The following is a 130,558-nucleotide window of genomic DNA, read 5'->3' as shown; positions in this document are numbered from 1 at the left end:
CTTTAACCCTGGTAGTTGAGGTCTAGGATCTCTACACATAACCATCCATTGAATTTCTGCACCTCTATAATGAGGTCTATTTTCATTCCATACAGCCCCCAGAGAAAAAATAATCTAAGCCAGTGATAAACCATAATGTATATTTCTAGTGTATCACAATTAGGTGTTTTTTTTTAAGTAGTAGTACTGAGCTCAGAGCTGGTGGCTCATGCCTATAATCCCAGCTACTCAGGAGGTTGAGATCTAGGGATCGCTGTTGAAAACCAGTCCAGGCAAGAAAAGTCCCTGAGGCTCTGATTTCCAAGGAACCACAAAAAGCTGGAAGAGGAGCTGTGGCTCCAGCATAGCCTTGAGGAAAAGGGCTCAGGGACAGTGCCCAGGCCCTGAGTTCGAGCCCCAGGACTGGCACCGAAGAAAAAAAGTATGAGGGAAGTTGAGGGAATATAATAGAGGAATGAAGTTGTTCAGAATAACACACACACACACACACACACACACACACACACACACGTGTCATCTGAGGGTGGGAACTATGGGATGGGGAAGATGGGTGAAGACAGAAGCGCAGGCGAATACACATTGTGCACAGGAGAAAATGGACCTGGGGAACTTGAGGGGGTGGGTAGGGATGAGCTAGAAGGAATCCTGGGAAGGATGGAAGGGGTGACACTTGTCAACCCTGCTTTATACACATGGACAGACAGATCAAATTGAAATCCTTTGTGCAGCTATTTAAAGATAATTTTTTTTCTAAACAGGGAGAAAGAGGAACACAGGACTTTAGCTGGCAAAACACTCTGTGTGTGCGTACACATGCGTGCACACACATACCAAAAAAAATACTCATTGCATGTTTAAATACTAGGCATATCTAGTTTTGTTTGATACATCTTGATGAGGTATACCTACCATTATTATAACTCCCATTTTACATAAGAGGTAAACTGAGACCCAGCTAACTCCTCCAGTGGTGTCAGGCTTGGTACCCAGGACTCCAGGGTCCTGATTACCTATCAGTGCAGTCTTTTCTGTGTCCATAATGCCATGCCACAAAGCCTCGGTCCCCGATATGGGGGAGGAGGAGGAGGAGGAAGAAGAAGAAGGAAGAAAGAAGAAGAAGATGACGAAGAAGAAGAAGACAACCATGAGGAGGAGGAGGAGGAGGAGGAAGAGGAGGAGGAAGGAGGAGGAGGGAGGAGGGAGGAGGAGGGAGGAGGCGGGGGGGGGGAGTGAATTTCTTCCTACTTACCTTTTGAACGTCACTGGGGAAAAGGAACAATTAGGACACAACATTCTGATCACAGAGAAGGATGGGCTTTCCACAGCCATGTGGAAGCCACATTTTTCATTTTGAACTTGGATTGGTCCTTGTATGGGTGATGGACTTGCTGACCTTTGTTTTTTTTCCTCATTATTATTATATTTTTAAAAAATTTTTTGTAGGTCATGGGGCTTGAACTCCGGGCCTGGGTGCTGTCCCTGAGCTCTTCAACTCAAGGTGAGCACTCTACCACTTGAGCCACAGCGCACCACTTCTGTTTTCCAGGGGTTTATTGGAGATTAGAGTCTCATGGACTTTCGTGCCCGGGCTGGCTTTGAACCATGATCCTCAGATCTCAGCCTCCTGAGTAGCTAGGATGACAGGCGTATGCCACCGGTGCCCGGCTTCCTCATTACTTTTTAGGCCCATCCACTGGATTTGTGATAGGCCAATAATGCGTGGTTTCTACAGAGCATTCTTTCCTTTAGTTTACCCACTATAGCAAGATCTAGAGAGTTGTGAGCTTTGAAGTCCTTCACAAATCTGAAAAATTACACGATGTTCTAAGTACCAGTCAACGCTACCCCATGTGCCAGACACAGTCCTATAAATCTTGGGCTGAGTGGGGGAATGGATGGTCCCCTTTATTTAAACTCTAGCACGAGAGGGCATCACAGTAACCAACACAATCAGGAGGTCCAAACACCACCGCAGTGTCTGTGTCCAAAAAGCTGACTTCAACTCCTTGGTTAGCAAAGAACAACAACAACAAAAAAAGTGGGCACCAGTGGCTCATACCTGTGATCCTAGCTACTTAGGAGGCTGGGCTCTAAGGATGGCAGTTCAAAGTCAGCCCAGGCAGGAAAGTCCCTGTGAGACTCTTATCTCTAATCACTTTGAGCCACAGCTCTAATCTTGAGCAAAAGAGCTCAGGGACAGTGCCCAGGCCCTGAGTTCAAGCCCCAAAACTGACCAAATTTTAAAAAAAAATCATCTCTGTATTGTTGAGTGTAATCCTAGCTACTCTAGAGGCTGAGATCTAAGCATACAGGTTCAAAGCCAGCCTGGGCAGGAAAGTCAGGAGACTCTTTATCTCTCATTAAACACCAAAAACAGCTGGAAATATAACTGTGGCTCAAATGGTAGAGTGCCAGTCTTGAGCAAAAAAGCTCAGAGACAGCGCCCAATCCCTGCGTTTGAGCCGCAGGACTGGAACAACAACAAAAATTAAAGGTTAAATTGACATTACTTGATGGATAAGTCCATTGAAAAGATTTCTGCCTTGGAAGGGAGACCATCCAGAGCAAATACAGAAGGAAATTATATTCTTGGAGTGCTTCTGCCATCTAGTGGACATGTTCAGAAATGCGGATGAAGATGTTAATTATTCCCCCTACCTTAATTGACTTATCTAGACCTACCTTTCCCTTCCCACTTCCCCACCATAGTAGGTACATTTAGGTATGCCAAGAATAGAAAACAGTGGTCTAGTCATTAGGAGATCACTTAAAATTTAAGGCTTTGTGTGCATAAAAACAATAATACTTGTATTCCACCAAAATCGTCAGAAACATGAAAGAAAATCAGGCCCAACACTAATAATCACAACTATAATCAAACCTAAATTGACAAACATGTCAATGGCCTAGACAGAAAAAATATTAATGTCATGAAGGAACTGCCCAAACACACAGATGACTGCAGAACTTCTCTTTATTAAGGAGACAAAAGGCAGATGATTAAATGCAACACGTGATCCTCATGAATTTTGGGGTTTTGTGTGTATGCTGGTCCTGAGGCTTGAGCTAAGGGCTTTTTCACTCCCATCTATCATTCTACCACTTGAGCCACAGTTCCACTTCTGGATTTTTTGGTGGTTAACTGGAGATAAGAGTCTCGGGGATGGGGCTAGGAAGGTGGCTCAGTGGTAGAGCGCTTGCCTTGCATGCATGAGGCCCTGGGTTCAATTCCCCAGCACCACATAAGCAAAAAGAAAAAAAGCCGGAAGTGGCGCTGTGGCTCAAGTGGTAGAGTGGTAGCCTTGAGCTGAAAAGCTGAGGGACAGTGCCCATGCCCAGAGTTCAGGCCCCACAACCGGACCCAAAAACAAAAAAAAAGAGTCGAGGATTTTCCTGCTCAGGCTGGCTTTTAACCAAGATCCTCAGATCCAAACCTCCAGACTAGCTAGGATTACAGTTGTGAGCCACTGACCCTTGGCTTGGTTGTTTTTTTTGTTTTTTGTCAGTTGTGGGGCTTGAACTCTGGGCTTGGGCACTATTCCTCAGCTCTAGGCAAGCGCTGTACTGCTTGAGCCACGGTGCCACTTCCGGCTTTCTAGTGGTTTATTGGAGAGAAGAATCTCATGGACTTTCTTGCCCGGGCTGGCTTTGAATGGTAACCTTCAGATCTCAGCTTCCTGAGTAGCTAAGATAACAGGCATGAGCCACCAGCACCCAGCTTTGGCTTGGATCATAATGCTATAAAAGACATAACTTGTGCCGGACACCGGTGGCTGAGATCTGAGGATTGCAGTTCAAAGCCAACCCAGGCAGGAAAATCTGTAAGACTCTTATCTCCAATAAACCACCAGAAAACTGGAAGTGGTGCAGTGGCTCAAGTGGTAGAGTGCTCGCCTTGAGCTGAAGAGCTGAGAAACAGCGCCCAGGCCCAGAGTTCAAGCCCCACAACTGAAAGAAGGGGGAAAAAAAGATATAGCTTGTGATTTGAACATTTCCCCTCCGCAATTTAGATGTTATTAATGAGACTGTGCCTAGATGTGGAGACTTTCAAAGATGAATCAGTCACAAAGACCCCTTCCTCAAGAACTGGATAAAGATCCTGATAAAAGGTTTTTGTCATAGACCTTCCCTACAACCCAGCCATACCACTCCTGGGCACCCACACGGAACATCTTGAGCCAGGATATGATCAAGACACCTGCACACCCATGTTCATTGCTGCAGTCTTCACAATAGCCAAGATAGGGAAACAGCCCAGTTGCCCCACAATAAATGAGTGGATCCAAAACAGGTGGTACCTATACACAGTGGAATTTTACACAGCCATTAGAAAGAAAAAAAATAATGTCATTTGCAGGGAAATGGATGGAACTAGAACAAATCACGTTAAGTGAGGTAAGCTAAGCTCACAGAGACAAATGGTGCATGTTCTCTCTGATATGTGGAAGTTAGATGTAAAACGTACTGGGATATGATACATTATACAGTATTCTAGATACACACAGTGAGACCAAAAGAGGATACTCTTAGGAGAGAATCACAAAGGTGCAATGCCAAAGTGCCTCTTCATATTTATCTAAAGTAATAGACATACTGAACAAACTCTGAGATATGGGAACAAAAGACTTTTTTGTAGATCTTAGTTTTTGGAGATTCTGTCTTCTTTACCTTTCGTATGGTGTATTTACTGCGTATCTTTGGGAGGGTGGGAGGAGGGCATAAAACTTGAGGGAAAAGGGTGAAAAGGTGCCGCCGTGGAGCTCACTGGGCCTATCAATGTGATAACGTGGGTGGAGACGGGAGGGAGGGAACGGGAGAGACTGTGGGAACAGATGACCCTGTACAGAAGGAAACGTACTCATGACCTGACTCACGTCGCTGTAACCCCTCTGTGCATCACCTCTATAATAACAACAAATTGATTTCTTTTAAAAAAGAGGCTTTGGGGCTGGGAAGGTGGCTCAGTGGTAGAGCGCTTGCCTTGCATTCATGAGGTCCTGGGTTCGATTCCTCAACACCACATAAGCAAAAGAAAAAAGCCAGAAGTGGCGCTGTGGCTCAAGTGGTAGAGCACTGGCCTTGAGCTGAAGAGCTGAGGGACAGCGCCCAGGCCCAGAGTTCAGGCCCCACGACAGGACCCAAAAAAAAAAAATTAAAAAAGGAGGCTTTGCAAACATAGGTCCCATGGTTTCCCTTATTTGCAATATCTAGTATATGTATGAGTCAAGCAGAAAAAGTCAGATAATGTGATGTTAGGAAAATGAACCCTTAGATGTGTATGTAAATGTTTTTTTTTTCTTTCATGCATTTGTTTCTAACGCATTTATAAGATGATCTCTTTGTTGCTTTGTATGTCCCTCCCCCACAGTATAACTCCTGCTTTCACTATATTTGATGTCGGTATAATTTGTGGAGGAGATGGGGAAAAACAAGTCGTTTAAGGATACAGGTGGACCCGTTGCAACAATGAGAAGTACAAGTTGTCATGTAGAAAATGAACTTTACAACTTTGGTGGGGGGAAGGGGGGGGAAGATTGGGTGGGGGGGCAGGGGAGGCTGGGAAGGGATGTGAAGGGTAAACAAAGGAGGAGGCTGCAATACTTGATAAGAAATATACTCATTATCTTGCCCATGTAATTGTAACCCCTCTGTACAGTATGTTCACAAAAAAATTAATTAAATTTATAAATAAATAAATAAATAAAAGAGGCTTTGAGGTACTTAGCTACTTTATTCTCTGCCTTCCACCCAATGAGGACATAGCATCCCTCCCCTCTGTAAGTTGCAACCTACCAAACAAACCAACCTGTGAGCACTTTGATCCTGACCACCCTAGCCTTCAGAACTGTGAGAAAATAAGCTTCGGTTCTTTAAGACTACACAGTCTTGGGCGTTCCGCTAGAGCTGCACAGACTAAGACCAACAGTATTAAAATTATGGGCAAAATGTGATGAAGGACTTGGATAATAATCTATTAAGTATGTTAAAAAACAGACATAATAATCGTGAATTTCCCAAGTATTATAACTCTACTGTCATTAGAAAATACTCGTCTTTTAACTAATCCATATTGAAGTATTTAGGAGGAGTAATAATTTCTACAAGTAGCTCTCAAATATTTCAACATTATTTACTCCAAAAATGCTTTAATATGTATCTCAAAAAGATCATAATAAAGCAGGGGACTAGTGGATCAGGTCTGTAATCTTAGCTACTCAGGAAGCTGAAATCTGAGGATCATGGTTCAAAGCCAGCATAGGCAGAAATAAGAGTCAATTGACTCTTACTTCGAACTAATCAGCAAAAAGCCAGAAGGGGAGGCATGGCTCAAGTGGTAGAGCACCAGCCTCGAGCAGAAAAAGCCAAGTGAGAACATGAGTCCTTGAGTTCAATCCCTAGTATCAGCACAAAAGACAGACAGACAGATAGAATGACAATATAGGGGTATGGGATGTAACTCAATGACAGAACCCTTTGCCTAGCATGATGGAATGTAAATTTTATTTCTAGCATTGCAAAAATAAGAAATATACCATAAAATTTTTGAAAATTTACAAGTAACTTCATTGCCCAACCCCAGATGATAAACATAAATGATATTTCACAGGTCAATTTTTCTGTAATTTAGTGATGGCAGTTTAGAGTACTATATGATAAACAATTCTGACACAAGTGTAGGTTCCACTTGAGAGATCAATTAACCATATCTGCCAAGAACCTATTTGCTGGGATATATCATATGCATAAAACATAGTAGCCATGAGAGAGTGAGTTCCAAGCCAAAAGACAGAAAAACAGCTTTCGTTTTGTTATTGATGTTGGACATGATCCTAGACCGCTGACCACTGACTCCTTTTGAAATCAGGTCCAGACTTGTTTTTCTGGGTATGACGCTAATATTGCAATGAAGCAGAGGCATGTGAGACTGCTGCGCGTGCTGAAACCAAATTCCTGTCTGGAACCCAGATCACTCAGGTGATAGATAAGGAGACAGCTATAAAAAGGAGCTGCTTAGAATTATAGCAACAAATAATAATAATGAGCTCAAAAAAAGAGGTGATTGTAATGATAATCTAGTTGATTGGAATGAAATTCTAATACAAAACACAAGAAAAAAAGAAGAAAAGGGAGTCAGTGTAAGGTAAAGAAATAAGAAGCTGGGCACCTGTGGCTCACACCTGTAATCCTAACTACTCAGGAGGCTGAGATCTGAGGATCGCGGTTCAAAGCCAGCCCAAGCAGGAAAGTCCATGAAACTCTTATCTCCAATAAACCACCAGAAAACCAGAAGTGGCGCTGTAGCTCAAGTGATAGAGTGCTCTCCTTGAGCTGAAGAGCTGAGAGACAGCGTCCAAACCCAGAGTTCAAGCCCCATGACAAAAGAAAGAAAGAGAGAAAGAAAGAAAGAGAGAGAGGGGGGAGGGAGAGAGGGAGGGAAGGAGGGAGGGAGAGAGGAAGGAAGGAAGGAAGGAAGGAAGGAAGGAAGGAAGGAAGGAAGGAAGGAAGGAAGGAAGGAAGGAAGGAAAGAAGGAATAAAAAAGAAAAAGAAAGCTGGGTGCTGATGGCTCACACCTATAATCCTAGTTACTCAGAAGGCAAGATCTGAGGATTACAATTCAAACCCAGCCTGGACAGGAAAAGTCTGAGAGACTCATCTCTCCAGTTAACTCCAAAAGCTGGAAGTAGAGCTATGACTCCAGTGGAAAAGCACCAGCCTTGAGCAAAAAGAGAAAAAAAGCTAAAGGACAGCACCAAAGACCTGAGTTCAAGCCTCAAGATCAGAAGGAAAGAAGGAAGGAAGGAAGGAAGGAAGGAAGGAAGGAAGGAAGGAAGGAAGGAAGGAAGGAAGGAAGGAAGGAAGGAAGGAAGGAAGGAAGGAAGGAAGGAAGGAAGGAAATAACAAAGGGCTATGCTACCTGGAAATTTAAACTTAAGAAATTTTGTATTAAACTGACTCAAGGGAAAGGAGTTCTTGCAAAAGTAACTGAAAACCCTACATATTAGAACGGATAATATGCCAGGCACTGGTGGCTCACGCCTTTTTAATCCTACTTACTCAGAGGCTGAGATCTAAGGATTGACGTTGCAAGCCAGCCCTAGTAGGAAAGCCCATGAGACTCTTTATCTCTAACAAACTACTTAGAAAAAGCTAGAAGTGGCACTGTAGCTCAAGTGGTAGAGCATTAGCCTTGAGCAAAAGAAGCACAGGGATAGCACCCAGGTCTGAGTTCAAATCCAAGGACCAGCACACACACACCAAAAAAAGAATAGATGATATACGTTTAAAGTAGTAATGCAATAAACCAGAAAGTTCTTAACCACAAACACATTACCTATACAAAGGAAAGAATAAATAAAAGTCCCAAGTGACATGGAGAAGAAAGACTGAACAATGGTTTAGGCTAGGACTTGAATATGATTCATCTTTTTTTTTTTTTTTGGTCGGTCGTGGGGCTTGAACTCTGGGCTTGGGTGCTGTCCCTCAGCTCTTCAGCTTAAGGCTAGCGTTCTACCACTTGAGCTACGTGTCACTTCTGGTTTTCTGGTGATTTATTGGGGATAAGAGTTTCACAGACTTTCCTGCCCGGGCTGGCTTTGAACTGTGATCCTCAGATCTCAGCTTCCTGAGTAGTTAGGATTACAGGCGTGAGCCACCCGGCTTGATTCATCTTCCTTGAAGAGGAGTTTAATACCCACTTCGAGGTATTAAGAGGGAAGAAATAATATGACTATGGTGCTTAGAAGTAAGGACTTTAGGGGCTGATTAGGATTAAAGTCTCAAGGTGTAGCCCCCAAGATTGCAACCTGGTGGCTTTAAGAGTGGGCAGCAGGTCGCAGCTCAGAAGGCCCTGGGCACACCCTTGGAACAGCACAGGCATCTTGCTGTGGCTCCTGTGCCCTTCAGCCAGGACAGTGAACCAAAATAAACCTTTTTTTTTTTAAAGTAGTATACAGTTTACCCAGGCTGAGGTGTTGTGAAACTAACAAGAAGAAGCCAAGTTTGGGCTGGGAAGGTGGCTCAGTGGTAGAGCGCTTGCCCTGCATACACGAGGCCCTGGGTTTGATTCCTCAGCACCACATAAGCAAAAAGAAAAAAGCTGGAAGTAGCGCTGTGGCTCAAGTGGTAGAGCGCCAGCCTTGAGCTGAAGAGCTGAGGGACAGCGCCCAGGCCCAGAGTTCAGGCCCCATGACTGGACCCCCCCAAAAAAGAAGCCAAGTTTAAAAGACTTTAAAGCACCAGAAAAACAATCAAAAGAGAGAGAGAGAGAGAGAGAGAAAGAGAGAAAGCCAGCCAGCCAGCCAGCCAACCAGCCAGCCAGACACTAGTGTCTCACACCTGTAATCCTAGCTACTCTGGAGGCTGAGAGCTGAGGATCCCGGTTCAATGCCAGCCCGGGCAAGAAAGTGTGTGAGACTCTTATCTCCAACTACCTACCAGAAAACCGGAAGTGGTACTATGGCTCAAAGTGGCAGAGTGTTAGCCTTGAGCAAAAACAAACCTCAGGGACAGCATGTAGGCCCTGAGTTCAAGTCCCATGACTGATTACAAAAAGGAAAAAAAAAAAAGATCTTGCTTGTTTAAACAGTGTCATGGTAGGGTAACTGAATCAAGGGAAAGAGAAAGGATTGACAGGGGTCAGGTAGCCCAACCCCAAAACTACTCTTTAACTAAGAGATTATTTTGAGCTTCTTATTCTAAGAAACTATAGACACACCGGCTCCAAAAAGTTCACCTTTGTGTCAGGGAAATTTGTATTTTTAAAGAAAAATCCCTTAGCCGGGCGCTGGTGGCTCACGCCTGTAATCCTAGCTACTCAGGAGGCTGAGGTCTGAGGATCGTGGTTCAAAGCCAGCCCGGGCAAGAAAGACCGTGAGACTCCTATCTCCAATAAACCACCAGAAAACCGGAAGTGGCGCTGTAGCTCAAGTGGTAGAGCGCTGGCCTTGAGCTGAAGAGCTGAGGGTCAGCGCCCAGGCCCAGAGTTCAAGCCCCACGACCGACAAAAAAAAAAAAAAAAGAAAAATCCCTTATTTGTAACAACTTTGAGTAACAGCAAAGGTGTCACTAAGAGGAAAGCTTAGAGCAATGAGTGCTTTGATTACAAACATCAGAGTTCAGGTAAGTAAACTCAGGAGAAGTATCGAGCAAGCCACACCCTAAAGAGATAAATGGGAGGAAATAACAATAATCAAGATCAAAATTAACAAAATGGTGACTAAAAGGGTAATATGAAGCATCACTGAGGGCTTGAAGGCATAGCTCAGGTGGTAAAGCGCCTGCCAATGAGCATAAAGATAATGAGTTTGAGTTCTGGGTCTTGAACAGAAAAGAAAAAAAAAAGAATCAATGAGACAAAAAGTAGATTTTTGGGAGCATAAACAAGATCAACAAACCCTTAGCCAAACTAACCAAAAGAATGAAGAAAGACCCAAATAAATAAGAAGTGAGAAAAGGAAAATCAACACAAACGCCGTAGAAATTCAGAGTGTACTTCAAAGACTTTTATTCTAATAAACTGGAAAATTCAGAAGAAATTTCCAGATGCATATGACCTACCGAAGTTGAAACAAGAACTCCTCAACCACTTAAACAGATATTTAACAAAAACAAACAAAAAAAGATAATAGACCAATTTCCTTAGTGAGTACAGGTACAAAAATTCTCAATAAAACACTTGTAAACAAAATTCATGATCAAACACCATGATCAAAATTACTCCAGGGATGCAAGGATGGTTTAATACATGCAAATCAATCAATGTAATACAACATATAAACAGAATAAAGGGCATAAAATAAATAAAAATCACACAGCCCTTTCAATAGATCCAGAAAACGCCTCTGACAAAATTCAACATCTCTCATGATAAAAACCCTGAACGCACTAGGAACAAAAGGAACATATTTCCACATATGAGAGGCCATAACTAGGCCGGGCACTGGTAGCGCTACTCAGGAGGCTGATAGCTGAGGATCATGGTTCAAAGCCAGCCCTGACAGGAAAGACTGTGAGATTCTTATTTACCACCAGAAAACTGGTGTGGCTCAAAGTGGTAGATCACTAACCTTGAGCAAAGAGCTCAAAGATAGGGTCCAGGCCCCAAGTACAAGCCCTACAACTGACAAAAAAAAAAAAGAGGTATTGTTTATAGCAATATTTACAATAGATAAGGAGATATGGAGCAGTCCTAGATGCTCAGCAACAGATGGATAAAGAAAATGTGAGGGCTGGGAAGGTGGCTCAGTGGTAGAGCGCTTGCCTTGCATGCTCAAGGCCCTGGGTTTGATTCCTTAGCACCACATAAGCAAAAAGAAAAAAGCCGGAAGTGGCGCTGTGGCTCAAGTGGTAGAGCGCTAGCCTTGAGCTGAAGAGCTGAGGGACAGCACCCAGGCCCAGAGTTCAAGCCCCACGACCGGACCCAAAAAAAAAAAAAAATGTGAGAATGTGTGTATGTATTCCTATATAGTGCAATTATATATAATGGATTAGTCATGAAATGATGGTAGTACTAGAAACCACTGTATTAAGCAAAACAAGCCAGATTCAGAAAGACAAATACTATGTGTTCTCCCTACAGAATCTAAAACTAAAAGGTACACACACACACACAAACACACACACACACACACACACACACACACACAAAACAACAAAGGACATAACCAGACACAGTGCCTAGCTATTTGGAGGCTGAAATCAGGAGGACTGACATGCAGCCAGACCAGACAAAGTCCATGAGAATCGCCCCCCCACCCCCATCTAAACAAACAAAAGGCTGAGCGTGGTGGTAGGCAGCTGTCATTCGAGCCCTGCAGAACATGTCATTAGAGGATTTAAGACTGGGCAGGCCAGAGTAAAAGTGAGACCTGCTTCAGAGTCAGGGATGCCGAGGATGGCATGCAGCAGGTGCAAGTCACAGGAAAGGGTTTCTGCTTGGGGATTATCCATCAGGAAGCTGGCTACAACAGAGTCCAGGAGGAAGGAAGGAGGGATGGTTAAGAAGGACCTCTGCCTTGGCACAGGTTGCTGTGTCCCCAGAGGCCTTCCCTGGCCCACCAATCAGACATTAAGGCAGCCTAGGACCAGCCAATAGAAAACTCACAAACTGCCCCACCCCTCCCAGAGATGTAGGGCAGCCCAGGATTTTCCCCGCTGGCTCTGCCCACAAACCAACCTCGCACTCCTGTTGCTAGGTGAATGTCCAAAGGGAGAGAGAGAGGAAAAAAAAAAAAAAAAGGAAGCCAAACAGCTCAGAGAGCATGTTCTGGCGGGGTGGGGCAGGGCGTGGGGGGAGGCCCCCATAACTGACCCTACAGGATTCCAAACATAGCTTCTTTTTACAATATGTTACATTTCTTTAATTCTATCTTTTCCTCTCCTATGTGGTGTCTATTTTTGTTGATTGGTGGTTTTCCTATACTTTTCTGATCAGACCAATCAGTTAAACCTTAACGCCTTTTTTGTTCTTTTTATGTGATTTATCCTGTGTGTGTATGTGGGTGTGAATGTGTTTGAACTTAGGGCCCCCGGCTCTCACTTGGCTTTTTTACCCAAAGCTGGTACTCTACCATTTGAGCCCTACCTCCCCTCCCAGCTCTTCAGTGGTTCATTGGAGTTAAGATTCTCTCATGGGGGCTGGGAAGGTGGCTCAGTGGTAGAGCGCTTGCCTTGCATGCTTGAGGTCCTGGGTTTGATTCCTCAGCACCACATAAGCAAAAAGAAAAAAAGCCAGAAGTGGCGCTGTGGCTCAAGTGGTAGAGCACTAGCCTTGAGCTGAAGAGCTGAGGGACAGCACCCAGGCCCAGAGTTCAGGCCCCACGACTGGACCCAAAAAAAAAAAAAAAAAAAAAAAAAGATTCTCTCATGGACTTTTTACACTTGGGCTTTGAACTATGATCCTCAAATCTCAGCCTCCTTGGTAGCTATGATTATAGGTATGAGCCACCTGTAACCAGCTAATTTATCTTTTTTTTTTTCTCCCCTCATCTCTTTTTCTTTTCATATCAAATTCCTTGTCCTGTGCTGTTTTCTTCTTTGAGACAAGTTCTGGCTGTAAGGTCTAGGCTGGGGCCCAACTTCTTATCTCTTTGCCTCAGCTACTGAGTGATGGAATTGGGTGGCTCAGTACACCTAGCACCTAATCGTTTTTTAAAAAACGTTGTCCTGGGGCTTGAAGTTGGGGCCTGGGTGCTCCCCCTGAGCTCTTTTGCTCAAGGCTAGCACTCTACCACTTTGACCCACCACTTTCAACTTCTTGGTGCTTGCTTGGAGATAGGAGTCTCGTAGACTTTCCTGCCCTGGCAGGTTTTGAACTGCTGCTCTTAGATCTCAGCCTCCTGAGTAGTTAGGATTATAGTCCTGAGCCACCAGTACCCAGCTGAGTACTTAATTTTTAATCCTCTCTTCTCTCTTCCTCTCAATTCGTATTCTTCCCACTCATGTATTTCTTCCTTCTTTCTTCAAGTAAGTTTTGCTCTTTTTTTCCTTGACTATTACTGTGCTTCCATAGCTAGCTTGTCTGCAGGTTGTGGAGACTACTGCACTTACGTTTCTTTCTCCTCAAATGGTGCTGGGGACTGAGTCCATGCCAGTTGCCCCGAGGTTCTGGATGTGACCATCCCTGGTGCTGGTGCTTTTGTTCAACCTTGAAGTTTTTATTTGCCATGAATGATGCCCGGGCAGCCAGGGGGTAGGTTGGCAGGAGGAGCAAATCTGAGAACCGACACGGAAAGCCCTTGGGACTGGCAGGAAGAGATGACACTGGGACTAAGTAGTAGCACTTGGTACCCACTATACAAAGTCCTAGGGCTGTGTCACATGCGTAAGGCACTTACCTGACTGTAAGGACCAGCCGTCTTCCTAAGTTACTTAGTGGTAAGAATAAATAACAATGGCTGCACGCCTGCATTCAGATCGCCCAGCCCAGTATCTGCTGTTATCTTGTACAAAGGGGTTTCAGTGGGGTTTTGTTAATGACTCACGCTTGTAATTCTAACTACGCAGGAGACTGGGATCTGAGGATCCATGTTCAAACTCAGCTCCAGGGCAGAAAAGTCCACGAGACTCTTACCTCCAGTGAACCACCAAAAAAGCTGGAAGTGGAGTTGTAGCTCACTGGTAGAGCACTAGCCTTGAGCCAAAAAGCTCAGGGACAGCGCTCAGGGACATTAAATCATGTGTTGAAAACGATGCATCTTTTTTAAAAGTTAAATTAGGCTGGGAAGGTGTCTCAGTGGTAGAGTGCTTGCCTAGCATGCATGAAACCCTGTGTTCGATTCCTCCGCACCACATAAACAGAAAAAGCCAGAAATGGCACTGTGGCTCAAGTGGTAGAGCACTAGCCTTGAGTGAAAGCAGCTCTGGGACAGTGCCCAGGCCCTGGGCTCAAACCCCAGGACTGGCCAGGTTGAATTATCTTTAAGTAGTTACACAGAGGAGTGTCTATCAACAAACCAGTTGATGAGTCTAAGGCATCTTCATCCATGTCACCCCTTCCCTCCTCCCTCCGCTGCCACTGTGGGTGGCCAGCATCACCAAGCAACCCGCAGCAAGAATCTGGATCACAGCTGGAGGCTGAATATACATGGGACGTGGCCCTCAGAGACCCACCCTTCTCCTGATCCCCACCCTCCCCTCCACCCCCCTTCTACTCCCTCCTACCCCTCACCCTCACCTCTACCCCCTTCCCCACCTCTCCCCTTCCTCTCCTACCATCTTCCCACCCTCCACCCACCCCTCCACGCCCTTCCCCACACCCACCCTCCCCTTCACCCACCTCTCCACCCCCTGCCCCATCTCCCACCTTCCACCCTCCCCTCCACCCCCTTCCCCACACCCCACCCTCCCCTTCACCCCCCTCTCCACCCCCTCCCCCATCTTCTACCCTCCACCCTCCCCTCCACCCTCTTCCCCACACCCCACCCTCCCCTCCACCCCCTCCCCCCATCTCCCACCCTCCACCCTCCCCTCCATGCCCTTCCCCACACCCCACCCTCCCCTTCACCCCCTCTCCACCCCCTCCCCCATCTCCCACCCTCCACCCTCCCCTCTACCCTCTTCCCCACACCCCACCCTCCCCTCCACCCTCCCCTCCGCCCCCTCCCCCATCTCCCACCCTCCACCCTCCCCTCCATGCCCTTCCCCACACCCCACCCTCCCCTTCACCCCCCTCTCCACCCCCTGCCCCATCTCCCACCTTCCACCCTCCCCTCCCAACACCTGCCCACCTTCCACCCTCCCCTCCACCCCTCATCCTCACCTCTCTCTACCCAACCTCCTCCTAACCACCCCCATCCATCACCTCCACCCCTCCCCACCCGCAGCCCCACCCCTCCCCTCCCCATCTCCCGAGGACTCCCGCCCCACCCCGGGAGGAGCCGTGCAGGTGACAGCGCCCGCGAAGGGGCGGGCCCAGCGCCGGGAGCCCCAGGGCCGCGGCCGCCCGCCCGGGGCGGCTCCACTCGCTCCACAGCCCCCGGCGTCCACGGCCACTGCGCACGGGCGGGTCGGGCGCGAGGTCCCCGGCCGCCCCACGCGCGCGTCCCGCCGCCCGCCGCGCTGCACGCCCCGAGCGCGCCGCCGCCGGCCCCCGGGGGCCCGGGCGGCCCCGGCATGCTGGCGGCCGCTGTGGGCTCGGCGCTGGCGGCGCTGCTGCTGCTGCCGCTGCTGCTGACCGTGTGCTGCCCGTACCTGCTGCAGGACGTGCGCTACTTCCTGCGCTCGGCCGGCCTGGTGAGCCGCATGCGCCGCTACCGCGCGCGGAGACCGGTGCGCACGCTGCTGGCCGCCTTCGGCGAGGCCGCGCGCCGCGCGCCGCACAAGCCCTTCGTGCTGTTCGGCGAGCAGAGCCTCACCTACGCGCAGGCCGAGCGCCGCAGCAGCCAGCTGGCGCGCGCGCTGCGCGGCCTCGGCCTGCGCCAGGGCCACTGCGTGGCGCTCTTCATGGGCAACGAGCCCGCCTACGTGTGGATCTGGCTGGGGCTGCTCAAGCTGGGCTGCCCCCTCGCCTGCCTCAACTACAACATCCGCGCCAAGTCCCTGCTGCACTGCTTCCAGTGCTGCGGGGCCAAGGTGCTGCTGGCCTCCCCAGGTGAGCCCGGGGCGGGGGTGGGGGGGTGGGAGGGAGGGGGAAGGGAGGGTGGAGGGGAGGATGAGGGGCAAGGGAGGGTGGAGGGGAGGATGAGGGGCAAGGGAGGGTGGAGGGGAGGATCAGGGGCAAGGGAGGGTGGGGGGGAGGATCAGGGGCAAGGGAAGATGGAGGGGAGGATCAGGGGCAAGGGAGGATGGAGGGGAGGATCAGGGGCAAGGGAGGGTGGGGGGAGGATCAGGGGCAAGGGAGGGTGGGGGGGAGGACGAGGGGTAAGGGAGGGTGGAGGGGAGGACGAGGGGTAAGGGAGGATGGAAAAGAAGATGGATGGAGGGGAGAAGGGAGGATGGAGGGAAAGAGGGGGACAGGGGCAAGGGAGGATGGAGGGGAGGATGGATGGAGGGGAGGATGGGAGGGAGGTTGGAGGGGAGGACCAGGGGCAAGGGAGGGTGGAGGGGAGGACAAGGGGTAAGGGAGGATGGAAAGGAAGATGGATGGAGGGGAAGGATGGAAAGGGGGAGAGGGAAGAGGGGCAGGGAGGATGGAGGGGAAGGGTAGGGAGGATGGAGGAAAGAATGGAGGAGAGGTCGAGGGGCAAGGGAGGATGGGAGGAAGGATGAGGGGCAAGGGAGGATGGAAAGGAAGATAGATGGAGGGGAGACAGGAGGATGGAGGGAAAGAGGGGGACCGGGGCAAGGGAGGATGGAGGGGAGGATGAGGAGCAAGGGAGGGTGGAGGGGAGGATGAGGGGACAAGGGAGGATGGAAAGGAAGACAGATGGAGGGGAAGGATGGAAAGGGGGAGAGGGAAGAGGGGCAGGGAGGATGGAGGGGAAGGGTAGGGAGGATGGAGGGGAGAATGGAGGAGAGGTCGAGGGGCAAGGGAGGATGGAAAGGAAGATGGATTGAGGGGAGACAGGAGGATGGAGGGAAAGAGGGGGACAGAGGCAAGGGAGGATGGAGGGGAGGATGGATGGAGGGGAGGATGGGAGGGAGGTTGGAGGAGAGGACGAGGGGCAAGGGAGGATGGAAAGGAAGACAGATGGAGGGGAAGAAGGATGGAAAGGGGGAGAGGGAAGAGGGGCAGGGAGGATGGGGGAAGGGTAGGGAGGATGGAGGAAAGGAGGGGGATGAGGGGCAAGAGAGGATGGAGAGTAGAAGGGGCAGAAGGAGGATGGAGGAGGAGAATGGAGGGAGGATGAAGGGTAGAATGTCGGGAGAATGGAGGAGGAGAAAGCGGGGAGGAGGGGGAGGAGGGGATGGGCAGGGTGGAGGGGAAGGAGGATGGGTGGACAGAGAGGATGAAGGGGGAGAGGAGCAAGGGAGGAGGGAGGGAAGGATGAAAGATGGAGGAGGGGCAGGGGGAAAACAGCCTTGGAGCACACAGCGCAGGGTGCTGTGGAGGGGTGGGGTTGGAGGGTTCGGATTGTAACTGGAGGGAGTAAGGCTGTGGCGCGGTGACACTAATTAATGATCTTGACAACCACCTGCTGCAAGGTGACAAGGTGACCATACCAAGCGCATTCTCTGGTACTCTTGTGCAGCCTTATACGATGGAAGTGTCAGGCTTTTAGACTGAGCTGCTTAGGGATAGCCACCAACGCAATCCCCCCCCCAGTATTTTTCCATCAAGTTTGGCTGAACCCCTAGATGATGAAAACAAAGATAGTAGTGAGGGTCACTGAACACACCGTGTTGCTTTTAATCCTCATGAGGACCACAGTGAATCCTTGAAACAAGTCAGATTTACTGTGAGAGGGGGTAGGGGAAAGGAGAGAGGGAGGAAAGGTAAAGAGAGAGAGGGAGAGGGAGGGAGAGAGAGAGAGGGGGGAGGGAGGGAGAGAGAGAGTTGATCTTGGGGCTGGAACTCAGGGCTTAGGTGCTGTCCCTCAGCTTTTTTACACAAGGCTGGTACTCTACCACTTGAGCCACAACGTGACTTCTGGATTTCTGTTGGTTCATTGGAGATAAAGAGTTCCATGGACTTTCCTGCCCTGGCTGGCTTTGAATCACAATCCTCAGATCTCAGCTTCTTGAGCTGCTAGGATTACAGGCGTGAGCTTGTCCAGGGAGGTCACAGAGCTGGAGGGCGATGGGTTAACCAAGGCTGTCCACCTCTGAAGTCCACACTGAAACCAGTACTTTACAACATCTGCATTAAAAGGCAGAGGGTCTTGAATGTGAATTCAAGGTGATCCCAAAAGACGCTTCATTCTTGCATCTGATGGGGGGAAAAAAATCGCATCTCTTCTCTGCCCTCTGTTTCGTGCTGTCAGTTAGAATCTCACCAAGACAGCTTTTAGGAGCTGTCAGCTTCCCTCGCTTCTCACCGCTGGGAGATGCCTAAGATTTGGGGGATCTGCTGTAGTGCCTTTGGCAAGCACCCACTGCATCTATAAAAGCAGTGACCCCCACACACACACACCCCTTATTTGTATGGTTACCTACCAGACTCTCAATCCTGCCCACCCCCCAAAATGGTTAAGCAGGTGTGAAAGAAACAGAACACGTTACAAGGCTGCCAATTTTCTCCTCCCAAAAGCTAGCCACCCAACTTCACCCTTTCTCCTCCACAGAGTGCGTTGTCCTGTGTGCCTTTGAGCAGAAAAGATCAGGGGTTATTTCTGCCAATCAATAAGAAGAGCCTTTGCCAGATGTGGGCTCAGTGATGTCAGTGACAAAGCAGAGGGAGTCAGAAAGCCCCACCCTTTCCAGAATGCCTTTAGGTGCCAAGTTCTGTACTGTATGCTTTCATGAGCCGGGGAGGGGGCTACCTTTCCTCCTCACCACCACCAACAGGCCACTGAGGAACAGAATCTGAACATGCCAGCCTAGATCTGCCCAACTTCCCCATGTCAATGTGGAAGTGTTAGAGTTGGAAGGCATCAAGCATCATCCTGCTGTGTCCTTCTTTTCCTAGCTGGGGAAACTGAGGGGCCAGAGAGAGATGAACTATCACTTCCCTGTGCACAGCCAGGAAGTGTATAGACCTGTGCCATGTGGCGCAAAGTAATTAATGATCGATAATTCAACGGGATGCTTTTAAAGGCAGCCCAATTATTTGAAGGACAGAGTTCTTGGCAAACTAATTCCCAGCAATATCTAATTGCCTGGAAAAATAAATAACTTTACAACCTTTGGAAGACTCTGAGAAGTGTGTTGTTTTTCTTCCCAGCCTTCTGAAGAGGGAAATTATTAACACAGTGATCTTTGTACCACCTCAGGAGGCAGTTAAATACTATTTTCTCCTTAGTAATCTCAGGCTCCCTTTGAGGGACTCTGAAGGGCTTCGAATTTCATTGACACATGAGCTCAGGATTAAATGACTGAACTTGAGGTTGGTTCTGTAATAAAATAAAAAATACAACTGTACATAGGTTGAGAAGGCCTTATCTGAAATGCTTAGGACCAGAAGTGTTTCGTGCTACATCCCCCCCTGCCCCCCAAGTTTTGGAATATGTGCATCTATATAGTAAGATATCTTGGAAATACAGCCCATGTCAAACACACAATTCATGTGTGCTTCATATATACCTTGAGCATATAGACTGCAGGTAATTTTATACAGTACATTTTGTGTTAGCCAAGCACTGGTGGCTCATGCCTTAAATACTCAGGAGGCTGAGATCTGAGGATCACAGTTCAAAGCAAGCCCAGGCAAGAAAGTCTGTGAGAGAGACTCTTATCTTCAATTAACCACCAAAACGCTGGAAAATGGAGCTGTGGCTCAAGTGCTAGAGCACCAGCCATGAGTGGAAAAGCTAAGGGACAGTGCTCAGGCCCCGAGTTCCAGCCCTGGTACTGACACAAATAATAATATTTTGTGCATGAAGCAAAGTTCCACAGTATAGATTTTTTCCAAGTGTGGTATCATGTCACCACACCTAAGGATGGGAATTTCTAGCCAGGACCTTTTTCCTAATGAAGCAGTGTTCAGCTCCAGCTGACAGCATCAGGTTTACAGCGGGTATAATGAAAGCTTACATCTAAATCATACTTAAACTGGACTTTGCACTGACTGTGAAGCACTTGATAGCATGAAATTCATCTTTGAGAAAGGCCACAGGCTTTCATTTTTGACACTATTCTACTTCTCCCAGATCACCTTAGTACACAATAAAGAAATACACTGTAACCTGCAAGAGAACAAAACAGAGTCCAAAGTGGTATGTTTTAGTAGTTAGGTGTGCCGTGGAGAAATGTGCAAACTAACCTTTGAGAGAAGTCATGCATTTGAAGAAGAAAAAAGCAAACAGCTCTCTGATTTTTCCAAGTTGTTGACTTACCTTTGCACAAGATAAACCCTGACCCAGAACAGTTACTGAAAGCAGAGGAACTCAGAGTCCAAAGTCACATAGCTAGCTCTCAGGTACCATGTGGTGAGCAGGCTGATTGGGGGCATTCTTTGCAGTTGGGAGGGAGCTTAGAGATATTTAATCATGTAAATCTCTGTCGATCTATCTATCTTGTCTATTTTTGTGCAGGTCCTACATCTTGAACTCAGAGCCTGAGCCCTGTTCCTTAGCTTTTTCACTCACGGCTGGCACTGTACCACCTGAGTCAAAGCTTCATTTCTGGCTTTTTTAGTTGTTAATCGAAGATAAAGAGTCTCGTGGTCTTTCTTGCCTAGGCTGGCTTTGAACTGCGATCCTCAGATCTGACCTTCTTGAGTAGCTAGGATTCTAGGCATGAATCCCCAGCCCCTAGCATAACTCTCTATTTTATTCTACTTCAAGGGGAAAAAAAAGTATAGAAGCTGGGCACCTGGGCACATGCTAGCTAGCTAGCTAGTTCCATCCTTGTATAGACTTTTTTGTCAGTCATGGGGCTTGAACTCAGGGCCTGAGTGTTGTCTCTTTACTCTTCTGTTGAAGGCAAGTGCTCTACCACTTCAAGCCACAGTTCCACTTCCTGTTTTCTGGTAGTCAATTGGAGATAAGAGTCTCATGGACTTTTCTGCCTGGGCAGGCTTTGACCCATGATCCTTAGATCTCAGCTTCCTGAGTAGCTAGGATTACAGGCGTGCACTACCAGCACCTGGCCCTTCTATTGACTTTTATCACCAGTCTTTTCTGTTCTGTGATGACAGTTTTAACTCTTACTGAAAAACTTGTAACAAGAGTTAGTAAAAACTAAATGAATTTGTAGTATTGTTTCCTCTAGCTAATATATCTCTCTGTGTAGAGGGTAACTTGTCAAAGAATGAAATTAAAACTGAAATCTCAGGCATAGAAATTTCTATTTTTGTGCTGGTACTAGGACTTGAACTCAAGGCCTGGGCATTGTTCCTGAGCTTTTTTGCTTGAGGTTAGCGCTATATCATTTGAGCCACAGCTTCACTTCTGGCTTTTGGGTGGCTAATTGGAGATAAGAGTCTCCCAGACTTTCCTGCCCAGGCTGGCTTCTCAGTCATGACCCTCTCCGCCTCCTGAATAGTTCAGATTACAGCATGAGCTAGCAGCATCTAGAAATAAGATGACTGGTATCTGCATCACAAGGTTGTTGTGAGATTAAAGTGACACATAGAAGGCTGCTTAACAAACTAAACAAATGAAACATGTCAAGCGTGGTTATTAGGACGCATGACAGGCGTAGTAGTGCTGGGTATATGTCCTTCAGGACAAACTCTCAGCTGAGACCCTTTGTAGCATTTGGCCTGGGCTGAAGAGAGCTGCTTGGCCCAAGGCGAGCCATCACACCCCCGTCTCCTCTCCTGACTGGCTGACAAGGGAAGCAGATCAGTTCCTTTAATCCACAAAGATCCTGAAGGGCCACTTCAGGCCCCCTAGTCACCATGACTACAGGACTACAGGACAGTTGACCTTCCCCCTCTAGCTGACCTGAATCCTCTGTAAACACAGGGATGGCTCCCAGCAGCTCCCGTACTCAGGGAGTACCGTACTCAGAGTACCAGGAAACCCAGCCTCTGACAGAGTTATTTGAGCTTATGTGTGCTAACTGACTGCCACTGTTAGGTGAGAAGACTTTACAAGAATTACCAAAAAAAAAGTGGGGGAGGGGCGCCTAGGAATATGGCCTAGTGGTAGAGTGCTTGCCTAGCATGCATGAAGCCCTGGGTTCAGTTCCTCAGTACCACAGAAACAGAAAATTCCAGAAGTGCACTGTGGTAGACTTGAGCACAAAGAGGCTCAGGGACAGTGCCCAGACCCAGAGTTCAGCTCCAGGACTGGCAAAAAAAGAAAAGAAAAAAGAGGTCAGAAGGAAGATGAGAGAGAGAGGAGAGAAGGAAAAGAGAGAGGGAAGAGAAAGAGGGAGGGATATGAAAGGGAAGAAGGAGAGAAAAGGGAGAAAGAAGGAAAGAGAAGAAAGGAATCAGTGAGCAAGGTCTGATTTTGATGATGAAGTGCAGCTCATTGAAAATGGAGCTACTGAGTTTGGACGTGCTTTTCCTATAAAGAGCTGGCTACTTTATGTTTCATATAAACCCTTTGGGACTGCTTGATGTATTATTTTCCATTGCATGAGTCCTTAGGCTGAGATATGTTTTTGTTTCCTTTTTTTTTTTTTTTTTAACAAAACCTCAGTGCATCGCTCCCAGTGACAGCCCTGGTCACTGGGATCATGCATGCCCCGCTGGGAATTGAAGCAGGTGGCATCTCCCGAGGTAGATCCCTGGGGTCTCCTGTCACCTTTCTGTGAAAAACAAGTAAATTCACTTCCAGACAAGCAAATGTAAAAGCAGTTTTAGCTTATGGATTAAAGACACGAAAATCCTACTGGCAAATGTGAAATAAAGTTTGAATATTAAACTCATAACCTTTTTTGTTTGTATGACCAGTTAAGAAATATTTGTGAGTTAGTGTATACACACACATACACACAACTACTTTGGGGGGAAAAGCTGTAAAACAATCATGTATATGATCTAAAAATGCCTATTTCACTGAATTCAAGTTTACTGGACACTTCAAATGATGTTCATGGATTACTGGACTATGACTGAAAAGATCAGAATGCAGGCTTACGATGGGCTGGAGGCATGGCTCAGTGGTTACAGCACCTGCCTAGCCAGTGTGAGGACACACTTCAAACCTCAGCATTGAAAAAAAAAAAGAAAATAGGCTTGTCAAATTTGGGATTGAAATTCAAAGTCAGACTAGGCAGGAGAGTCCATGAGACTCTTATCTTAATTAAGCACCAAAAAGCCAGAAGTGGAGCTGTGGCTCAAGTGGTAATACATCACAGCCTTGAGCAGAAAAAGCTAAAGGAAAGCCAGGAGCAGGCAGTTCACGCCTGTCACCCTAGCTACTCAGAAGGCTGAGATCTGACGATCAAGGTTTGAATCTAGCCCAGGCAGGAAAGTCTGTGAGACTCTTATCCCCAATAAACTACTCTGAAAGAGTCGGAAATGGTACTGTGGCTGAAGTGGTAGAGCGCTAGAGAGTAGAGTGATAGCAGCAAAAGACAGAGCCCAGGCCAAGAGTTCAAGCCCAAGAACTGGCAAAAAATAAAAAAATCTAAGGAACAGCACTCAGGCCCTGAGTTCAAGCTCTAGTATTGAGGTGCATACCTATTGTACTCATAAACAGACATATTGAATTGAAGCCCCTTTGTATAATACTGAGAAGGAAGGAGGCAGAGGAGGAAGAGAGCCTAGTTCTAAGCATCACTCATCATATCCTGGGGTTTGAACTCGAGGCCTTGCACCTGCTAAGCGGGCTTTTACCACTAAGTCACACCTCCAGCCCTCATTTCAGCAAAACATAAAAAACACAGTGGACTTAAGAGAAACTGAATGGACTGACTGAGTTTGTCTGGATTTTTTTCCAATGCAATTAAGAACTACAAGAAGCTGTTGAAGAGGTGTTGCCAAGCCTGAAAAAAGATGGTGTGTCCGTCTACTATGTGAGCCGAACTTCCCTCACAGATGGTGTGAGCTCTTTACTAGACAAGGTCGATGAGGCATCAGCTGACCCCATCCCAGAGTCCTGGCGCTCGGAAGTCACTTTTTCTACTCCTGCTGTCTACATTTATACTTCTGGAACCACAGGTCATCATTTTAAAATAATAATTCTTTAAAAACAATCCTTTTTGTGCCTATCCTTAAAGGGTTAAGTGTTGGCTTAGGCTTTTATAATATTCTCTTTCTTTAGCAAAACTTATCGGGTAACTAATACTTCAGGGGATTTAGCTCTTTGCTCGTGGGAACGGATCTTATTTCACTGGCTGTATCTCTATTGTGTTTCTTCCTGCTATATTGCTGCCCTTCCAATTGGTATAAAACAGATAAAGAAATTAACCAAAGCCAGGTGCTGGTAGTCCACACCAGTAATCCTAGCTACTCAGCAGGCTGAGAGCTGAGGATTGTGGTTCAAAGCCAGCCTGTGCAGGAAATTCCATGAGACTCTTATTTTCCAATTAACCACAAAAAAAGCCAAAAGAAGTGGAGCTGTGGTTTAAGTGGTACACGAGTACTAACCTTGAGAGGGATTAAAACAAAAACAAAAACCTTAGTGCCCAGGCCCTGAGTTGAAGCCCCAGGACAAAAGAAAGTGGGGAGGGGAAGAGAGAGAGAGAGAAAGAGAGGGGGAGAGGAGGGGAGGGAGGGAGGGAGGGAGGGAGGGAGGGAGGGAGGGAGGGAGGGAGGGAGGAAGAGAGAAGAGAGAGGAGGAAGGAAGGGAGGGAGGGAGGGAGGGAGGGAGGGAGGGAGGAAGGAAGGAAGGAAGAAAGAAAGAAAAGGAAAGAGGGGCAAAGAGTGAGGGTGGGTGGGTGAGAGAGAGAAAGGGAAAATAAAGAGAGGAGAGAGGGCGAGAGTGTATATGCCAAGCCCTGAGTTCAAGCCCCAGCGCCAGAACTAGAAAAATCATGAGAAATGTTCAGAGTATCTTGCAAAGTGGTCAGCACAGCAAAAGCTCAGTCTTCAGATTACTATAGTAACATCTGCTTAACTCAGGAGTCCACAAAATATAGCCCCAAAGACCATATACAGCCCCCTACATGCTTGTTTAAATAAAGTTTTATTGGAACACTGAGAACCACATTTAACTCCTTCAAGAGTCCATCTAGCTCCTTTGGCCATAATGACAGAGTTGAGTCCATGCAACCATGTCTCTAGGCTTTTACTCTGTTTAGTCTCTGATTACAGGAACCAACTCCTGGTGTAATTGCTCGTGGCCTTCCACATCCATTTCGCCAAGTATAGGAAAATGAAGCTACCTAAGCCAGATCTCTCTTTCTGTGTTTCTTCTGCCTCCCTCCGTCTCAGACCATGACCCACCAAACATGGCTCACTGGTGCCTTCTCTTACATCTTTGCAAAGGGCTCCCAAAGGCTGCCACCATCAATCACCATCGCCTGTGGTACGCGACCGGTCTGTCCTTGGCAAGCGGAATCAGGGCGGACGACGTCATCTATACCACCCTGCCGCTGTACCACAGCGCGGCACTGATGATTGGCCTGCACGGATGCATCGTCAATGGTAAGTTCCCACTATCAGCACAGCAGAACTCATGCCTAGAGGGCACCCCATCTCTCCCCATATTCCCAACACAAACTTCACCTTCCAAAATACGTCCTGCTCAACCACTGAACCCAAGCTGCGGGGGAGGAAGGGGGGAATACCACAATTTGTATCATTCTAACCTCCTTCAAAGGATTGCAGGACAATAATGACCTTTAATGGGATGGATGTTGTTATTGTTGTCATTGGTCGTGGAACCTGAACTCTGGGCCTGAGCACTGCCCCTCAGCTCTTCAGCTCAAGGCTAGCGCTCTACCACTTGAGCCACAGCGTCACTTCCGGCCTTTTCTGCTTATGTGGTGCTGAGGAATCGAACCCAGGGCCTCATGCAAGCACTTGACCACTGAGCTACCTTCCCAGCCTCTGGGATGGATTTTTCTAAGAGTCTTCTCCCCTGTTGATGAGAAACTCATAGCACAAAACCATGACACATTCGTTTTTTACAATGAATGTAAGACATTCAATACTCAGCATGTTCCTATCAACATAATTGACTTTAAAGCGGACTACCTTTCAAAAACGACAGATCCAAAGCCAAGTACTCGAGGCCTTCACATGCCATCTTAGCTGCTCAGAAGGCTGAGATCTGAGGATGGAGGTTTGAAATCAACCCAAACAGACAAATCCACAAGACTCTCTATTTCCAATTAATCAATAAAAAGCTAAAAGTAGAGCTATGGCTCAAGTGATGCTTTCATCAAAAAAGCCAAGCAAGAGCAGGAGGCCCTGAGCTCAGGCTCCCTGTACAGCACGCCTGCGCACACACACACAGAAAAGATGACAGATCTCATTTGAAGGATTTTTCTACCTTATCCCTTCCTTAATCCTTTCTGCCTTTTTCTATAGGTGCTACGATTGCTTTGAGGAGCAAATTTTCTGCCAGCCAGTTTTGGGATGACTGTAGAAAATACAACGTCACTGTCATTCAGTACATTGGTGAACTGCTCCGGTATTTATGCAATACACCTCCGGTAACAGCACTTCCTCGGTGTTTTATTATCTTTTGAAATAGATAAGATAGGAACACAATAGATAATAGATAATAAATAGATAAGATAGGAACACAAGTTCCTATGTGGGAGATTCGTACGTAGCTGTTTTCTATTTAAAGTCTTAGTGGCTTGTTGTATGTAAAGTGGTCAATCAAGATCAAATGTGCCCACGTAAGCAACCACATTAGATGGTAATTATTATTACTTTTGTTGTGATTATTCTCCTCTGCCTTGTTACCCGTTTTTACTTCTTAACCTCTCTGCTTATGAAAACCCACTGTCAAAAGCCATCTGAAACAGGCAGCAGTGAGGATTACAGTTCAAAGCCAACCCTGAGCAGGAAAATCTGTGAGATACTATCTCCAGAGAACCATCAAAAAGCCCGAAGTGGAACTCTGGCTCAAGTAGTAGAGAGCTAGACTTGGGCAAAAAGGTTAAAGGCTAGCACCCAAGCCCTGAGTTCATGCCCCAGGATCAGTGTTTACTCACATGCACGCACGTGCACCCACTCAACTCTGTGTGTGTGTGTGTGTGCACGCGCATTTGTGCACACATGAGCAACTTATGTATATGTGTTCTTCAGGAAGTTACAAGAAAAAGTGTTCCAAACAGGACAGTGAAAAAAGAGAGGGAAACACAGGACCCAGGAAACAAAAAGAAGGGTCCCCAGGCATAATCAGCTAGTCCTGTATGAAAAAAAGCATCATGGACAATAATGAAATCAGGTCATGCAATCAAGTTCCCCATGGGAAGCATGTGGTTAGCTCTTCCTAGACAGTGAGGAAGAAAACACAAACAGAAAATGATGCAAGCAGACGGGGAGAGAGAATTCCGGCGAAAACAAAACTTTATTCACGGTGTATTACTTGAATCCTGGAGCAATTATTTGGCTATCTCTGTGGACTTGGGGCTCCTTATTGAAAACTTCCCCAATCCTCCATTTCCTCAAGTGTAACTCAGGACAAATCCTGTGTAACTTAGCACATTCTGGTTGTGTTCTTTACTTACCTAAGATAACACAGATTAGATTATTATTAGCTCAAGGTAACCCTTGACCTAAAAGTCAGCTCCTTCGAGAATTAGCTTTGGTTAGAGAATCATTTCTCTTAAGGGAAATGAGAGATCGACTCTCAGCCACTGGTGAGCACAAAACATAGGTGAGAACTAGGTACCATGGAAGGTTCCACAACCTCCCATTAGCACCTACAAATATTTACAGCTTGGAGACTTAATCCCTTCTGCTAGTATAATAAAATACCTGAGTTGTGTGGTGAAAATTGAGCCTGAGGTATTGTGATTATCAACAGCTACCCGCCACCCACAGGTGTCAGCTGTAAGGCCAGCCTGCCTCCCACCAACCAGAGCACCTGCATTCATTCACCTGCAGCCCAGCCTTTGTGTGTGCATGTCCCAGCCACCCACGGTTTTTATAATTTTATTATCATTACATAGTTGTACAAAGGGGTTTCAATTGCAAACGTCAGTTGGTGAGGACAATGCATCTTGATCAGCTTCACCCCTCCCATCTTCCTCCCCAACCCCACCCCTCCCCTCAACCTTCCCAGTTCAATTTTTCACACATGTGCATTGAACATTATAACTGCCTTCTCCCACCTTCCTCTCTCCATTTGTTTACCCCCGCCCCTTCGACCTCAATCCTTCCTCCTCTGCAGACATCAGATTTCAGCTTCCTGGCATTTATCTTGTTTCAACTGTAAGTTAATTGTTCAAAGGAGTCACGCCATTAGAATCCTCCCCTGCATCTATCCTGCTTTAGCTAATTTGTTTTTATATATATATATATATATATATATATATATATATATGCATATGACCCTGAATATGTATACATATTTGGGGGGGGGCTTGAACTCAGAGCCTGAACACTGTCCCTGAGCTTCTTTTGCTCAAGGCTAGCACCTTACCACTTGAGTCACAGTGCCACTTCCAGCTTTCTCTGTTCATGTGGTACTGAGGAATCGAACCCAGGGCTACATGTATGCCAGACAAGCACTCTACCATTAAGCCACATTCCCAGCCCATCTACATAGAGTGATAACTTAGATCTAACTTGCACCTTTGAGTAGTAAGCATGCATCCTTTGTCTCTCTGGGCCTGACTTAACAGATTATTTTCCAGGCCCATCCATCCATCCATTTCCCTGTAAATGCAGCCACTCTGAACAACCCTGAGGGTTGGAGATTACTTACAAGTAGTATGCTCTAAGAAAATAGTTGTTGGGGCTGGGATGGTGGCTCAGTGGTAGAGCACTTGTCTTGCATGCTCAAGGCCCTGGGTTCGATTCCTCAGCACCACATAAGCAAAAAGAAAAAAGCCGGAAGTGGCGCTGTGGCTCAAGTGGTAGAGTGCTAGCCTTGAGCTGAAGAGCTGAGGGACAGCGCCCAGGCCCAGAGTTCAGGCCCCATGACCGGACCACCCCCCCCAAAAAAAAAGAAAATAGTTGTCTTCGAAGGAGGAATGACTTAATGAGCTAGAGAACCTACTATTACACAATTGAGAGGGAAATGAGCCAGGCATTGGTACAAAAAGCCTAGCAACGCTGGAGGCTGAGATCTGAGGATCACAGTTCAAAGCCAGCCAGGCAGGAAGGTCCGTGAGACTCTTATCTCTGATGACCCACCAAAAAACTGGACGTGGAGCTGTGGCTCAAGTGAGAGAGCGCTAGCCTTGAGCACAAAATGTCAGGGACAGTACCTAGGCCCTGAGCTCAAGCTCCAGGGCCAGAAAAAAAAAAAGCAAGTCTTGCGTTGACTCATAGCAGGGCCATCTTGGTGGTTTTTTTCCAGGCCTGAGAGCAGTTAGGCACCAAGTCAGGTGGTTATTGTTAAGTCCTTACCCTGAGTTCAACCCCAGTACCACCAAGAAATAAGAAAACTGTTTTTCCCCCCCCAATATTTAGCAAGTTTTATGGTCAGGAGGAGGTGGGGTGGGGGGGTAACAGTAGGGAAGGGGGAGTCTCCGCATTTCCACCAGTCTTTACCAGGAGCACAGTAACCATAAGTCCGGGAAACGCTACAGATCATTACCTAACTAAATGGGAACACTTGAGAGCAAAAGGCAGTAAACACAACCACAGCACTGCGCTTGCCAGGCGGATGCCGAACCCCACTCTTGGCGTGTACTTTGGCAACTACGAAGAGGGAACAAATTCGGTGACCCATAGCGCAGAGGAAGACATGACATTCCTACAAAATCCAACTCGATTCAACATGCTTTACCCTGTTCACCCCCACCGAGCCCTTTGGCTGGGAGCTTCAGCATGAGGACCCTGACCTCCTGAGAGAAAAAAAACACCCCACGTGCCCCATTTCCCTCCGTGCCCAGCATCTGTCCACCTAGCTAGCTGGCGCTCCTGAAAGGGCTTCACCTAAGTTTTGACCAGCCACGAGCATGTGACTCCAAGGAGACCACGAAGAAAGAACTCATGACACAGAGCACCGAGTTCACCCTTGTCCAGACAGTATTTGAGCTTGTTTTTCTCACCCGTAATACCGTTCAAGTTCCTCGAAAACACGCCGCATTTCATCACGTAACTTTTTACCTTCTCACTTCAGACACACTAAATGTTCACTCTTACCTTGTTTGGGGAGGGCATCCTTGGCTGTTTGGCAGGCAGGTTTTTGTTGTTTTTTTTCTTCCCACAAATGCTAGAGCAAGATAACCGTCCTCAGGGTCAGGCAACAACTTATAAACACAACTGATCATGACTGGGGAGTGATTGGCAGCCCCTCCCCTCCACTGAAGTGCATCATGGGTACTCAGGAATTTTTTTTTTAACTTTGTGTCTTTCATTTCTTTTGATTTTTTTAAAAATTTATTTATATTTTGAATTCACTTGGCCATAAACCAAATGTAACAACAACATGAATAAGGCAACTGCTATTTGATGCAATAAATTAACATTTTATGTGAAAGGAGAGCCCAACTTCCCTTGCATTTATACCCCAGTTCTACTCTGTTTGTTATTCAAGTAAAGGTCACAGTGGCTGGGCACTGGTATGTATAAAGCCTATACTCCTAGCTACTCAGGAAGCTTGGATCTGAGGATCCCAGTTCAAAGCCAGCCCAGGCAGGAAAGTCCATGAGACTCTTATCTCCAGTTAACCACTTAAAATCTGGTGGGGGTTTTTGTTTTTTTTTTTTTTTTTTTATGGTCAGTTGTGGGGCCTGAACTCTGGGCCTGGGCACTGTCCCTCAGCTCTTCAGCTCAAGGCTAGCGCTCTACCACTTGAGCCACAGTGCCACTTCTGGCTTTTTCCGCTTATGTGGTGCTGAGGAATCGAACCCGGGGCCTCATGCATGCAAGGCAAGCACTCTACTGCCAAGTGTGTAGAATTCAGAACCCATGTCCTGAATTCAAGCCCCACCAGTGACTGCCCCCCCCCCCGCCAAAAAAAAAGGTCACCGTTAACAGAATTTGCAAGTTAAATTTATACTTATAAATTTACCTGTCTTTTCTACCAGGATGTATTCTCCGGAGGGCCATCAATTACCCTATAAAAGACAATAACACTATCTTTGGCCAGGCACCAGTGTACATACCTATAATCCTAGTTACTCAGAAGACTATGATCTGAGAACTGAGCTTCAAAGCCAGCCCAGGCAGGAAAAGTCCATGAGACTTTTACATCCACTGAACTAGCAAAACACCAGAAGTGGAGCTGTGAATCTAATGCTAGACCGCCATCCTTGAGAGAAAAAGCTGAAGAACAGTGCCCAGGTGATCTAGTTCAAGCCCCAGGAGTGGTACAAAAACAAAACAAAACAAACAAAAGCTGCCTTTGGTTTACACTTCATAAATGAGTAGAATTGAATGAAAGACAGCCCTTTCCTTAGGTCATTTCTCACAGTCACAAACTCTCCTTCTGCTCCCTTACCGTGAAAACTGCCTTTTCTTTGTGATTTTTATTTATAACAAAACAGCTTCCTCCCAGGCCACTGGTGCAACTGGGAGCCAGCTTCCTCCTCTCTCCCTTCCCATTCCTTTGGGACAGGTTTCATTGTCTGTTCTGTGCTTAATGGTCTGTGACCTCCAGCTGTACCTATTAAATGAGGATGAGTCCCTCCAGACCTAACAGCATTGCCTCTTAATAGTTTGGTGGAATATTCTCTCCCCCTTACATACGCCTCCCAACCCACAGTGTGTATATAGGGCTTGAACTTAGATCATGGGTACTATCCCTGAGCTCGTTTGCTCAAGGCTAGAACACAGCACCACTTCCAGTTTTCTGGAGGTTAACTGCACATAAGAGTCTCATGGGCTTTCCTACCTGGGCTGACTTTGAATCACTATCCTCAGATCTCAGCCTCCTGAGCAGCTAGGATTACAGGATTACAGTGCCTGGCTCTCTTCTCTCTCTTGATGCTACCAGTTGTAAAATATGTTCATCTCTGACAGATAAACCCCTTCTGGAAATTCATTGATGTTCACCAGCCCTGTTAAGAAATCCAGTAACACATTATTCTACTTGACGTTGGTCTCACCTGGTTCTGTTGGATTGTCTCCTTTTACCTCTTAAAAAATGGGAAAATTCCCTGGGTGCCGGTGGCTCATGCAAGTAATCCTAACTACTCAGAAGGCTGAGATCTGAGGACACAGGTTCAAAGCCAGCCTAAGCAGATAGATCTGAGACTCATCTCCAGCCATTCAGCCAAAGCCAGAACTGGAGGTGTGTGGTTCACGTGGTGGTAGAGTACCAGCCTTGATCCTAAAAGTGAGAGATGAGGAGGTCCATGAGTTCAAGCCTCAGTACCAGAACAACAACAACAAAAAAAAAAAAAAAACAGGAAAATCTTCATCTTTTGTGGTCAAATCAGAATTCTGTCAGAATATAATGCTTCACTAGAAAAGGTAGCAGAAGGGCAGAGACTACGGTGAATTTGTAATGCACGTACATATTTGATGAAATAAAGTCCACTATTAGCCTAAATGAAATATGAAGGAAATAAAGTCAGTATAGTCAGTAAGTACAGACTCTCCACAGATGTTTCAACTGAGTCTCCTTCTTCCTCCCCACAACTCCCCCAGAAATCAAATGATCGGGACCACAAAGTACGAGTAGCCCTGGGAAATGGCCTGCGTGGAGACGTGTGGAGAGAGTTTCTCAAACGATTTGGGGACATACACATTTATGAGTTCTACGCTTCCACCGAAGGCAACATCGGCTTTATGAATTACCCCAGAAAAATCGGGGCTGTCGGGAGGTCGAACTACCTTCAAAGAGTTAAGTACATTTAAAATAATAATAATAATAATAGCCCATGTAGCTAGTTTCCAGGTGATTGCTTACAAGCTGTATCATGAGGATGTCATAGTCAGAATCGCATGCAAAAAAAAATTGATAATGATGAATCAGAACAGTGGCTTGTTGACAAAAACTTTTTATATAAAGCAGAAAATGTTGTATAGCTTTTTGTAGGGGGACAAGATGCCAGTACTGAGACTTGAACTCAGGGCCAGAGTGCTGTCCCTTAGTTTTTTCTACTCAAGGCTAGTGCTCTATCACTTGAACCACAGCTCTAGTTCTGGCTTCACGCTTGGAAATAATCTCACAGACATTCCTGCCCTGGCCGGCTTTGAATCAGGATCTTCAGATCTCAGCTTACTGAATAGCTAAGCTAGGCGTGAGCCACTAGTGCCTGGCTAAATATTTTATAGCTTGATCCAGGTGATAATTACATGAGTCTGTAACAAATGTAAAATTTCACCAAGCTTTATATTACAGATAGGCATACTTTATGTATTTTATAAAATTGTGTAAAAAAAAGTATACTCAAAATGATCTGTTTTTGACTTTGCCAGAAAGTCGTAACTTACGAGCTGATTAAATATGATGTAGAGAAGGAAGAACCTGTCCGCGATGCAAATGGATATTGTATCAAAGTTCCTAAAGGTACAGTGGACTTTTTGTGTAGTTTTGACAGCTTAGAATTCATGTACTGGTGCTTGAACCTGGGTCCTTATGTTTTCTAATCAGTTGCTCTACCACTTGAGCCAAAAGTCCCCTCAGGACTTTTTGCTAGTTAATTGGAGATTAGTGTCTCACAGAGTTTTCTACCTGGGCTGACTTCAAACCCCGATCCTCAGATCTCTGGTCCTGAGTAGCTAGGATTACAGGCATGAAATAATGATGCACCTGGGTGACATTTTGCTTTCTTCTGTCTTAGGTGAAGTTGGACTCCTGATTTGTAAAATCACCGAACTTACACCATTTAATGGTTATGCTGGTGGAGAGACTCAAACAGAGAAGAAAAAACTGAGAGATGTCTTTAAGAAGGGAGACGTCTACTTTAACAGTGGAGATCTCTTAATGATTGATCGCGAAAACTTTGTGTATTTCCACGACAGAGTTGGAGATACATTCCGGTTGGTTTTTTTTCCATGGAGCTTCATTTCCTTCTCTCCCTTTGGGGTGTCAGTCCTCCCGAATTCCCAGAGTAAAAAGGAAAAAATGCATTGGCACCGCCCTGTGACACACACAGTTTACTTGCTGAGCGACAGCAAATGAAACAAAGTCAGGCACATGTGTCTGGTTTAGGAACATCCAGTCCATCCATTGTCCTCAGCTATGACTGCTCACTCAAGACAGACAGGACCTTCCACGGTTTCCAACTGTGGATCAAATCAAATGCAGATTAAATGTGCATTCCATCTGATGTACCTTCCCTTTCTTAGCCATGGATGCATTCAAACATCAGACCACAAAATTCTACCTACAGTATTGCATGTGGCGGGATTGAAAGTTCACACTTCATTGTCTAGGTCTGTGCCTTTACTTTTGTGTATCAGGCAGAACCGCATGACTAAGTTGGGGAGGTTAGGGGATCAAGATGGAGAAACCAATCACTCCCCAAAAGGGCTGGAAGAAACACTTGCTCTCTGCCATTGCAACCTGGGCTGGAAAGCACTAATCAACTCTGTTAACCTCCTAGGTGGAAAGGGGAAAACGTGGCTACCACAGAAGTTGCTGACATAATAGGATTGATTGATTTTGTCGAGGAAGTCAATGTGTATGGGGTACATGTGCCAGGTAAGTACATGCTAATAAAACTCTACCCAGGCACCAGTACTCACGCCTATAATCTTAGCTACACAGGAGACTCAGATCTGGAGAACTACAATTCCCATATCAGCCCAGACAGGAAAATCCTCAACATTCCATCTTCAAAATTACCAACAAAAAGCAGAGCTGGATGCATGGTTCAGGTGGTAGAACACCAGCTGAGCAAGCAAGCTCATTGAGCACAAGACCCCCCGAGTTCAAGCCATAGTACTGATACAACATTTTTTTTAAAAAGATAGTAAAAATCTCTGTTTGAACCCATAAAGTTAACTGAGGTGTAAGAGAGAAGAGAAGACAAAAGATGACAAGAGAGAACAAGGGCAGAGGCAAGACCTGGCCACCTGCCACCTGGCTTCCCCTCCACGAAGACAGCCCCCATTCAGCCTGGAAATGGATCAGGCCCATCTAAAGAAAGGCATTGTTCTACCATGGCTGGCTGGGAGCTAGGCCCTGTCATACCCAGCTTTAAACACCGAGTGGATTTCTAGGTGGCACACCGGAACGGTCCAGCTATTTTCTAAGACCGTTCCATTCTCAGCATTTCTGGGGGCAGGAGAGGGACGATGAAAATGTTCTCCCTCCATTCTCCAGTCTGATAGCTACTGGATGCTTGCAATATGGCTGGTGCAATAGGGTGAGGCCTTCTGTTGCCCATCTTACTTAACTGGTTTGACATTTTAATTTTAGTAGCCACATTTTGACTGACGGCTGCTGCCAGATTGAATAGCACTGTTCTAGAAAACCCTTGACCAGAACTGATTTGTAGGCCCAGCCTACAACTATTATAGACTAGAACCTTGTTCTTGGGGCTGAACGAATCCCAAATCAATCAATCAATCAATCCCAAATTTGGCTGAGGCCAAATCAGCCATTTGCCTCTTGACCCAGTCTAACCAGTCTAAGAAGCAAAGATAGTCAATAGATAGACAGGTAGATAGATATCTTGATTATCAATAATAATAAATGTCGGCTAGCAGTAGTCAATATAGTTCTGTTGCACTGGCCCCAACAGAAAACTTACTGAAGCCAGGCACTGGTGGCTCACGCCTGTAATCCTAGTTACTCAGGAGGCTGAGATCTGAGGATCGCAGTTCAAAGCCAGCCCAGGCAGGAAAATCTGTGAGACTCGGATCTCCATGAACCACCAGAAAACTGAAAGTGAGGCTGTGACTCAAAGAAGCTCAGAAATAGTGCCCAGGCCCTGCCCCATGACCAACAAGAAAGAAGGAAGGAAGGAGGGAAGGAAGGAAGGGAGGAAGGGAAAGAGAGAGAAAAAGAGAGAGAAAGAAAAGAAAGAAACTTACTGGAGACATTTGAAATTCCTGAGGACCCCTCCCCAACCCCGTAAAAAGAATGTGTCTGCTACTCTGCCTTCCTCCTTCTGACGAGGGAAAGCAAATGAAGGGTTATCTCTTTGTTAAAAGAAAGATAGAGGGAGAGAAAAAAAAATCCCTCTTGTTTTTGCCTTCTTGAGAACCGTAGGTAAACACACAATCATCACGGGAGAGAGTTTTGAAAGCTGGGACCCAGGTGACCAAGAAAAGGTTCCTTTCCTCTCTCAGATTACAGCTAAGTAGTAGTTCAGGGAAATGGATCTGGGCTCCCCATGGGTCTTGCTGGATCAGGTAGAAAGTATATGAACAGCTAATTACCAGTGTCCTAGTAAGCAAACAATGGTAATAGTCTAACACTTCTGGACTCACAGGCAGGCTGCTAGGGATCAGTTGTCCCTGTGGCATCTACATCCCCTTGGGAATACGGGCATGAATGGGAGGGCACTGAATAGCTCACCCCTCCACCTGCCTTCACCCTGCTGTCCCTCAGCTTCTCTGAAAGGCAGAGAGCTAAAGCTATTAAGAACCTTGATTAAATAAGTAACTCTCCAAGGTAGTACTTGTGCCAGGAGGTATGACAGACTTGCCAATGCAAACTAAAGAACACCCAGAAGCCAGGGCAGCAGTGGCTTATGCTTGTAATCCCAGTTACTCAGAAGGCCACCATCTAAGGATCCCGGTTCAAGGCCAGCCTGGGTGGGAAAGTCCATGAGATTCTTATCTCCAGTGAATCACAGAAAAAGGCCGAAGTGGAGCCGTGACTCAGATAGTAGAACACTAGCCCTGAGCAAAAAAGAGCTCAGGGACAGTGCCCAGGCCCAGAGCTCAAGCCCCAGGACCACAACAATTCAAGCTATGTTCCACCCAAATATCTCTGGATAGAGTAAGATGAATCTCAAATTATGAGCATGGATGTAGAGCACTTCCACAGATCTAAGTCCTGACCTTGTCTAGCATTTATTGTGTGACCTTGAACAAGTCTTTTTTATTTTTTTATTTTTTTTGGCCAGTCCCGGGGCTTGAACTTGGGGCCCAGGCACTATCCCTGAGCTTTTTTGCTCAAGGTTAGTGCTCTACCACTTGAGCCATAGCTCCACTTCCAGTTTTCTAGTGGTTTATTGAAGATAATAGTTTCATGGCCTTTCCTGCTGGCTTTGAACTGTGATCCTCAGATCTCAGCCTCCTGAGTAGCTAGGATTACAGGCGTGAGCCAGTGAATCCACAGTTCTTTAAACCAGCACAGTCTCATGAATAAACTATAACTGATGTTTTCTCGCTTCTAGATCATGAGGGTCGCATTGGCATGGCATCGATCAAGATGAAGGAGAACCATGAATTCAATGGAAAGAAGCTCTTCCAGCACATCGCTGATTATCTACCCAGTTATGCCCGGCCTCGCTTTCTGAGAATACAGGTAGAATACCTTGCCAACTCCAATTAACTTCCTGGAGGCGACTCTTAGGGAGGGGATCCATGGTGATCCTATCTTGCCAAATTTGCACTGCCTTTTTAAGGAAACTCAGAAACACCCATTGTACTGCAATGAGGAAACAAAACGCATCAGAAAATACCGCAAGCAGAAATCCAATCCTAATTCCTTTCTCTGTAAAATCATAAGCCAGTTTATTCACCAAGAGTCTTAGCAAATACCTCTCAAAGTCTGCTTTATGGGGGCCGGGGGGTTGAGGGCAGGGAACAGGGAAGGGGTGACACACATCTCAAATCGAAACGTTTGAACTCTCCTTCTAAACTTAAAGACAACAGAAATCTACCAAAGTCCTTCACCATGTGGTAGGTGGGTTTTCATCAGGAATCATTAGCAAGTTGGAGCTATGAAACCTAACTACGGGGCTTGCTTTTCTATTGGCTAAACCTTAACTCTTTTCCTTCTTAGTTTGACACTCTGATGTTTGGACATTGAGCCCTGTGATTGTGTAACTGAAAACCCAGAGAAAAGAAGTTTTAGACCTTGGACATAGTAGAATATATAAGAACGTATTTAAGGGCTGGGAATGTGGCTTAGTGGTAGAGTGCTTGCCTAGCATGCATGAAGCCCTGGGTTCGATTCCTCAGTACCACATGAACAGAAAAAGCCAGAAATGGCACTGTGGCTCAAGTGGTAGAGTGCTAGCCTTGAGCAAAAAGCAGCTGAGGGACAGTGCCCAGGTCCTGAGTTCAAGCCCCAGGACTGCCAAAACAAAACCAAAATGTATTTAAGGTTCTATTGACATACACAAGGCACTGACATTAGATCTGCAAGCATATGGTAACGAGATCCGAAAAGGAAATACCTTCTGGTATCTCAATTAAAATTCATTCTAATAAACAACACTACCCATTGCCTTCCATCAGCTAAGACCAAGCAAGGGCTGCCAAACCCTCTTACCTGTGGGTGCTCTCAGGGGTGAAGATCTCAGATTCCTGACATTTCAGTGGCTGAGATCAGAGGATTTCAGTTCAAAGCCAGTCTGGACAGGGAAGTCTGTGAGACTTATCTCCAATTAAGCATCAAAACAAAACAAAAAACCAGAAGTGGTGCTGTGGCTCAAGCTGTAGAGCACCACCAGCCTTGAACATAAAAGCTCAGGGACCGAGCCTGGGGGTCCTGAGTTCAAGCCCCAGGAATGGCACAAAAGGAAAACACACACATACACACACAAGTTAAATAGCAAAGCAAGATGAAGAGAGGGGAAAAAGTAAGACTGCTGGGGAAGCAGGCCAAGCTAAATGGCTCAAGAGCAAACACGCAGGTTAAGAATTCATTTCTTAGGCTTTGAAGAGTCTCAGGGAAATGGCGGGTCATGACGCAGCAGATTTTTGGAAGCGGATCTGCACGTGTGCAAGGCTGCCATCCCATAATCGTAAGGCGGTGTCTGAGATGCGCAGGTGCAGGTGTGCAGAGCCTTAGGAGTGGGCTGGGCCTAAGATCTCAAGAAGTTCCAGTGCGCAGGTGTCTCCATGTGGGTAGAACTGGCTGGGTTTTTCTACTCCTAGGCAGAAGTGACCACTGAATTACTTCCTAAGAAGAGTGGCCATGGAGACTATTTTAGAGTGGAGACAGGATTTCTGGGTGTGTCAGGAAGGCAGGACTAGGAAAGGGAGGGGGGCTGTTTGAGCATTCTTTCCCTATAATCTAATCTGCCTCAATCCCTTGGCTCAGAAATCTTCCCACAGCCGCCGGTGGCTCACGCCTGTAATCCTAGCTACTCAGGAGGCTGAGATCTGAGAATTGCGGTTCAAAGCCAGCCCAGGCAGGAAAGTCCATGAGACTGTTAATCTCCAACGAACCACCAGAAAATCAGAAGTGGTAGAGCACTCGCCTTGAGCAGAAAAGCTCAGGGAGAGTACCCAGGCTCTGAGTTCAAGCCCCATGACCGACAAAATAAAAATGGAAAACACATCCACAGTGTGGATTGATGAATCTCTTTTTCAGGATGCCATTGAGATCACCGGAACTTTTAAACATCGCAAAGTGACCCTCGTGGAGGAAGGCTTCAACCCTGCGCTCATTAAAGACCCCTTGTACTTCTTAGATGACAGAGCAAAAGACTACGTGCCAATGACGGAGGACATTTATAACGCCATCAGCACTAAAACTCTGAAACTCTGACCCTTCCCAAGAGGATAACTGAGAAATTTCCAGAAATGAAGCTGAATGGATCTAGTACAGCCACTTGACTTAATCCAACATTAATTTAATAGAAGATTATATGGTGCCTTTTTTAAGGAAATTACATGTAAAGGGGGGGAACGAATTTTTTTTAATTACACCAGAACTTTTGTGAGCAAAGAGATTTAGAGATCATTTTTTTTTTCAGTGTGCACCTTCCATTTGTATTTGCAAACTAAGCTTGTTGGGAGAGAGGGACCTTATTTTTTTAAATATGTTTTAAAAAAAAATAGATGAACACCAACCCAGAAAATAGTACCATCTCTTCTTGTGCTTTGCTGACTTTATTCTAAATGCAAACTCTATGCCACTGACTCCAAAGTATGAGGGCCTTATTGGTAACTTGCTACAAGTCCCACTCATACTGGTAAAGGCCTGCTAAGTAAAACTGACAAGAAGGGAGGGCTGAGTAGGGTGGGATCAGTTGTCATCCCGGCCACTTGAGAAGTAGAGGTAGGAGGATTGAAATCCGAGGCCAGCCCTGGTTGAAAATCGGGAGACCCTGTCTAGAAAAAGAATTGAAGCAGAAAGAGACTATGGGCAACCAGTACTGGTAGTTCATACCTGTAATTCTATCTACTCAGGATACTGAGTTCTAAGGATCACTGTTCAAAGGCAGCCTGGGAAGCAAAGTCCATGAGACTCATCTCCAATGAACCACCAAAACACTGGAAGTAGAGCTGTGTCTCAAGTAGTGGTTGAGTTCTAGCCTTGAGCACAAAAACTCAGGGACAGCACCCAGGCCCTGAGCTCAAGCTCCAAGACCAACACACACACACACACACACACACACACACACACACACACACACACACACACACACACGAACAGGGGTATTGTACATGTGGTAAAACTCCTGCCAAGCAAGCCCAGTATCCTCCCTCCCTCCAAAAAAAGTGATAGAGAAGGAGAGGCGGACAGTTCCTTTCCTGCCATCTCTTATCACCTGCAACAGTTCCAAGAAGCAGGTCCTTTATGGTACTCAAGGTGCCATGTCGTTGACCTAGAGATTTTCCTAGGCCTTGAGTCATCATCATTGAATCTACATTTAGAAACCAAACTCCAAGGGCTCGGAAGGTGGCTCGGTGGTAGAGTGCTTGCCTCGCATGCATGAGGCCCTGAGTTCGATTCCTCAGCAGCACAGAAAAACAGAAAAGGCTGAAAGTGGCATTGTGGCTCAAGTGGTAGAGCACTCGCCTTGAGCTGAAGAGCTGAGGGACAGCACCCAGGCCCAGAGTTCAAACCTCACAACTGACAAAAAAAAAAAAAAAAAAGCAAACCCCAAGTTCACTTCCATCCTCTTTTTTTTTTTTCCCCAGTCTCTCTTAAAAGTAGAGAGGTTCCTTCCCTTGGAGTACATCCTTGGGTGACCAGAAGCTGCCAAGGAACCCCAGATCACCCTAATTTAGTCCCCAAAACACCCTAAGCAAATATACCTAGGGCTCCTCAATGATACATAATGCGGAAGGTGGTAGTTTTGTGTTTATGTGTACTGATACCGAGGCTTGAACTCAGGAACTAGGCACTGGCTCTTAGCTTTTTTGCTTTGCCACCTTGAGCCATAATTCCACTTCCAACTTTCTGGTCATTAATTGGAGATAAGAGTCCCACAGAATTTCCTGTCCAGGCTGGCTTCAAACCTCCATCCTCAGATCTCCTGAATAGCTAGGGTTACAGGCCTGAGCCACTGGTACCCAGCTTTTTCTAGTAAAGTAGAATAGAATTCTTCCCAGAACAATTTGCAAAATCCTCTCTGCCCTTGTTGATGGATCAACCGGTGACAATGTGAACCCAAGTGCGGGAAAGTAGCCCAGGCTCTGTGGTTGAAAGTTTGCAGTTGTGCAATTGTGTTGCACAAAATGCAAAGGTAAGTCAAAGAAGTGATGTAACTTGTCACAAGGGATCATGTTTGCACGTGAGCAGTCAAGCACATAGACTGTTAGCTGGAACATCGATGATCCATCACCAGAGCCTACTGGCTCCTGACTTCCTCTGACAAGTTTTTTGTTCCTGGTTTTGTTTTGTTTTGTTTTTGGTCATTCTTGGGCCCTGAACTCTGGGTCTGGGCGCTGTCCCTCAGCTCTTCAGCTCAAGGCTAGCGCTCTACCACTTGAGCCACAGCGATACTTCCAGCTTTTTCTGCTTATGTGGTGTTGAGGAATCGAACCCAGGGCCTCATGCATGTGAAGCAAGCACTCTACCACTGAGCCACCTTCCCAGCCCTCCTCTGACAAGTTTAAATCATCAAAAACTCAGAACCTCTGTCCTCATATTCCTGCCAGCTGTCCTTCCCATGTCCCAGCTCCATTGTGAGAAACAGAGGCAGCAGTCCATTGGCAACTCCTGGATTTCTGCATGTACCAAGAAAAGTAAGTCAGGGGCTGGGAAGGTGGCTCAGTGGTAGAGTGCTTGCTTCACATGCATGAGGCCCTGGGTTCTATTCCTCAGCACTACATAAAAAAAGCTGGAAGTGGTGCTGTGGCTCAAGTGGTAGAGCACTAGCCTTGAGCTGAAGAGCTGAGGGACAGTGCCCAGGCCCACAGTTCAAGCCCCATGACCAACAGAGAGAGAGAGAGAGAGAGAGAGAGAGAGAGAGAGAGAGAGAGAGAGAGAGAGAGAGAGAGAGAGAGAGAGGTAATTCAGATGGTCTCCCTGTGGCTCACTCCTGCAATCCTACTTAGGAGGCTGAGATCTAAGGAACGTGGTCCAAAGCCAGCCTAGGCAGGAAAGCTCCATGACACTTATCTCCAATTAAACAGCAAAAAGTCAGAAGTGGAGCTGTGGCTCAAGTGGTAGAACACCAGCTTGAAGGAAAAAACAAAAAACTCAGGGTCGGTGCTCAGACCCTGAATTCAAGTCGCATGACTGGCACCAAAAAAAAAGTAATTCATCACCTGTAAAATATAACTCTAAAGAAGGATTTTTCAAAACAAAACCAGAAATCATGGCCATAGACATATCTACACAAGTGTTCACTTGAAAGTATAGCTGGGTATAGTGGCCTATGCCTTCAATCCAAGTTACTTGGGAAAAATGGAAATAGAGAAGATCATCCTTCAAGGCCAAACTGGACAAAAAAAGTTAGCAAGACTTCTTTCTCAACAAATAAGACAGGTAGTGTGGTTCATATCTATAATGATTTCTATCATAAGTGAGACTGTGATTAATCCCAAATACTAGAAACATCGGTAGAAGGATCACAGTGTAAGGCCAGCCCAGGGCAAATCATGAGTCTATCTGGAAAATAACCTAAAAGCAAAAAGGACTAAAGATGTTGCTCAAGTGGTAGAACTCCTGCCCAGAAGCTCAAGGCCCTAAAGTCAACAACAACAAAAGCAAAATATAAAATGACTGGGCATCAGTGGCTCCCGCCTGTAACCCTAGCAATTCAAGAAGCTGATATCTGCAGATTGAGGTTCAAAGCCAGCAGAGACATCTATCAGACTTTTATCTCCAATTATCCACCAAAAAGCCAGAAGTAAAGCTGCGGTTCCCATGATAGTATGCCACCCTTAAGTGAAAAAGCTAAGGGATAGCACTCAGGCACTAATTTCAAGCCCCAGTGTCAGCATACATAAAAACAATTACTAGGGCTGGGAAGGTGGCTCAGTGGTAGAGTGCTTGCCTTGCATGCATGAGGTCCTGAGTTCGAGTCCTCAGTACCACATAAGCAGAAAAAGCCGGAAGTGGCGCTGCGGCTCAGGTGGTAGAGTGCTAGCCTTCAGCTGAAGAGCTGAGGGACAGCGCCCAGGTCCAGAGTTCAGGCCCCATGACCAAAAAACAAAAACAAAAAACAATTATTAACAAGAAAATAAATAATTTGCTTTCCTTGCTCCGATTTCATGCATCTGTGAGGCTATAACCAGGAGACTTTGTCTACACAGCTCACCATTGTATCTCCAGTGCCTGGAACATAATAGGCAATACTTATTTCTAACCTGCTCATCTAACAACATTGACAAACATGCAGTTGGGGTTTGTTTGTTTGTTGCTGTTGTAGCTTTTCTATTGAGGCAGAAGAACTAAGTGACCTCTCAGAATCTTTTCTTTTCTTTTCTTTTTTGTGCTAGTACTAGGACTTGAACCAGGGCCTTCACTCTGGTTAAGCTTTCTCCTTCAGGGTTGTTGCTCTACCACTTGAACTACACCTTCAATTCCAGCTTTTTGCTGGTGAGTCTCACAGACTTTTTCTACCCAGGTTGGCTATGAACCTCAATTCTCGGATCTCAGCCTCCTAAGCAGCTTGGATTAATAGGTTTGAGCCACATGCATTTCATCTTACACACACACACACACACACACACACACACACACACACACACACACACACACACACACACACACACACACACACACACACACACACGGGTTGATTAGTTATTCAACACTTTCAGGGATCAATCAAGCCACACCCTTGGCTTCATGGACAAGCACACTTTATTTTGACATTCTATTTCATTTCACAAGCTGAATCACAGAAGCTGCCTGTCAGGACGTTTCCTTCCAGCTCTTTCTGTCAGATGAGGGGCTGGAACCTTCTGGATCATCCTGGCTTTCACGCTCCATTGATCTATCTCCTGGTGGGTCATGAACCCACTCTGAGAATCTTTATCAAACGTAAGGAATTCCTTACCAGGGAAAATGCACACACAGAAGGGACACAAAGCTGCGCGAACCGTTGAGACACATTGTTTGGCATATAGCGGGAGGCCAGGCGTTCAGACCATGGCTTCCAGGGCGCAGCAGGGCAGGTGCAGCCCACACTGGGAACTGCATTCAGGGAAGCTGGGGACGCTGTAGAACTTGATGAGCTTCTTAAAGGCACTCTTCTTCAGCAGCATCATCTCTTCCGGAAACCTGGAAAAGATCCTCACCCGGGAGGAGCTCCCACTCTTTCCAGAACCCTCTGCAGACGGTGATTTCTGAGCATTCGTCGGCATACTGTTGCAGCTGAGAGATCGCACTGTCTTCTTCTTATTCTGCACGCTCAGATAACTGAACAGGAAGGACGACAGCTTGTGCTTGGGGACACCCGGGTCCTCATCTTCAAAGCAGTCATCCAGTGGGTCCAGCCAGGTATCAGGATCTTCTTTCTGCCCAGGGCAGGCTCCCCCACGCTGTGGCTGCTTGATGATCTTCCTGGCCTGGGCAGGGTCATCCCCTCCCTCGTTGGCAGATGGAAGAGACATCCCATTGGCCAAGGCTTTGGGGCCCCTGATTGGAGGGATGAGGCTCCTAGCCTGCGGGATTGGTTGGGAAGTACAGTGCTGACTCAGGACGCGTGTGGCTGCATCACAGATGAGGTTCCAATCTCTCAGGATGTCATCCTTGGTGGTAAATTGGGATGTCACAGTGAAACGGATGATCAGCTTGTCGTGGATCACGGCAGGGATGAGGAAGAGCTGGCCGGCTTTGGCTATTTCCTTCAGCACACTTTCTGTGAGACAATTAGGACCCTGTTTGGGGGATTAAAAAGAAGTAAAATTTACATCCACCTCCTCTGGATGGATTCCCCCACAGCTCATGCATTCGGGTGTTCAAGAGACACAACCCACCGGCAAACACTGGTGGGTGCTGGCCTTCCTACGGCCTTCCAACGGTCTTACCTTTAGACGGAAAACCACCAGGCCCAGGTGTCTCTTGGCAGGAATTTCAAAGAAAGGGTCGTTTCTGACTAGAGATTCGAAATACTTAGCCATTTCAGTACCCTGGGATTGTGAATACAGGAAACAACAAAAACAAAAACAGATGAATCACCAAGCAAAGGACCAACTCTTCCTAAAGGTGTACGCTTCGTGAATGGTTAAAGCCAGTGGCATGGTTGAGTGGCTTCTGTCCTTTTCGTTTGTTTGGTTTTGGTGCCATCACTGGGGCTTGAACTCAGGCTGTGGGAGCTGTCCCTTGGCTTTTCTGCTCAAGGCTAGCACTCTACCACTTGAGCCACAGCTCTACTGTCAACCTTTTTTGGTGGATAATTGGAGATCAGACTCTCCCAGACTTTCCTTCCCTGGACTGCCTTCAAATCCGGTGTCTCTCTTGCCTGGTAAACTCATTATCTCAAAACTCCAGAACCCAAAAGCCATAAGCTTGGTGACTCAGACACACAGCCTCTTATCCTAACTCCACAGCCTCTCCGCTGGCCAAGGAACAAAGGAGGCTCCAAGCTCAGCTCTCTGTTCCTTTTTTCCAGCCAGGAGCCTTACACAGGCTGTCTCTGCCTCAAAGAAAACATTGTTGCTCATGGAGATAAAGTCACGGTGGGCTTTCACAATCTTCCATATCTTAAGCTATGTTTCCCTTGCCTACACAATCTCTCCCCATCTGGTACCTAAAATGCCCTTTCATCCCCTTCTTTCTGATATTCCGCAGAGAACTTACTGCTACACATCATCTACACTATGGAAGCGCCTTTGTACCTGGTTGATAGGTACTGAAGTTTCAGCTTGGGGCAAAGCACATATTCTGAGCTGGAGGCTGGTGGCTGATACCTGTAATCCTAGCTACTCAGGAGGCTGCGATCTGAAGATCTAGGTTCTGGGGCTTGAACTCAGGGCGTGGACACTGTCCCTGAGCTTCTTTTGCTCAAGGCTAACACTCTACCACTTGAGCCACAGTGCCACTTCTGGCGTTTTCTGTTTCTGTGGTGCTGAGGAATCGAACCCAGGGCCTCATGCATGCTAGGCAAGCACTCTACCACTGAGCCACCTTCCCAGCCCTCTGAGGCTCTTATATCTAATTCACCAGCAAAAGGCCAAAAGTGGAGCTATAGCTCTAGTAGTAGAGCACCAGCCTTGAGTGTAAAAGCTACAGGACAGTGTCAAGCCCCAAGATAGGAGAAAGAGAGACAGAGACAGAGAGACAGAGACAGAGAGACAGAGACAGAGAGACAGAGACAGAGAGAGAGACAGAGAGAGGGGAGGAGGAAGAGATAGAGAGGAGGAAGGGAGGAAGAAGAAGGAGAGAAGGAAGGAAAAAGGAAGAAAGGAAGCAAGGAAGGAAGGAAGGAAGGAAGGAAGGAAGGAAGGAAGGAAGGAAGGAAGGAAGGAAGGAAGAAAAGGAAAATTTCTATACTTTTCTTGGTTTTCTTTTCCTCTCCAGCTGTGACTCTCAAAGATCACTGACAACAAAAAGGAGACACCAGACAGGGCCATGCTGCACTCAGAGATCCTCTAGCTCAGAGAGACAGCTATTTTTTTTTCTGGTCCTAGGGCTTGAACTCAGGGCTTGGGCACTGTCCCTGAGCATCTCTGTGCTCAAGGCTAGCACTCTACCATTGAGCCACAGCACCACACCTGGCTTTTTCTGTTTATGTGGTGCTGAGGAATCGAACCCAGGGCCTCAGGCATGCAAGGCAAGCACTCTACCACTGAGCCACCTTCCCAGCCCACTGGAAAGCCGTCTTGAATAATGAAATCCCAGGAGCTCCTCTACAACTGAGCCAGACTCGGAGAGTCCCCTGAGCAGGTCTACAAAATAGAGACAACACTTCTTCCCCATGAGAACAGAGAGCCACTCAGGCTCCATCCCGCGCAGTGTGCAGGCTACATACATGTCTGACGTGCGCTTGAAGATTCTTCACCCCAAAAGAGCGAATCACAAACCAGAGCTTAATAGAGCGAAACCGTCGGCTCAGAGGAATCTGCCAGTGCTGGAAACCAAAGAACACAGTGCTGGGTTAGACACAAGGCGTTCAATTCCCTTAGGCACTCCTGGGCATCCTCTGCTGACTGCCCAGCCCTCCAGAGATGGACACTGTTGCTATAGCTCCTGAGCCGTTGCTAAGGAACAAGCCACAGCATCTTACCTAAAGGACGCTCTGCTATAAAGGTAGCAGGACTCCCTTGACCAACAGCAGGCAAGTAGAAACCAAGTCTATGAATTTGAACCAATGAGAAAAGTACTTTGCTGAAACGGATGCTTCACATTTTACCCCAGTCCAGAAACTTAAGAGAGAGGCAATACATCTTTATTATTATTATTGTAAAGTGTGGGGGGTTTTGTTTTGTTTTTTGTCGGTCATGAGGCCTGAACTCTGGGCCTGGGCGCTGTCCCTCAGCTCTTCAGCTCAAGACTAGAGCTCTACCAGTTGAGCCACAGCACCACTTGCAGCTTTTTCTGCTTATGTGGTGCTGAGGAATGGAATCCAGGACCTCAGGCATGCAAGGCAAGCGCTCTACCACTGAGCCACCTTCCCAGCCCCGTAAAGTGTGTTTTAAGTGTCTTAAAGAGCAGAAACTAAAACTGTTTCTAGCCAGGCGCTGGTGGCTCACACTTGTAAATCCTAGCTACTTCGGAGGCTGAGATTTGAGGATAACGGTTCAAGTCAGCCCAGGCAGATTACACTCAAGACACTCCTATTTACAATTAACCAGCAAAATGTGGGGAGTGAAAAAGTAGCTTAAGTGGTATAGCATTAGCTGTAAGCAAAAAAAGCCAAGCAAGAGCTCAAGGCCCTTACTTCAAGTCCTGATACCAGCACAAAAATACATAAAAATAAAATTTCTATTGCCACAAAAATGTATAGTTGAAAATATGGGAGTCAACTAGGCGCTGGTGGCTCATGCCTAGAATCCTAGCTACTCAGGAGGCTGAGATCTGAAGATCAAGTTTGAGACTAGCTCAGACAGGAAAGTCCTCAAGACTCTTTATCTCCAATTAACCAGCAAAAAAGAAAAGCTGGAAGCAGAGCTGTGGCTCAAGCGGTAGAGTGCAAGCTTTGAATGCAGAAAAAAAAAAAAAAAAGCTAACCCAGGCCCTGAGTTCAAGCCCCTGTATCAGCACAAAAAAGAAAAAGAAAAAAGAAATTATAGTAGTCAAGAACTCAGACAATGAGCCCCTGATGAGCTAAATTTCTCCTCTCACCCCTGCCATGAACAATAGATGTGACTTATGTCAGGAGCTGTGGCTCACGCCTGTAATCCCTAGTTACTCAGGAGGCTGAGATCTGAGGATTGCAGTTCAAAGCCAGCCCAGGCAGGAAAGTCTGTGAGACTCATATCTCCAATTAACCACCAGAAAACTGGAAGTGACAATGTGGCTCAGAGTGGTAGAGCGCTAACCTTGAACCAAAAGAGCTCAGGGACAATACCCAGGACCTGAGTTCAAGCCCCATAACCAAAAAAGCCCCAGGACCTCAGTGGCTTATCTGTGACTCAGAACTTATCTCCCAGAGCATGGTATGGACCAAGCATAAAGGTACTCAGACTAGTTGTTCATGAGTGACTATTTGCTGTTCAGATACTAAACCATATGAGCTACAGTTCACATCTGACTAGGACCAAGAAGACCCTTTATTTAATCACAGGGTCTTGTCTTTTGTTCTCATCTGTTCAATTGTTTTTGGGGGTGGTAGTGGGATTCGAACATGGGCTTGCTAAACCAGTGTTTTACCTATTATGCTATGCCCCAGCCAACATTATCCTTATTTTTCCTAGTGAGATTCTTGGGACACTCAAGCCTTTAGATTTCAAATAATTCTCCAATTCAGTGCCTTGGTTAGACCCAAGATTGACCCTTTGTTCTGATGACCAAATACCAAATTCAACTTGAGCTTAAAGTTCAACGTTGTAGTTAACCATAGATCTGAAATTTCCCCGTTTCTCAAATACGAAAACAGAGCAGAACATTTGCAGCTGTTCAGATGAGTGGTTTCCAATCATTTCTCTCCTTCAAGTTGTCAGAAAGCATCTAAGAGTAAATATTTGTCCTGACAAACATTTATCTGCCCATCTACCAGATTACCAAATCCTCATTAATGTCCTCATCTTTTACTGCAGTTTTGCTGAGCCAAACACAGAAGGGATGGAGAATATTTCTGCATTGATGGATAATATTTCTCCTGCATGAAGTTACTGATACTTTGATCAGTCACTCAGCAAAACTCTGTACAGTAAGGTCCAGCTGCCAGACTTCCACCAGCCAGCAGAGGGCGTCAAAATCTGAAAAGTAAATCCCTGGAACCAGGAATAAATAAATCTCATTTCTTGTCTGTCCAAAGGGCACTCAAGAAAAATCCTGTTCAGAGTTGTCTCTGGGGCAAACTGGCAACTCTATTTCGCCAGCAAATTAGCAGGAAGAGGCAGGGAGGGTGTTAATGTGGATCCCTTCCCAATCTTCTTTGCCCAGTTTTGCTCTTCTTGTCTCTGTTCTGACCCAACTATTCAAGCCTGGTCCTGGCCACTGTTGCCACTGATCAGGCAATTTGGGCTGACGCAGGCAGACATGGTTTTGTTTAATCTGAGATGCTGCCCACACCCCTCTGTGTCGTTCCAAGGCTTCATGGGTCTCCTCCACTATTTGAGCTCTTTGTACTGTTGAAGAGGAATGGGGTAGAGCGGAGGGGAGCTTGGTTGATGGCAGAGAAACTGACACTTGATTCTGGTGAATCCCAGAAACTAAGCTCCTGAAACTGGCCCTTTTGCTCTCAAAGCAGGGAGGGCTTAGCTTCTGCTTAAAACTGCTGCAAAGGGAGAGAGAGGGAGAGAGGGAAGAGGGAGAGAGAGAGAGAGAGAGAGAGAGAGAGAGAGAGAGAGAGAGAGAGAGAGAGAGAGAGAGAGAGAGAGAGAGAGAGAGAGAGAGAAAGAGAGAGCATACTTTGGGCATGGGTCAAAGTAGCCATGAGAACACCAGGATCACAACAAAGGTGGTTCCATTGTTCTAAAAGTTTCTTCATTGACCTGAAGTATCAATCTACAGGATTAGAGATGGAAAAGGATATGTATAAAGCAGCACTTGGACACAGCAGCAAAAATGCTATGGCTTCCTCAGACCAATACTGGGTAAATTTAATGTTCTTTTTCTTTTTTTTTTGTAACATGATTTCACTAGGTTGTCCAACCGGCCTCACATTTGTGATCCTCCCTACCTCAGCCTCCTGAGTGCTAGGATTATGGAAATGCACCACTATGCCCAGCCCTCATTTAATGTCTTTATAGGTTACCTGAAAAATAAAACGCACTGTTAAAATAATGTTCACCTGGATGAGAATGAACCACAGGGAGTTCTTGAGATGGTGTGGTAAATGCACAATCAAGTTAGCCCGAAATTCTAAATGGGCAAGGGCAAAGATAAACCCTTTAAGGTTATGAGCCATTAAAATTTGTTTTTAAAAGGAAAATGGACATCATTTCATGCTCAGGAACAAAAGTTAACCCTAAGAAATAGCTGGTGTGCTGGGAACCAGTGGCTCACACCTGTAATCCTAGTGACTCGGGAGGCTGAGATCTGAGAATCATGGTTCAAAGCCAGCCTGGGCAGGAAAATCAATGAGACTCTTATCTCCAATAAACCACCAGAAAACTGGAAGTGGCACTGTGGCTCAAGTGGTAGAGCAGTTGCCTTGAGCTGAAAAGCTGAGGGACAGCGCCCAGGCCCAGAGTTCAAGCCCCATCACTGACAAAAAAAAGAAAAGAAAAGAAAGAAGGAAGGAAGGAAGGAAGGAAGGAAGGAAGGAAGGAAGGAAGGAAGGAAGGAAAGAAAAGAAAATAGCTGCTGTGGAATTGTTTTTAATTTTTCACTTAAAATTATTCTGAAACACCTACCAGCAAAGACAATGGAGATAAAAGAACCATTGTTCCCCAATCTTCATTGACTTCCAGAATGAATCTTAGTCAAGAGTGAGCTGGTCTAATGGGTTGATGATGGCGCTATCATCTTAGCACTAGAAGGGCAAGCCACTTGAACAGTTGAAGGATCTAAGAAGAAATCATCTCCCCACCCAGGGTGCCCCTTACAGACATCAGGTATTGCTCTCGGAGCTTCAAAGTGTGGAGTTATTCAATTCTTACAGTGAGACTAAGAAGCCAGGAGAGGAAAACTAGACACAGAATATAAGTTATTTGGTTTAAGGCCACATAAGATAGTAAAGGAAGGGCTGGGAAAGTGGCTTAGTGGTAGAGAGCATGTATGAAACTATAGGTTGATTCCTCAGTACCACATACACAGAAAAGGCCGGAAGTGAGGCTGTAGCTCAAGCGGTAGAGTGCTAGCCTTGAGCAAAAGAAGCTCAGGGACAGTGCCCAGGCCCTGAGTTCACGACTGGCAAAAAAGAAAAAAAGTTAATGAGGGAGCATAAATTGAAAGATGGGTCTTGCCTTAGCACCTAAATGTGTGTATGTATGTGTGTGTGTGTGTGTGTGTGTATGTGTGTACACCCTTGAACTCAGGGTCTGAGCACTGTCCCTAAGATATTTTTTGCTCAAGGCTAGGGCTCTACTACTTGAACCACTGCTCTACTTTCGGCTTTTTGGTGGTTACTTGGAGATAAGAGTCTCACAGAGTTTAGGCGCCAGCGAGCAGCCGGGAAGATGGCGGAACGCAGTCACAAGTCCGTGCTATTCGTGTGTCTGGGTAACATTTGCCGGTCACCCCATTGCAGAAGCAGTTTTCAGAAAACCTGTAGCTGACCAACATGTTTCAGATGATTGGAGGATGGACAGTGCGGCCACATCCACGTATGAAGTGGGAAATCCCCCTGACTATGGAGGGCAGAGCTGCATGAGGAGCTACATTCGCTTACATACTGTGTATGGATGAATGCAACCTGAGAGATCTGAGTAGAAAAAGTAACCAAGCCAAAAACTGCAAAGCTAACATCGAACTGCTTGGGAGCTATGATCCACACAAACAACTCATTACTGAAGAGCCCTATTATGGAAAGGACTCTGACTTCCAGCTGGTGTACCAGCAGAGTCTCCAGTGCTGCAGGGCCTTCCTAGAGAAGACCCACCAGGCCAGCACTGCCCATAGCCAAGCCAGCGACTCACCCCACTAACCCTGAGTGTAAGTATAGTGGTGTTCCTTAGCCCCAGCCCCTGTTGTTTCTGACTTACTGCTCACTTACTCTTTCTTCAGAATAATTGTAGGTGACAATTAGTTGTATTTACCCAAGAATAAAAAGGTTGGGTTTGAGGAAATTAGTTGAATAGTTGAACTTCTCACTTTGCTGATTACAAAACAGTGGAACAAGCAAATATAGGAGAACAAAATACAACTCAGTGAATTAATAATGACTGAGCTCCGGAAGACCTGGACAGTTTGGTCTACCTGGCATGTTGCCTGCCTAGCAATGTAGCGCCACTGTTCCCTGTATATCGTGCTGACCTGGGCTCGTGCAGAGTCACAATAGCTCTACTGATAGCAGCTCCTCTGCCTACCGGAGAAATGTTCTAGATCAGTTTACTCACAGTACACACTTACATGTTTAGGACAGAAGCAAGGCATGGGATACCTGTAAGTCCAGCACAGGGAAGCTGGGGCAGGAAGATCGTAAGTTCAAGCCATCCTGGGTGATAGCTTACCTCAGGATAACAACACAAAATAAGGAAGATTGGATTGGTGAAATAACTCTTTAGCCTCTTTACTACTTGTTGCTTTGTGTCTAGTTCATTTCATGGGAGTAAGAGTATTTGCTCCCATTTGAGCCACTTTGCCTCCTTTAAGAATTGAATTCTATATCGGAAGTACACTTGTACGCAGGTTACCTTCGGCCAGTAGGGAGTAGGTTTTCCATACACCTGCAACTCATCAAGGGTCCAAAAGCAATGACCAGATGTGAAAAGTTTTAAAACCTGCAGAGTCTCATTACGTTGGTGTGCTGTAAGGATATGTTAGTGATTACTCTTTCATCAGTACTTAGTCACGCTCAGGCCAACGGGTAACTTTGGTGCGCCAGCAATTAGCTCCCCTCACACCATCAGGATATTTCAGAAAAGATTGTCTTCAAAATAAACTGTGGAGTTACATAAGAAAAAAAAAAAAAAAGAGTCTCATGTTGCCTTCTGCAAAGAGACCCCAGGGCGCCCCCTGGTGGCCACTCACCATGAAGTCAGTGGCGGCACCTGAGTTAGCATGCCTGAGGTAGACAGGGTTCACGCTGAAGGTCTGTTGCAGCTTGTACTTGTCCTTCACCCTGTGGGTTTTCCAGATGGTATATTAGTGGCTCAGGTGTCTCAAGGAAGCAAAGTGGCCCCACCTGGACGTGGCTGCTGCACTCACCAGAGGCCGGTGCAGTCGAAGTGCACCATCATCCACTTGGATGGATTAAAGGTGAAGGAGTCTGCATACTCGATGCCCTTCAGGAAGTCCCGGAACTCGGGGCACAGGAAGGCTGTACCTGCATAAGCAGCATCGATGTGGAGCCACAGTCCCTCCCTGGCACCTGAGGAAGCAATGGTCACCTGCTTAAAGGCGTGGCCTGATGGGGACATGGCCATCAGGATGAGCTGGCCGAGCTGCAGGGGGAGGTGGGGAAGGGGGGACTCAATCTACCAAAACTTCACCCTGGTGTTTCTCCTCTTTTTCCTCTCCCTGGCCAACCTAAAATGTTCCTAGCCTCAAAACCCAACTGCCCACCGGTCCAGAAAGCAATGTGCATGCATCCAATATGACAGTTAGACAGATGTCTGTCTGTCTGCCCTATTGGGTTTGTCACTTGGGGATGAAGCAAGGGGGTTTGGGTTTCGTGTCTGCCTCTATCTCTCCAGTGGTTTCCCCCGTGCCCCCCCAACCCGCCCCCCACCTGCCCTTCTCTTCTTTTCTGAAACAGAACAGAAAACGATTTCCTTGTGCTTTATTCACCCTGTGCTTTAGATACTGCCCGCTGCTATATGTAAATGGCCACATCCAAGTTAAGACAAAACCTTCAAATGACAAAAATCTGAAATTCCTCTGCTATTGTTTGTTTTGTGCTGGTCCTGAGACATGAGCTCCAGGCCTGGGTCCTGTCTCTGAGCTTTTGTGCTCAAGGCTAGAGTTCTAGCACTTGAGCCACAGCTCCACTTCCCGCATTTTTTTTTTTTTCTGGTGGAGATAAGAATCTCACAGAATTTCCTGCCCAGGCTGGCTTCGAACCAAGATCCTCAGACCTCAGCCTCCTAAGTAACTAAGATTACAGGCATGAGCCACCAGCACCCAGCTAATTTGGATTTTTCATGTCCCACAAGGCTTATGGGTTAAAGGCATGATCACAGGGTGGTACTATTGGGAGGGACCCTTAAAGGGGTGGGGACTTGTGGGAGGTCTTTAGATCATGGCAGAAGGCATTGAAGAGGATGGAATGACCCTAATGTTCTCCTCTCTCCATGATAAAGGGAGTGGTTGTATTTCACCACAGGTTCCCTCCATGATATACTGCTTTTCTACAAGCTCCAAAGTAACAGTCCACTGAAACCTCCAAATTAAAAGCCAACATAAACCTTGACTCTTCACAAGCTCATGATCTCAGATATTACTTATAGTGATGGGAAGCTGACTGACACGGGCTTTCCCTATGGCCTTCTGGGAGACGATGCAGAACACAGTAGTTCTAGATCATGCTATACCACTGGTAAAAGTCCTGTGACCTGGGCTGCCCGGAAGAGGCCCTGGTAATCTTTGAGGATTCTTCCCACATCTCTGAATTGACTGAAAAGGTGAGGAAAAATAATCCCACTGAGCTGGTTTCAGGTTCTTGTATTAAGAAACATTTCAACATATATCTCTTGTCATTGTAGCCAGATACTTACAGATGGGGCCCAGTTCGGACAGGCAGTCAAATGCACAGACCCCGGTGGTCCCAAGTGTTGCACAAACCTGCAGGGAAATAAAGCAATGAGCATGGGAACACTGCCTCATGGAAACACTGGGACCAAAAGAAATGACTTTGCCACCAGTAGCTCACGCCTGTAGTCTAAGCTACTCAGGAGGCTAAGATCTGAGGATCATGGTTCGAACCCAGCCTAGGCAGGGAAGTCCATGAGACTCTTATCTCCAATTAACCACCAGAAAACCGGAAGTGACTCTGTGGCTCAAGTGGCAGAGCGCTTGCCTTGAGCTGAAGAGCTCAGGGACAGCGTCCAAGCCCAGAGTTCAAGGCCCATGACCAACAAAACAAAAAAAAATGACTTTGCCACAATCATTACCTATCAAATACATCGGTAAAACTTTATTTTACCATCTCCCATGATAATAAATACATTTTAGATCACAACCTAGTCCACACACACACACACACACACACACACACACACACACACACGTGTATATGTATGTATGTGTTTGAAATAAAAGTGTGGTTACATGAATGAACTTCAATTCTTTCTATTCCATTTCTTTTTAGTGCTGGATATAAACCACAAATTTTATTTCATAACATAGCAAGGAACAGCAACTAAGTTATAAAACAACCAATTTGCCAGTGGCTCCCACCTGTAATCCTAGCTACTCAAGAGGCTGAGGTCTGAGGATCAAGGTTCAAAGCCAGCCCGGGCAGGAAAGACCATGAGACTCTTATCTCCAATTAATCACCAGAAAGCCACAAGTGGAGCTGTGGCTCAAGTAGTACAGTGTCAGCCTTGAGTGCAAAAGCTAATGGATAGCTTTTTTTTTTTTTTTACCTTGTTGATGTTTTTGACCCTGAGTTCAAACCCCAGTACCAAGAGAAAGGAAAAAGAAAGGATGAAAGAAAGAACTCATAGCCGGGCACCAGTGACTCACACCTGTCATCCTAGCTGCTTAGGAGGGTGAGAGTGAAGGATCACAGTTCAAAGCCATCTGGGGCAAGAAAGTATATGAGACTCTTTTGTGTGTGTGTGTGTGTGTGTGTGGGTCATGGGGCTTGAACTCTGGGCTTGGGCACTATCCCTGTGCTCTTCAGCTCAAGGCGAGTGCTCTACCACTTGAACCACAGCGCCACTTCTGGTTTTCTAGTGGTTTATTGGAGATAAGAGTCTCACAGACTTTCCTGCCTGGGCTGGCTTTGAACCGCAATCCTCAGATCTCAGGCTTCTGAGTAGCTAGGATGACAGGTGGGAGCCACTGGCAAGTTGGCTGTTTTGTGACTTATAAGTTGCTATTCCTTGCTATGTTATGGCGCCCGGCATCTATGAACTCTTATCTCCAATTAACCAGTAGAAAACTGGAAGTAGAGTTGTGGCTTGAGTGGAAGGGGTTCAAGCCCATGACCAACCCCCCCCCAAAAAAAGGAAACTCATAAAACGTTATATTTAAGGATCTTTCCGTCTCTGTTTGCAGCATGGTACTTACCGGGGTTCTTCCAAAATCCCTTGCTCCCAGCCAGGTTCTATCATTGTCATTTCAGGGACATGGATTGACTTACAAAGACAGGCACCAAGCCGCGCCGTTTGTCTTCCTCCAGGGCTTTCTGCAGCACTTCCCCTCGGAGCGAGAAGTTGTCATCCACAGGCAGAAATTTCACCTTCACCAGGGAAATCAAACCAGCCTTCTCTACTGAGGAGTGAGCCTAAAAGGGAGCCATGCAAAGCTGTTAGCCAAGCATCATTCTGGACAGCCAAGACAGGACTGGCTTTACATTATCATCTCAGCTCCTGGGTAGCCTGGGTAAAAAAAAAAAAAAAACAGCCAGGGACTGGTGGCTCACACCTGTAATCCCAGCTACTCAGGAAGCTGAGATCTGAGGATTGCCATTCAAAACCAGTGCAGGCAGGAAAAGTCCATGAGACTCTAATCTCCAGTAAACCACCAGAAACTAGAAGTGGTGTTATGGCTCAAGTGGTAGACATCTATGAACTGACATGTGCCCAGGCCAAGAGTTCAAGCCCCACAAACAACAACAACAACAAAAATCTGTGAGACTCTATCTCAACAAAGAAACTGGGTACACACATCTGTAATCCCAGATGTGTAGATAACAGGATCATGGTCCAAAGCTGACCCCAGGCCAACAAAGCAAGAGCCAATCTGAAACATAACAGAAATAAAAAGGGCTGGAAACCCCAATGCCTAGCAAGCATGAGGTCCTGAGCTCAAAAACCTCAGTACCGTATTAAAAAACCAGCCAGGGAATGTGGTTTAGTGGTAGAGTGTTTGCCTAGCACCATGAAGCCATGGGTTCAATTCCTCAATACAACATAAGTGGAAAAGGCCAGAAGTGGCACTGTGGCTCAAGTGGTAGAGTGCTAACCATGAGCAAAAGAAGCTCAAGGACAGTGCCCAGGTCCTGAGTTCAAGCCCCAGGACTGGGAAAGAAAGAAAGAAAGAAAGAAAGAAAGAAAGAAAGAAAGAAAGAAAGAAAGAAAGAAAGAAAGAAAGAAAGAAAGAAAGAAAGGAAGGAAGGAAGGAAGGAAGGAAGGAAGGAAGGAAGGAAGGAAGGAAGGAAGGAAGGAAGAAAGGAAGGAAGGAAGGAAGGAAGGAGAAAGAAAGCAGTGGGGGATGGAGGGAGGGGGAGGAATGGAGGGAGGGAGGGAGGGAAGAAGGAAGGAAGGAAGGAAGAAAGAAAGAAAGAAAGAAAGAAAGAAAGAAAGAAAGAAAGAAAGAAAGAAAGAAAGAGAAGTCATCCAAAAATGAACTCACCCAGAAATAGTTGGAAAAATGAGAGGAAGGGAATCAAAAACTAGTATTTAAAAATTCGCTATCAGTGAGGGAAAGGTGACATTGTCCAAAAAGAAATGTACTCTTTACCTAACTTCATAACTGTAATCCCTCTGTACCTCACCTTTATCATAACAATTTTAAAAACTTTTTTTTTTGGTTCTGTTGTGGGCCTGAACTCTGGGCCTGGGCACTGTCCCTCAGCTCTTCAGCTCAAGGCTAGTGCTCTACCACGTGAGCCACAGAGCCACTTCCAGCTTTTTTCTTTTTGCTTATGTGGTGCTGAGGAATCGAACCCAGGGCCTCAGGCATGCAAGGCAAGCGCTCTACCACTGAGCCGTCTTCCCAGGCCTAAAAGACTTTTAATAAACTAAAATAAAAATTGGTTTGCTCTTTAGTTCCTAGAGTCCAACTTCCAGGCCCGAGCCACTCTGAACCCCTGTCCGATGTCAAAATACTCACCTGATCCGAGGCATAGGCAACAAGACGGGCATTCAGAGAAGACTCGTCAGCATCCGGCTCAGAAGATTTCATTTCTAGGATTTTGTTCTTCCTCGCTGCCAGCAAAGCGACCAAAGTAGACTCACTGACTGTGCTCTGTGGGATTACCAGGGATTACCAAATGGGATTACCAATGGTGGCCTTTCTATATCCTCCTCTAAATCCCCTGGCTTCCATAGTGTGTGTGTGTGTGTGTGTGTGTGTGTGTGTGTGTGTGTGTGTGTATGTGTGTGTGTGAGTGTGTGTGTGTGTGTGTGTGTGTGTGAAGGAAACACAGAAATTCTCTCCTAAAAGTTCCTCTTGAAAGGTGCTAGTGTGTATATATATATATATATATATATATATATATATATATATATATTTCTAGCTACTCAAGAGGAGGCTGAGACTTGATAATTGAGGTTCAAAGCCAGCTCAGGGAAGAAAAAAAATCTATGAGACTCTTATCTCTAATTAACCACCAAAAGGCCAGAAGTAGAATGAGGTTCAAGTGGTAGCATGCTATCTATGAGCAAAAAAAAAAAAAAAGAAAAAAAGCCAAGCAAAGGAGAGAGGCCCTGAGTTCAAATCCTAGTAGTGACACAAAGAAAGAGAGAAAGAAGTCGAAGGAGGAGTAGAGCAGAGGTCCAAGCTCTGACAATGGTAGGGATGGGATTGACCATCCCCACTGGGGACAGGGTTGGCTTTTCTTCCATTGCTTAGCCCTTGTATGAGATGGAAGTTTGTCACCAAAGACACCTGAAGGACGCCTCCCCCCTGGCTCCCAGGATGGTGGTGCAGGAAGTGATCTGGGAGTCCTAGCATCTTCGCCAGCCAGTCCATCACGTTCATCTCCAGCTCCGTGCAGGCAGGACTGGAAGCCTGGGACAGGGAAAGGAATGTCATCTGCACAGTCGCCATGGTACCAACCGGTCCCCACCTGCCTCAGAAGCACAGGGGTCCGTCCCCACCCTTGCCTGGCCAAGATGGTACCAGTGGGAACGTCCATGGAGAAGCGGTCAATGTCAGCCCAAAGCCCACCTTTATCCACCCCCTGCCAAAGAGGCCAGGAAGGAAAAGAATGTTGCCCTCAATGAAGTGGATTTTCCAGGGCTCTATGGCAAAACAACCCTACAGATGATTTGATTCTCAAGTCTGTAAAATACCCCGTTGAGCCAGGCACTGGTGGCTCACGCCTGTCATCCCAGCTACTCAGGAGGCTGACATCTGAGGATTGTGGTTCGAAGCCAGCCCGGGTAAGAAATTCTGTGAGCTATGTGGCTCAAGTGGTAGAGCTCCAGGCTTGAGTGTATGCGTGAAAAAGCTAAGGGACAGTGCCCTGGTCCTGAGTTCAAGCCCCAATATCAGCACTAAATAAAAACAAACATATACATGCCACCTGCGGAGCACCCTAAAGCTCAAGGGGCTGTTTTCACTATGAAAAGGAGTCTGGTGCTCTTTCCTGGAAAAAGATGGTTAACAGTCCACTCACTCTCCCCTACCCAGCCATGCATCTACCCTATGAAAAGTTCCCCTTTGAAATGCAAAGTAGTTCTGGGAGGTTTGGGGGCACAATTTAATGTCGGGTAGAGCTCAGGAATTGTCATGGGTAATCTTAGGACAGATCTTCACACACACACACACACACACACACACACTCACACTCACACACATACACACACACACAGTGGCAAGCCCACAGGGGAAGTTGTGGCCCAGAGTCCTCTGTATGTACAGTTAAGGTCACAAACTGTAGCAATAACTACATCTCAGACCAAATCTCATCTGTCTTTATAAACTCTGTGATCTCAGAGAGATAAGTTACTTATGCCTCAATTTCCTACAGAATCTACAGAATGGAGCCACTACTGGTGATTCTATAGGACTAAAGGATTAAATAAGATCACTTGTATTAAAGGGAACGCTTAAAGAATATTGCCTTTATTCATATTTTAAACATATTTTTTTTTACATTTTCTTTTTTTTTTGTTTTGTTTTGTTTTTTGGGTCCGGTTGTGGGGCCTGAACTCTGGACCTGGGCACTGTCCCTTAGCTCTTCAGCTCAAGGTGAGTGCTCTACTACTTGAGCCACAGTGCCACTTCCGGCTTTTTTTCTTTTTGCTTATGTGGTGCTGGGGAATCAAACCCAGGGCCTCATGCATGCAAGACAAACACTCTACCACTGAGCTACCTTCCCAGCCCCATTTTTTTACACTTTCAACTGACACTCATTTATATTTTGCTAGATTGGGCACCAGTGGCTCACACCTATAATCCTAGCTACTCAGGAGGCTGAGATCAGAGGATAGTGGTTCAAAGTCAGCCTGGGCAGGAAAATACCTGAGACTCTTAGGTAAGAGTATAATAGACTTTTCCAGAAAACCACACAGACATTCAGGTGCAAAGAACAAAGAAAAGGTTTATTGCTGGTAAAGGGACTGGCAAGATCTCTTCTCACAAAAGAGGAGTGAGAGGAAGTGCCAGCATTGTCTGAAGCGATCTATACAACCTACTGAGGCTAGGAGGGGCTAGAAGGGGCTTGGAGGCCGAGACCCTGGTATGGATGCCAGGACCAAGGGCTTCATTATGGCAGACTAGGGTATATGGCTGCTGCCCAAGTAGTAGATAAGGGGTCCTGCAGCTAAAGGTCACTCTAAGGGGCTCTTGCTACCTTAAGTGGAGGTAGCTGCCCCAAAGAAGTGCCACTTCAAGGAAAAAGAGGGGAGGATTGGAGGCTGATTATTTACTGCTTTTACTAAATGGGCCTAGTGTTGCCTAGGAAAGGAGCATGCTAAGCTGTGGAAAGGGGAAGGAACACGCTAAGCCAGAGGAAGGGAGTTTATTGGGCTTACGCTCTTATCTCTAATTGAGCTCCAGAAAGCCGGAAGTGGTTCTGTGGTTCAAAGTGGCAGAGCGCGTAGCCTTGAGCAAAAGAGCCCAGGCCCTGAGCTCTGGCCAAATGAATTAATTAAGGTAATTAAGTTAAAATAAAAATCTAGGGGCCTTGTTCCTTGTTTCCAGAGATCAGGACAAAATAATGACCGTCCCTAGGATGCCACTCCATGCTGTGCCCCCCCCCCCCCCCCCCGCCACTGCCAGCAGTTAGAGCTGTAGTAGATACTCACCCAGGTGAAGCCCAGGCAGTTGATGGCATCCGCCAGCATATCCCCCAGCAGGGATGGCCAAGAGGTAAGCGCTGGGTAGTAGGCATGCATGTGAGGACTCTGCCAATGAACCACCTGGGGGCAGAACATGCATACAATTGGCAACGGTGGCCAGGTGTTCAGGTTCCTCTACTCCTTGGTAAGGGGAAGCCACTCTAGAGATGGCCCAACACTTATTTTTTTTCTTTTTGCCAGTCCTGGGGCTTGAATGTACAGCCTGGGTGCTGTTCCTAAGCTTCTCTGGGCTCAAGGCTAGCACTCTACCCCTGGAGCCACAGCACCACTTTTTTGAATCTGTTTTGAATAGTTTATGAGAGAGAAGAGTCTCACAAGGATTGTTCTGCCACCGGCTGGCTTTAAATGAGATCCCTCAGATCTCAGCCTCCCGAGTAGCTAGGATGACAGGCATGAGCCACCCTCACCCGGCCCAACACTTTTCTTTTTGTTGGTCATGGGACTTGAACTCAGGGCCTGGATGCTGTCTCTGAGGTTTTTTTTTTGCTCAAGGCTAGCAGTCTACCACTTTGAGCTACACAGTGCCACTTCTGGTTTTCTGGTGACTCATTGGAGATAAGAGTCTTACAGATTTTCCTGCCTGGGCTGGCTTTGAACTGCAATCTTCAGATCTCAGCCTCCTGAGTAGATAGGATGGCAGGCATAAGCCAACAGTGCCTGGCGGCCCAACACTTTTAAGATAGATGAATGAGCGTGGTGTTGGTGGCTCACACCTGTCATCCTACCTGCTCAGGAGGCTGAGATCTGAGGATCATGGTTTGAAGCCAACCCAGACAGGAGAGTCCAAAGGATAGCAACTAGACCCTGAGTTCAAGCCCTAGTACCAGCGTGCATGCATGCACGCATGCATGCACACACACACACACATGCACACACACAAAGGAGTCTTTCTATTCTTAAGAGTAGGAGGCAGCAGGCTGGGGGAAAAAAAGAAGCCACCCAGTTTCCAGTGATCCACTGGCCAAAAATGAGAGCCCAAAGGGAACTAAGGTAAACAAAATGAAGCACTCAGCAGCATAACAGGAGCGATGATAGTGCTAAAAGGCCAGGGTAGGGGTTGTGATGATGCTGGGAAACCATAGGACAAACTGCTAGACAAACTCACAAAGCCCCTAAGAACAGGAGGTAGTTTGTGAGCAGCTGATTCTATTCTGAGTGGTGGACCTAGTGTCTACATTTTTTTTTTTTTTTTTTTTTTTTGCTGACAACCAGATATTTAGCTTCTGTATTCGACTTCTGTATGTTGCTTGGCTTACAAAACATAGCAGAGTTGGAAAGATTCCATTGGCATGGCACCCCCTTTCCCCATTTGGGGGTATAAAAAGCCCCTGCTTGTTGCAATCTGGGGTCCCCAGATTGCATGGGCCATTTGGAAATGTGTGGCTTGGGAATCTGGGGATCTTTGTGCACAAGAGCATATGTAAGTGAACAGGTTCAAGATAGAAACTCAGCATGCTGTAACAAAAAAGAAAAAAATGGAGAAGGTAAGGTTTAAAACTTCAAAACTGCTATAACATTTGGACATTACCAAAAATTGTAGAGAATTGCTGCATTGTTTTAAAGAAAATTTTTGGTTAAAAAAGGTTTTTTTTAAGGATTTTTAATTTAAAAACTAGAAAATCTGGTATTTTTATGAATAAGGCTGTTTATACTGTAATTAAGTAATCTGGCTTAATAAAAAGGCATTGGAAACTTGAAACTTATTTCCTTCTACTGCTAAAATTTGGGGCTAACGTGTTAATAATTTGGTTATAAAGGTTTGTTCATCACTGTTAAAGACATTGCCCATTCTGCCTATTTGGAACTGCTTTGGATTTTATCTCAGTTAGAGATCAAGAGGTAAGAACAGGAAAAAAAAAAACCACAAAAACCCTGTGCATCTATTTTCAGGGATAAGGAGTGATCTGGCAAAAGGTGCAGCTCAGCCAGCCCACACATGGTGGTACAGGCCCTGTGGGGAATCCACGCACAATGGTAAAGGGTAAGCTCACACAAAGACAGTTCATCTAACCCTGGAAAGTCAGACAGGGATATACCCATTTTGTAGGATGGGTAAATGGAGGCCTATCTTCATCCTGTCTCTTTTCTCTTTGCAGATGGACACTGAAAACCTGATGATAGAAATGTAAATGATGTAATTGGTATTTTTAACAATGCCCCTTGGGATGGATTAAAATTAAAAAGCTTAAAGGAGGGTTAAAGATTTAAAAAAGTTTATCTGGGGCTGGGAAGATGGTAGAGTGGTAGAGTGGTAGAGTACTTGCTTTGCATGCATAAGGCCCTGGGTTCGATTCCTCAGCACCACATAAAGCAGAAAAGGCCAGAAGTGGCGCTGTGGCTCAAGTGGTAGAGCACAAGCCTTGAGCTGAAGAGCTGAGGGACAGTGCCCAGGCCCAGAGTTCAGGCCCAAGACCGACAAAAAAAAAAAAAAAAAAGTTTATTTGTATAATGTGATTTGATTCTAATGCTATTTTGCAATGGAATATATTCTTTCCTGAAAAAGGCATAAAGGTGTTAACTCTGGATTTTTGGTACAGTGCTAGTGCCTGTAATTTTTGCATTAAAAATTGTCATTTGAGTTTAAAGGTTAAGAGTTAAACTCAGACTGCAAAAAATGGCTACTTTAAAACAAGTGGCCAAGAGGAAATGGGCTGTACTTAGTGCCCCATGTTTCAAAGTTTTGGTTGTGTTGTTTTTTTTTTAATACAAATAAAAGTAGAAGCTAAAATGTAAAGTGTTAAAGCAAAAGTTAGTAAAAGTTTTGTTTTTTTTTTTTTAAATCAGGAATGAGTTTCTGGATATAAAATTTAAAGTAGAAAAATTAGGGCTACCAAAATGATTGTTTAATTGCTATCCCAGTTTTCTTTGCAGTTTTTCTTTTTTTTTGTAATAATTGCAGAAAGGCCCACAGAAAAGAATGGGAAATTCTTAAAATTTGTCAGATGTAGCTTTGGCTCTTAATAAGTTCCATGTAAGACCATGCTTAAAAGACTACCTCCAGTGACTAACTTTGTTGCTTTTTTTTTTTTTTTTTTTTTTTTGGTCCGGTCGTGGGGCCTGAACTCTGGGCCTGAGCGCTGTCCCTCAGCTCTTCAGCTCAAGGCTAGCACTCTACCACTTGAGTCACAGCGCCACTTCCGGCTTTTTTCTTTTTGCTTATGTGGGGCTGAGGAATCAAACCCAGGGCCTCATGCATGCAAGGCAAGCGCTCTACCACTGAGTCACCTTCCCAGCCCCTCTTTGTTGCTTTTAATTGGAGTAAAGTGGCCTTTTGTAAGACTCACTGATCTGAAAACTGTGGTTCAAAGCCAGCCCAGGCAGAGAAAGGTCCCTGTGAGACTGTCCTCTCTAATTGGCCAGCAGAGTGCTGGAAAAGCAGGCAGAGTTGCTTTGATGCTACAAGTAGCAAAGTGCTAGCCTTGAGTTGGAGAGCCAAGGGACAGTGCACAGGCCCTGAGTTCAAGTCCAGTGACTGATCAACGGAAATGCTAAGAGGGCATTTATCCCAATGTGGAGGAGACATTCCTGAGAAAAAAGTGATTGAGCGTCCAGAGACAGTTAAAGCCACTGCTTGGATGGCAGAAGTGGTGTCAGATCCAAGAATCACTTGTGTGTTGGCCCTTCAAAAATCTATCAGAACCTCAGAGCAGGGAGGTGATAGGAAGATAGCTTGTAAGCATGCCTTTCTAATGCCCATGTTTGTCTACTTCATAATTGGGCAGGAACTTGCCATTCATCTGTGATAGTGGGTAATAAAAAGGCTAAAGTTGGGGCTGGGAAGGTGGCTCAGTAGTAGAGTGCTTGCCTTGCATGCATGAGGCCCTGGGTTCGATTCCTCAGCACCACATAAGCAAAAAGAAAAAAGCCAGAAGTGGTGCTGTGGCTCAAGTGGTAGAGCGCTAGCCTTGAGCTGAAGAGCTGAGGGACAGTGCCCAGGCCAAGTTCAGACTCCAGGACTGGACCCAAAAAAAATAAAAATAAAAATAAATAAAAAGCTAAAGTTATCAAATGGGGGAAGAGTTTAAAATCCCAACCCCCCTGTATCCTGCTCAAAGCCCTAATTGGCAGTGAATTTTAGACTGGCATCATCCACATAAATTCATTTGTTCAGGAAAGGAAAAGTTCTGTGGACCTGCGATTGTGTCCCTATTTAAATCTGTTTTAAGGCCTACACTGGTAACTTGGGCATTGTTAGGGTCACTAGAGATTAAGTTCCTCAGCCAGCCAGAAAAATGTTTTTGCAAACCAGAATGCTAAGCAAGCTATACTGTTGTAGGCCAAGAAAATGTCTGTGCAGTTAAATGTTGTATATAATTTCCAGTTTGGAGTAAAATCTGCTTGTAATGACATTTGATTCTTGCGATCTCTAAAATTATAGGTTCCTAGCTAGACAGGGTCATCACCCCTGAGTCAGCTTGAAGAAGTTACAGAAGATGGATCTTTGCTCATTAACCCCCTTTAAGATCAAGGGACCAGAGTCTTTTTTTTTTTAATGAAGCAGGATAAATTTTTTTTTAAGGCATGGAAAAGAGTGGCAACAAGTATACAAGTATAAAGACCTTGCCTGTGAGAGATGGCTACAGGTCAAGCCTTCTATGTCTACCTAAACATCCTAGTCTTATTTTAAAATATCTGGTTAATTGTTACCCTGGTAAATTGCCCAGGCCACTGCCTAGAACTGTCTTTAAAACCAGTGGGACCTGGGGGCTGGGAAGGTGGCTCAGTGGTAGAGCGCTTGCCTTACATGCCTGAGGCCCTGGGTTCGATTCCTCAGCACCACATAAGCAAAAAGAAAAAAGCCGGAAGTGGTGCTGTGGCTCAAGAGGTAGAGCGCTAGCCTTGAGCTGAAGAACTGAGGGACAGCGCTCAGGCCCAGAGTTCAGGCCCCACGACTGGATGCAAAAAAAAAAAAAAAAAAAAAAAAAAACCAGTGGGACCTCAGCCTGCCAAGCCTATATAATGTATTCTTACCAGTCTCTGTAGAAATTTGCAGCCCAGTACAAAGTGTGACAATCTGTTGAAGTCGTTGAGAGACTCTGATGCTGCTGCTATAGTCTACCCTTTTGGGTAAAGTCCAATGACAAACTGACAGTCATCTGAAGGGAAATCTACATTGTTATCCTAAACACCTCCACCATAGTGAAAGTGGACAGGACTCCTGCCTGGCTCCATCACCCATGACTGTTTCTGCTTCCTGGTGGAAGGTTGCTTTGGATCTGCTAAAACTAAGATTTGTGTGGGACATTCTCTCTACTCCCACAGCTGGACAGGTTCGAGGCTGCATGTCAAATGCTACCTACCAAACCAACCTTCTTACTTCTCTGAGTTAACTGGACCCCTGGCTCTATGGATTAAAGGTAAAAAATGGACCTAGTCTCCCTCACATCATGGAGGAACCAGAGCCACAAGACACAGGATATTGAGAGCAGGGACACCCCCAGTTGGCCTTGGTCACTTTGAGGCATGGACTAAACAAATAATGTCCTCAAGATAGTCATGGCCTTGGTTGGCTCCAGTATGGTAATAATCTGCTTCCTTCTGATGGGTTTAGGAGTAGCGGCCCCAGCAGACTGGCCCCTGTCTCAAGGATGTGAGTGAACTTGACATATCGTATCCTTTCTATCTCCTACCTTTTCTTGTGTTTCCTACAAGGCATCTTCCTACAATGGCTGTAAGTTCCTTGCTATTCTCTTTAAACGGTTGTGTTAAGTTTTGGTTAGTATTGCCTTCTTTTTTGGTCAGCCATGGGGCTTGAACTCTGAGCCTGGGAGCTGTCCCTCAGCTCTTCAGTTCAAGGCAAGCGCTCTACCACTTGAGCCACAGCGCCACTTCCAGTTTTCTGGTGGTTAATTGGAGATAAGTGTCTCAAGGTCTTTCCTGCCCAGGCTGGCTTTGAACCATGATCCTCAGATCTCAGCCTCCTGAGTAGCTAGGATTACAGTTGTGATCCACCAGTGCCCAGCTTGCCTATTCTTACCATGTGGTTATATTTGCTTTTTGACGGCACTTGTTAGTAATAAGACCCAGCCTTGCAGGATCTAACAAACTGCTCTGTTTCTGTAACCTGCTGGGTGGAATCACAGTTAATCACTTTGAGGTGGTTGTAAAGATAACCAATGGGTTGGACAAATGTGTTGCTTCTGATTGTAATGCTCGTAGGAAAGGGAGGCACTCTTTATGTAATACTGAGTATGCTTCCCCAGGTGTTCCTTTACAGTAAAAACTTGAGGGATTGCTGCCCAGACAATAGAGAATAATGCAAGACTTAATATCCCTCCTGGTGACTGCAGAAATAGTGGGATCTGCTGTCATTAAAGCATCTGTGCTTTCATGAGGAATAAGCATTTAAAAATAAAAGTGAACAGGCAGGTGAATCTGGACCTCAGGCATACAGCAGTCTTAAACACCAGGTAGACGCACTGGCAAAAGTAGTATTACAAAACAGAATGGGGCTAGACCTTGTATTCATAAAGTAGGGAGAGCTCTATATGGCCCTAAATGAGAAATACTATCTCTATACAAACCATTCTGAAATGTTTTATAAAAGTTTAGCCCTAGTCAGGAGTAACTTTTAAAAAAAAAAGTGGAAATAGGCACTTCCAAACAGTAAAGGTGGGTGTCAATAGTATTTCTCATGGTCCCCCTGTGTATGACCCTGGTTTCAGTCATCACAGGCCCACTAGTGCTTCTACGGCTTGCCTTTACTGTTGGGCCCTGAATCCTTAATGCTTTTGTAAGTTACATAAAAGGGAAACTAGAGACTGTAAAACTACAGACCCAAGACAGTCAGGATATATCCACCGGCTTCAGGAGGAGAAAAGGGAGGAAGGGTCCATGATTCGACTCTGTACTTGAAAACATAGGGGAATGAACTAAGGTATCATGAGGCACGTAGCAGCATTAAGAAGAGCCATGATAGTGCTAAAAAGCCAGGGCAGGGGTGGCGATGATACTGGGAAGCCATGGCAAGAAACTGCCAGCCAAACTCACCAAAAAAAAAAAACCCTAAAAAGAAGAACTTAGAACAGGAGGTAGTTTGTGGGCAGCTGATTCTATGCTGAGTGGTATGCCTGGCACCTATTTATTTAATTATTTTTGCTGAGAACCAGCTATTTAGTTTCTGTATTCTGCTTCTGTATATCACTTGGCTCGCAAAACAGAAGAGTTGGAAAGATTCCATTTGTGTGACACCCCCTTTCCCCCCACCCCGCCCATACTGGGATATTAAAAACCCCAGTTGGTTGCTATCTGGGGCTGCTTCTGAGTTCCCAATACCTAGGAGTAGTCCCAGCGGGTTATAATTGGCTATTGACAAATTTCCTTTTACTAATAAATTTCCTTATCCTCAAGGTTCGTTTTTTTGAGTGGGTGGTCTGTATCCTAGGATCTTTGTAGCACATTACAAAAGGGCCAACTGCAATTAGGCCAAGCCTGGGAGCTGACATGGAGATCGGCCACTTCATTTCCAGTATTTTAGAAACCTCAGAGAAGGGGCTTCACCCTATCAAGAGACAAGGATCTGTTCTTACCAGATAAAGCAGATGAGATAAACCAGCTGGGCCTTTATCAAAACAGACAGACCTTTCGGTCTAGAAATGAGCCTTCTTGGCCAGCATCCTCCCTAGCTCCCCCCTTCATCCCCCCTCACCCCACAACCTCTACCCCACCCCAGCAACTGAGCAACTGCTAGGATTCCCTTCATCAACTGAATCAGCTCCTTTCTGCCTCTCCTGACCGTTGCTGCCCAGTGTCCCTCCAGATTACAGTTAGCACTGTCAGTAGATTACACTTGATGACATTTTCAAAAAGATGCTTGTGAAAGAGGCCCCATGTTCAAGGAGAAATGAATATTTGGTTTTTGTCCACTTGTGCCCTCATTTTTTCTGTCTTTCTCTCTTTTTTTTCTGCCCTCATTTTGACATTTCTCTCATCCCTGCCTCTAGGCATCGTTCTGCTACATCTTAAGTCTAAAGTTGTGGAAGTAGGAGATGAGGAACGCCTCTCATCAGCCTTAGGAAGACACACGAGTCAGGTGTGCAGCAGGGAGAGTTGGGGGAACAGCGTACGGATGCAGGGTGGTGCTGGAGCTCAATTTGGGGGTGCTCCGTCACTCCCCCACAGAGTTAACAGAAGTTGGGGAGTAAAAAACCAAGCATTTGGGGACAATACTGGCCTCCTCCAAAATCCTGTACTAATTGTATGACTTTTGAGCAAGACAATTAAGTTCGCTGGGCCTCTGTTTCCTCATCTGTCAAACAAAGATCACGATGAGACACGAATGAGTATCGTTTAATTCCTATGCTGTGCAGTCGGAAGGAAACTGGGGTGCTGTTCCTCACCCATGGTGGCCCAGGAAGTCAGCCCAGCCCAGCATGGAAGATTCCAGCTGGAATCTCAGTGTCAGCCAGCTTCCACTGGTCCTTGGCCACGCCAACCACAGTTCAGGTTGCATCCCCCGCCCTCCCCCATCACCACGATTCCCATCAGCTCCAGCAAAATCCTTTCTTGTCCTTGAAATGCAACTCAGACACCAGACTACTCAGGAAAGAAGGACGCAGGTTTTCCTCCCAGAGAAAGGAGGGGCTGGGGGAATCCTCCTAACATGACTCCGTGTGCCTGGAGCGGGGAATGTGTGTATGCTCTACCTCCGTCTACCCCTCTCCAACACTGAGGAGGAGACTCTCTGGTTCTGCTTATCTCCAGCCTCCTTTCTCCAGCCTCCTTTCTCCAGCCTCACTCCACACTTGTCCTTTCCTCTCAAAACCCTATCTCCAGTCTTTGCCCAACTCCATTAGATGCCCACAGGTCTGTGGGTTACAGCCTTTGCTCCCCTGGCTTCCCACCCAACACTTCAGTCTAGCTGAAGCATTGTCAGGCTACCTCTGACCTCAGAAACTTACTTCCAGCCAAAGTTCTGCTCCTCCACCTACCCTGAGTTGGGGTTAGATATGGGGTGGGGGGGCGCGAATAAAGATGTGTTACTGAACTCAGGCTGAACTCAAAGACAGGCCTTGCTTCAGTAATACCACCCAACCCTGTGTACCCCTAAATCTAGAATCACCCCCTCAGCGATTGTATCTCACTCCAGGCATGATGATTCGTTCAATGTCCCCGAAGATACTGTCCCAGCTGTCAGGGTCCTCTGGAGCTCTGTCCGGCAGCTGAGTTCGCAGGTAGCCAGGCTGTACATCCGGGGTCACTCGCCTCTCTCGCACGCTGCTGAGGTACTGGCAGATGTAATCCACCATCTCCCTTCCTAGAAGACAGCAGAAACATCAGGGTCGTGTCTGCCGATTAGGCCTGGCCCACTCATGCCTGTCCATCTTGAGTCAGCCTCAAGAGACTTAGTGAAGACAGAGATGCACTTTCCTGGCTAGGAGGAGATCAGATCCCCCAGCACAACCTTGTCTCTTGTTGGCAGAATTTTTAAAAGATGGGGAAAGAAGAATGAAGGGGGCAAATGAAGGATAGAGAGAACGTGTGGGAGGAAGCAAGCACATGAACAAGAAAGGAAATGTCCAAAGAACAGAACTCGAATACCGAATTCTAATACCTAATTCTTCGCAGACCAAATTCTTCTTCCCATATGAACGGTCCTGCCTTTCCTCAGAAACAGAACAGCTATTAACTCACTACTTTTTGGTTCAACAGAAATTCAGTACCTCTTTTTATCCAAAAGTTGTTACACACACACATACACACACACACACACACAGAGTTGCTTTCCCTCTCTGTGTTTATGTATGCATGTGTTTCTGTCAATATCTGTAGCCTTAGTGTTTCCCCACACTCCCTGAAAAACAAAAACAAAAAAGCCTCACAGGTGCATACAATAAATCCACTTTTTTTTTTGTCAGTCCTGGGACTTGAACTCTGGGCCTGGGCACTGTCCCTCAGCTCTTCAGCTCAAACCAGCTCTACCAGTTGAGCCACAGCACTACTTGCAGTTTTCTGGTGGTTAACTGGAGATAAGTGTCTCAAGGACTTTCCTGCCTGGGCTGGCTTTGAACTATGGTCCTCAGATCTCAGGCTCCTGTGTAGCTAGGATTACAGGTGTGAGCCACCAGCACCCGGCAGTAAATCCACTTTTGCAACCCAGAACTCATTGTTGACTATGAGTTTTTGTAGGAACATGATTCATGCAATAGTTGGCAATGTGGGGGTTTGTTAACACATACAGATTGGCTCTGGAGAATAAAACTGATGGAAAAGCTAATTTATCTTCTGAGAAGTAAAAGCATTCCAGTTACCAGGTGAAAACACAAAGATGGCTTTTTCAAGGATTCTATTTTGAGAACACGAGGTCTGGAGTTCAAGGTATTTTTTTACTGTGAGCAGATCACGTTGACAGTATTCGAATGTCCCAGAGTTCTGTTCTACTCCTCACTGCAACATAGGAATTACTCTGCTGCCACCTTTTTCATGTGTAAGAGAAGTGGTCAGCAGTTGAGAATCAGGCAGTTGGACTTCATCTTAAAAGTGATCCCAAAATAATTTGCTTGAAGGAATGACATTTTCAAAGATCTTGGATGTGGGACTTTGGAGTTGTCAACAGTATTTCTACAACAGTGATCAAAGAAGCCCGAATATAAGATTTGTGGAAGGGGCACTAGGGATTGAACTCTGGACCTGGTGCTTTTGCCACTTGAGTTCTGGCTTTTGGTTAGTCAGTTGGACAGAGCAATCCTTAGATCTCAGCCTCCTGAGCAGTGCTGTGTGGCTTGAATTGTTTCTTTCAAAAAGGGCTATCCTAGATTTTGAGAGAAATCTTGGATTTCACTTTGATGGGCAATGAAGGAATCACAACACGTGAAAATTATTAAGTAAAAACTTATTGATTTCAAACATAAAAAGAAAAGAAGAGCTGGGGGCTTGGTTCAAGTGGTAGAGCTCTAGCCAAGGTCCTGAGTTCAAACCCCAGTAAAAACAGCTAACAAAGAAGGAATCTGATTTCTTCCCTCTGTATCTGCCCCTGCCAAAATCGTATGGACACCACCAACTTCAAACAAAACTAGATTGCTGGGAGCCAGAGACACTCAGCATTCTTTTCTTTCTGCTCTCCTCTAATCGCCTCTCCCCCGCCCCCCAGATTGGGGCAGTGGGATTCCATGTGACATCTGGAATCTCTGGGCTTACCTTCCCTTTGTCTAAAGAAGGATTGATTGAATTTGTGATGTACTCAAAGAAACCTGCTCTCTGTTACGTGTGCCTTAGGAAAGCGACAGAATAAGGGAATGCACAGCGATCTATGAAAACTGGTAACATTTAAAGAGGTTTGGGGTTTTTTTTTGGGGGGGGGCGAGTTGGGTTTTAACAGTGAGAACATCTTACAGCAAAGGAAATTTAGGCAATTTGACCTAGTAGTGGAGATGAAGATATAAAAAATGGTCAAGACTGAACGCTAAATGAAAGAGCATCCATCACCAGCTTTTTACCTAGAGAAATAAATGTTAAGACAGAGACTTCTGCACTTTTTTTTTCTATTTCAAAGGATGCATGAATGATCCTTAAAAAAAATTTTCTCTCCATTTACTGGGTCAGGAATGTCAAACCCTTTCTTTACCTTGTGGGAAAATAAGAGAGAAAAAGGAATACAGGGACTTGTGGCTCCCTGTGAAAGTGGGGGAGATAACAGGTTGTGAAACTAACTCTCAAAGGGCAATGTGAACCCCCCAACCAAAAGGAAGCCCCAGTCTCTCACCTCTCTTCCTGTAGTCCTCTGGCTCCATCATCTCCTTTGGTTTCAGGCTCCTTCTCACAGACAGATGGACACACGGAAGATGGAAAGGCAAGAAAGTACAGCTTCTGCTCAGCTGCTCTGGGCACTCCCTGGAAAACATGGTAGGCCCCCTTATTTAACAGTTACTCCCCCTCCTTTCCTCTATTTTAGCTCCACCCTGCAATGTCCCTCCCCCTAAACTTCAGTCTAATTCTTCTTTCCTTATTGGGAACAGCAGTGAAATTTGGTCAAGAGACCCAGGAGTGAATTCAATTGAGCAGTTTATCAAATCAAACCTGCACAGAGCCTCCTGCAGGTAAATGCAGGAAGAGAGCCTTTCAAGTTCTTCAAGTTCTCTGGATTGAAACAAAGAGAGGAAGAAAGGAAAAAGAGAAGGATGGAAAGAAAAGTGAATAGTGGTTGTGACAGTGGAAACAAGAAGGAACGTGAGACCAGGGAAAAGAAGAGGTCTTCATAATATTCTGCTCCTTCCATAAAAGCACTGAAACTAAGAAGGCAAATTTAAGATTAAATGTGGGTGTCATGTAGCTAGATGTGTGTCATTCCCTAGGCTCCTCTGTATGTTTGGAAATTTTCATTAAAGCAAAACAAAACTAAGTATTTTTTTCTTTTAAAAAAAGATAATAAATACAATTAATACTGTTTCAGTGTGTGATAGACAAGGACCCTATGATACAGCGTAGGAAGTGTGCAATTGCTCTGACAGAACAAGGATTTGCTCTTCCTTCCTTCCCTTCCTCCCTCCCTCCCTTCCTCTCTCCCTTCCTTCCTCTCTTCTTCCCTCTTTCCTTTCTTCCTCCTCCCCTTCTTTCCCTACCTCCTTCCTTCCTCCTCACCCCTCCTTTTTTGTTTATACAGTTTCACTCAAGTGTGGGTTTCTGGTTTGTCTTAGGTTTTTTGGTGCTAGTCCAAGGGTACCTGGGTACTGTCCCTAAATTTTTTTGCTCAAGACTAGCATTCTACTACTTGAGCCACAGCTCTACTTCTGGCTTTTTTTGGTGATTAACTGGAGATAAGAGCCTCATAGACCTCTCAGTCAGTCTGGGCTGGCTTTGAACAGTGATCACCAGATCTCAGCTTCCAGAATAGCTAGGATTACAGGTATGAATGACAGGTAGAGCCTGGGGTTGGTCTCAAACTTGTGATTCTGCTGTCTGATTCTCTTTGTTAATTTACCAGCATGTGTCACCACAGCCAGCTCGTGGTTTTTTTTTTGTTGTTGTTGTTGTTAATATGTATTTTCCTATGAAGTAAAAAAAAATTCAATTTAGACTTCATTTTTATATTTTAAAGGATATGGTAAATATAGACTCATCATAGCAAAACAAAAATGTATGCTTTCCTGAATTTAAAAAAATATAAAAATTGCCGAGTGCCAGTGGCTCAGGCCTGTAATCCTAACTACTCAGGAGGCTGAAATCTAAGGATCATAGTTCAAAGCCAGCCCAGGCAGGTCCTTGAGATTCTTATCTCCAATTAACACCAGAAAACTGAAAAGCTGCGCTGTGGTTCAAGTGGTAGAGTGCTAGCCTTGAGCCGAAGAGCTCAGGGGCAGCACCTGGGTCCAGAGTTCAAGCCCCACAACCAACCAAAAAGAAAGAAAGAAAGAAGGAAGGAAGGAAGGAAGGAAGGAAGGAAGGAAAGAAAGGAAGGAGGGAAGCAAGCAAGCAAGCAAGCAAGCAAGCAAGCAAGCATAGTGATTAAAATGTCAGAAACTAGATCAAGATTTTCCCAGAAAGCAAATAGTTGTTGGGGGAGGGGAGTGAGTGACTTATAATATTGATCTAAAAATGAAGAGCCCTGAAAATTGTATCCCAATTATAACTGAAGTTTTTTTGTTTGTTTTTAAAGGAAACTCAAGGAATCAAAGTGTCAGATGCTACCTTGTACCTGTGTACATACATCCATTTGGGATACGTAGTTTCCAAAAATCACAAACAACATCTGGAACCGGAAGCACATCCCAGTGAGAATGGTCCATTTTCTATTGGTTTACACAAAGCAATCTGAGACTGAATATTGTTGATTGGAGAGCTGACGTCATCAGGACTCATGTACCATCGGGGAAAGCAAACAGCAAAGCCCACTTCAAACTACAGTAGACTACTTATCTATAATGAGATGCAAGCAGGGTAAATATTAGTTAGTGAAATGACAAGTCCATTCCTAAGTTGATCGGATACGCTGGAAGGATTATTTATTCAATGGTTACCAGTTGAACAGAAATGGCTTTTCCATTTGCTATATAAACCTAAGTACTAATGCTTTGGGAAGCCATACAGATGGACAGCAAGGTTCCTTGCACTGATTTGTAATTTTTATTTGAAAAGTTTCTTTCTTGCTCTATTTTTACTTTTGAGTCAAGCTGGGAGGTTTGCACAGTACATTAAAGCACAAATCTATGGATTTTTATCAGGAAAAAAAGAACTTTGTTTAGGGCAATATAGAACAAAACAGGCCTGTCAGAAAAAAGCACCTGTAACTATTTCTGTCAATGTCTCCATTTGTTCTGGGTAGGGCTTAAAAAAAGCCAATCCTGGGGCTGGGAAGATGGCTCAGTGATAGAGCACTTGCTTTGCATGCATGAGGCCCTGGGTTCGATTCCTCAGCACCACATAAGCAAAAAGAAAAAAGCCAGAAGTGGTGCTGTGGCTCAAGTGGTAGAGCGCTAGCCTTGAACTGAAGAGCTGAGCGACAGCACCCAGGCCTAGAGTTCAGGCCCCACAACCTGACCCAAGAAAAAAAAAAAGAGTTAAAAAAAGCCAATCCAGGCTGGGAAAGTGGCTCAGTGGTAGAGCGCTTGCCTTGCATGCCTGAGGCCCTGGGTTCAATTCCTCAGCACCACATAAGCAAAAAGAAAAAAGCCGGAAGTGGCACTGTGGCTTAAGTGGTAGAGCCCTAGCCTTGAGCTGAAGAGCTGAGGGACAGCGCCCAGGCCCAGAGTTCAGGCCCCATGACCGGACCCAAAAAAAAAAAGCCAATCCTTGGGCTTGAACTCTGGGCCTGGGCACTGTCCCTGAGCTTGTTTTGCTCAAGGCTAGCACTCTACCACTTAAGCCACAGAGCTACTTCTGGCTTTTTTGGAATAGTTGATTAGAGAAAGTCTCACATACTTTCCTGCCTGGATTTGGCTTTGAACTGTGATCCTCGGATCTTAGCTTCCTGAGTAGCTAGGATTACAGGCATGAAACACCAGTGCCTATCTATCTATAGAGTGTTTTTGTTTTGTGCTAGTACTGGGGCTTGAACTCAGGGCCTGGATGCTGTCCAGCTTTTGTGCTCAAGGATCTAGCAGTTGAGCCACAGCTCCACTTCCAGCTTTTTGGTGATTAACTGGAGGTAAGTCTCATAGACATTCCTGCCTGGGTTCAAACCTTGATACTCAAATCTCAGCCTCCTGAGAAGGTAGGATTACAGGGGTGAGCCACCAACACCTAGGCAAGAGTTCTTAAATTAATCCTCAAATCTGGTGTAAAGCTTCTAAGAAGCAACTAAGATTAAGCTGATCATTCACTTTCCTATATTAACAACAGTGTGGATAACCCCAGTGAAAGAACTAACAAATCCCAAGAAATCACTCAAAATTTTAGAATTGCAATATAAACAACACACAATAGTTCACCTGGAAAGATATAAATTAAATAGAGTTGTAACTTTTCTTCTTCCCCTCAATTCCCCCCCCCCCGCAACCTTTTTTTTTTTTTTTTTAGTACTAGAGATTGAACCCAGAGGGTCTAAGCCTCCAGCTTTATTTTATATTTTGGCCAGTCCTGGGGCTTGAACTCAGGGCCTGGGTGCTGTTCCTTCTTTTGTTCAATGCCAGTGCTCTACCACTTGAACCATAATGCTACTTTCAGCCTTTTCTGAGAAGTTTTACTGGAGATAAGAATCTTATGGACTTTCCTGCTTGGGCTGGCTTGGAACCACAATCTTCAGATCTCAGCCTCGAGTAGCCAGGATTACAGGTGTGAGCCACCAGCCACCAGGTGAAAATTTTAATGTGTGGAGGAAAATGTAATCAAATCAGAAGTCTACACTGAACATATGTGGAAAAGATATTTAATTGTAAAATAGAAAAGTATGCCAGAATACAGTTTTAAGGGCAATTGCTTCTTTATACAGCATAGGTAATCTAGAGGGGTTTTAGGGTTAAACATTTTTCATAAAGCAATAACACATTAAAAAATAAAGCAAGAAAAAAAGAGGGGGCTTGAAGGTATGTGTTACAAAAAAAAAAAAATGAACAGTCAATCCGTTTCAGGTCCATATAGTGTGGAATTCTAGAACTTTCTGAGATCAAGTCCCACATTGAGCTGTGACAGGGAAAGAGGGAGATTTATCTCTAACACCACTGTGGTACAAAAAGGTTTTTGTTCTACATACAAAACCAAAAATTTTTTTTCCATAAGAATAATTTCCTGGAGGGAGGGGTGGGAAGAAGGGAGATATGTCCATGAAGTATATTTTAGAAATCCATATGCATTGAGTTTTGCAAAAGCATTATTTTAAAATCCAGTGCCTTAAAGTGCTTTCATGTGGAAACCATGATGAAAGGCACAGAATACAGGTTCACGTCCCCACAATGAAATTTAAAAAAAAAAAAAGCATAGCTGCTTTTTTTTTTTCTTTGCAATTTGCAAATTCAAGTTTACGTGGTAAGCCGCTCCTTCTGAAGAACATTGTCATTCCAATAAAACCAGCTGCTAGCTTACTTACTTTCAATGACCTCTAGACTAAAAGGGTTTTTTCTTCCGGAAATTTGCATCATCTTTGTGGGAAAAAAAATACTTATGCATGGGATGCATTTTGAAATGATAAAACGTGCAGAATATGTACAAACAGAAAAAAGCTTAAAAAATATTTGCTTCATATACATGTCAATCTACTTGGGCATAGCTGAAGTTGAACAGATATAAAAAAAAATCTTGCTTTCTAAAAAAAAAAAAATGTTTTCAGAAAATCTGAGACAACTTAAAGTTGTACAGAGATTTCCTGGGAGAAGTTTTCTCTTCATATAGAAGTTTAAACCTACAAAAGTACTACCAGCATCGGTCCACCATAATTATATAACATTTGGTCTAATCAACAACGATCACCCTTAAAACTGTTCTGCTTCTGAGAAATTAAGGTTTTTGTACTAAATTCAAAAAGAATTCACAATAACAGTGACTTATTGTGGTTTTTGGATCTCTTAAACAATCTTTATCAACTCATTTGAAACTGTAAAAAAAAAACCAACAAAAACTATTTACAGAATTCAGTTTTAAATACATTTCACAAGTTCTCGAGTCAAGTTTTATGTTACAAGAATTCAGAGCTCATGGCTTAAGTCCAATTATCAATAATCTGTAGTCTCTGTTCTCCTGGGTTTCCATGACTCTACCCTTAGAGGGCGCAGTTCCAGATCGCATTCTTGACCAAAAAGTAAAACCGAACTACATGTTCATTTCTACTAGACAGCTTCTTTATTTGTCTGAAGACGGGTCATAGCTTCTAGTTTCTGTCTGTAGGCCTCTGCTTCCTGCTCTTTTTTAAGAAGTTGCTGCCGATACTTCTGTGCTTCTCGATTGGCTTCATCCAGCTGTTTCTGAAGAGCTTCCCTCTCCTAATTAAAAAAAAAAAAGAAAAAGTTTTCCTTTACTTTTTGCACAAATACATTAACATACCTACAAGCACGTACCCTTCAAATAAATAAAACAATCTGCCTTTCCAACCAGTAATTACACTCATTTGTACTTCACATTAGGAAATATCAATTGCTTTTTACTCTCAAGGGGATTATTTTGTAATTAGAAATAAGAGTAACAGAAGATACACACATTGGGGACCTCTACTTATATATGTCCTATAAAAACCAGAGAAGAGTTTGAAAAGAAAAGATACAACCATACCTCTTTATGTCTCTACAGGAGATGCTTTCATCTAAAGGTATCAATTAAGAAATTACATTTACAAAAATAAAAATAAATAAATAAATAAAAGAAATTGCATTTACTAGCCGGGCGATGGTGGCTACTCAGGAGGAGGCTGAGATCTGAGGATTGCGGTTCAAAGCCAGCCCAGGTAGGAAAGACCATGAGACTCCTATCTCCAATAAACCACCAGAAAACTTTAAGTGGTGCTGTGGCTTAAGTGGTAGAGCGTGCGCCTTGAGCTGAAGAGCTCAGGGACAGGGCCCAGGCCCAGAGTTCAGGCCTTACAACCGACCAAAAGAAAAAAAAGAAAAGAAAAAACAAAATAGCATTTACTGGGTACCCATTATATGACAAAACATGGTGTCTTCTACAAACATGCCTCTTAAATATGAAGCCCATGTTGCAGCTGAGAAAAATGGCACTCAGAGATGAGGTAGCTTTCCCAAAGCTGCACTGTGAGGAATTGGATTCATGTGCCTCTACTACTAATTGGTTTTTCCTTTTCTTTTCTTTTCCAGTACTAGGGCTTAACTGAGCTTCCTCCCGTGGCCCTCAAGGCTAGAATTCTACCACTTAAGCCATGTCTTCACTTAATTTTTTATTTTGTTTTGTTTTGCTTTGTTTTCACTTCTTCTAGTTAATTGGAGATGAGGACTCCAGGACTTTCTGGCCTAAACTGACCAGATCCCCATATCTCTGCCTACAGAGTAGCTAGGATTAGTCATGTACCACATTGCCCAGCCCTATTTACTTTTTTGGGGGGGAGGGGGGTAGAGGAGGGAAGAGGCAGTCCTGGGGCTTGAACTCTGGGCCTGGGCACTGTCCCTGGGCTCCTTTCAATCCAGGTAGTACTCAACCACTTGAGCCATGCTGCTACTTCGGGCTTTTTCTGTGAGTAATTGGAGATAGAGGTCTCACAGACCTCCCTGCCTGGACTGGCTTTGAAATACAATCCTCAGATCTCAGCCTTCTGAGTAGCTAGGATTACAGGTGTGAGACACTTAGTGCCCAGCTCCTATTATTCATTTTAAAACTATCTTCTTCTACAATAGTAAGCAAGATACCTCACATCTAAGATTAAGAGTGATGGTCTAGGGCTGGGAAGGTGGCTCAGTGGTAGAGCGCTTGCCTTGCATGCCTGAGGCCCTGGGTTCGATTCCTCAGCACCACATAAGCAAAAAGAGAAAAAACCCGAAGTGGCACTGTGGCTCAAGTGGTAGAGCGCTAGCCTTGAGCTGAAGAGCTGAGGGACAGCGCTCAGGCCCAGAGTTCAGGCCCCACGACCGGACCCCCAAAAAAGAGTGATAGTCTAAAATAGTGTTCCCTAAGTCATACCATTAAACAGACCAATAAAATATTACTCTGTAAACTGAAGGGCAGGTGGCCCCTGCCTGTAATCCTAGCTACTGGAAGTGAAGCTGTGGCTTCCATACAACCTGGAGCAAAAAAAAAAAAAAAAAAAAAGAGAGAAAGAAAGAAAAGCTCAGATAAAGAGTAAGCCTTGAGTTCAAGCCTCAGGACACAAAACAAAAGACTCTTTTGCTTATCTCCCAATTTAAGCAACGCCTACCCCTACCCAGATGCCTCAGGAACAACCCTGCCCCTCTTCTCACTACAATTCCGAGAAAGGTGACTGGCAGAAAGACCACAAGCCTCAGGTAAGCAGAGCTTGTTGAACACCAATGGATAAGGACAAAGGATGGAAGGCAGTTTCCCTACCAGCCAGAGTGCTCTCAGCCTTGTATATTTTTAAAGTTCACTTGTGTTGGGTTATGCAAGGTGGTTCATGCCTGTAATTCCAGCTACCTGGAAGACAGAGATCTGAAGCCAGCCTGGATCAAAAGGTTAGTGAGATTCTATCACAGCAAACGAGCAATGTAGGCTCCCACCTGGAACCACAGCTACCACTAAGAATAGGTAAAATGATTATGGCCCCAAAAGCCCTGGGAAAAAAATGTTTTTAAATGAAAAATAACCTGAAGCAAAAAAAAAAAAAAAAAGGCCAGGACTGTAGTGGTAAAGGGTCTGCATAGCAAGCCAAACCCCAGTACTGCCAAAAAAACCAAACTATACTGTAATATAAAGGGAATAATAGTCCCTTTTGCCTACTAGGCCAATAAAAGATGCACATACAACATATTTTTGGCTTTATCTAGAAAAATCTGAATGACTGAAGTTCTTTGGAGGGCTGGGAACGTGGCTTAGTGGTAAAGTGCTTGCCTAGCATGCATGAGGCCCTGGATTCCATTCTCAGTACCACATTTAAAAAAGAAGCCGGAAGTAGTACTATGGTTCAAGTAGTAGCGTGCCAGCCTTGAGCAAAACAAGCTCAGGGACAGCACCCAGGCCCAGAGTTTATTCCCAGGACTGGGGGGGGGGGGGGGGGAATCACTGGGCTATCCTTTGTACACACTAAAAGCATGACTGAAGAACACAAAAAATTTAAGTCTTTTCATTTTTTATTTATATCTCAGTAATTCAGGTTTAGGGAAGAGATCTGCCAGGTCATTTTTAAAGCAAACAAAAACCCTGAAAAGTAGAAAACATTACTTATTTTACTTAGAAAGACTTTGTTACTTTTTTGTCAAATGTTTACTTACTGACATACATTTACATACAAGACAGTTCTTTAATGGAACAGGAATTTGGCTGGTTTTTTTTGTGTTGTTGTTGTTGGTTGTAGGGCATGAACTCTGGGCTTGGAGGCTGTCCCTATGCTCTTTAGCTCAAGGCGAGCACTCTACCACTTGAACCAAAGTGCCATTTCTGGTTTTCTAGTGGTTAATTGGAAGTAAGAGTCTCACGGGCTTTCCTGAAAGGGCTGGCTTTGAACCATGATTCTCAGATCTCAGCCTCCTGAGTAGCTAGGATTAAAGGCCTGAGCCACCAGCGCCTGGCTGGTTTAGTTTTTTTTTTTTTGGCAGAGCTGCGGATCGAACTCAGGGTCTTACAATTGCCAGAAAAGTGCTCTTCCATCCATTGAGCTAAATCCTCCGTCTCTGGTTATCTTAAATGGTGCTTTAGAGAGCACTTATCTGGGACAATTTTATCATTTTAAGATATTCAAATCTGTATTTTGTGTTAACTATTATAATGATTTATCTTCTACCACATTTAATGAGCATTTACTCTAGGCCCTCCATTGTACCAAACCTCAAGCGTATCCTCATTTAATCCTTACAACAATTTTGTATTATAAGTACTATTATTTCTCCTATTTTTTTAATTGATGGGGAAGTCTGAATAGCTTGAACAGAATCATACAATCAAAATTTATAAAATACACTCTAAATTTGGTTCCAATCTCATATTCTGTGTATGCACACGAGCGCGTGCACGCGTGCGCATGCGTGCCAGTATTGGGGTAGAGCGGAGGGGCTTAAGCCCTCACTTGACTCTTGTTCACAGCTGGCATTCCATGACTTGTACCATTCCTCCACTTCTGGTGTTTTTTTTGCTAGTTAGTTGGAAATCTCAGCTTTTGTCTGGCTGGGCTGGCTTCAAACCAGAATTGGCAGATGTCAGTCTCCTGAGTAGCTAGGATTACAAGTGTGACAGCCACACACCCAGCTCTAAATGTATTTTAAATTTAACTTTTTGTTTTGCTTTTTAAAAAGTAGGCCGGGTATGTGAACCATTTCCTTGTATGTAAACTTCAGTTTTCTTTCTTTGTAATACTAGGGTTGCCTTGCTAGGCAAAGGCTCTACTTAGTACCATGGAGCTAGGCTCCCAGCCCAATTTTTCTAACCACTCTGGGTCAAATATGATAAATATCATCTTATTTTTAAAACTAAAGCACTCTTGAAATACAGCCCCACCCAGGCCTTTCCAACCTGTACAAAGGCTGCTTTCTGGTTTGTAAAGTCAGAACTATTTCTATCTGGCTTTCTGTAAAAAATTATTACTTAAGAAATAGTATTGTATAAATGTTTAAACTCTGGTAGATCAAGAAGAAAGAGATTAATAAAAGGCAGAGATTAAAAGGGTGCCAAATAAAACATTGTAAAAAGTTTACAGAGATTTATTTATTTGTTTATTTCTTTGGGCTTTTTGAGACAGGGTCTTGCTATGTAGCCCAGGCTGGCCTGGAAATCATGTGTCTTCCTGTTTCAACTTCCCAAGTGCTGGTATTACAGGTGTGCACCTCTTCGCCCGGCCTAGAAGTCAATTTTTGAAACAACACTAAGGATCTCAATGCATTCTTGGTTAAAGAACACAAATATTTCATTAAAAATATATAAACATGGCTGGGGGGGGAAGGGGTAGTTCAGTAGCAGAGTGCTTGCTTGCCTGCATTCATGGAACCCTGTGTTTGATCCCAAGCACCTCACACACACACACACAAACACAAAAGTCTACTTTAAAAAAAAAAAAAAAGCTGGACACAGGTGGCTCATGCTTGGTAATCCTAGCTAAGCAGGAGGCTGAGATCTGAGGATTACAGTTTAAAGCCTGCCTGGGCAGGAAAGCCCCAGAGACTCTTATCTCCACTAAACCATCAGAAAACCAGAAGTGGTGCTGTGGTTCAAGTGGTAGAACACTAGCCTTGAGCTGAAGTGCGTAGGGGCAGCGCCCAGGCCCAAAGTTAAAGTCCTACAACACACACACACACACACAAATACAATCTCAAAAAAACCAGTAAAATCTACTAAAAACATCTCTGTCACTAACTCCACAACTAAGAAAATATCTTTCATAAATTCATGTAAATACCTAAGAAACAGGGATAATCTATTCCTTATAAGGTACTCATTCATTACATTTCTCCCTCAAACATGCAGAAAGATTAAATTCAATTTGGAATAGGCCAATGCTACATATTTATGGAAGAAGTCTATGAATAGTATACTTCCTCCAAAAAAATACTTCCAAACAGTACTATCAAAACGTGAGAGACTACAAGTTAGTCTTCCTCGGATCTTCCCCACCAAATGCACTTGATTTCCTGCACTGTCAATACCGCTGATGAAATTTGTAATGTATGATCTCCAATTTAATTTTTCCATATCATGGCAAAACTTTTCTAAAGGTGACTTGGAAAACTCTAAAATATAAATAAATACATAGCATCTCCTCACCGGTAGTCAGTCACTCTGGTAATGGGGAACAGGGATACAAGAAAGAAAAGCCACATGCTAAGTTATATCTCGTGAGCTAGTTTTCCAATACTTTTGGACCATATAAACTCCTAATGCTATCTTGGGCATTGCAGGAGGTCATCCGGCCTCTTCCTACTCAATGCCAGTGGGTCACCCCTAGCCATGACAACTAAAAATACCTCTACAGACAGGCAAATGGCCTTAAGGTCAAAACTGTCCCAGCTGCAGATTGCTGCTTTACAGAAAATTTAGCAGTATACAAGTTTGCCCCCAAGGTAACATTGGTCATCTGCGAATACACATTCAAAAGCATGAGTTCATGTATAGGAAAACGATTACCTGGTTTGATGTACACATTGGAGATCATCTCTTCATCCTGTAATTCCAGCCTGCCCCTACCATATACACTCACTGTGTCAAAGTCTCTGCAGTAGCCCTAAAAGGTCATGTGACTTTGACTTGAGAATTTCCATTATTTCCATGACCAGAAAGTCTACTGAAAACCAAATCACACTAACAAAACCCACTGTTCTTTATCTCAAGCTAAATGCCATCTCCTACAGTTCCTCCCCCATGGTCCTACTCAATTATATTTCTCAGTTCCTCCTTTCTTATTTGTAACTATTCTTCTTAATCTCTGAAAGACTCTAAAAGAGGACTCAGTCAGAACTTGGGAGGAAACAGCAATTTTCACGATTATTAGTCAATAAAGGCACAGGCTACACACTCATTGTTTAAAATACGTAACTTTTCAACGGAATAAGCTTACATTTAATAAACATTCAAGAATTGTAAAATGCTTTATTACATAGTAAAGCCATTTTTTTAACCCTATCTGCCTGAAAAAGATCATCTGACAAATCAGAAACAAAGAGTATTATTAATAAGTATAGTGACACTGTTCATGAAATGAATTGTTAGTTTATAAACAAAAACTATAATATACATCATTTTAAGTTTGGAAAAAGAAAACCCACACTCAATAACTAAAGTTGTAATTTTACCAAACATTTTAGTTAAAACTATTAATCACAGGTTTGGTTTGGTGTTTGTGCTTTTAGTCAGGGTGTTTGCATGTAGCTCAGGCTAGCCTTAACCCAGCTCTCCACCTGCCATAGCTTCTCCCAAGTGCTGGGATTGCAGGCACTTGGGGTCTTTACTAGCTGAGCAGATTCTTAACTCAATAGTGTTATTATTTGTGATTAGGGTCAAAGATGTGCTAATCTGATACTTAAATGAGAAAGATATACTCTAATTGTCTTTTAACCTTTAAGTCTTTTAGTGACTTAAGAATTTTTCTATGATAAGCAGAGCCTTCATAAATATTCAGTAGATTTATTACATAGATCATGTACTATGATCATATGTAGGATACATATGTGGAATTCTCATGAACCGGGAACATACTATTCTAAATTATCCAATATGGGAGAAAAACAAAAGTGAGACTCAGAAAGGTAAGGTAACTGGCGTCAAAGTGGACAGGTCAAGATGTGATATCTAAACCCAGCTTATTTGGTTTCAGGTTCCATGATGACATAGCATTTGCTCTTCTAAATTTACTCAGCAGTGACTATTTTCATTTGATACAAAATTATAAACTCAGGGAATATAAAGTTATAGTCATGTAAGTAAAAAAGAGAGAGAGAAAGAACACCTGTGAAGCAACTATGGTGTGATTATAACACAAGTTAGTTTGAGACAAAGGATAAAAATCAAATCCTATCATACCTGTAAGTTAAGTTCCTTAAAGGATTAAATAATTATCTATTGCTTTTAAAAACAGGAGGGTCTGAAAAGCATCAGTCTTCTTTAAGAAGACCCTCAGCTCAATTAGGTATCTGCAGTGCATTTTTGAAAGGAAAATCATATATCATAGTATTTCCCTTTAGTGCTTTGTGAAAATGGTATGTACAGGAAGTTGAACAGAAAATCAAGGATGGAGGAAAAGGACCAAAGACATACAGTGTTACTAGGATGACAGACTGTTACAAACAAATTCTTCACTCATGCATTCATTCATTCAATATTTATTTATTGAGGGCTTGCTATATGTAGAAGGCAAAAAAAAATAAACAAAATGATAATACTATGTACTTTCATTCTGCATGAGAACACTGTCAGTAATAAATATAAATGACAAAAAAAATAAAGAAAAATTAATGGAATTTATTTTGGATGACTGCGGCAAAACACACCGGGTAAAAGACTCCTTACTTCTATTTCTGCGGACTCCACCCGGTTTTCAATTATTTCGATACACTGTCTCTTAGCTGGTGGCTCTTCGCTTATGACAGTTTCTTCAGCGATGTCAGTGGCTGGTACTGTCAGGACTAAAATGAAAAGGTGTACCCATTAATTCATTCTCAGGCAGGCTTGGTAGAGATAGACATGCCTTGACATTGGCAATGCTACTCATCTAAATAAGTACAGTCCAAAAATAATTAAAACACCAATGTTTTATGCTGACGTCCTTTTCTTCTTCACTTTCTGGTCTTACTGAAATCCATTTGCTAAAGTATTTATTTAGGTTTATACATAATCCATTCATTCATATGGATCAAAGGGAAAACAGAATTTGACAGGCTTGTTCAGGAGGTCTCATGTCTACCCAAGCTAACACAGATAATAGCTTATATGCATTCCTTATCTATTATTCTTTTTTTTTTTTTGGTCCAGTCGTGGCCTGAACTCTGGGCCTGGGCGCTGTCCCTCAGCTCTTCAGCTCAAGGCTAGTGCTCTACCACTTGAGCCACAGCGCCACTTCCGGCTTTTTTCTTTTTGCTTATGTGGTGCTGGGAATCGAACCCAGGGCCTCAGGCATGCAAGGCAAGCGCTCTACCACTGAGCCACCTTCCCAGCCCTCTATTATTCTTATATTAGTTTGTGTGAAGACAAATGTGCATATACATTCATTCAGATATACACGTTCCCTTGTTCTTCATTGGCTTTTTTCACTCCCTATGATTTCCTATATTCATACAGAGAGCTTTCCGATACCTGCATAATATTCCTTCATGTGGACAGAACATTAGAAAAAGCCCTTTGTAAACATACTACTCAACTATGGTCTTCATTTCAGTGATTTTGTAGCTCTTTCTATAAATGTGAACATACGGAAAAGCTGTTCTCATACAGCAGCATAGGACCATGTTAAATAGTAAACTAGGAAAATTCATTGTCTGCTGAGTTTTTTTGTTATCAAAAAAATTTTTTTAAAAACCTGTCAGTTAAAATTGTAAACAGAAATAAAAACAATAGTAAAACTAATGCCAATTAAGTGCAATGTAATTTAAAGCATTAAAGATCTGGAGTATGAAGTGGTTTATTTCTTTTTATTCATAATACACTTACAATTAACTCAGAAAGAACTGAGAAATTCTATTTGTTTCACTGAACTGTCTGCATACTGCATATATTCATGTTAGCTATGCAGTGTTAAACTTTGGAGGGTTTTGTTGTTTTGTTTTAGGCAGTCCTGGGGCTTGAACTCTGGGCCTGGGTGCTGTCCCTCAGCTCTTCAGCTCAAGGTGAGAGCTCTACCACTTGAGCCATAGCACCACTTCTGGTTTTCTGATGGTTAATTGGAGATAAGAGTCTCACGGACTTTCCTGCCCCGGCTGGCTTTGAACAGTGATCCTCAGATCTCAGTCTCTTGAGTAGCTAGGATTACAGGCCACCTATATTTATGTCATCTGGACACCTATATTGATGTCATCTGGACACAGATAATAAACTAAACACTCCTAGAAGGCAGCCATCTTCAAGTCCAAGAGAGGCCTCAGAAGAAACCAAACCTCATACATCCTGATGTTGACTTCCAGCTTCTAGAACCATGAGAAAATAAATTTCTACCTTTTAAGTCACCCAGCCTCTGGTATTGTGTTACAGCAACCCAAACAAACTAGGAGTCTTCACTGAATGACAAGTTATGTTTACCAACTCAATCAGGAAGAACTGAGAGCGCTACGATACTGAGTCGTGGCTTTTAGGGTTTTTCCCCCCTCATCCTTTCAGCATTAAGATCAGTCTACAAGTGGCGCTGTAGCTCAAGTGGTAGAGCGCTCGCCTTGAGTTGAAGAGCTGAGGGACAACGCCCAGGCCCAGAGTTCAAGCCCCACGACCGACAAAAACAAACAAACAAACAAACAAACAAAAACACAAAAAAAAAAACAAAAAAAACAAAAAACTAAGATCAGTCTACAATGCTGGCACTGGTGGCTCACACTTGTAATCCTAACTACTCAGAAGGCTGAGATCTGAAAAAGCCAGAAATGGCTCTGTGGCTCAAGTGGTAGAGCATTATCCTTGAAGGACAGTGCCCAGGCCCTGAGTTCAAGCCCCAGGACTGGCAAAAAATAAATAAATAGATAAATAAATTAGTCTACATCATGTCAGGACTTGCAGACAATTTTATATCTATCTGCTTAATACAAGTATTTTGAATGTTTACATCTTTCCAAATACTTAGAATTAGTACTTCAAAACTTTCTGTAAGCCCTGGGCCTAATCTAAATTTTGGACCTAGAAAATCTTTCTACTTAAAAAAGTAAGCTAATGTTATTATCGGGCCAAGCAAACAAAACTAGGCAATTACAGCGCTGGGACGGTGGCTCAGTGGTAGAGTGCTTGCCTTGCAGGCATGAGGCCCTGGGTCTGATTCCTCTGCACCACATAAGCAGAAAAAAGCCAGAAGTGGTGCTGTGGCTCAAGTGGTAGAGTGCTTGCCTTGAGCTAAAGAGCAGAGGGACAGCACCTAGGCCCAGAATTCAGGTCCCATAACTGACTAAAAAAAACGTAGGCAATTACATGTGTTGTAACAGATTACAAAAAATATAACTTGAGCTGGAGCACCTGTGGCTCACACCTATAATCCTAGTTACTCAGGAGACTGAGAATTAAGGATCATGCTTCAAAGCCAGACCAGGCAAGAAAGTCCACGAGACTTATCTTCACTGAAGCACCAAAAAAGCCAGAAGTAGGGCTGTGGCTCAAGTGGTAGAGTGCTGCTATCCTTGAGCACAAAAGCTCAGGCACAGCACCCAGGCCCTGAGTTCAAGCCAGGACCCGCACAAACTAGGTATGTGTGATTTGAGGCCAAAGTGTATGCTTTGGAAAGACGTGTCAATTGTTTTCTGAGAATTGAGAATGAAGAGGAAACATTATGGAAAGGTCAACCACCCACCTTGCTGTCCGTCTGGCATGGTCACGATGATGGGTTGTCCTATCCCACTGGTGGGGATAGAGTGCAAATTTCCCAGCTGAATTCCGTCGGTGACTATCGTGATGACTTGCTGGCCCCCTGAGCTAACCACTTGCTGAATCGCTCCATCGACAGATTCTGCGGTGACCACTTCCTCCGTGGCCACAACTGGAGTTAAAAAAAAAAAAAAATGGAAAGGAAATATCAGCAAAGACACTAAATAGCGTGACCAGAAATTTATTTTTGCTTTCTCTGCTTCTTTCCTGCACAGAACAACTTTAACACAGTTTTGAAAGCAGGTCTTCATGGTGATGGCCATATCTATTAGATACAACTGGTAATCACTGAGTTCCAACTACCTTTTTATGACTATGTGTGGAAGAAATCAATTTCTTTTAGTTGCATGAGGTATAAATATGACTAAGTCATGACAAAGGTTCTATCTGCCTAATGAAATTCCACAATTCAAAAGAGAACTTTGAATATGGTTCCATTCTATTCACATTCATACAGGAGTCAGCATATACCATAATATCCCTTTTGGATTGACTGAACAAGGGTTGCTCTGATAAGCAGAACGCAGTTCTGGCACTATATGGCAGTGAAGAATGAATATATGAACATTTACATAAATAAAATCCCCAGGGGCTGGGAAGGTGGCTCAGTGGTAGAGGGCTTGCCTTTCATGCCTGAGGCCCTGGGTTCGATTCCTCAGTACCACATAAGCAAAAAGAAAAAAGCTGGAAGTGGCGCTGTGGCTCAAGTGGTAGAGTGCTAGCCTTGAGCTGAAGAGCTGAGGGACAGCGCCCAGGCCCAGAGTTCAGGCCCCATGACCAGAACCACCCCCTCCCCAAAAAAATTATATTCTCTCCAATGAATGATCCAGTATATAATACTAGCATTACTGTAAAATTATTTTGGTACTGATTCTGTCCCTGAATTTTTTCTGCTCAAGACTGGTACTTTACCACTTAAGCCACAACTCTACTTCTATCTTAGAGATAAAAGTCTCATGGACTTTCCTGTAGGGCTGGCATTGAACCTTGATCTAGGCCAGCCTCTTGAGTAACTAGGATTACAAGCATGAGCTACTACTGCCCTATTTGAGCTGCCTTTTTTAAAAAAGCAAGGTACTCAATGGCAGCAAAGGGAGGGAGGGAATGAGAGGGAAAGAGGGAACAGCTGATACTAAGCAAAAGGAAAGAAATGTACATATAACCCAGTGTGGAAGAAATAACTGTATTGTCAAAGCTCATAGAGTTCACAAACTTTATAGAGCACGATAAAGACAATTTGCCCCATGAAGGTTAGAATGTGCTTGTGTCTTTAACTAAGTATCCCTATCTCACAAGACTATGAAATTTGTGAAATTTATGTAATCACTTAATCACAATTAAAACAACAAAAAAAAGCAAGGCGCATATGGGGACCTTGGTTTCCAACACATACTTTTGGTAACAGGATGGGCTTCAACTGTATAAAGATGTTACCTGATAACCAAACATCACAATACAAGCTAGTGAACACTCAAAATGCCAACCACCTTTGTGTCGCGAGCTTTTGTTATTCTTGTTTGCTATAAATTGTCACTGAGTTTTGCCACCAGGCACTTAAGAAAATTTCAGGAAGGCAATTATAAAAAGAAATGTGCAACATAAAACTATACGCACTAGCAACTACCAGGGCTTTCAAGCACATTAACTGTGGCTTTGATTTTAAAAAAAAATATCCATATGAAAAGGAAATGTTCGGTGGTCGAATGCTAACTTCAAGTAGTAATCTTTTAAGGCATGACCATATGGAACGTATTTCTGAGATCACACACAATCAAGGCACGACACAAGAACTTTCATCTTTGTATTATTAGCAATGGATGTCATTAAAATAAGAGAGTTCTTATCTTTCATCTACAAAGCTTTCTTTTTAAGTTATGCAATGTAAAGTATTTAAGAAAAAAAATTAAAAAGAAACCAATTACAGAGAAGACAGAGTGGCCCTTCAGAAATGCTAACGATCACCCCCAACAGTGAGGTGAGATCTTGAAACACGTAAGAATAGAGACCCTAAAAACTTGCAGATTTAAAATTGATACCAATATATTCTGTTTTCCCTCTGGATAAAAAGCAACTGTAATATCCTAAATATTTACTGGTCTAACTCAAAAGTTAGGTTACAATATATCTACGATCTTTTGTCATGATTTTTTAACTGAATACCACAAAACTGAAATAAGGCTGGGAAGAGAAGTATCTGTTTTACAAGTTTTTAAATTGTATGTAGATATAAACAAAAAACAGAAACTATGTTTATTGAATAAAAAGAAACATTTCAAAAGTATGCCTGCAATCATTAAATTGAAATTAAAATCAAGCAGCAGCAAAAACAAAAACCCACACACGGCCCAATAACTTAACCGTTAAAGTAACTTACATTTTATTACCTTGTTTTAGGAAGGGACCAAAAAAACAATACATAGAAGTACCTGATTCAGTTAAATGAAATGGCTTGAACTAAAGTAAGAAGTGTATTTCTTTTTTTTTTTTTTTTTTTTTTTTTGCCAGACCTGGGGCTTGAACTCAGGACCTGGGCACTGTCCCCGAGCTTCTTTTGTTCAAAGCTAGCACTCTACCATTTAGCCACAGGAACACTTTTGGCTTGTGCTAAAGAGCTGAGGGACAGCGCCCAGGCCCAGAGTTCAAGCCCCACGATGGACAAAAAAAAAAAAAAAAAAAATCCCAGCACCACCAAATATATAAAAGAAGAAAATTATTTTGGATAGGTATAATGTAAATCTTGTTATCACTCTAATTGAATATCCAAACATCAATTTATAAAAAAGTTCACATATATTTATTTACTTTATTTTTTTTTAAAAAGGGGAGGGAGGAGGGCCAGATTTGATCAACAGACATTTTCTGTTCTGTTTTTAAATTTTAAATACTTGCCAACACTTAATATTCTTGTTTGTATGTTGAGAATTTGTTTTGTGAAATAGGGTCTCACTATGTAGCCAAGGCTAGCCTCGAACTCTTGATCCTCTTGCCTCAGCCTCCCGAGTGCTGGAGGCATCTATGCCCACAGCCAGCTGAAATGTGCAACTTTTATTTTTTATTTTATTTTATTGCTTTTTGGGTCCGGTCGTGGGGCCTGAACTCTGGGTCTGGGCGCTGTCCCTCAGCTCTTCAGCTCAAGGCTGGTGCTCTACCACTTGAGCCACAGCGCCACTTCCAGCTTTTTTCTTTTTGCTTATGTGGTGCTGAGGAATCGAACCCAGGGCCTCATGCATGTAAGGCAAGCGCTCTACCACTGAGCCACCTTCCCAGCCCTGAAATGTGCAACTTTTAATAAACACATCTGGACTTGTTTTACTAACCTGGAGTTTCTGAAGAATTGGACAAGGGAGCAGATGCTTCTGCTAAGGCAGCTAATGTAGCTAATACTGATGTGGAAGAGTTTCCGAACTGAACAGCAGACACTCCTGTTTCATCTAGGAGAAAAGACAAAGTAGAGGAGTTTTCAAGGAGCTTGGCCCAAGGGCTCTTTCTCAGGTTCTAGTTTACCTCATTCAAGTCTTAAGGGAAGCTGGAATGGCTGTGTTAGTTTTTGAAAGGTAACACAGTAGTACACTTTGCAATATGGCCTTTCTTTAGATTGTTTTATCTCAGAGAAATGCCTCTGGCCAATACCAAAGAACACTAGAGTGGCTGCTATCATCTTACCCTCATTCTCCAATAGTCCTTTCTTTTGAAAGGCTGAATACTTGCTGAGGCATGAAATGCCAACATCTGTATCCTCTATACATCTCAATACCTGTGGTCTTGGATGAATTTTCTGAGGATACCAGACCTGTTAGGTTCACGACCCCTCCGGGGCCGATGATGAACTGTGGTGTTGCAGCATGGATGGTCACCGTGTCAGGACTCTCTGGGTTTGTGTTGATTTGGTTCTGCATTGCAATCTAAGGAAGAGATACCAGAGTGTTAGCAGAACCCGGGGCACAGGTTCTCTACTGCAGCAGAAATACACACCCAGAGTGTATCCTCTAAGAACCACATATCATTGTCTATGGAATACTGAGAGTGTAATGGTTGCACACGGGTATGAATTTAGAAGGGGCCTGTGGCTCAAGTGGGAGAGCACTAGCCTTGAGCACAAAGAAGGTCAGGGACAGCACCCACATCTAACCAAAAAAAAAAAAAAAAAAGGATGAATTCATTCCTTAAGGTTCCCCTACTCTACCCCCATTGAGAGGTTTTTATAGAACCCACTATCATTGGATACTTCACTGCTCAGTAGCAATAGTAATTGTTTAAATTAAATTACTTTCTCTACTATCTCAGGCAATATATGATAATACTACATACATAAAGCATTAGCCTTTCCAATTAGTTCCTAGTCTTCAACCCGCTAGGTATAAAAGAATGAGAAAAAGTCAAACTCATTTTCCTAATATAACACATCTCCTCCATGAATTTCAATGAAGGTAAAGGATATTAGAGGAGAGAGTTCAGTCTCTTTTGGGAAAGAGGACAAGGAGATAGGTGAGAAGAACAGTAAACAAAAGAAGATAATTGATATCTATGTTATCTAGTTGAAGAAAAGAGAAGTATTGCTGCTTACTTAAAAAAAGCAAAAGTAGGGCTGGGATGTAGTTCAGTGGCAAAGTACTTGTCTAGCAAGTACAATGTCCTGGGTTCAATCCCCAGTACCAAAAGAAGAGGGAAAAAAAAATTCTACAAATCTTTCTTTTTTCTTTTTAAGGATGGTAGAAAATAAAAGAAAGAAATTAGATGATAAAGACTATATCCCAGAGGCTGGGAATGTGATTCAGTAGTAGTATGTTTTCCTAGCATGGACAAAGCCCTGGGTGGATTCCTCAGTACCACATAAACAGAAAAGCCCGGAAGTGGCACTATGGCTCAAATGGTACAGTGCTTTGAGCAAACGAAGTTCAGGGACAGTGCCCAGGTCCTAAGTTCAAGCCTCAGGACTGGAAAAACAAACAAACAAACAAACAAAACAAAACAATCGTGAACCCTAATGAGCACAAGAAGTGAAAAGAAACAAAGTCTGTGCAAAAGAATCGAGTCCTAACTGCAGAGCCACTGGCTTTAAATCATGAAAGACAAGAGATCCATCCACCTTTTGTTTGTTTTCTGAAACTGAAAGCCAACTTACCTGTAAAATCTCTGCTAAATCTTCATTTCCATTGTCTATTGAAATATCAAATGCAGTTTTACAAAATTTACTTTGTGTGTGTACGTCAGCACCATATTTGATTAGAAGCTCCACCACTTCTTGATGATTGTGCTCTGTGGCCCAGTGCAGTGCAGTCATCTTCAACATGTCTTTTGCATTCACATCAGCACCATGCTGCAAAGGATTTCAAAGGGATGGATAAATACAACAAGAATGCCCGGTTGGAAAATTTTTGCTTTAAAACAAGAACAGACAGTATAATTGGCTCCACATAACTAAAGAACATGAAATAACCCATTAATTTTATGTGGTTCCATGTTGAACACTATTTATAAATAATTACGTATTGATAAGTATATTGGGTTAAATAGTAAAGTTAAGGTTTTTATTTTGGGTATGTCAGCCAGGAAGAGAATCTAGAATAAAACATGGTTTGTATTTTTTGGCTTGCATTAGATGTGTTTACCATCTAAGAGAATAAGCAATAAATAATAATATAAATAATAAAATGATGTTGATCACTGTTTCAGGTGCTCCGCATCATCCTCTGGCATCTGGATGACTAAAGCTAGGTTACTTGTAATTTATGTCATTTGGTAATCTGCAAACCCTCCAAGCCTAATGCTGCCTTCCATGAGCATCTTCACTGAAGACAAAGCTGCAGCCCCTCACCCAAAGGACTGTCTTTCCATTGTTTGACCAGACTTAAAGATACACACATAAAGGCCAGGTGCCCATGGCTCATGCCTGTAACCCTAGCTACTCAGGAGGCTGAGATTTGAGGATTTTTGGTTCAAAGCCAGCCCAGGCAGGAATGTCCATGAGACTCTTTTTTTTTTTGGTTGGTCATGGGGCTTGAACTCTGGGCTTGGGTACTGTCCCTTCAGCTCAAGGTGAGCGCTCTACCGCTTGAGCCACAGCTCCACTTCCGGTTTTCTAGTGGTTTATTGGAGATAAGAGTCTCACTGACGTTCCTGCCTGGGCTGGCTTTGAACTGTGATCCTCAGATCTCAGCCTCCTGAGTAGCTAGGATGAAAGGCATGAGCCACGGCGCCCGGCCTATGAGACTTTTATCTCCAATTAACAACCAGAAAGCCCGAAGTGGCACTGTGAGTGGTGGAGTGCTAGTCTTGGGCTGAAGAGCTCAGGGACAGCACCCAAGCCCAAGTTCAAGACCTACAACCAACCAAAAAAAAAAAGAATACACATAAATGAAGGTTCTTCCCCTCCTGATTGAAGTGTTAAAGATAAATTTTTTTTCTTTCTGGTCCTGGAACTTGAATTTAGGGCCTGAGTGCTGTCCCTGAGTTTCTTTAGCTCAAAGTTAGTGCTCTACCACTTGAACCACAGCTCCACTTCTAGCTCTTTTGGCAATTTATTGGAGATAAGAGTATTATAGACTTCCCTGCCTCAGTTGCCTTCTAACCACAATCCTCAGGTCTCTGCCTCCTGAGTAGCTAGGATTATAGACATGAGCCACCAGTGCCTGGCTTGAAGGTAATTTTTTTATTTCATGGACTTACACACACACAGACACACACACACACACAAACACACACACACACACACACACACACACACACACACACACACGTAATATTTACAAAACACAAAGCAAGCATTCAGAAAAACTAGATCACCTCTTATAAAGTCTCTGTGGGGCTTAGTTTCAAACGCAGAGTAAAGGTAGGCAGAGTGGCTTATACCTATAATCCTAGCTACTGGGAAGGCTGAGATCTCAGGATCACTGTTTGAAGCCAGCCCTGGCAGCAAAGTCTGTGAGACTCTCATCTCCAATTAATCAGTAAAAAAGCCAGAAGTGGAGTTGTAGCTAAAGTGGTAGATCACTAGCCTTGAGCAAAAGAAGCTCAGGAACAGCACTCAGGTGTAATGAGTTCAAGCTTTATGACTGGCTCCTCCCCTACCCCTACAAAAAAAAAAAATAGTACAGAAAAAGAGAATACATACCTTAAGCAAGACCTCTACTATGCTGGCGTGGCCCTCTGAAGCTGCCATATGTAACGGTGTTCGGTCCACTTTGGTTCTGGCATCTCTACTTACACCAGCTCGGAGTAGTACCTCGGTGGTGGAGTAATGCCCATACTGTGCTGCCAGGTGAAGAGGAGATGTTCCCAGCTGTCCCAGAGAGAGAAATAAAATCCACACTTCGTGGTTACCCTTAATATACTTCTACTACTGTATGCTGTTTCCATTATTGTCTATGGAAAAGCAATATATATATATATATATATATATATACAACTCCAAAGAAATTAATTAATCCCTTGATTTAGCCTGTTTACATCTTCACAAGAAGCCTTTGAGAATTCCCATACATTTATTCATGAGGAAGAGATATTTCCTTTAATTCAAACATTTGTTACTTTATCTCAATATTTCAAACGTTAGTTTATTTCAGTATTTCCTTTAACTCATATGTTAGTTAGCTAGTTAATACAGGGTCATGCTGGATAGCCAAGGCAGGCCTAGAACTCGAGATGTTTCTGCCTCACCTTCTCAAGTGCTAGGATTATAGATATGTACAACCTCGTTATTTTTTTGTAGAGCAATGTTTATTAATGGTAATTAGCTGAAATGCAAATTTCTTTGCTTTTTAAAAGGAATTAAATAATTCCCATCTCTTATTTTCTGAATTATACATTCTATCTGTGCTATTTAAGACTGTTAAATTGAATCCAGAGTGGCTATATATTGACTATCCCATACGAATGTACTTTAAAATCTCAAACTCCAGCTTTGTTTTTTGTTTTTTTTTCTTTTTGCCAGTCCTTAAACTCAAGGCCTGAGCACTGTCCCTGAGCTTCTTTTTGCTCTGCCACTTGAGCACTACTTCTGGCCTTTTCTGAATATTTTATTGGAGGTAAGAGTCTCACAGGAAACCCTGCTCAGTCTGGCTTCAAGTCTCAATCCTCAGCCTCCTGGGTAGCCCGGATTACAGATGTCAGTCACTGGTGCCTGGCTTCACAGTCCAATTTTTGTGGATAGAGTACTTGGCTAAAGATGTCTAATATCAAAGAAAATACTGACCATTCATTTCATAATTATAAAACTTGAGAAGTATTTTTTTTGTTTTTATCACTTATAAATATACTAAATTTGCATCTGAAAAAAACATAAGAAAAAAACAAAAACATTTCAAAATTAAAGTCATTCTTTACCCAGTCTGTAGTAAAAGGAGCGCCATTTGCCATCAAAATACGAACTTCATCATCTTGACCTGCACGTGCCGCTTCTAAAAGCTTCTTTCCCAAATCTACCAGGGACATCTAAACAAAACAAGAGAAAGTGGACGTTAAAACCTCCAATTACATCTTGTGACATGATTTTTATTAGTAAATCCATTTTCAATTATTCCTTCCAGAGGCAAAAACTACAGATCACACAAAACCAACTGCTATTTGGATTGTCTTTTTTTTTTTTTTTTTTTTGGTCTGGTCGTGGGGCCTGAACTCTGGGTCTGGGCACTGTCCCTCAGCTCTTCAGCTCAAGGCTAGCGTTCTACCACTTGAGCCACAGGGCCACTTCCGGCTTTTTTCTTCTTGCTTATGTAGTGCTGAGGAATCGAACCCAGGGCCTCATGCATGCAAGGCAAGTGCTCTACCACTGAGCCACCTTCCCAGCCCCTGGATTGTCTTTCTTTATAAGCATTTAACCTAGAATAAAATTGGTTTATTAAAGTCTTCAAATACATCCAATAAAGACCACAGAGGCAAGTTAGCCGAGAAAAGCAGGTCTAGAAATAAAACTGACAACTAAATGGTTCTAAATGAAAGAAGTATAGTCATAAAATTTTTTATAGAAGTAAATGAGGTCCAGGCCTGGCACTGATAGCTAGCTCGTGCCTGTAATCCTAGCTACTCAGGAGGCTGAAATCTGAGGATTGCAGTTCAAAGCCAGCCCAAGCATGAACATCAGTGAGATTCTTTTTTTTTTTTTTCCATCAGTGAGATTCTTTTTTTTTTTTTTTTTTGCCGGTCATGGGGCCTGAACTCTGGGCCTGGGCGCTGTCCCTCAGCTCTTCAGCTCAAGGCTAGTGCTCTACCACTGGAGCCACAGAACCACTTCCGGCTTTTTCTGTTTATGTGGTGCTGAGGAATCGAACCCAGGGCCTCATGCTTGCAAGGCATGCACTCTACCGCTGAGCTACCTTCCCAGCCCCTATCAGTGAGATTCTTATCTCCAAATAACCACTAGAAAACCAGAAGTGATGATGTGGCTCAAGTGGTAGAGCACTACTCTTAAGTTGAAGAGCTCAGGGACAGTGCCCAAGCCCAGAGTTCAAGCCCCACAACCAAAAAAAAAAAAAAAAAAAAAGAAGAAGAAGTAGTAAATGAGGTTCAAAACACTGTCTTCTTAGCCGGGCGCTGGTGGCTCACGCCTGTAATCCTAGCTACTCAGGAGGCTGAGATCTGAGGATCTCGGTTCAAAGCCAGCCCGGGCAGGAGAGACCGTGAGACTCCGATCTCCAATAAACCACCAGAAAACCGGAAGTGGCGCTGTAGCTCAAGTGGTAGAGCGCTCACCTTGAGCTGAAGAGCTGAGGGACAGTGCCCAGGCCCCGAGTTCAAGCCCCACGGCCAACAAAAAAAAACAAAAACAAAAATACTGTCTTCTTTTATTGGCACAAATTAAATTAGAATAAGCCTATCTTAACTTTTTTTTGCAATAGTAAATGTATTGAGAATTTTAAAATACTAATTTTCTACACTTGGAGGACATGAAACATACACTTAAATTAACATTTTCCAGAAAGGGACACAATTCACATTCCATGAAAATACTCAATCTAAAGATGCTATTGAATAAAGCACAGATCTCACTAGTAAGCCAGAATGAATATCTTCTCTCTATATAGATATTTAAAGAGACTAACCTAAATAAAATAATTTTTAAATGACTAGAAGAAATATTAATGTCTTAATTATATAAAAGGGGACAAATTAAATAGCAAGAACCCAGTAAATTCACAGGGTGTTGGTGGTTCACACCTGTAATCCCGGCTACTCAGGAGGTTGAGATCTGAGGATCGTGATTCAAAACCAGCCCAGGCAGAAAAATCTATGAGACAGCATATATATACCTGACATATATCATTTTTATAATATAAAGCATCTATAGGTAAGTCGGGTGCCAGTGGTTCAAGCCTGTAATCAGGAGGCTGAGATCTGAGGATCACAGTTCAAAGCCAGCCTGGGCAGGAAAGTCCATGAGACTCTTATTTCCACTTGAGCACTGCGGCTCAAGTGGTAGAGTGCTAGTCCTGAGCTGAAGAGCTCAGGGACAGCACCCAAGCCCAGAGTTCAAGCCCCAAGACTGACCAAAAAAAAACAAAAAACAAAAAAAAAGTATCTATAGGTAGGAAAATGCTATATCACTTAATAGAACAAGCTGCAATAATTAAATTCGTTTTGAAGCTTTATAGCATAAACCACTTAGGTCATGTTACAATAGAACCAATAAAACCAAAATTTTCATATTTGGACATGCAATGGAGCTGGGAATGTATTTCAATGGAAGAATACTTGTCTAGAATATGCAAGCAAGGCCCTGCTTTCGATCCCCAGCATTGCAAAAAACAAAAACATCAAAATATCAGCTGGGTACTATGGTTCACACCTGTAATACCAGCACTAAGAAGGCTGAGCAAGGGGATTATGAGTTCAAGGCAGCCTGGGTTACATAGCAAGTTCCTGTCTCAAAATTTTAACTTAAGTTAAAATATATATAAAACAAATGTTAGTTTATGTAATGTTACTACACTGCTTTCCTAATTTAAAATGTTTCTTGGGCCGGGAATACGGCTTAGTGGTAAGTGTTTGCCTAGCATGCATGAAGCTAGTACCACCATGCATGAAGTACCACCACGGAAACAGAAAAAGCTGGAAGAGGTGTTGTAGCTCAAGTGGTAGAGTTCTAGCCTTGAATAAAAGAAGCTCAGGGATAGTTCCCAGGCCCTGAGTTCAAGCCTCAGGGAAAAAAAAGGGACTGGGAATGTGACTTAGTGGTAGAGTGCTTGCCTAGCATGCATGAAGCCCTGGGTTTGATTCCTCAATACCATATAAACGAAAAAGCCACAAAGTGGTGCTATGGCTCAAGTGGTAGAGTGCTAGACTTGAGCAAAAGAAGCTTGGGGACAGTGCCCAGGCCCTGAGTTAAAGCCACAGGACTGGCAAAAAATAAAATAAATAAATAAAATGTCTCTTTCTCAAAGGGACAAATTATGTCCCTTGTCCACTGCAATAACACAATGAAGGATTTGAACAAATCAACTCCTCTAATTCTAGGATGCAAAATATATCACATTTGAGAATGCATACATGTCAGTTATTGTGATTTTAAAACTCCATGAGCAACATAGTTGTATTATACTATAGGTTAATATAGCAATGTTCTCAAATGGTAGCAGCACTGCCCCCTAGAGGACATTTGTGGAGGCATTTTGGGGGATTAAAGGTAGGGGGTCTCTCGATGGTCAAGTGTGGGAAATTTTAGAGGTCTAGCAACAGAACAATTTGGTGTGGAAAAGAACTGTCACATGTTCTGTATAATTTTTAATATCCATTGATGATATCTAAGACTAGATAGAATCCAATTAAGATGCAAGCAAAACGTATTTTTTCAGTTAATTTTTTTCTAGATATTCGTGAATGCCATAAATCTATGCTTTGTTGGGAATTTAGTACTAAGAGTATTTTAGTGTTACCAATGTCAATGTCACTTCAGTATCTGCATCACTAACATAAGATCTTATCAATCAGTTGTAGGCTGTTCTGCATCACTAACATAAGATCTTATCAATCAGTTGTAGGCTGGTATCCGATGGGGAAACTTGGTTCAGGACTCACTCAGGTACCAAGTTTGTGGATGTTCAGATGCCTTACATTGAGTGCTAGAATTATTTGCATATAATCTATGCACATCCTTTCAAACTTTGAGCCATCTCTAGACTACCAAAAAACCTAATATAATGTATATGAATATAATGTGTATAAATAATTGTTTTAGGAAATGACAGAAGTCATTACAAGTTAAAAAAAACCTATCATCATTTTTCATGCACTTTGAATGTGACTGGCTAGGATGTAGAACCTACAGACACAGGGGCCTAACCACACATACACATTGGTCTATATACAAATGCAAGCATATGTTTACCTCACTAAATCACCTGGTACCGTCTGCTTTAGTATTTATGGATTTAATACACATTTTTATAAGTTACATTCATGTTTGTAAATGATATGGACAGAAATCTTAACTGACTTTCCATTTCAAGTAGCAAAAGGGTCATATACAATTTTTTTTTTTTTTTAGTAAGATTGAAAATCAATAGACTAACATGATCAGGCAAAATCAAAATCAAACAAGTTCTGGTTTTGTGTCAAGATTAATTAGCAAAGCTGAAAATAATGAAAGATGCCAAATTACAACAATTATTTCTGATTCTCACTTGAGAGGAACTTGTGAGTCTCAAGGAAACCGGGTACATTCAGACAGTAACACTAATCAAGGGGGGCCGAGCTGCAAGTCAAGTCTCCACGCCACTCAGCTTCATTCTATGTTAAATCCTCAGAGGTACAGCGCTAGATTTAAATAAAATCATCCAAATGGTTAGCGATAAGAACATTTCACTCTTAAGCATAGCAAATAACTTCTCCCCCACGAAACAAAGAAACATGAGGTAATTCAATAAATTGTAGTGGGTGTTGACAATGGTGAAAATACTATGTACTGATTTTAGTTTAATATTTGTCTTCTCCAGATGAAAACAGAAGCCAGTTCTGTTGATCCCTTTACTATTGATAAAAAGCTCCAAGTAAAACATCATTTAACAAGAGCCAAAAAGCAACTACAAAGTATCTGCTGCTGCTCATATATCCTTGCCCACAGGGCCATCTGGTGGCAAGAGATCACTATCAGTAATTACACTTAAAGTCTATTCTGTTTAGAATTTTCTGAAATTTATAGCTCCTAGAGTAGTTGTGAGAATTATAGTACTGACTGAACATTAAAGCCAAACGTGGTTTGAAACCACCACAGGAAAACACTAGAAGATACAGGTAAAGGCAATTATTTTGGCAATAGGACTCCAATTACCCAGGAGATAAAACAAATGGGATTAGATCAAATTAAAAAGTTTCCGCCCACTGAACAAAACTATTATTAAATCGGGGGCTGGTAGCTCACACCTGTAATCCTTGCTACTCAGGAAGCTGAGATCTGAGGACTGAAGTTCAAAGCCAGCCCAGGCAGGAAAGTCCATGAGACTCTTTATCGCCAATTAACCACCAGAAAACTGGAAGTGACGCTGTGGCTCAAGTGGTAGAGTGCTCACCTTGAGCTGAAGAGCTGAGGGACAGCACCCAGGCCTAGAGTTCAAGCCCCATGACAAAAAAAAAAAAATGCTACCAGAATTAAACAGCCCCCAGAATGGAATAAAATCTTCACCAACTACTTTATTGATAAAGAACTACATAGAAGGCTAAGATCTGAGGATCACTGCTCATCCAGCCCTGGCAGGAAAGTTAGTGAGACTCTTATCTCCAATAAACTACCAAAAAAGCCAGAAAGGGAGCTGTAGATCAAGTGGTAGATCTTTGAGCAAAATAGCTCAGGGACAGGCACCAAGCCCTCAATTTATATCCCAGGACTGGCACACACAAAAAAATTACCTTCTGCCGGGCGCTGGTGGCTCACGCCTGTAATCCTAGCTACTCAGGAGGCTGAGATCTGAGGATCGCGGTTCAAAGCCAGCCCGGGCAGGAAAGACCGTGAGACTCCTATCTCCAATAAACCACCGGAAAACCGGAAGTGGCGCTGTAGCTCAAGTGGTAGAGCGCTCGCCTTGAGCTGGAGAGCTGAGGGACAGTGCCCAGGCCCAGAGTTCAAGCCCCACGACCGACAAAAAAAAAAAAAAATTACCTTCTAAAAATTATAGGTGAGCTGAGGACTGGTGGCTCACACTTGTAATCCTAGCTACTCAGGAGGCTGAGATCTGAGGATCCGAGGTTCAAAGCCAGCCTGGGCAGGTTAAGTCCGTGAAACTCTTACCTCCAATTAACCACCAGAAAACCGGAAGTGGTGCTGTGGTTCAAGTGGTAGAGTGCTCACCTTGAGCTGAAGAGCTCAGGGACAGCGCCCAGGCCCAGAGTTCAGGCATACGACCAACAACAACAACAATATATATAGTAGCCTTTGCCCTTGTAAGATTTTTCATGTTCATCTAAAGATTAAGGAACTGATCGACTGGGACTGAACTAAATTTTCATTTTCAAAGTTCAAGCCCCACGACTGACCAAAAAACAAAAACATGCATTTCCCCCTTTTCTCTCAAGGGTCTCAAACTCACCCTCCTCTATCTTTCCCACTAATTGCCTCGATCTCATAGATCATGATTTTTATATGAAATGAGCATACTACACACATACTATCTGCACGGAGCTTTGTAGCCCACTTAATTCATCTAATAGAAAAATACTATTTTATATCTGTACAGGGCTCAACTATGAGAAAAATATCACAGTTCATTTTCAATTCTAAAAGAATGCTTTATATTTATTTTGTTGGTCAGGGGGCTTGAACTCAGTGCCTGGGCACTGTCCCATGCTTTTTTTGCTCAAGACTAGCACTCTACCACTTGAGCCACAGCACTACTTCCTGCTTTTTCTGTATATGGTGGTACTGAGGAATCAAACCTAGGGCTTCATGCATACTAGGCAAGCACTCTACCAATAAGCCACCTTCCCAGCCCAGAACACTTTTATCTTTTATTCTGCGGAAGTGGAAGACCTCACCTTGCAGTATGAATCCTTCTATCAATTGTCCCAAACTCCAGCACGAACTCCTAATCTAGACAACCACATTTTGAACAATTCTCTTCCCATCTCCCCACCCTCCCCCCCACCCCAGGTACACACCTATCCCAAACCCAATCCTCCCCTCAGGCTATTTTCCCTCCTAAGAGAGGCTATGTTCCCTTGTGCCCACCCTAGACTCAGGCCAGGCCCACTTTAAAATGATCTGTTCTTTAATATAGCTTAAGGAGTAATCCTTTCCTTTAAGTTTTTCCCAGCACTTGATTGGATGATAGGTATGTTTCTCCTGGAGGCATTAAGTATTGTGGGTGACACGGAGTTTATGTTCTGGGAGGAGAATGATGCATCAAAAAAGCAAACAAGTAGTAGCTAAATGGGCTGGGAAGGTGGCTCAGTGGTAGAGCGCTTGCCTTGCATGCCTGAGGCCCTGGGTTCGATTTCTCAGCACCACATAAGCAAAAAAGAAAAAAGCCGGAAGTGGTACTGTGGCTCAAGTGGTAGAGCGCTAGCCTTGAGCTGAAGAGCTGAGGGACAGCGCCCAGGCCCAGAGTTCAGACCCCACGACCGGACCGGAAAAAAAAAAAAAAAAAGTAGTAGCTAAATGTAGGGCAGGGTCTTGGAATAAGGATGGGGAATCACTATTACAGATCAAATGACCAGTAATCTCTTAAGAGATTACTGAGGAGGGCTGGGAAGGTGGCTCAGTGGTAGAGCGCTTGCCTTGCATGCATGAGGCCCTGGGTTCGATTCCTCAGCACCACATAAGCAAAAAGAAAAAAGCTGGAAGTGGCACTGTGGCTCAAGTGGTAGAGCGCTAGCCTTGAACTGAAGAGCTGAGGGACAGTGCCCAGGCCCAGAGTTTAGGCCCCACGACTGGACTCAAAATAAAACAAATAAATAAATAAATAAAAGAGATTGAGGAGACCCAAGGGAAGATGCCATGTTCTGGTTCCCCTGCATTGCAAGCTCTGGGTGGAGCTGGGGAAACCTTCCTCTATTTTATCTTGATGATGATTATCAGGAGGTGGGCCTTTGGGAAGTTGAATAGATCATGAGAGCTCCATCTTCATGACTGGAAGTAGTGTCCTTGAAAAAGAGTGACAGAGTCCCTTCTACCATGGAAGGCCACGGGGAGCAAGCTCTATCTATAATGCAGGAACAGGTCCTCAAGACCACAAGATCCACCCGTTTCCTGGTCTTGGATCTCTCAGCCACCAGAACCATGAGAAATAAATTTCTGTTTCTGGTAAGCCACCTAGTTGATGGCACTTATGGTATGCCAAGAGAGCTGATCACCAAGTCTTAAAACGCATGAATTTCTGTCACTTGCAGTAACCTAGACACAACTAGAGGGCATTAAGTCAAAAAGTCAGGCACAGTGAGACAAGTATCATACACAAAGAAGCAAAAAGTTGGTCTCAAAGAACGGACAGTAGTACTTACAGAGCCTGGGAAAGTGTGGAGGAGGGAGGGAGGGAGGGAGGGAGGATGGCCTGTGGGTGCTGGAGTACAGGAAGATAGGAGGATGATTGATTCCTCAGTAGGGTACAAGTTGCTGATGACAACTGATTGTACATTTCAAGGTAAGAGAATGGAGATGAATTCTGGATGTTTCCAACACAAATGAGGTCTGATGTAACTCTTATACCAATTATCCTAATCTGATTGTTAGACGTTTTATGTAAGTATTGAAATGCCAAAATATACCCCGTAAATGTGTAATTATTATGTGTCAATTTTTAACACATTATTAATGAGGTTGAAAGGAATGTATAGATTATAGCAAAAGCAGTCCATAATTGAGTGGTTTTTTTGTTTGTTTTTTGGTCGGTCATGGGGCCTGAACTCTGGGCCTGGGCCCTGTCCTCAGTGCTTCAGCTCAAGACTAGCACTCTACCATTTGAGCCACAGCACCACTTCTGGCTTTTTCTGCTAATGTGGTGCTAAGGAATCAAACCTAGGGCCTCATGCATGCAAGGCAAGCACTCTACAATTGAGCCACCTTCCCAGCCCAGTTGAGTGTTTTTGTTGTTGTTTTGTTTTTGTCGGTGTTGGAGCTTGCACTCTGTGCTTGGGCGCTATCCTTCAGCTCAAGGCAAGCACTCTACCGCTTGAGCCACAGAGCCACTTCTGGTTTCCTGGTGGTTTATTGGAGATAAGAGTCTTAAGGAGGGGCTGGAAAGGTGGATCTGTGGTAGAGTGCTTGCCTTGCATGCATGAGGCCCTGGGTTTTGATTCTCCAGCACCACATATGCAAAAAAAAAAAAAAAAAAAAAAAAAAGGCCGGAGGTGGTGCTGTGGCTCAAGTGGTAGAGCACTAGCCTTGAGCTGAAGAGCTGAGGGACAGCACCCAGGCCCAGTGTTCAGGCCCCATGAATGACCAAAAAAAAAGGAGAAGAAAACTTGCCTAACATGTACAAAGTCTTGAGCTCAATTCCTAGCACAGTAAAAATAAGATAGACATTTGCACTTTGTGCCTGTAAATTCTGTGACAAACAATTATACATCTGTGTGTGAAAAAAAATCAAAAACTACGTTTATAGCTGCCATTCGGGCAAAGTTCTCATGATTGATGTAGTCAGTGAAAAAGAACATGGGCACCATCAGCTCCCCTACTACGTACCTCATCTCCCCTACATTTCCTTTACTCCTGCCGCTTGTGCCCTCTCCCACAGAAGCATTGCAGTTCTTCTAACAGGACACAATTCCTGCCAGTGTTTCCTCTGCCTAGAAATCCTCTGACTTAGATAACAGCATGGCACATTCCCTCACTGCAGGACACCCTGAGGCCTATAATAGCAGCCATCCCCTACTACCCAGGAGCCCTAAAGTAAACAAGGACTTGATCTTGTTTTATTCAGTACCATAAAACAGGGCACAGGGCGATCATTTCTGAACAGGCTTTGACAAGCAAAAGAAAAACAAAGAACACAAAATGTTGGGCATGGTGTATATGAAGAAAACAACTTAATGATGTTACAGAGTAAGGAATAAAGTTGAAGAAGCTGAATGTAACAGGAAAGGGTTTGAAATTCATAAAGTAGAATTTGCACTTTACCCTGCATTGGGAGTTATTCAAAGTTTTGAGCAAATGGTGATCCATTTAAACATTTATTCAGCCCAGGTTCAATTCACTTTATTTGGCACAGTGGAGAGTGCAAAGATCAACAGCACATGTTCTGACCTTGAATTTTCAGTTTAGTAACAATAAGTTCACTAAGTTTTGGGGAAAATTATTCGGGCAGCTGTACTCTAGAATAGACACAAGGAAAAAGGATCTAAGTGAGAAAAATTGTGGATTGATGCATATACAAAATAAAGGAGAGCCAGGTGCCAGTGGCTCACGCTTATAATCCTAGCTATTCAGAAGGGTGAGATCTGAGGGTTGCAGTTCAAAAATCAGCCTAGGCAGGAAAGTCTGTGAGACACTTATCGCTACTTATACTACTAAAAACAGCCAGAAGTAGAGCAGTAGCTCAAGTGGTAGAGCACTAGCCTACAGCAAAAGACGCTCAAGGACAGTACCCAAACCCTGCGCACCAAAAAAAGAAAAAAGAAAACCAATGTATCATAGACAACTTCAAAGTTCAAGTATAATGAATTTAATACAAAAACTGGGAGCAGACAGGAGGCTGAGTAAAAATAAATCTAATAGGGATGGAAATTCCTTGAGCCTTCCAATGTAAACATCCAGTAAACCACCTGAGTAACAACTCTGGAAAGGACACCCAGGGGACTGAGTCACCAGCATACAAAACATCCATCTGAGAGACACTGGAGAAAGGGGAGCCAAGGACCATGGATTGGCGGGGGAAATGACAGTAGTGACTGGATCACGGAACAATAACGAAAACACAAAAGCAGTTGTCAGAAAAGGAAGTCAATCTGATATCCCAACATGAAAGCCAAGTAAGAAAGAATGTTAACAGCCTGGGTGAAAATCAATAGTAATATATCTCTCTAGGCTAAATAAAATCAAGATGAAGCCTGTATTATTGACAAGAAAAATGTCCTTGGAAATAACAGCTGGAACATACTATGCCAAAATTGCATTCAAGTGACTCTGTTCTTAAATTATGTGAAATTAAGAAGACAGCTGGGAAGAACAGGAATGGCTGTTCATTAAAGTTGACAGAAGCCTGTACATTGAAGGCAGGGAGGAAAAAACACTGAAAATAATGAAGGAAGTGACCAGTGAGGAAATGTTCATTTAATTTACGAAATAAGATGACAGAAACTGAGTCATCTTGGTGACAATTTTTAAAAAGATGTACAAGTTTATAGTACATTTTTTTTCCCGTAGGTAAAAGTCAATGGCTTCTACTGAGAATTAAAGAGGAAAAAAGTAAGGAATCAGAAAAGTATCAGACTAATAAAATGACTGCCAAGAAATAGCAAGAGCCACTTGGAAGCCTAAACTTATAGTGGCCCAGAAATCCTAGCTATTCAACTTCCTCTACACACACACTGTCATGTGGGAGGAAATCAATGGTGGAAAGTTTTGACAATGGGAACCCAGTAAAATATAAAAGAAGTGACTAATGTTGAACTGAAACTGAATAAGCTAAGTGTGTCTTAGTCTGTAGGTGCCTTACACACAACAGAAATGTATTTCTCACAATTCTCAAGGCTGAAAAGGTGTGTGTGGGGGGGGGGGGGGGAAGCGGCGATTGTGGGGCTTGAACTCGGCCTGGGCGCTGTTCCTTAGCTCTTCAGCTCAAGGCAAGTGCTCTACCACTTGAGCCACAGCACCATTTCCAATTTGCTGGTGGTTTACTGGAGATAAGAATCTCACAGGCTTTCCTGTCCAGTCTAACTTTGAACCATGATACTCAGATCTCAGCCTCCTGAGTAGATTACAAGTGTGAGCCAGTGGCACCCGGCTGGAAAGTCTTAATCTAAAAAGGTACTGGCAGATCACGTGTCTAGCAATGGTCAACTTTTAGACACCAGCCATGCAAACTGCTATAAGCTCACATCACACAAAGAGCATACTGGCTGGCTGGAGTCTCTTTTATAAAACCCTTATGACCCAATCAATCACTTCCTAAACAATCACCTTGGAGATTTAGACTTCAATGTATTAATATGGGGGGCAGGGGGACACAAATATTCAGACTATGGGACTAAGGAAGAGAATCTCTGGGTGTCCTGTGACGGACTGGACACAGGAATACAGGGAGAGTAATGGATCAGGCGGGCAAAGATACAAGACTTCATACAGTCCTCTAGGATAGAAAGGAAACTTTTTCAGTAAGTCATTTATACACCACATTATGTTTCCTCTATTTGGATCAGTTGTGCTATTCATAAGAAGGAATACCAGAGTCAGAGGGAACTGGACATCCAATACTTGATCGTGAGAACTGACCTAATTCTAAAGTCCAGTACTATAATTAATCTTATGGCCTAGAGTAAATACCCACCTCACTCTCCATCCCTACAGAATGGGAAAGAGTGCTAAGGAGGGGTCATGGCCCAGCCCACCACATCCTTAATAGAATCACTTTTGTAGTAAACCAGCACAGTATAAGTATTTATCCCTCAACAAGTTAAACTGTGTTAGGAAAACTCTCAGGCCTTTTTCTAGGGGGGGGAAAGATTCTAATTATGTAACAGAATCACAGACTCAGATGGGTTTAACATATTTCTTAACCAAAGGAGACAGGGTGGTTATTTTTCTATTATTTATTCACTCATTTATTTAGACATGGTATCTCTCCATGTTCATCTCACCCGCTCACTCAGACGTAAGTTCTCTATTAGCCCAAACTAGCCTGGTACCCTCCATTCCTCCTACCCTAGGCTCCCCGGTGCTGGGGTTACAGGATGTACCACTACTAGCAATTCCTTCTTTAAATTTTTATTTTTTCATGTACCTTGCACTCTAAGGTTATCAAATACTATGATAAAGATGTGTTTTAATATTAAAACAAAATGGAACTTGAAATCCAGTAGTAAATGTTCTACGAGTTCTGTGAGTCTTTTTGTTTCATGTGTACATGTCTGTGGTTGGGTTGATTTTGAGACAGGATCTCACTTTGTAGCTCAGGCTGGTCTCAAACTTCATATCCTCCTGCATTAGCCTTGAGTGCTCAGATTACAGACATGTACCATCATGCCCAGCATATTTTACAGTTTTGTCCACCTCCAAAATTAAAAAAAAACCCTCTGAAACCCAAAATAACTCATCTAAGTAGTAAAACTAAGTAGATGAAGCTATTTTATAATTATCTCATTTAGCCTAAAGTGTTCCTAAATTATGCTAAATTATCCTATTTAGCCAAAAACTAAGTACACGAAGCCAGTTCAGAATTAACCCATTTAGTCCAAAGTGCCCAAACATTATATTACAGAAGTAGTAATGTGTTTGAAGCCAGAGACAGTGGCACAGGACTAATCCTAGCACTTGGGAGGATGAGGAAGAAGGATCTTAAGTTCCAAGTCCAGCCTAAGCTATATATATATATATATATATATATATATATATATATATATATATATATATATATATATATATATATATATCAGGAAGGAAGGAAGGAAAGAAGGAAGGGAGGGACGGAGGGAAGGAATGTTAACTCTTTGGAAGGTTATATATTACCTTGCATAGATCAAAACATCTTAATTAGATAAAACATCTTAATTAAAACATCTTAATTCAAAACCAAAAGATCTTAAAAGTTTTCTGAATAGTGAATTGTGATTATATAATAATTACCAACATTTACTGAGCTATTAACTATGGGTCAAACACTGTTCTAATCATCTTCTATGTACTAGTTCAGTCACTCATCCCTACCACCAAAAGAGGGGTATTATAACAACCCCAATTTTACAAAACAAACAAACAAAAACCCTAAGGCATAGAGTGATTAAGTAAATTGCCTAAAATTATCTACCTACAAAATAACTAACTGGGGTGAATACTGTATTTAAAATGGAAGAAAACACAACAAAACAGCTAGTTGTGATATTTTTCCCTCTTGGTTAACATGCTCTATGATAGTAAGGAATCAAAGTTTAAAAAATACACACACTTGGGGGCTAGGAAGGTGGCTCAGTGGTAGAGCGCTTGCCTTTCATGCACGAGGCCCTGGGTTCGATTCCTCAGCACCACATAAGCAGGGGGGAAAAAAAGCCGGAAGTAGCGCTGTGGCTCAAGCGGTAGAATGCTAGCCTTGAGCTGAAGAGCTGAGGGACAGCGCCCAGGCCCAGAGTTCAAGCCCCACAACTGGACCCAAAATATATATATATATACACACTTGGGCTGGGAATGTGGCTTAGTGATACAGTGCTTGCCTAGCATGCATGAAGCCTTGAGTTCAATTCCTCAGTACCACATAAACAGAAAAAGCCAGAAGTGGCGCTGTGGCTCAAGTGGTACAGTGCTAGCCTTGAGTAAAAGCTCAGGGACAGTTGCCCTTAGTTCAATGCCCAGGACTGGCAAAAAAAAAAAAGAAAAAAAATTATTAGTAGTACTATGTACTTATAAAATCTGTGTGTGTGTGTGTGTGTGTGTGTGTGTGTGTGTGTGTGAAAAAATTATTAGTAGTACTATGTACTTATAAAATCTGTGTGTGTGTGTGTGTGTGTGTGTGTGTGTGTGTGTGTGTCTCGGTTGTGGAGCTTGAACTCTGGGCCTGGGCGCTGTCCCTCAGCTCTTCAGCTCAAGGCTCAAGGCGAGCACTCTACTGCTCTACCGTTTGAGCCACAGTGCTACTTCCGTTTTTCTGGTGGTTTATTGGAGGTAAGAGTCTCACGGACTTTCCTCCACGGCTGGCTTTGAACCACCATCCTCAGATCTCAGCCTCCTGAGTAGCTAGGATTACAGGCGTGAGCCACTGGTGCCGGCACTTATGAACTCTTATGAACAATGTTCAGCTACTATAAACCTAACGAGCAGAAAGAATAAAGATATTCCTGCTAGGCTCCAGTGGCTCATGCCTGTAACCCTACCTACTCAGGAGGCTGAATTCTGAGAATTAAGGTGTGGGACTCTTATCTCCAATTAACCACTCAAAACCTGGAAGTGGAAGTGAGGCTTAAAGTGGTAGAGTGCTACCCTTGAGCAAAAGAGCTCAGGGACAGTGGCCAGGCCATCAGTTTAAGCCCCACAACCAACAAAAAACAAAAATAAAGACATTTCTTACGTTACATATCTGCAATTCTGCATGAGCAAGTAACATTTTATTATCTTTTAACTGTAAGCGGTACATTATAATTCATATTTATTGTAGAAGTTAGAAAAATTAGGTAAGCACAAAGATCATCTATAAAACTACACATAGAGATAACCACTTCACAATCCTGCATACATTCTCCTAGGCATCAAAATACCCCTTTCAGTCAAATGGAATCCTGTTTTAAAACCTACTTGTCCCACTTAGATATGCCAACACAACGTTTACCTATTTCCATTCTTCCAATGCCACCTTTCACGGACAGGTAGACAGTGCTCTTATGTGGGGGTGTCCCAACTCTCTCTGTATAACGTTTAGGTTGTGTACAGCACAGCCATCAGGGGGTCCCTAATCTATTACTTACTAATTCAAACTACCAAGATAGCTACCCATTTCCCAGTGGCTCAGTACAGTCTGAAAAATGAGACTACCACCCACTTCCTATGATGGCTGTGGGGGCTGTGTTAATACAGTGTTTTCTTCTTTCTGGTGCTGGGGGCTGAGCCTCCTGCATGCTGAGCAGCTGTCTACCACAGAACTACTCCACTGCCAAGAGACACACATAGCTATCAAAAAAGCTTCATTCTGCATGCTTTCCGCACATCCTGTTACAACAAGATAAATTATTTGATATGGATGTCCATACATGTCATTGTCCAGGCTGCTGAGTCTGCCAGATGACAACATAGTTTAAAGCACTTCATCCACCCTCTCCGTATCACTTCTAAGGAGAAACCATGGCCTAAATTAAGCTCAACTGTTTCAATTGGCTTTTGCTCTTCTTCCATGTGAGGCCCTATACATCCTTTACACAACTAGCTGCTAGGCAGGGCGCTGGTGGTTCCCATCTGCAATCCTAGCTACTCAGGAAGCTGAGAGCTGAGGATCATGGTTTGAAGCCAGCTTGGGCAGAAAAAGTACATGAGACTCCTATCTCCAATTAACTACCAAAATGCACAAGTAGAGCTGTGGCTCAAGTAGCAGAGTGCCAGCCTTGAGCAAAAAAGCTCAGGGACAGCATTCAGGCCCCAAGTTCAAGCCCTTAGACCAGTGTACACACGTGTACATGTACACACACACACACACACACACACACACACACACAGTTGTTGGGAACTTGATGGCAGCTATTCCAAGCCCCTCCTCCACCACATCAACTCCACTCCAGAATTCCCAAGTTGGGACATTGAGCAGGGGGACAGGACAGCCAGCTACTTATGCTAAGGAAGGAAGAAAACTAGCCACCTAATTGGACTAATTAAGAGTTTACAATTTAGGTATATAGAACTAAAAGAGAGGAAATCTGAATACCTTCAACATATAAAATTACCAGTACACCTCACAGCGCCCAGGCCCTGAGTTCAAGCCCCAAAACCAGTTTTTAAAAAAAGTGAGTAAATAAGGAAAACTAGGCCTGGTATGAGAGCTCACACCTGTAATCCCAGTCACCAGAAGGCAGAGGCAGAAGCGTTGATATCTGAGTCCAGCCAGGGGTGAAGCATGAATCACTAATAAACTAAAAGCAAAGGGACTGGCCATGTGGCTCTAGTGTACTTGGCTAAGCAAGAATGAGGTGCAAGCCAGGTGCTGAGGGATCACGCCTTAATTCTAGCTACTCAGGAGGCTGAGATCTGAGGATCGACATTCAAAGTCAGTCTACTGGGCAGGAAAGTCTGTGAGACTCGTATCTTTAATTAACCAACAGAAAACTGGAAGTGGCACTGTGGCTCAAGTGGTAGAGTGCTTGCCTTGAGCTGAAGAGCTCAGGGACAGCGCCCAGGCCCAGAGTTCAACCCCCATGACTGACCAAAAAAAAAAAAAAAATGGAGTGTAGTACCACCAAAGAAAGAAGAAAACTAAGTTGCTTAATGCCTTACATTTTTTTTTTTTTGCTGGTCCTGGGGCCTGAACTCTGGGCCTGGGCACTGTCCCTCAGCTCTTCAGCTCAAGGTGAGCGCTCTACCATTTGAGCCACAGCGCCACTTCCAGCTTTTTCTGTTTATGTGGTGCTGAAGAATCGAACCCAGGGCCTCATGCATGCAAGGCAAGCACTCTACCACTGAGCCACCTTCCCAGCCCTGCCTTACACTTCTTTAAGATTGTTTTTAATGTTTGCAAAGAGAGAGCAAAGGAGATAGGGCACAACAGCGAATACAGGAAAATTAAGGGCCTTATGCCTCCTCAAAAATGAAAACACAGCTGGGCGCTGGTGGCTCACGCCTGTAATCCTAGCTACTCAGGAGGCTGAGATCTGAGGATTGCAGTTCAAAGCCAGCCCGGGCAGGAGAGACCGTGAGACTCCTATCTCCAATAAACCACCAGAAAACCGGAAGTGGCGCTGTAGCTCAAGTGGTAGTGTGCTCGCCTTGAGCTGAAGAGCTGAGGGACAGTGCCCAGGCCCAGAGTTCAAGCCCCACGGCCGACAAAAAAAAAAAAAAAAAAAAAAAAAAAACACAAAATTCACAAAATAATTTGTTTTACCTGTTACTGGGGGGGGTGGCATTTTCCATTTATAGAGACATTTAGACACCATGGAGGAAAAATCAAACTACAATCAAGTAAAATTAACTAAGATCCAATCTATTTTAATATGAACAGCAAGTATGAAAAGCACACCCGGTATTTTAACAATTACATGAAGAATGGCCAGATGCTTCCTGTTGATGGAACAGTAGACAACTATAGTTGTACAAATTCAGACTAGAGTTCACAGAAACAATTAGAAATAAATTTAGCTTCCTCTCAAAATGACTAAAGCAAAATCTGATCTTAACATTAAACCTCACTGTCCCCCACCAGGGAATCGGATTCAGATTAAGAGACTGCCGCTGAAAGAGTTCTTAGGGTACACACAAACTCTTCTTTGTTTCACAAAAGGTTTCTCTGCAGGATTCCATTTAAATCTAGAGCTCAAACAAAGCTTTGAAAAGTGGCCTATCCTCTTCAAAGATTACATTTACACACAAATCTTGACAAGCACATTAGTGTGGAATTCATTTTTGTGTAAACCATGAGAGAGGTATTATTTCCAAAAAGTTTCCCAGGCTTTAGGATCAGATGTTATAAAATCTTCACCTTTACTGTTTCCGTCACCTAAAATTTCTATTTTTAAAGTTAGAACCGAGGTTAAAAAAGAGAGGAATAATTCCTCTTATTCCTATTGGTAGTGTACCTTGCATAATATCCTCATTTGACTTACACAAAGCAGGATGACACATTTCTATAATTTTTTAAATAAGTGTTAAGGAGAGTTTTCCGTGGTGATAAGATGAGACACCACTATAAGAACAGATCAAGGCAGAAGCAGATTTACGAATCTAGATACCATCAGTTAAACCAAGTATGTAAAAGGATCATGATAGGATCAGGAGTGCAAGGCCAGCCTGCTTGGGTTTTTTTGTTTTGTTTTGAGATCCTGACTTCAAAAAAAAAAAAAAAGGTTGCACAATGCAAAGTAATGTTACTTTTGCCTGGCATGTTACTCGTGTAGCTATGTAACCAACTTTTAGTGCTTTTTTTTTTTTTGGGGGGGGGGAAAGTTTGCAAAGAGAAAAGTGAGGAAAAAAGTGATTAAAAAATCTTTAGTTTCCTTAAATTCAAAGCCTGAAAGTGGAAGTCTCTAAAAACCGTTTCGCTGAGACATTTCAACCAAGCTGTGGGTTTAAAGAGAAAAAAAAAAGAAAAAATCATCTCACCACTAACTAACCTCTGCCTGAGAAATTCGGGGGGCCCGGGGGGGGGGTTGACAGCTACTAAAGATCGTTAGGTGCAGATTACAAACTTCCACCGGTGAAAAGTTAACTTGCCTGAACTGCAGACAGCAAAACCACGGTCGGGGGTGGGGGGGGGAGAGGGACACAGAGAACAGACAGAAAACATTTGCACGTTATCAAGTCCCCCCCCCCCTCCATCAGCAGCAGCACTGCGCGGCGCCCCGGGCCTTTTGAACAGATGTGTGCGCTCTTCACAGTCCAATCAGATTTAAAAGCCAGAAGCAGCAGCAGCAAGCATAAAAGTGGGGGGGGGGGGGGGAGGACACACAGCCCAGGCCTGTTGTCATTGCTCCGATTGCAGTTTGCAAAACCGCGCACCCTCGGGGGCTAAGGCACGCTGGATTCCACACACTTTGGGGGCGAGGGGAAGGGGTGCGGTGGGGGGGGGGAGGAGTAAGAGACTGCCATCAGATGCACTCCATACACCGATTGATTAACACGGCCAGGGGCGGGGAGGGGGTGGGGGGGGCCGGGATGACCTGGCTTAGAAACAAAAACAAAAATCCCAACTTTTTCCACCCCACCCCCCTTCCCCAAAGCCAGGTCCAGAACAGCATTTCGTTCCCACCAACCACCTACTACTACCACTACCAGGACGACTACTTCGCCCAGGGCATTCGGGGGTCCCCCGTCGGTCCCCGCGCTAAGGTCCCCCCCCAGGCGGGCCCGGGACGCGCTGACACCGGGCTCTCTCCCACGATCCGAAAGCCCCGATTCCACTTCCGAGCTCTTCCCGGGAACCCCGGGCGGGGTTGGATGGCTCAAGCCCCACCAGACAAAAGACAGGCCCCGGGAGCCCCGGAGCCCGGGCCGCGCCTGGGCCGAGCCGCCTTCCCTTTCCCGCCCACCGGCCCGTGCGCGCCGGGGATCTCCGGCTCCCGAGGCCTCGGCCTCCGCCGCCGCTGCCATTCGGGGACTTGAGGTAGGGGGTCGGGAAAGAAGGCCGCGCGCGGTACACCCCGAAAAACGCCGCGGGACACCCTCCCCTCAAAAGACGGAGGAGCCGCGGCGGCCGCCAACAAGGCCTTCCGCCCCTCCCAGAAGGCCGGGGTGCTCGGCGGACAAAGCGGCGGCGACGACGACGGAGCGGGCGCGGCTCTAGGCCGACCCCGGTCGAAACCCCCCCACGGACGAAAGAAGCGGGGAGGGGGGGGCCGCTTCTCTCCCACCCCCACCCCCACCCCCCCACCCCACCAAGGAGCCCCGGAAACCCGGCGCCTTAATGCAATCAACAGGAAATCGCGGGGATGATCTGGGTTCCGGGGGAAGTGGAATTATTTTTTACCAGCGAAGAGATCAACTTCCACATCCGGTGGTAACAGGGCCCTCACACAGACCCGCACTGACCTGGAAAAGCTTCGGGAGCGAGCGGCGACGGGGGAGCGGCGGGAGGTGCTGCGGGGAGGGAGAGAGGGGAGGGAGGGAGGGGAGGGAGGGAGAGGGGGGGGAGAAGAAGAGGGCCGAGTGAGCGAGGAGGGAGGGAGGGAGGACGGAGACCACCGAGGCACCGCGCGCGTACGCAGCCGGTCTCGACGCAGCCTCGTTACAACCAGAAAGCGTTTCAACTTTTGCACCCGGGAGCTTTTGGGGTTTGGTTTGGGTTTTTTTTTCCTTGGGGGGGTGGGGAGGAGGTTGGTTTTCTAGGGGTGGGGGTTGGTGGGGGGATTTTTTTTCTCCCCCCCCCCTTTCCCCCGGAATAGGCCGCGTCTGGTCGGTGCTCAGAGAAATAAATAAATAAATGGACGGGGGGGGGGGGTGAAAAAATCCCACAGCCGAAAAGTCCCCGGGGCTGCGCGCGGAGGGACACGCGGACGGCGTGCGTGCGCGCGCGCGCTCCCAGCATCCCTCCCGGCCTCGCGGAGGCCGCTCCGTCCGCCGCTCGCTTCCGCCTTCGGCCAAGTGCGATCGCTTCCCCCGCCCCCCCCCCCCCCACTTCTCTCTCTCTCTCTCTCTCTCTAGGCCCGACCCTGACCGTCTTCCGGGTGCTGGGAGGAATCGGGGTGGAGAGGCAGAATCTGTTTTGTGTTTGTTATTTTATTATGATTTCACCCCCGGAAAGGAAATCGGCCTTTTTTTTTTTTTTTCCTTAAAGCGAGCCGCTCCACACCAAAGGCGGCGGCGGAATGATCTACTCGCGGAAACCCCCCTCCCTTCTCCCACCCACCCACCCACCCACACACACACACACACCACCACCACCTCCGGCGCGAGTCCCGGCGGCGGCGGCGGCGGAGGGGGGGGGGGCGGGACCGGGCGCCCGCGCCTGCGCAGTCAGCGAGAAGGCGGGGAAAGCTGGCGCGCCCTGTGCCGCCGGTGGTGGAGCTGCCGGGTCAGGCCTGGCGTGCGCCGCCCCTTCCTGAGTGAGGCGGGGTTAAGGGGAGTTTGGGGTGTGTGGAAAGGGGGGGGAAGGCCCTCGTGCTGCGTGTGCGTGTGGTGGTGCCTTGTTTCTTCCGTGATGATGGTTGGAAGGCGCGGTGGCGGTGGGTGGAGGCCGCGGGGTGGCTGGGAGGACCCGGCCCGCCGGGGGAGCAGCCCCGGGAAGCCCAGATGGTGGCTCCGCTGTTTTTTACCAGGCTGACCCGTGTCTGGCAGGCAAGTGAATGAGGATCATCGGTGTCCGTTTCTGCAGCCCTTTTTTCAGAGGAAAAGTGGTCTCTTTGGATATTTTTTGGGGGGTGCTGGTCCTGGGTCTTGCAGTCAGGGCCGTAGTGCGGTTCTGCTGAGCTTTGTTTTGCTCAGGGCTAGCGCTCTACCGCTGGAGACACAGCGCCACTTCCGGTTTTCTGGTGGTTTATTGGCGATAAGAGTCTCAAGGACTTTTCCTGCCCCTGACTGGCTTTGAACCGTGATCCTCAGATCTCAGCCTCCTGAGTTAGCTAGGATGACAGGCGTGAGCCACCGGGGCCCGGCCATTTTATGTATTTTTAAACCATTTCTAATGTTGCTTTCTCCTCGATAGATCCCAGTAACTAACTGCTCGCTGGATCCCTTTGCAGTGCCGTCACTTCAGAAGGTACAAATTTGGGCTTTCTGTGCATGTTGTTATGGTGTTGTATGTAAATTTAATCTCATGGGATTTCAGGATTGTTGTTGTTTGGTTTAATCTTAAAAGTAGGCTGGGTTTATTTGGAGAGGGTGGTTTGCCAAGAGAAGTTTTTTATTCATTTCACTAGAGTGTTATTTGCAAAGCAACATTTGGTAACTTGTGTGTTTGCCAGTCTTGGGGCTTGAGCTCTGGGCCGGGGCACTGTCTCTGGGCCTCTTTGTGCTCATGGCTCTCACTCCCCCACTTGAGCCACAGCCCCTTTTCCGGCTTCTTCTGAGTAGTTATTGGAGAGAAGAGTTTCACCAACAGTCTGTCCAGGCTGGCCTCAAACCATGGTCCTCAGATCTTAGCCTCCTGAGTAGCTACGATTACAGGCGTTAGCTACCTGTGCTCTGCTAAATTACTGTTTTAGAAGGATCTGGACTTAAACTTTGTGTGACATGTTGTATGCATCTAGAACTTGGGAATGTCTGGGACAACAGGAGTTTAATCCAGGAGAGATGACAAGCTTAAGTGAAATCCATACGCTTGTCTTCTGTCTCCCATTTATTTACCCTTTTGTAATATTGATGCAAAAAGTGAGTAGTAGTAAAAGTGTTTTATTACTCTTAAGTTTTCAGATTCAGCTCGTTGACCTTAGGAAGTTGTCCCCTTGGTCCCTTCCTGTTTACAAAATTTGTTGAGCAGGGAATGTGGATTAGCAGTAGAGTGCTTGCCTAGCATGCATGAAGCCCTGGGTTTGATTCCTCAGTGACACATAAACAGAAAAGGCCGGAAGTGGCACTGTGGCTCAAGTGGTAGAGAGCTAGCCTTGAGCAAAGAGGCTCAGGAACAGTGTTTAGGCCCTGAGTTCAAGCCCCAGAACTGGCACCAAAAAAAAAAAATCTGTAGAGTGTCCATTTCCCCATACCGTACCATTTCCCTGGTGTGACACACAAATTCCCACCCCAGTTGCATCAGTCTTCTTACACATATCAGAACATGACTCTCTTCTAATCCCCACAACCCACATAATATAACACGAGACCACTCCTACATAATAAAGCCTTGAGCCTGTATTAGTTGTTCTGTTATTCCTTACATTTTGGTGCTGAAACCCAGGGGGAGCAGTCTGGGTCAGGATGATCCCCTCTCTAGGGTTGATTGGCCCCCAGCCCTCTCCTGATGGCCATTTCAGACTTGCACATGCCTTATGGACCTGCAAGGGTGACCATTGACCTCCTCTGCAGGCTTCCCCGCCTCCACTTTTGTTCTCAAAAGTCCAGGTGCCTGTCCCGCGATGCCCTCTTTGACCTGTCTCACAAGGTGATGATCTCTTGACACATTGTCCTGCTCCTAGGCATCCTTCTGCATTCCTAGAGATACACAGAGTATTCCTCAACCAGGATCTCAATCGCCACTCTCAGCCTAAAATGGGTACCTCTCTTCTGAACCACCTCGGCCCACCCCTTTGGGTTGTCTTTTGGCTCCTATTTTATTAAACCCAAGAGACTCATTTTCTATTGGATTACCTCAATACCAGGTGGACACTTTTGACTTTAATAAATACCCTGACAGATCTAGTTAACTTCTGTCACTGAAATGGCAAGGCTGCAGAAATCCCTTATGCTCAGACTTTCATCTACCTCTGATCCCATCCCTCTGTTTGCCAGTCATGTACTCCTCACATCCTTTTGGCCCATTCAAAGCTTAAACTTACTCCTGCCTCTCTCCCCAGCGCAGACCTGCTGGTTCAACCCACCAACCATTCTCTTCTACATCCCTTTTTGACCCCACCTCTCAGTGTCTCCCTACCACCCTATCAGCCCCCACCTTCCTCTTCTATTCCATCTGTTCCATAATTGGTCAGTCCTCGCACAACCTCTTTATGATTCTCACCTTTACCCTGACTCCTGAAGATCAGGAGTCTGGACTGGTGCGCAGCAGAGACAGGATAAAGTTTATGCCCCAAACAACCAAAAACCTATTGGTTCAGACACTGTCCCTTGCATGGACCCAGAGTAGGATTATCAGCCTAACCACTCCAACCTGGGTCTTAGGGATGACATGATTCTCTACTTCCTACATAGCCTTGACAAAACCATATGCAAGTCTGTCAGCTATGACAAACTGAGGGAGGGAATTCAGTGTCCCATTGAGACAGAATTTTCCAGCTTTTAGACAGATGCCCTCTACTGCTTCTAATACATTGACTCATCTACTCCTATGGGGCTTGAACTCGGCCTGAGCGCTGTCCCTCAGCTCTTCAGCTCAAGGCAAGCACTCTACCACTTGAGTGATTTTCTGGTGGTTTATTGGAGATAAGAGTTTCATGGACTTTTCCTGCCCGGGCTGGCTTTAAACCATGATCCTCAGATCTGTTTCCTGAGAAGCTAGAATTATAGGCATGAGCCATCGGCACCCACTTTTTATTTCTAAGTCCTCCATTGGTAACAGAACAAAATTAAAAACCTTAGGATGTCCCCAACACCATCCAACAGGAACTCAGTATTGCCTTCCATATCATTAACAACCAGTAGGTACAGGAAAAACAAGATCTGGACCAGGCCAGCTAATATCTTACAGGGTATTAGTGCTTCCAAGACCTGGCATGCACAGTCTTGTCAAGCTAGACCCTTGGGTCCCTGCCTTAAATACTCTCATCCTGAGCATTGGGTTAGAATCTGTCCAAACCCCAGACCTCCTGGGCCCTGCCCTCACTGTGCTAACTAGGGCATGGCGTGGGGGATGGGGGGGTGGCCGACCATCCCACTTGTCAAAGGATGGGTAGGCCACCACACCCTTTTACTAAGTGGTGGCTCTGTTTCCCAGAGAGGGATGGGAGCCCCTTCCCAGTCTAAATACATGGCCTCACTCTCTTCCCTGCCTGGGTTTTTAGGCCTAGCCCTTGAAGACTGACGCTACCCAAGGCTCAACGGACATCACTCAGAACCTAGTGTAACCATCTTGGTCTCGGGTAAGCTGATTTCCTTTGCAGTAGATACCAAGCCCCCCTATTAGAACTTGCCTGAATATCAACGACCACTGTACTTGCTTCCATCATGGTGGGCATCATCCAGCATCCTAGGATGACACCTCTTTTGCTGTGTACCTTTCAGGGCTCAGTTTTGCCATTCCTTTTTAGTAATACCACAGTGCCCCATGCCTCTGTTGAGCTATGAAATTTTGTCCAATTTCAGGACTGCACTTAGAGAGTTTTTTCTTTCCCCCTGTGACTGATCCTCACTCATAACCAACCCCAGCTTGCTCCCAGATGTAGAGCCTCCTCCCCCACCCCCTCAGAGGTAAACCCCAAGGTGTGGGATGTTACAGCTCCCACTATAGCTGCCCACCTTACATCGGTACTGCTCTCTCATGATTCATCTCACTTTCCTTCCACCCCACAGTACCGTATTGCTCTTAGCCATCTTAGGGGCCTTAAACCCATTACCAGTCTTCTCTCCCACCATGCCCATCCTTCCTGTTAGCGAATCTGACAACTCCTATTGCCTTGTTCAGGACCAGTGCCTTGTTAACGTGGCCTTCTTATTCAGCCAGTGGTCCCTGGTCACTACAACCTTTTACCCACCATTCCCCCACAAACCCAAAAGTTTTCCATTCTAGACCTTAATGATGCTTTCTTCACTCAATGTCAAGGCCTTTTTGCTTTCACCTAGACAGATCCAGACACATCCTTCCCAGCAGCTTACCCTCAAAGGTTTTGGGACAGTTCACATTTCTTTGGCCAGGCTCTTGCTGCTAATTTACTCCACCTTGACCTGTCTCCAAGTTTTCTCATCTAGTACATGGATGATCTTCTCTGTAGCCCTTCTCTCCAACACTCAACCACTCATTCTGGCTGACCACGGGTACCATATTTCTCCAAAAAGGCCCAAATCTCGTTACAGTCTGTTACCTGCCTTACTCCCACCACTGCTCTGTTTATGATAGACTGCAAATCCCTCCTCTCTACTCTCTCTACCCCAACTTCTTTCCTTCATGAGGATGACGAGGCATTTTATTGGTAACCTTTCTGAGCCCTTAGACCCCCACAAAACCTATTTCAGCCTCCTTCCACACCCTCAAAAAGGTGCTTTTCTCGGCCCCTGCCCTTAGTCTGCCTTGCCTGTCATTACCTTTTATTCTGTATGTGATGGAGTCATGAGGCTTTGCTGTTGGGGTTCGAGGGCAGGATGTTTTGGGTACCTTTACCGGTGGCATACCTGTCCAAACAATTAATGTATCCACCAGAGGGTGCATGCCTTGCCTCCAGGCCCTGTCAGCAGCAGTGGCAGTGTTGGCCACCGAGAGCCCCAAACTCACTTGGCCAGCAGACTGACATCTGCTCCCCCACCACCTCCAGATATCCTATCATATAGAGCCACTTCTATTTTCTTGCCCTCCAAACTACAACTATTTCATCTCAACTTTCTCGGAAATTCCCAGTGTTCTTTCTCAACTTGCCCTTCTCTAAATCCCGCTTCCCTATTACCAGTCTGTGACCTTCCTCCTACTCACAATGGGCAGAGGACATTGATATTGTTCTTTTGCCCTTTCCTCCCATTCATTCCCAACCTGTCTCCAAGGCTTACCTCTCCTGGTTCATTGACGGCAGCAGTATGGCCCTTTCTGAGTTGCCTTCCAATCAGACTATGCTATCGTGGATAACACAATAATGTAGGCTAAACCTCTGCCCTCTCACACCACCTCTCAACAGGCAGAATTGATTGCTGTTACCTGGGCCCCCACACCGGCACAGGGGAAAAGAGTTAACATCTACACTGACTCAAAGTATACCTTCCACATTCCCCGCTCCTATGGCAGAAACAAGGATTCCTGACCATGCAAGGGGGCTCCATTAACAAGGGATACCTTATTAAATCTCTCCTGGAGGTGGCCTAACTAAACTACCAGGCTGCAGTCCTCCAGCAAAAAGGATACCAGGCCCTCACAGAGCATATTACCAAGGAAAATAATTTTGCAGACGAGACAGAAACTAGTAGCCCAATCCATGTCTATAACCATGCCCCTTCTTGCTTTTCCAACTCTTCTTCCTACATATTCCCCTCAGAAATGGCATGATCTCACTGCCTAGGTAGCAATTATGTCAGAGCTGGGTTTTTTGTTGTTGTTGTTTTTGTTGTGGGGCCTGAACTCTGGGCCTGGGCACTGCCCTTCAGCTCTTCAGCTCAAGGCTCGTGTTCTACCACTTGAACCACAGCGCCACCTCTGGCTTTTTCTGCTTATGTGGTGCTGAGGAATCGAACCCAGGGCCTCATGCGTGCAAGGCAAGCACTCTACCACTGAGCCACCTCCCCAGCCCCAGCTGGTTCATTCTTAATAGACTATACATCCTTTCTGATTCTCAGGCCCAAACAGTTCATACTAACATTCACAACTCTTCCTATATGGCCTTTAAACTCCTGCTTCATTTGCTTCACCTACTTTCTATTCATCCCCGTTTGTTTCAGCTGCTACAGTCTATTGTCTGTGCCTGTCTCCTTTGTCAGAAACGCTTCAGTCAAGGGGGGCTTCACGTTTGCTCCTTCCCTACCCATCAAGCCTGAGTCCATGCGCCAGGACAGGACTGGCAAATTAATTTCATACATGCCTTCCATACGAGAGGACTAACTGCCCCTCACAATGGTAGATATCTTCTCAGGATGGATCAAGGCATTCCCTACCACTGTTGCCCCTATTTCATCCTCAGAAATCATTCCCCATTTTGATGTTCCCACTTTCCAGTCTGATAATGTGCTTGGGTTTGTTTCTAGAGTCCCCAAGCTCACAGCTGAAGCCTTCCACATTAAGTGGAATTTTCACATCCCCTATTTCCGACTTCTGGTAAGGTTGAAAAGGCCAACCACATTAAAACTCATCTCACTAAACTCTCCTCCAAACTCCATCTACCCTAGACCCAATTCTTACCTCTCACCCTTGCTTGCATTAATGCAGTGGCCCATTAACCCTCTGGCCCAGCCCTTCTGAGCTAATGTATGGCTGCCCCTTTTTACTCCCTATCTCTGCCCTGCCTTCGGACTCCTCACCTCTAACTTCATACCTCCTTACCTTCCTGCTCTTTTTAGACAGCTTCTCCAGGAACAAGCAGACTCCTTGTTCCAGTCTGTACCTAACACTCCAATCTACCTTAAGGTTCGCCCAAGCCTCTTCAAAACTTGCTCTCCCAAGTCCTTACCCCCAAAATAGGGAGGGTCCCTATACACTCTCCCTAACCATCCCCCACAGCTATAAAACTTGGAAAAATCTCCCTGGTACTCCCCCTCTAATCAAGCCCTTTCATGAACAACCATTCCTTTCTCAGACCCCTACAACTCTCTCGCCTTTCTCCTACTCTTCTTACCATACTGTTCTGAGTCAAGCTTAAAATTTCACACTCTTCTATTCTCCCTTCTATTCCGGAGTCACCTAGTGATTCCAGTCTCCTCTCCTCTTCTCCCACAGGCCTCTCTCCCTTCTCTCTCCTCTCTCCCACCATGTATAAACACCAGCCCACCAGCCATGCCAATCACTATCCTCTTATTTGTCCTTGTTCTCTCCTCTTTCCTCCCCCTTTCTAGGGAGCATCAGGCAATCCCCCTCCTCTGGTCCATAAGCCTGGAAAGTTCCCTCAACCTCACTTTCTCTCTTAAAATCACAAAATTCCTTCTATGCAGCTAGATTCTGGATTTGTTTGTCCCTCTTTGTCTGCTTACTTTGCCTTCCCTGTTCCCCTCAATGCCTATCCTATTCGAAGGTTAAAGGCTTCCCTTTTTTTGTTCAACCTAATACATATCTCTACTACTACTCATCTGTTAAGGGGAGCCAAAACTGACTCCATCTTTAATGGCTCCCCCACCTCTGAAAATTAAATACTGATTTCTCACAAGCACCTCGGAGTCAGGAAATATGCTGTGTCTATTGAAATTCTGGGAAATGTCAAAACTGTTAGGAAAGTTGTGCTGTTTGCTGTGATAAGATTGTGTGATCTTGACCAACTGCATTGTGAAATGTGGGCAAACTTATGGGTAAAACACCCCTTTTGCCCGCCAAAATGTAAATCCCGCCAAAACGTAAACCCCACCTTTTCCCCTGCCAATTTGCACGCCAATGCAAAAACCAAAATGATAGGTTAGTTCAGTTACTGTACGACAGACTGTAACTTCATTGGCCACCTGCGTGTGGCCTGATGTAACTATGCAATCTTTGTGTGTGTATTACAATCCCATTGGCCACCTGTGTGTGGCCAGGCTTGACCACATTGTTTTTGCCTTTAAAAACCCCAGCTTGGGGACTGTTAGGGGTCGCAGTTTCAGCTCCCGAGTCTGTGCTGCATCCCTGGCCAGTCAGCTCGCCATCCACTTCCCCAATAAATTCATCTTTTTACATAAGACTGTCTCTGTGTGTTGGACTCTAAAGGGACATGGAATCCCCTCCCCTGGACCCTGTAAGATTTCCTGGGGGCTCATCCGGGATAAGTCCTTAACCACCTTTTTGGGGAAGACGCCCAGGTGAAGAAAGAAGACTTCCAGAGTTGAGTACAAGGTGTTCGACCGCTCTGTATTGTGTTGAAGTGCACACTGTCTGAGGGCCTAAAACAGAGAGAGGCTGGACACAGCGGAGCTCTCTAAGTCTGGGGTGGTCAAGGAACGCTTTGACCCCCTTCTGAAGGTCCTTACCAGGATGGATGTGGAATGCCCTCCCCAGCACCAAGGTGATACTGAGTTTTATCAGAAGAACAGAAATTTTGCTCCCTGATAGCAGTTTTCACAGGGAGAGGATTAGCCTGTAACAAAAATTGTCTAAAAAGGAGAGATTTTTTTTGTCTTGTTCCTCTTTCTGTGTACAGCTATGTCTGTGTCTGTTCTTCCTTCCACTCTTGCTTGCTGTTGCTGGGTTTATTTCACTGGAGGACATGGGACAAGCAGCATCCGCCTAGGAGCTTCCCCTAGACCTAGTCCTGCAACTTTTTTTTTTTTTTTTTTAGTGGGTTGTGAGGCTTAAACTTGGCCTGGGCACTGTTCCTGCACTCTTCAGCTCAAGGTGAGCGCTCTATCACTTGAGCCACAGTGCCACTTCTGGTTTTCTAGTGGTTTATTGGAGAGAAGAGTCTCATGGACTTTCCTGCCCAGGCTAGCTTTGAACTGAGATCCTCAGATCTCAGCCTCCTGGGCAGCTAGGATGACAGGCATGAGCCTCTGGCACCTGGCCTTCAGAAGGCACTTTTGACCTCCCAATCATTTACAGCTCCCAGGTGTTCATTTTCAATGACCAAGGACATGCAGACCAGATTCCTTACATTGTAGTCTGGCTGAGGCCCCATTTGCCTCCTGCAAATCCTTCAGCCACAGTCCGGGCTTTAAGATCACAGCTACTGCTTCCAAAACACCAGAAGGCCCCCTCCGTCACAGGAGGGAGATACCTTTCCACCACCTTACCCAATTCCCTCGCTTATTTACCCTCAGGTACCTACTGGCCCTCTCCCCACGGAGCCAGATCAAGGCTCCCTGAGCCCATCTCATACTGCTTCTGGCTCTTTGGATGGAGAGGCTGGGGGAAGAGACAGGAGACAGATCCGCCCCTCGGCTTTCCATAGCGAAGAGGCCCCTGCTCCTCCTGCTGTACCCCTACTTCAGCAGGTGGGACCCCCTGGGGCAGGGGAGCTTCACCCCTATGAGATTCGTGTTCCCTTCTCTGTTAGTGATCTGTTCAAATGGAAACAGCAGAACCCTCCCTTTTCGAAAAGACCTCAGGCGCTAACCTTTTTGTTAGAAAATTTTTCTGACCCGTAGACCCACTTGGGCCTATGTCCAGCAACTTCTAGACATTCTCTTCACCACTGAAGAGAATGGCCAGATTCTCCAGGAAGCTAAGAAGCTGGTACCAGGACCCAACAGCAAGCCATGGGAGGACCCCCTTGATAGAGAAGAAGCCCTCTCCTCATGGAATCCTGACTGGGAACCGAACTCTACAGCAGCTAGAGAGCAGCTGAAGGTTTATTGCCAGACTCTCCTGGGGGGTCTTTGGGCGGCTGGAAAATGTCCAATCAATTTATCTAAGGTAGGAGAAGTTAAACAGGCAGTAGATTAATCCCCAACAGCCTTTCTAGAAAGACTTCTTGAGGCTTACTGCACCTATACTCCCGTAGATTGGGAGGCTGAAGAAAATAGGAAGGCGATTAATGTGGCATTTGTGGGACAGGCAGCTCCTGATAAACTAGAAAAGAGATTCACGGGCTGGGAAGGTGGTTCCATGGTAGAGTGCTTGCCTTGCATGTATGAGGCCTGGGATTCGATTCCTCAGCACCACATAAGCAGAACAAGCCAGAAGTGGCCCTGTGGCTCAAAGTGGTAGAGCACTAGCCTTGAGCTGAAGAGCTGAAGGACAGTGCCCAACCCAGAGTTCAGGCCCCACGACCGGACCCCAAAACAAAACAAAACAAAAAAAAACAGGCAAGTACAGATATGAGTATCTGCTAGTTTTTGTAGACACTTTTTAGGATGGACAGAAGCTTTCCCAACCAAACAGGAACAGCACAAACAGTAGCAAAGAAGTGCTGGACGAGATAATTCCCAGGTTTGGACTCCTGATGGCCATAGGTTCAGACATTGGCCCCTTTTTCATTTCCCAGGTAACTCAATTACTAGGTAAGTCATTGAGAATCAATTGGAAATTACATTGTACCTATCACCCTCAAAGTTCAGGTCGGGTAGAGAAGATGAATAGGACCCTAAAAGAGACTTTAACCAAATTAACCTTTGAGACTGGCTACATCTCTTGCTTATTACAAGACCTTCTCTACTGAGCTTCGAGACTACGAGAAATCACCCAACAAGCTGGGCCCGGTGGCTCATGCCTGTAATCCTACCTACTCAGGAGGCTGAGATCTGAAGATCACAGTTCAAAGCCAACCCAGGCAGGAGAGTCTGTGAGACTCTTATCACCAATAAACCAGTAGAAAATCAGAAGTGGTGCTGTGGCTCAAGCAGTAGAGCGCTCTCCTTGAGCTGAAGAGCACAGGGACAGTGCCCAAGCCCAGAGTTCAAGCCCCACGACCGACCAAATAAAAAAAGAAAGAAATCACCCAACAATTCACAGACATAACAAGACCAGTTGGATTCTCTAGCACCTATGGCTCTCCAAAACAGACAAGGGTGACACTTCCTTGTGGAAAAAGGCAGTCTTGTCTGGCCCTAGGGGAAGAATGCTGCTTTTACCATAACCAGTCCAGCCTGGTGAGGCCAAGAACTTAGTGATCAATTAGTCACAGTCCCTGTTCAGCTCCATGTGGGGGGGTCTCTCCTGTGGATCCTACCATTCGTGGGATCACCTACTAGGAAATTTTCAGCAATTTCTTACAAGAACATATAAAAGCCTTCACCAACCAAAAGGTCACCAGACCACATGGCAGGATACCAGGTCCTAAAAAAGGACAGCCTTCAGGACACCTCTGCATTAAATCCCGACATCCCCGACCAGCAGGAAGCAGCTAGAGGATATTTCGCTGACCCTCTGCCTCTTATTTTTTAAGACCTATACATAAAAAGACGAATCTAAGTGTTTAGAGTCAGCTTACTGATCTTGGAAAGTCCTCATCCTGAGTCCCTTTTAAAAATCTGCTAAGTGTCCATTGCCCCGATACTGTACCATTTCCCCAATGTGACACACAAATCCCCACTCCAGTTGCATCAGTCTCTTTACAGATCTCAGAACATAACCCTTCTAATTCCCACAGTCCACATAGGACCCAAGACCACCCCTAAATTTTTGCTTAAATCTTGCCTGCACTTGTCGACCACTGCTGCCTCCGTTCCCACTTAGAGCAGCCCAGCAGCTCCAATACCCAATAAAGCCTTGAGCCTATATTGATTACTCACTTCTTATTCCTTATAATTAGCAGTATAAGCGAGTAGCAACTTATTAAAGCATTGTATAATAATATTTCATTGCTTT

The 130,558-nt window shown here is 44.8% G+C and overlaps 3 protein-coding genes, 1 long non-coding RNA gene and 1 pseudogene across 11 annotated transcripts; 3 read left to right on the top strand and 2 right to left on the bottom strand.

The window, feature by feature from the left end:
- Positions 1-15,443: 15,443 nt before the first annotated feature.
- On the top strand, positions 15,444-39,901 carry LOC138804119 (long-chain fatty acid transport protein 2-like). The gene is made up of 10 exons (XM_069988387.1): positions 15,444-16,091; positions 23,889-24,098; positions 25,368-25,526; positions 26,415-26,539; positions 32,610-32,804; positions 33,384-33,474; positions 33,749-33,947; positions 34,514-34,611; positions 37,262-37,392; positions 39,412-39,901. The coding sequence occupies exons 1-10, from the start codon at positions 15,614-15,616 to the stop codon at positions 39,586-39,588; spliced, it is 1,863 nt and encodes a 620-aa protein (XP_069844488.1). The 5' UTR covers positions 15,444-15,613; the 3' UTR covers positions 39,589-39,901.
- Positions 39,902-44,075: 4,174 nt separating this feature from the next.
- LOC138804108 (histidine decarboxylase) lies at positions 44,076-73,387 on the bottom strand. The gene is made up of 12 exons (XM_069988366.1): positions 73,336-73,387; positions 70,718-70,890; positions 61,581-61,694; positions 59,215-59,337; positions 58,438-58,572; positions 56,744-56,887; positions 55,152-55,218; positions 53,644-53,806; positions 53,467-53,557; positions 47,198-47,296; positions 45,255-45,356; positions 44,076-45,104 (listed from the first exon to the last, which is right to left on the bottom strand). The coding sequence occupies exons 1-12, from the start codon at positions 73,364-73,366 to the stop codon at positions 44,367-44,369; spliced, it is 1,980 nt and encodes a 659-aa protein (XP_069844467.1). The 5' UTR covers positions 73,367-73,387; the 3' UTR covers positions 44,076-44,366.
- LOC138804110 (low molecular weight phosphotyrosine protein phosphatase pseudogene) lies at positions 51,954-52,420 on the top strand (annotated as a pseudogene).
- Positions 73,388-77,423: 4,036 nt separating the features above from the next.
- Positions 77,424-118,189, bottom strand: LOC138804115 (GA-binding protein subunit beta-1). 8 transcript variants are annotated; one of them, XM_069988379.1, is made up of 10 exons: positions 117,869-118,189; positions 102,263-102,395; positions 97,971-98,078; positions 96,760-96,927; positions 94,771-94,965; positions 93,439-93,550; positions 92,966-93,079; positions 89,575-89,760; positions 86,607-86,722; positions 77,424-78,979 (listed from the first exon to the last, which is right to left on the bottom strand). In XM_069988379.1, the coding sequence occupies exons 2-10, from the start codon at positions 102,299-102,301 to the stop codon at positions 78,827-78,829; spliced, it is 1,191 nt and encodes a 396-aa protein (XP_069844480.1). In that variant the 5' UTR covers positions 102,302-102,395; positions 117,869-118,189; the 3' UTR covers positions 77,424-78,826. The 8 variants fall into 8 exon arrangements, with proteins under 8 accessions (XP_069844480.1, XP_069844482.1, XP_069844484.1 ...); XM_069988381.1 differs by having other exon boundaries at positions 117,931-118,189; XM_069988383.1 differs by lacking the exon at positions 117,869-118,189 and adding an exon at positions 113,039-113,829.
- LOC138804118 (uncharacterized) lies at positions 117,866-127,397 on the top strand. Its single transcript, XR_011365176.1, has 3 exons — positions 117,866-117,975; positions 119,543-119,596; positions 122,508-127,397. It is a non-coding gene; the product is annotated as an uncharacterized lncRNA (long non-coding RNA).
- Positions 127,398-130,558: the final 3,161 nt, after the last annotated feature.

Source organism: Dipodomys merriami, unplaced genomic scaffold (genome assembly GCF_024711535.1).
Source record: "Dipodomys merriami isolate MVZ:Mamm:240054 unplaced genomic scaffold, mDipMer1.0.p SCAF_357, whole genome shotgun sequence".
NCBI lineage: Eukaryota > Metazoa > Chordata > Mammalia > Rodentia > Heteromyidae > Dipodomys > Dipodomys merriami.
Note: the sequence above shows the minus strand (reverse complement) of the source record. Positions and strands in the feature narration are given on the sequence as shown.

What these genes read in the sequence shown, in the direction of transcription:
- LOC138804108 (XM_069988366.1), bottom strand. Translation starts at nt 73,366, where the DNA reads ATGATGGAGCCAGAGGACTACAGGAAGAGAG. An exon ending in AGAGGACTACAGGAAGAGAG is followed by an intron (nt 70,891 to 73,335) that starts GTGAGAGACTGG and finishes GCTGTCTTCTAG; the next exon opens with GAAGGGAGATGGTGGATTAC. An exon ending in TTGCCTATGCCTCGGATCAG is followed by an intron (nt 56,888 to 58,437) that starts GTGAGTATTTTG and finishes GCTCCCTTTTAG; the next exon opens with GCTCACTCCTCAGTAGAGAA.
- LOC138804119 (XM_069988387.1), top strand. Translation starts at nt 15,614, where the DNA reads ATGCTGGCGGCCGCTGTGGGCTCGGCGCTGGCGGCGCTGCTGCTGCTG. An exon ending in ATTTATGCAATACACCTCCG is followed by an intron (nt 26,540 to 32,609) that starts GTAACAGCACTT and finishes CAACTCCCCCAG; the next exon opens with AAATCAAATGATCGGGACCA. An exon ending in TTGTATCAAAGTTCCTAAAG is followed by an intron (nt 33,475 to 33,748) that starts GTACAGTGGACT and finishes CTTCTGTCTTAG; the next exon opens with GTGAAGTTGGACTCCTGATT.
- LOC138804115 (XM_069988379.1), bottom strand. Translation starts at nt 102,301, where the DNA reads ATGTACCCGGTTTCCTTGAGACTCACAAGTTCCTCTCAA. An exon ending in TAGTAGAGGTCTTGCTTAAG is followed by an intron (nt 94,966 to 96,759) that starts GTATGTATTCTC and finishes AATCCTTTGCAG; the next exon opens with CATGGTGCTGATGTGAATGC. An exon ending in ATTTAGCAGAGATTTTACAG is followed by an intron (nt 93,551 to 94,770) that starts GTAAGTTGGCTT and finishes TCTCTTCCTTAG; the next exon opens with ATTGCAATGCAGAACCAAAT.